This window comes from Astyanax mexicanus, chromosome 5 (assembly GCF_023375975.1).
Source record: "Astyanax mexicanus isolate ESR-SI-001 chromosome 5, AstMex3_surface, whole genome shotgun sequence".
NCBI lineage: Eukaryota > Metazoa > Chordata > Actinopteri > Characiformes > Acestrorhamphidae > Astyanax > Astyanax mexicanus.
In genome coordinates this window covers 51483223-51610853 of record NC_064412.1, presented here as the reverse complement: position 1 = coordinate 51610853, position 127631 = coordinate 51483223, and the positions used below count along the sequence as shown (strand labels likewise).

At 38.4% G+C, this 127631-nt stretch overlaps 4 protein-coding genes across 6 annotated transcripts; all 4 read right to left on the bottom strand.

Annotated features, from left to right (window-relative positions):
• Window positions 1–10042: 10042 nt before the first annotated feature.
• Window positions 10043–89538, bottom strand: gng12b (guanine nucleotide binding protein (G protein), gamma 12b). 3 transcript variants are annotated; one of them, XM_022675416.2, is made up of 5 exons: window positions 89476–89538; window positions 89292–89400; window positions 78430–78505; window positions 21255–21370; window positions 10043–16157 (listed from the first exon to the last, which is right to left on the bottom strand). In XM_022675416.2, the coding sequence occupies exons 4-5, from the start codon at window positions 21345–21347 to the stop codon at window positions 16032–16034; spliced, it is 219 nt and encodes a 72-aa protein (XP_022531137.1). In that variant the 5' UTR covers window positions 21348–21370; window positions 78430–78505; window positions 89292–89400; window positions 89476–89538; the 3' UTR covers window positions 10043–16031. The 3 variants fall into 3 exon arrangements, with proteins under 3 accessions (XP_022531137.1, XP_015462415.1, XP_022531136.2); XM_015606929.3 differs by adding an exon at window positions 38759–38855 and having other exon boundaries at window positions 89292–89519; XM_022675415.2 differs by lacking the exons at window positions 78430–78505; window positions 89292–89400; window positions 89476–89538 and adding an exon at window positions 56469–56563.
• Window positions 89539–91075: 1537 nt separating this feature from the next.
• On the bottom strand, window positions 91076–98849 carry dr1 (down-regulator of transcription 1). The gene is made up of 4 exons (XM_007253448.4): window positions 98201–98849; window positions 97241–97467; window positions 93132–93295; window positions 91076–92356 (listed from the first exon to the last, which is right to left on the bottom strand). The coding sequence occupies exons 2-4, from the start codon at window positions 97461–97463 to the stop codon at window positions 92201–92203; spliced, it is 543 nt and encodes a 180-aa protein (XP_007253510.1). The 5' UTR covers window positions 97464–97467; window positions 98201–98849; the 3' UTR covers window positions 91076–92200.
• A 1996-nt stretch (window positions 98850–100845) lies between these two features.
• On the bottom strand, window positions 100846–107689 carry zgc:109982 (uncharacterized protein LOC553564 homolog). The gene is made up of 6 exons (XM_007253449.4): window positions 107483–107689; window positions 106057–106218; window positions 105290–105469; window positions 104538–104631; window positions 102381–102564; window positions 100846–101254 (listed from the first exon to the last, which is right to left on the bottom strand). The coding sequence occupies exons 1-6, from the start codon at window positions 107577–107579 to the stop codon at window positions 101018–101020; spliced, it is 954 nt and encodes a 317-aa protein (XP_007253511.2). The 5' UTR covers window positions 107580–107689; the 3' UTR covers window positions 100846–101017.
• Window positions 107690–109589: 1900 nt separating this feature from the next.
• Window positions 109590–124962, bottom strand: scinla (scinderin like a). The gene is made up of 17 exons (XM_022675417.2): window positions 124786–124962; window positions 122362–122546; window positions 121266–121420; window positions 118706–118867; window positions 117935–118084; window positions 116892–116978; window positions 116267–116399; window positions 115748–115836; window positions 115050–115265; window positions 113870–114003; window positions 113669–113759; window positions 113404–113574; window positions 112571–112745; window positions 111962–112077; window positions 110927–111004; window positions 110690–110750; window positions 109590–110077 (listed from the first exon to the last, which is right to left on the bottom strand). The coding sequence occupies exons 2-17, from the start codon at window positions 122540–122542 to the stop codon at window positions 109917–109919; spliced, it is 2160 nt and encodes a 719-aa protein (XP_022531138.1). The 5' UTR covers window positions 122543–122546; window positions 124786–124962; the 3' UTR covers window positions 109590–109916.
• Window positions 124963–127631: the final 2669 nt, after the last annotated feature.

Below are 127631 nucleotides of genomic sequence, written 5' to 3'. Positions count from 1 at the left end.
CTGTGGATGTTTGCTTGTCTGTTTGTCAGATTTCTCAGTTGTTTTCAGTGTTAATTTAATGATTTGTATTTATGATGAAATGTGAAACATGTTTTGTAATAATTTTGAGAATTTGAATAAAAAAACTTGCAATGCAACCAAAGTTGCAGACTTGAGTACTTTGAGCAGCATTTAAATGTAGTATGTGGGATTGGGACAGGAACTCTGATGTAATGTTAAAAGGAAATGGTGGTGCACAGCGTGGCCGTACTTGCTGCTCAGATTGACGTATTGCAGCGTAATTACTGGCTTTGTTTCCTCAGTTACAGTAACTGCGATTTGGCGAAATTAGCTAACAAAGACACACAGTGCCATCAAACTCCGCCTACTTTGGCTTTAGTACAAGCTGGAAATAGAAAAGATACTAGAAATAAAATTGCAATATCCCACAGCATTACACAAAAACAGGTTATAGTTATAGTAAAAACAGTTATTTCTCATGCATATTGTAGCTTCTGCAAATATAAAAAATCACTAATAACAAGCACAAAGAGACCTATATTTACTATACACATGTCCACATGTTTGTGGACACTCACTCCTTCTAATGAATGCATTCATTCACTTTGACTGCCTTTACTGACACCCACTGCTAACATTTAACATAGGATGTGTTGGCATCATGCCTAACCCAGTTGTGAGGTGAATATATATATGTATATCTTGACTTTGCTGACACAGATATGCAAATGTACACACATTCACAGCCTGTCCATTCCTGTAGAGACTAGTTATTACTCCAATAGAATAGCACTATGATGCAGATACACAAACATGAACCTATTGGCACCATGCCTAATGCCAGCCATGGGTTAGATAGAAGGCTGTAAAGCCCCTCAGCTTTGAGCTGTTGAGCAGTGGTTGAGCAACTGTGTTCTCTGGGATGATGGAGCTCCATCCAATACCTCACTTGATGCTGAACTCTCTTGATGCTGAATGCAATCAAACCAAATCCGCACAGCCATGCTCTAAAATCTATTAAAAAGCCTCATCTAGACATTAAAGAGAGTTACTCCAACAAAAGCAGGTTAAACTATTTTTAATACCCTTGATTTTAGAAGAAAATGCATAAGCAAGTGTCTTAATACTTTTGTCCATTTTGGGTACCACTTTAAAATAAGAGTACCTTTATAAAGGGTTTATAAATGGTTTACAATCAGTTTATTAATAGTTACTAATTAGAGTGTAAATGCCTTAAAAATCATTAATAATCAGTTATAACACATACGTAGAAAGGGCAACAATATAGATGGCTGCGGGTTCACTATTTAGCAAACAACAGGGCATTGTTGCCCTTTCTACGTATGTGTTACAACTGATTATTAATGATTTTTAAGGCTTTACAACCTAATTAGTAACCATTAATAAACTAATTGTAAACCATTTATAAACTCTTTATAAAGGTAGTCTTATTTTAAAGTGGTACCCCATTTTGTATTGTCTTCAAGCATGAAAAGCATATTACAGTCCTTTAAAAGCTCAAAGACTCATCATTATGGTAGTGTTAAAGCTTGACGTGACGCTGGCTGATCATGTGTAGTCTAGTCCCTGTGGATTTCCAATAGAATAGGATGTGAAACTGGTCCTGTCTTATGACATGGTGCATGTCATTTTATGCTACAGTATATAACAACATATAAAACATCAATATTAAACCACCATTGAATTGCAGACTATTTGTCTATTTCCTATAGAGAGGCATTATTGCCTAAAACAGGGGTGTCCAAACTTTTTTTGTTGGGGGCCAGAAGGAGAAATATATTTGTCACGGGCCACAGACTCTGTAATAAAACAAATAATGAAATATACCACTTTAAATAATACATTTTCCTGATTAACTTACTTTCATTTACACACCATTTTACTTGACTTACTATCTTTGACAGTGTTGTGTAAACTAAGATTTTTTCTAAACTAAGATTAGAAATGCGCATCCTCTCCGCTTTTACACTCTTTGGCCCGTTTTTCTGAGCTAGAAATGCGCACTCTCTCCGCTTTTAGACTCTTTGGCTCGTTTTTCTGCGCTAGAAATTCGCACCCTCTACGCTTTTACACTCTTTGGCCCGTTTTTCTGAGCTAGAAATGCGCACTCTCTCCGCTTTTAGACTCTTTGGCCTGTTTTCTGCGCTAGAAATGCACACTCTCTCCGCTTTTAGACTCTTTGCCCCTTTTTTTGCGCTAGAAATGCGCACTCTCTCCGCTTTTAGACTCTTTGGCCCAATTTTCTGTGCTAAAACTTCACTCTCGCCGCTTTTAGACTCTTTGGCCTGTTTCTGACACCTAGCGTTCAAATTTTGAATCTCACATTATAAAAACCTGCTTAACAGCGGGCCAACTTTCATTCTATTTCTAAAATACCTCGCAGGCCGCTCCAAAAAAGGAAACGGGCCGCAAATGGCCCGCGGGCCGTAGTTTGGGCACCCCTGGCCTAAAGAATAGGACTCTCTGAAGCACATTAACAAACATGAATCTATTGACACCATGCCTAATGTCAGCTGGAGGAGTGTAAAACCCCACAGAGCATTGAGCTGTGGAGCAGCGGAGCTGTGCTCACTGGAACAATGATCAATGATCCATCTAATATTTTTGGATAGGATCAGTCGAGGAGTCAGGATAAGGGGATGGATGTTCTTGTCACTCAATGCAATCAAATCCTCACAGCACGAACAACCAATGATTTATAAAGGAAAATAATAAAAATGATCAGGGGTGCCCAAATCTTTTCATACCACTATAAATAAAAAAAATGTGAACCAGTTGGCACTATGCCTAATGCAGGATTTGCAGTGTGTTCTCTGAAATCCTGATATCCCTAAATGCAATCAAATCCTCACAGCAATGCTAAATGCTATAATACAAAATGTAATACGTAGTAGAAGTCCTTCTGCCTGGACAGTAGAAGAGACAGTAGAGAGAGTTACTCTAACAAAAGCAGAATTAAATAGGTTAAAATTATAAATATGTCCATGTACATCCTATGCATTGCATTTTTTTTGCAACTAAAGCAAGTCTCAGCATGATATATTATCAGGGTATCACCATTAAAGCTGACCGACTTTTTTTTTTTTACAGTAACAGTACATCAACAACATACTGTAAGGAACAAACTGTATTGGGAACAAAGCGTACCAATTCCACTGTGTGTGCCAGCGAGTTTTGTCATGTTGCAATTCCACTGTTTGATAAAAAAACATGCGCCGTAAGCAAAATGTTCTGTACTATAAGCAAATGGGGGTGAGATGGGAGATGATAGGGTTTTCCAACCTCGTCTGCTTTGTTTTGCCAACACAGTAAGACACTGGGCTCAGTGAAAACAGCCCACACCCCGGGTTTCCAACCCTGACCAAAAATAGACGACGTGCAGTCATGTGCTCTGACAACAGGAGAATTCTGTTCCGGTCCCTACGGCAGCTGCGCTCCGCCTGGCGATCTGGCCTCCGGGGGCTTGTGTCTTTACACAAAACAGGAGATAACAAGGGCCCTCCTCACTGAGCCAGAAATAGCAGCAGCTCTGAGAGCGAGAGTGAGCCACGGGCTAGCTACAGCGTCAACGACGCACGCGGCTAACTGCTGGCTGTGCGTAAAAACCAGGAGACAAAGCAATGAAAGAAACGCTGATAGCATGAGTCAAGGCCATTCAGCCCTGCAGCAAGAGGCTAAATATAGCTCCAAGCCCCGGCCCTGTAGGCCCGTCGGAGAATAAAACAAGAAAAGGTTGGCACCAGCCAGCCCTCAAAGACCCCCACTGTAAATCAGAGTAAGTGGCGCATAAAGAGCACTAAAGAGGCAAAGGTCATCGCCACTTGACCCAACAAACAAAAGTGAGCAAATATTTCTTTCCAAACGGACACTTACTTTTACACCCCCTCCTTTATTACATTAACTCCACCGACCCCGAGGCAGAAAACGAGCTTCAGATCAGCTCAGGGTCAACAAAGAACCAGGTCAACCAGCTCCCTTAGTGAACAATCTGTGTTTAGTAGAACGTTTCCTGAACGTTACAAGTACGTTTTTACAATTCAGATTGTTAAATCTGTAAATTTTTCTAGATATTTCTGGATGTTGTTATTTAACTTTTGTAAACGCCACTTATGTCAAAGTTTTAATTATTAGTTTTGGGAATGTTTCTTTTAACATTTCTATAAAAAGCTGGGAACGTTATTTTAGAATAGTTCCAATAAAGTTGGGATGTTTAAACCTTCCTGGAACATTATTTCTGTAATGTTACAAGCTAACATTTCTGGAATCTTTTTTAAATGTTGCTAAACATTCTTATAATGTTCTCTGTTAGCTGGGTCAGTTCGATTATGGTGGCCCAGAAAGGCACATTACAACATTTACAAAGCAAACAAAAAGATGACAATGCAACCACAAGCTTCTGGCACGGGTTTCTGGTAACAATGTCAACAGCGAAACAGCGCCCTCTAGAGTCCGGGAGCATTTCCTGTTTGGCAAATGTTTTTGCCTTCCCTTAAATGCTGCGGTTCCAAAATGCTACATTTTCTTAATGTAGCGGTGTTGTCATCTTTTTGTTTGCTGCGTTTTTTTAATGTAGTTGTGTTGTCATCTTTTTGTTTGCTGCGTTCTCTTAATGTAGTTATGTTATCATCTTTTTGTTTGCTGCATTTTCTTAACTCAGTTGAGTTGTTATCTTTTTGTTTGCTGCGTTTTCTTAACGTAGTTGCGTTGTCATCTTTTTTGTTTGCTGCGCTTTCTTAATTTAGTTGCGTTATCATCTTTTTGTTTGTTGCATTTTCTTAATGAAGTTATGTTGTCATCTTTTTTGTTTGCTGCCTTTTCTCAACGTAGCAGTGTTCTCATCTTTTTGTTTGCTGCGTTTTCTTAATGTATTTGCATTGTCATCTTTTCTGTTTGCTGCGTTTTCTTAGTTTGGTTGTGTTGTCATCTTTTTGTTTGCTGTGTTTTCTTAATGTAGTTGCGTTGTCATCTTTTTGTTTGTTGCATTTTCTTAATGAAGTTATGTTGTCATCTTTTTTGTTTGCTGCCTTTTCTCAACGTAGCAGTGTTCTCATCTTTTTGTTTGCTGCGTTTTCTTAATTTGGTTGCGTTGTCAACTTTTTGTTTGCTGCGTTTTCCTAATGTAGTTGCGTTGTCATCTTTTTGTTTGCTTTGTAAGTTTTGTTGTGATGTGTCTTTTTGAGCCACTGTAAGAATGTATGGAGGACTCAGAAAAAATTAAAATGCAACAACAATGACCTGAATTATTGCTTAGCTTAAAATGTGTTTTCAGGAAAATATGGATAAAATTAATACCTGAAACACTTTATCACTTGTCAACTTTAAGTTGAGCTGGGACAGAATTATTCAGGCTGCAGTGGAGTCAGTATTAAGCACTGCAGCTCAACACTGTGCACATTATCTGCCCCTACACTGTGCACTGTGAATTTTTCCGGGCCGGGCCTGCCGTTAGTGTCGCCCTGCAGACGTCAGGAATGCGGTGCGGAGAAAGGGGGTGGGGGCAGTGAGATTCTTGGACAGAGCGAGGCTTTATTTCCACTGCTCTGCCCCAGAGTGTGAGCATTAACATTTACGTATTTAGCAGCGTGCAGCTGGGAACTGACTCGGGCGGTTTGTGGACCGCGACTCAGTGGAAGCGCCAAACTGGCTGTTCCCATGGCCTGGGGTATGCAAATGTTTTAGGGAGGAACGACCACAACACTGGAGGTCAAACCATGAAACTGCAGGGCATGTAAAGGCCAGAAATATACAAAATGCAGTTTGTATTGTAAATGCTGTAACTTATTTATCTGATTTAGGAACTATTGCAATCTTTTCTCATTGGTTTCCAGTTGGGAGCTATTTTGTAATGCAAAGAAGAAACACTGTTTTGTTGGGATTACTTAACACTTTAAATACTGCACAAGCTTTGCTTGACCATGCTGCAGTGGCATGGTTAGGTCTCAATTAGGCCTTAATGTTTGGGCTATATTTACTTCAATAATCTTTAGTAAATGCCAAGTAATGCAAATTTTAAAGCTTTATAAATGCGCCTCAAACCTCTTCCCAACAATCAGCAGCCATAAGCTAAAAATAACTGACATTTGGATGCTCCCTTATTGGGATGTTACAATTAGAAAACCTGCATAGAAACACCCTGGCACCACCCTTCACCCCTTAACCCCCACCAGAACCCCACATCCATTAGATCAGTTACAGATTTGCCAATTCATTCTGCTGGTTGAGAACCTCAGACAGTACACAGCAGAAGTAGTCAACAGACTTCTTCTGAGGGTGGGATCTGTATCTGCTGTCCGTGTCAAGTCAGAAGATGAAGAAGATGTAAGTGCTTTCAAATAATAATTATATGGTTCTTACTTTAATATATGCAATATTTTAAACACAGGTAGCACTTTAAAGTAATTATATTTAATGTTATTTTATTTTGCACTACTTTGTCTTATTGTGCAGTTATTTTTTATACAAACAAGTTTAATAAATACACATTTTGCAAGAATGATGTTCTTTATTGCATTAATTATATCTAAAACAAAGACAAATGTATAGCAGTGAAATTAGAATTCTTTGCTAAACAAGGTTGTAGCAAAAAAAAGGGCGGGGGGAGAAGCCTTTAAGGCAAAATTGAACAGAAAATCTCTGATAAATCGTAGTATTGATATACACATTTTACATATTTGTAACCTTGTATGTAAACTTCACCAGAAGCATGATGGGAAATAATCTTGGAAAGAATCTAGTTGCAGTCGTGCAAATAGTGATCCCCAGTCTTTGCAAAATCTTAGTCTGTGACTAAAAATCTGTGACTTTTCTTTAGATGTGAGAGGGTGTCAGACTTTATAAGTCTTTTCATAGTGGTGTAGTGTATAGACAGCATTATTTGCATAAAAGTGACAGAGCCCTTAAATGGCTCATTCTGAAAGGGACGAAAACTGGCACAAAGCTAGTGAGATCTTTTTATGTAAGAGTGATTTTGTTCACATAAACTTCATGAACATGTTTTGTCCCACAGCACATAGGCCTATTCTATCTAGTGTAAACAGTAGTATAATATGTCCCCATTTAACAGTTAAAAGTTAATCAAAGTTGAGTATTGTTTTAATTTTGGATATGTAATACAGTAACAAAGAGAAAATACCAGCCTGCCAAAACTGTTGTTGGGCAGAGTGTAGCTATCAATTCAGAGCTGCTGGAGAGGAAGTCTGGTTTTATTTGTCCCAGGAGGATGGAAACACAAGACAAAAAGCTTAGCTGCAATACCAGGGCACACATTAGGACGCCCTGCCCATCATTAGCGGGCACTTACTCTGCAGCCGGACAAAAGGTCTTCCTGCAACACTCCTTTACTGCAGTGCACATCAAGCAGAGTTTAAAAAAACACACACAATGAAAAATAGGTGAGATATCAAATACATCCTGCATACTGGATTACGGGGGGTGGTGGTGGATGGGGGGCTTGGCCTGAAGTTTAGCGGATGAGTAACTCGATCATTACAGGCAGCGAGACCACAAAGCCGTGCCCATCACTCACTGGCAGAATTCAGTGCTGATTACATCAATGTGGGCCAACAAATATGGCCTGACCTGATTACTGTAGTAAGAGAGTGGCTGAGGGAAGTGTGGGGGGGTGGGGGTGGGGGGTGGACTGAGGAGTCGGTTTCAGTATTGCATAAGATCTGCCCCCGGGGGTTTAAACAAAGTGATTCTCTGGGAAAGTGGTCCTGGTGGAAATATTTACATGACCTACTAAGACTAAAGTGGCATGAACACCTGGGAGCTGCTGTTTTGTTGAGTCTGCAGCAGAGCTTTCTGTGTAATATGAACACCTGTAGAGTACATACTGAAGATTATTAAGATCTAAAACAGTGGTCTCAAACTCATCTTACCTGGGGGCCGCTGGAGGTAGAGTCTGGGTGAGGCTGGGCCGCATCAGGACAAGGACTCACGGTACCGGTACCGTGTTGTGCCGAATTCAGCGTCCCCGCCAGAAAAAGCACCTCCTCTCAGGAGTGCGCACGTTCAGCTTATTGGCTTTAACTTTTTTTAGAAAATGAAAAAACGATAATGTTCTAAGCTACGCTGACTCCTAAGAAATAATGAAAAATAGTCACGTCACCTGCAGCCTCTCCTGTCAGGGGGTGCTTTTCCCGCGGGGGAGCTGAATTCGGCAACATAGTAGTGCCAAAATCTGCACCGCCACCATGAAAAGCACCCTCTTTCCGCATTGCATACGCACCGTCATCTTCCTGACAAAAGTGCTTTAACTTTACTTAGAATTACGCTTTGAGAGGGGGTGCTTTTCCTGGCGGAGGTGCCGAAATCTGCACCCCCACCATGTAAAGCACCCCCTCTCGGCATCGCGTACACACCATCTTCTTGACAAAAGTGCTTTAATATTAACTTAGAAATATGCGTTGAGAGGGGGTGCTTTTCCTGGCGGAGGTGCTTAATTCTGCACCATAGTTGTGCCGAAATCTGCACCCCCGCCATGAAAAGCACCCCCTCTCGGCATCGTGTAAGCACCATCATCTTCTTGACGAAAGTGCTTTAAATTTACTTATAAATATGCTTAGAGAGGGGGTGCTTTTTCTGGAGGGGGTGCCAAATTCGACACAACACCGGACCTCTCGGCTCGCCATGTGGGCGTATCCGTATCAATTTTTAATTCAAATAAGGCAACAGATGTAGCCATTGTGAGTTTATGTTCATGTGTCTTTAATTTTTCATCAACCTCACTGTGATCTATAGATCGATAAATCCATATTTTGCTGTTTTCATTTTTTCTTCCGTGGTTGAAAGGCAGCTGTTCTGTGTGTGTGAGGCTCATAGGTGTATGTAAATTCACAGCCAGCTGTTCCCTGATTGGCTGGATGCAGCATGGTGGTCGGATTCAGTTAAATAAATCTGAGCTCTGCTGAACTTTTTTGCCAGAGAGAGGGCTGCGTTCAACACAACGCAAGCCAGCATGCACCACAGCATGCAGCCGCTCTCCCCGTTGAAATGAATAGTATGTGTAATATTAATGATATGTAATATTAGACTGTGATATTAGTAAATGGAACTGTAATGTGAAGGTAATCCCTTGCACATGTGGTTCCATTAGTTATTATACTGTCTACAATATTATTTTTTACTTTTCTATTTTTTTTACTACAATAACAACTATAAATTGTAATTGTGTTTCAGAAATATGTAAATAAATAAAAAAATAAATAAATATCACTTTATATCAAAATATAAAGTAAACATAAAAATATAAAGAATGCTTTTTACATTCACCTATTTTTTAAACAAGTTTTATCTACTCTACAAAATATCTAGGTAAATATTCCACTTTAAGCAAGACTTTTTTGAAGTAATTGTGCAGAGCACTATTTTTCTTAGAAAGTATTGACAATACTTGCAGTAAAAACTGATGCAGCTGGTCAGGTCTGGGTTCAGCAACAGTATGTGCTGAAAGGATGAGGTCACCTGACTACCTGAATATACTGAATATAGACCAGGTTATTCCATCAAAGGATTTTTTTCTTCTCTGATGGCACGGCCATATTCCAAGATGGTAATGCCAGGATTCATGAGTCTGGAATTGTGAAAGAGTTCAGGGTTCAGGGAGCATGAGATCATCATTTTCACACATGGATTGAGAGAGTTCACCGCAGAGTTTAGACCTTAACCTCATTGAGAATCTTTGGGATGTGCTGGAGAAGATTTAATGCAACATTGGATTGAAATAAATCTTGTGACATTGCAGAAGCTTATAGAAACAGTGCCACAGTTCAATCAAATATTATTGACCTTTTTTTTTGTGGCAGTGTATATGGTACTATTACATTTTAAAAAGTAATGGTGCAAAACCAATACTATTTTCAAGATTGTATTAACAATTGTAAGTAATTGCAAAGTAAATATTCCATTTAAGCAAAGAATTGTGAATACTATATCCTCCAAAGGATGGGAGGGGAAAGGGGAAGTGTGCCTGTATAATGAAGAAACGAATCAAGAAATAAATCCAGAGGAGGCAGGAGAGTTGAGAATAAAATTATATTTCACTTTAGCTGGAAAATAAAGACATTTGCAACACCAGAATATGGGTTGGTTGTTTGTTTGTTTTTCACAGGTAAAAGTTTCTTTCTAAAAGAACAATCCACACGAAACGGTGAGAATGAGAATGAGTGCACTTCATATTAAAATAAAAGTTTTCTTTTAATGAAAAGGCAACAAAAGATTAAAGGCAAAGACGATAAACAGAGAGAGGGAAAGACTGAAGAGCTCCAGCAAGTTCATCACACAGTTGATACAGAATCATCTTCAGGAACGAGTGACCACGGTACAGAGAAAACGCAATTAACAACACGCAACGATAGCGAAACATCGGCCTGCCAACATAATTATGTCATTTATTTATCGTATTGACAATATATGGGCATGACACTATGCTCATATGCCCTGTATTTTCCTGCAATTTTTGCAGGAAAAATACAGAATATCATCCTGACAGGCCATGCAGGCAGAAAAAAAACCTGTAACAAATTACTCAGCAGACAACAGGTAAAGTTGCTTAGTGATTAAAATACTCAGATCTGATTATAATTCTATATCTGCTTCATACTGTACTGTGCAGTATGGCACTAAATATGTGTTCTAAATATGTGCATCACTGCATCCAGAAAAATTATTAAAATTAAAACCTTTCGTTAACCTTTTATTATTAATCAGAGAAATTTAAAACGCACAATAAGAGAGATGATGGTTCATGAAAAAAATAATAATAAAAAAACATAATAGCTAAAGTAGTGACGGCTAGATTTATTAGCATTAGCGTCAAGCCGGAGGCTTCACTACGTCCATCCTGAGGCTTGGTCAGTATAAGGCCACAGCACTGGCAGAGACGCAGGCGGCCAGAACACAGTGAGCTGGACTGCAGGCTGCTAGTTCACAGTAGACGAACCCGAGAGTGTGTGTGTGTGTGTGTGTGAGAGAGTGTGTGTGTGTGTGTGTGTGATCAGGTGCTTAAAGACTGAGAAGCAGAAACACTGGATTAAGGCCTTCGCTGGTTCAGATGGTCACTGGCTTGGTTCTGCCAGCTGTGTGTGTGTTGTGTGTGATGAGCAAATACGGTAAAAGTGAGGGTGCACAGTCAGAATAAATTTGTAATGCATATAATTAATTAATGACATATGTGCTTTTATTTTGGCGGCGTAAGTTTTTAATGATGTATGTAAAAATAATTGATGTATATTTTACAATGGTGCTCTTCCAATATTTCTCATTTTCAGATTGCTGTACTATTATTAGGTAACACTGTACTAAAGGGCACAATTCCTAAGGCTTAATAACACTGACAGGAGACTTTAATAACTGTCAATTATAGATTATAGACTTACTATAATTTCCATCCACTGCACTGTCCACTGTGAGTGGTAATGTCTTCTATAATGTATTCCTGGCACACGTGACATTGTGCCACGAGCAATCTTACTCACATAAGAACACCTCACAACTTATATAGATAGGTGTATCCAAGCCAAGCCGCCCTCTGAGGTACCAACTAGACCAATAAAATTGCATTAAATTACTCTGAATAAAATTATTTATATTGACTTCCACTGAATGTTAAAAAAAGGTTGTAGCATCAAAGCAACTACAAGAGAAGGACAAGACTTTCAATAACTTTCAATCTCTAAGCTTTTAATGGAAGTCAATGTAAAACTATTTTTATTGGTCTATTGGTTCTATTACTTTATTTATTATTTTGTGTGTGTGAATTTTGAGCAAAATGCAAATAACCTCTATAATTTGCTTTCAGAACTGGAAAAACGCACAGGCCTAAAAAATTATGATCAGTGCACCCTCACCATAAAGAGCTAATAAAATCATAATAACAAAATAACCAGAAAAAGAAAAAAATACACTCACGAACACATACACACATGCACATCAACAACATTATGCATGGCATTACGAAGCACACAGAGGGTTAATAACAGCAGCTGTTGTAAACATGGAATGTCAAAATTCACAATAACAGTCACCACAGTAATTCGGAGGAACGCTGTCGTGTGGTTTAGTCACTCGTCTGCTGGAGTTCAGAGAGGAGCTGCACAGGAGCGCTGGCAGTGACCCTACAGGATTAACTATTGCTGGTCAGATCAGACGCGACGGGATGGCACGAAGAAGAGAGTTACAGATCAGTTCTTATCATTCAGAAGAAAATACTATTTCATTAGAAATCAACTGATAAAACAATCAAAAAAAGCATTGTCTTTAACATGAAAATAAGGCATAGAATCATTAAAGGGTTACAATATATTACTGTACCATGTTCTGCAATGGATTACCTATTGCTACTGTATCTACTATAAACAAGGCAACAACAACGACGACGACAACAACACGTCCGGGGGTTGGTTATTCTCTAAGGCAGAGGCGATGACTCGGCAGGCGGGGGAAACTGGGTCAAACTTTCTGTCTATTAAAAAAAAAAATTTTTTGGCACGGTGTATGAAATATAATCCAGGTAGGCCCTGGCAGTGCTGTTGATGGTAAGTGGACACTGCAAAACAGCAGATGAGAACAAGTTTTCTCTCATTTTCACATTAAAAGTCTCGAGTTCACTCTGATCATAAACCAGGGGTGCAGAAATATGTACCAGTCTGAAGGTAATGATTCAACCGCATCAATTTTGAATTGTAATAATGATATAATGAGCAGTATTTAACAAAGCTTGTGCTCAATTTGTTGGCCAAAAAAAAGGAATAAGCAAATAACACTTTTTATAAAAAAATTCTTTATAATTTTATTTTATTTTTTTGGAGTCACAAAAATATCATAAAACATTTATTTCTTAAAAAAAATCAACATTAAGAAGCTTGAGTATTGTCTGTATTTCGTATTCTAAATGCCACTACACTTTAACAAATTAAGGTGCTTTAAATGGGTTATTTAAGCACTGCAATATAATATAAACACTTTTGGTTTTTATTAAGCTTATGTAAGAACTTTTAAAATGATTTAAATATTTATTCATTTTTAGCCCTTTTTTCAATTCAGCAGAGCTAAATTAAGCCTCTAGTTAAGCCTCTCTCACAACTCCCCCTATCACTAGCAATATTCCCGACAGTAGGAGGTTCAGGACAAGCACACGCCCCCTCCGAAAAATTTGATGCAGCATTACTAGGCAGCCAATGCGCTCAGAGGAAAGCACCAGATCCCCAGCTCTGATGCATCAGCCAACAGATGCCTGTGCCAGCCAGCATCACAATGGGAGTGATGAGGGGAGAAATGCTTTAGACATAGACAATTGTGCTTTCTCTGACTCTGGCTGCTGATGCAACATGACCCGAGATTTCAACTTGTGATAATTAGACCCTAACGTCAGTGAAGCCTTGATGAGTAGTTATAGTAAGCAATGGGAATTAAAGTAGGCAGACATTCCTTAAATATCCCTTTTAAGACCCTTTATTTTTAGGACTGCACCTTACAAATAGTTCCTAAAGTCACAGTGCTCATGTTCAAAATTATTCTGAATTAAAAATTAATCAAACTATGATAATTCTTGAGATTTCACGATGCACTGAATCACTTCCTTCAAGACTAATTAAAGAGTGTAAGTGAGGCCAGAGCTGTACACCCCTAATAAAACCCAGAGTGACCCAGAGACAGAGCGAGAGTGTTCTGCAGGACCTCACACTGCTGCTGAAAGGCTGGTGTGTGGTGTATGGCATGCTCTCTGATTCACGACAAGCGTAAAGTCGTTCACTAAACAGGAGGAGAGAGAGAGAGAGAGAAAGGGAAAGAAAGGGCACGGCTGGTTTAGTGCTCTGTAAGAGGAGGTGACCTCTCGCTGACCCGAGCAAAGCCCTCCATTGTTCAGACATGGCGAATTAAAGAGGGAGTGATGGTGCTGATGAAGACGGTATACGTCACAGTGACGCAACTGTCCGACACCTGCTTCCTCTTCACTGAGCAACAGAGCCATTCACAGTGTCTGGCTGCATTCCAAATGGCTCTCTATTGGACATATAGTGCCTTACTTGGATGTCAAGGACTATTGTTTCATACCTAAGTAAAGGGCTGCACATTTTAATGGCTAATCGGCAGGGGCGATACATTGTGACAATACATCACAATGCAATAGTGGCACTGATGTTGTTAATAGGTTTTGCAAATACATAAATTCAAATTTAGTGAGAATACTGATTCATAATCCTGGTATAGACAATTAAAAGCTGTATTAAGAATACTGTGAATTAAATTGAAAACTCTGAGAAGTGAGAATTGAGTTTAATGAAAGGGAAAGATCTATACACAATATTGTGAACTGAATTAAGAGCTAATAACATATAAAATATTATTATTATTTAAACAGGATCTTGAATCAAATTGGGAACTCTACTAACAGATTGTGAATTTAACTGAAAGCTCAATAAAAGCATAAATTGAACTGAGAGTTCTAGTTACAGAATTATGAATTGAACCAAGAGCTTTATTAACAAGTTTGTCCATTCAACTCAGAGCTCTATTAACAATAACATAAGTCGAATTCAGACCTTTGAAAATACTTAAAATTAAAGTAAGAGTCCTAAACAACACCATGAATGGAACTGAGTGCAGTACTAACATTAACTGAAAATTAACATTAACTGAATTGAGCGCTCTATCAAAAATATTATGAATTGAATTGAGACCTCTATTAACTGTGCATCAAATTTAAGGCTGTATTAACAGTATTATGAATCAAAATGAGAGCTCAGATAATCAGTATCCTAATAGCTGGCCTTAGCAATGATAATGTAGTAGAAGGCTTCTTAATATTATTATTATTTATTTATTTATTTTTTACTGTAGTCCAACCAGTACATTACTATATATGGCTAATTAGTACAGTTGTGTGCTATTGGGCTGATATCAGCATAAAATCCAACTTGAAACTGCACACAATCACACTGTTTGTGCAGTTTGAGCACTTTAAAGAAGACAACATTTACTTTACTATAGGAAATACTGCTGGAAATACTTCAGGGAATACATACATAAAATACTAGCATGGCCAGTTGGAAAATGAATGAACCAACAAAATACATAGAGGTAAACAAGATTAGAACCTCCCAGTTTATCCCAAAAATGAAGAAATATAGCAAAATATATATTTATAAAGCTAATATTTGGTAGATACAAATCTATTAACAGGGCATGATTTGCAGAGAGCACAATTACAAATTTTGGCTCTCTAGAGATTTTAAGGAAAATATTGTATTTGCATTAGTGGATACTTAAGGTTTTAACATAGGCATAATAAAAAGTGTAATTAAGCCATTAATGATTGCAGTAGTAAGTATAGTAACAGTGTGCAATGTTACTTTTCTGCTATGCAGCCCATGGCCAAGCTAGTGCACTACATAGGGAATAGGGAGCCATGTGAAATTTACACTCTTCAGTCCCTCCCCTCCACACGACTCACTGAATCCTAAGATCCAGTTAACAGAGTCATCACAGCCTCAAAGAGCTATCTTTTATCTACAGCCACCAATCAGAGCGGAGTTTAAAAGACATTAAGAGAGTGTGATGATCAAAGGCAGTTATTTGAGCTTGATGAGACGAGCACCTGTCTGGGATCTTCTCAACTGAGGCCTCAGCCTTTATTTGCAGATGAGGCGGGTCTAGACCACATCAGTTAACCCACTCACTGCAAAGAGCTCTCTCTCCAGTGTTGAGAATAAAAGAGGGGTGGGGGTAGGGGGGGGGGGGGGGTCTTCCTTTATCTTCACATCGCAAATCTTGATTACTCAGTGGTTTTTGGTCTCCTTTGGATCTGGACATGAATGAAATAAGAGAGGAACGTGTATAAAGTGTAGAGTTCTGCATCAGGAGAATTTAAAGGGACAGTGAAGATGAGCGGTTAGCTGATGTTTTTTTTTTTTTAAGGCGACTAGTGAATGAATGCTTTAAGGTAAAATTCTTTCTATAAAAAAGGATGCATTAAAGAGCACAGATTGAAGCATGGGGGGGGCGTCCCACTACAATATAGTGCAGGGCTTCTTGTCCTTAAATGGGTTTTCTGAGGCTGGAATCCCCATCAGGAGTGGATCGTACCTGGCATGCTCGCCACAGTAATGCATGAGGTCCGCAGAGGCTTTAGACACCTAGAGATAGATAGATTAAAAGAGAGAAAGAGAGAGAGAGAGAAGTCATTGACGTGCAAAAATATATTGAACAATCCACACCAGTGATTAAACAACAGTGCTGTACTGTGTATCAAAGTTCAAGTTAAAGTTCATTTTTTATGGTCTATTTACATAAATTAAATTAAATAATGCATTTTCCATTTTAAATATACGAGCTGTACAGGACTAGGCTAGTAACATTACCCGAGCTAACTTACAGTATTCTTAGCATTTTGGTATCTACCACCACATCTTCACATTCTCGTATTAGTCATTCCAAATTATATAAAAAAAATAATAATTTTTTGTAATTGCACCTGCTTTCATTTTTTTTTATTGTGAAGCAGTGGCAGGAATAATGTTATTGAAAAATCGAAATAAAGTAAACTGTCTAGAAAGAGAGAGACAAGCAAGTCAAGACATGCAATAATATGTAGAACACCAGTGTACCAATCTACACCAGTGATTAAACAACAGCCTACTGTAGTATTGCACATCAAAGATAAATAATGATAAATAGCAGGTTCAAGTTCATTTTTAATCTACTTGCACAAATTAAATTAAATAAAGCAAATGAAAAGCCCTCTGCAGAGTTTTGTAATTGTGATTTGATGACATTTCAGAACATTTTAAAGTAGCGCAGCAGCTTAATTATATTTAAAAATATATGTAAGCGAAAACATTGAACACTTGTAAAACTCTTTAAAAAACTACACTTAGTTTTATAAAGAAGCTCCTTGTTTGCAATAGAGATGTATGAGATGTAAGACTGTATACGTATAAGTATAAGTTCAGGTCTGCAAACCCTCCCAGTATCTTGCGGACTAAATGCACAGGAGCAGGTGGTTAACCAATGCAGTAAGTACTGGAGTAGGACAATGTATATGCGGAATACAACATATATGTTGGATTTTTCTTATATATAAATATACAAATAAATCCCAAAAAGTAATAAATAGTCTATAGACAAAATACCAAAAGGGAAAACAACTACATAATCCATAAAAAACTATTTCTAAATATTTACAAAACAGCTAATCACGTGAAATGTGTGTGTCATGGTGCTACACAAATGGTGGAGTATACAGTAATCTTTTTATATGTAGGTTATGTGTTTATAGAGGCTATTTATTTTTATTACTATGCTGTCTGCAGCAATATCATTTAATTCTCACTTAGTGTTTAATTTTATTGTTCATCATGCTATGTATTTTTATGTGCACTACCAACTTTATTTAAGAAGAAAATGATTTATTTGTGTGTGTAAATTAAAGTTAGAACAGTGTGGTTTCCAGACCTTTAAAATGTTTATTACGAACAAATAAAAATGTGTTCTTCTATGTAAGAGGTTATTAAAATCTGGACCTTGAATCCAGTTTCCAGGAACAGCGGATGTAATTATTCAGCCACGTAATGTCACAACTAGCAAGAATCCCAAAGTCCAGGACTGGATACTGGATTCAAGGTGCAGATTTGAAGATGTCTGTTCTAGGGTTGGGCAGGATTCACTTTTTTAAACAGTCATATATCACCACAATATAGGGTATTACTGGGGGCAAGGATTTACATAAACAGTGCAATTCCTAAGTGTATGTGGCTACAATAACATCAAACTCTATTCTATTTTCTTAACTGAAAATTACATTTACATTTCAGTTTACAGAAATTTAAGTGAACACTGCACATTTTAAAATCAGAACTAACATAAATGTTAAACCATCAGTCTGACAAATAAACAATCTTTAGCACAGCTAATCAGAGGACTACCTAAAGCTAGCATAGATAGCAAAGATAGCTAGCATTTTGTATACCACAGAACACACTTAAATCTGTCTGACTAAAACTCCACTTACAAACTTTTAGACTAGAGTTATAGATTAACTAGACGGACATATAACACAGAAATTGCAGTTTTTTCCCATGGTGTTTGGTTCTGAAGCTCCCATGCTAAGCTAGCCTCTGGTACAGATGCACAGAGTATTACACAGCTCAGTACAGCTATTTTAGACTAACTAACCTGAGTACTGATGATAAAGACTTGTGTCTTGCGAGAGTGCAGTCTTAGCTAGTTAGCTAGATAATGTTTGCTAACATACTAACACTAACATCACAGCACAGACAATGTTAGCAAACAGGCTAACTGCTAACACCACTAAATAAGGCTAAAAATACTGATTTCTAGAAGATAAAGCTACACATCTGTGCACACACTTAAGTGAATAATCTTAAGAGTGTTTTAAAGCACACTGTGCAGACTCCATTGCTTAAAACAACAACAACTACAGTAGGCCTGTGTTTTTTTTTTTCCCTAATCGTTTTCAGAGAGCAACTCAAATTTAGTACATTTAGAGTCTTGTGGCACATGATGAAATTAGCTATTTTGGTCTATATTAGTTAGAAATTTGGTACGTCAGACACTTCCCTTTATGTAAAATATCCTTCTCGTTTGAAGATAACATTTTAAAATTCTGTTCTATGGCTTCACTTTTATTACACAGAATTATTAGAAGAATCTTTAACACTTTCTACAAATGTCATGTCCATCAGAGTCTATAAACATACTTAGAACATATAAAAACAATGCATCCATAAGACACTTAAAACATGGCTATACTTATATTTTCAAAATGTATAACACATTATAGCTAGGTTTATTCTGCATTATGAATTGTGCTCATATTGTATTATCAGTGGTGTTCATAAGATGTTATATGTCTATACCAAGAATCTTAACGCTTACAGTTGTTTTAACACAACATGCTATAATTACTTTTAATCACTAATCAATTATATTTATGTTAACTATTATAACAGTTTATATTAATTTTAATGTATTACATTGTGTCGTTTAGCACTCCAAGTAAAGTGACACATGCCTATCATGGAAATATATTAATAGTGACAAATATATGTTATTTTAATCCAGATGTGATAAATGTTACAAGCACAGCTTATGATGCATTAAGAATTCATCAGAAATCATAATGCATAGAAAACAAACATGAATGTTATATATTTTTATAAATATGTATAATCACATATATAATGCTTTATGAATGCATTATAATGTGTTTTAATTATATTATCGACTTATCGTACAATAAATGGATATGAGCTTAAAAATATTTGATAATCGTGATATCCTCTATTGTGTATATTTGTATGTTTGTTCACATATATAACCTTAAATATTTTAATAACTGTACCTCCATTCAAACATAGTGGACTGCAGTAGGTGAAGAAAAAACTAAATATTTCCCAAACTATGTTTTATTAAAGTTGTATTGTCTTTAAAAGTGTATAATTGCTATGTTATGCTGTTGTATCATTATGTCAAAAATGACAGTCTTAAAATGACAATAATACCATTTATCACAATTATTTCTGGGATATATCATTCACAAACTATTGTTATTGTGACAGGACTAGTTATGAGCATGTTTATAGAGTCTAACAGACATGACATTCATAAAAAAGTGTTACTAAAGAATTTTAAATTACAAGAGTGTTCTCTTTAATGCTACAGATTGTTCTGATTACGTTTAACGTAAGGATCACTGCTTACACACACTGTATGTCTACACAATGCAAGGTCTGTCTGTTGCCATCACAATACCAGCCTCTTCAGCAGTACAGTCCTCGGGGCTTGCGACATGTCAATAAGCCCATGAACAGCCCACTATCTGTTTTATTATGGGCTGTGCGCATCCTGACCAATTCTCAAACGTCCCGAATGAGTGATTCTCTGGCTGATTGGAGAAAATCCAGGCATTCACATCAACCAACACACGTACCTAAATTAGGTCAAAATAATTCAGGCCAGTCTTTAACTGTGTCACAAGAACGACTCAGCAAGAATGTGTTTAGCAATTTAAAGGTGCACCTATTGCTGACACAGATGCACAAATGCAGACAATTAGCACAGCTTGTGAAGTCTCCAATAGAAAAGTACTACCTGTAGAATAGGATAAATGATAAAGATAAATCTTTTGGCACCATGCCTAATGCAAGATGCAAGGCTATAGAGACTAAGAACTTTGGACAAAGAACCACAAAGAAATACCCCTGGTCAACATTAAAATTGTAATAATGCAATATTTTCTAGACATTAGATATACATGTTTAAAACAAATTTTATAAAATGTTATGTATGATCTGTTTTTGTTGATTATGATGTAAATGTATAATTTACATTTGTAATGTACTCTGAAAGCATTAATAAAGTTTATTTTAAAAAGGCTGTAGAGGGGCAAAAAGGGGTTTACACACTACCTGGCCATAAAAAGTCTCCATCTGGATTTAACTAAGCAAATGATGTGGGGTTGATGCTGCAGTTGGTCTGCAGGTCTAGGTTCAGCAACAGTATGTGCTGAAAGAATGAGGTCAGCTGACTACTTGAATATACTGAATATAAACCAGGTTACTCCATCAATGGATTTTTTCTTCCCTGATGATAAACACGGCCATATTCCAAGATGACAATGTCAGGATTCATGGGGCTGGAATTGTGAAAGAGTTCAGGGTTCAGGGAGCATGAGATCATCTTTTTCACACATGGATTGAGAGAGAGTTCACCACAGAGTCCAGATCTTAACCTCATTGAGAATCTTTGGGATGTGCTGGAGAAGGCTTTGTGAAGCGGTCAGACTCTACCATGATCAATGCTGCTGCAAGATCTTGGTGAAAAATGAATCCAGCAACACTGGATAAAGTTATCAAGAAGATAACTGGATAAAGTTATCAAATTCTGGACAGTAGAGCCAGTTTCTCCAATAAAAGCAGAATTCATCTTAATAGCCTATTTTAATAGCCTTGATTTTGCAATAAACAATGAATGAATGAATACGGAGGTGTCCCAATACTTATGTCCACATAGGTAAATAAAACCGCAGCAGCCACAAAATAAAATACCAAAAAACAACAATAATAATATAATATAAAATAATATTTGATTTGTTTTATGCATCTTTAACACACACACACTATTTTTTAATAAAGCCAAGTGGCATTTCTAGCAATGCTGTATGCAATATATGTGGCCAATTAATTTAGTAGTATGTGTGTGTAAGTCTTTACCTTTATCCTCTCTATGTTGGCCTCTATCCGTAGCTGCTGTACGATTCTCCGTGCCTGCGCTATGTTATTTGAACTCTGCATCTTTGACGACATTGTTGGTGGAAATATCTGCACACCTGCAGGAAACACAGAGACAAAAAACAGTTAAAACTTGATGCATGTGATTCAGAAGAACAGTTTGTCACTTTACATTTTCACATTACATTTCACATGTCACAGGGAGATATCAATTAGCAGAATTATGCATGTTCATCAATCTTCCTGAATAATTAAACTCTCATGACGTAAAATAAAAAGTCGTAAGATAGTAGCAATGTGTAGATTGATCAGTTACTGTAAAGTTAGCAAAGGGTATGGCTTGTGTAAGTTGTGAGGGGCTATCTTGTGAGTGTGGTTAAACACTGGTCAGTGTGCTTGTGGCAAAGCGATATGAATTATGGGAGATGGAGTGAGATCTGATAGTGGGTGCAGATGGATGGGCATTGGATTTTTCAAAAGTTGTGTGGGTATTTAATACGTGTGTACCAGAAATATGCCAAAGAAGGGTGGTCATGATCGTGACCGGCAGCATCTGGCTGGAACTGTCTTTGTAAACGTAACTCCAGCAGAAATCACAAGACTAAAATGTATTAGACCAGATCTGGGTTTAGTAATAAACAGTGTGTATGTGAAAAAATTCAACAGAATATGGCTTTAGGATATGTTCACAATAGAACTCTAATTGTTTGATTTTGGTGATGATTCATGTTTATATGGAGAAGAGACGTAGCTATCTTTAATGCAAACATCTCTCAAAAAACAAGGAATTCCAGAAACACTAATAATACAGACATCCTATGTATTACAACACATCTGGAAACACATTTGCCTTAAATCAGAGCCAGTGTAAAGCTTAATCACTACTGCATGGGTGTGCACAAAACAGAAGCCACACTGTAACGATGTCTACACACGTACACCACCAGCTTACTCACACGCCTACAGTCAGCCCCATACACTCACACACACACACACACACACACACACACACACACACATACACACACACACACAAACACAAACACACACACACACACAAACAATAGGTAGCATGCTTTTTGCAGAGACTGGGGGGGCCCTGTGTTTCCGCAGTGGTGGGTGGGGATGGATTGTGCATCAGAATGGGCTCAGTATGGGGCTTTAGACTGGTGTAGAAACTTCTTTTAGCTTAAAAACAATCAAATCTACACACTATCCCACAATTTAGCCCACAGTTATGTCAAGTATGCAAAGTTAGTATTGCACTGGAGCTGTAAGGTACATGATTTAGCAGTGTGTAAACTTGGGGTTTTGTCTGTGTGTGTGTGTGTGTGTGTGTCAAAGAGAATTAGAAACAAACTGAGTGGCCAAAACCAGACTAGGTTTGTACAAACTGAAGCCAACCTACTCCTTCCTGCAGCTACTATTACTACTACTACTACATCTAGTATCGTGTCCCATGACTTTTGACCTGTCCCATGAAAGCTAAAGAATAATGCACTGATCTGTTGGATATGTGGGTGTGGTCTCCTGCACTGAAGGTCGATGTGGTTTCAGCCAGTGTAGCTTGTGTGTTAACATGGGCAATTCTAGCCAGACAGACTTCAGACTTCAAAAACTCTGCATTAAACAAAAAAATTTATGCCGAAGTGAAAAGCATAGCCAGTCTGTGCACATAAGCATGCCATTTGGATCTGTATGATACAAACTATATACATATATATAAATATTAATAATGCACTTTACTGCAATTATGATATGACCTGCTATATATGAAAAACCACACTGATGAATCAATAATGTGATGTGATTAAAGACTAGGACACATTACGCATTTTGACCAAAATTAGAATGGTTAAGTGTACGACCACTACTAAGAGTACAACACCACATTAAAGAAGCCACAGAAACACTCTAGAAGTGTGACTGGCCAGGATACCCACAACACACACGATAAAACATTTAGGCTGTGTCCCAATTGTATACTACACACTAACATTAACAATATGGTTTGGATATGGCTAAAATTAATATTAACATATGTTTGTTCAATTTAGTCGACGCAACTTAATTCCGACATTAATATAAATAGTCCATCTCTACTCTCAGGCACTGCCAGCCTATGGTGTTCTGGGAAGATGTAAACTGTTGAGAAACTTAAATAAGGTGCGTCTTCCCTTCTATTTCACATTGCATTGTGGGATAATAGTGTCCATTGTAACCATTCTCATAAATGACTGCATTGATATGGAAATTTGTTAAAACTCAACTCACTGTTATGATAAGTTTATCTATACTACATACTTTATACTTAATAACTAGTAAGCAAATTCATATGGAAATTTTACATCAAGCAGAAAGGTAACACAACTTATAAGTGCGGTCTCTGTTGAAAAAAAAATGTTACATGTTACAACTGTTTAAGTCTTAAGAAAACAAAGATAAAACCCAATTAGTGAGGGAGATCTAAAAAGGTGCCCTTTTATAGTGGCCTGGAATGCATTCTCAATTATAAGCCCAGCTGTCAATCACTGTATCAGCTTCATAGCTCCTGTGATGCTGGAGAAGTTGAAACTGAAACTTCACATGAAGTTTTGCTCTTTAGTGCATTAGCGCCAGTTTAGGAGTGTGAACTGTGCGAGTCAGCTTTACCGGCAGATGTTTAGACACGCCTCTAAAGCACTAAACATGCTGTTCTCCCACTTCCTGAGAAACACAGCACTGTTATCAGGGATTCAGAGGAAATGCACTAGAAGACCCTGACCGCCCTCCTATTCTCTCTCTCTCTCTCTCTCTCTCTCTCTCTCTCTCACTCTGGGAGCATTCTCCTATCTCTGCAGAAAGCCACGCCCCAAACGAGCAGGCAGCTGAAAGAGCAGAGAGCAGTGGGGGGGGGGGGAGATAAAGCTGATTGGATGGCCTCATAAATCCTCCTGTCGGAATAATCTGGATCTGTAACGCCGGATACACACACTCTCAGAGGGGTTAAGAGGGGCCTCATCACACTCACACACACACACACACACACACACACACACACACACACACACACGGCAGCAGAATATAATGTGGTTTGAGCATGCCCTGTGCGTACTAGGAAAGCATGGGCTGCACGTGGGATAGGGTTGCATGATGCACTGTTCATAAATCAGTACTGCACTAACCACAATAATGATACTGATCTTGCAGACATTAAGGCTGACTATGATATAAATCATGCTACATTATTTATTCACCAGTGTATTTGTGTATTGTCTCATAATACCTGTGACCTCTTACTCTTACTATTACTGCAACACCTTCTCATTTATTGTTTCTTTCAAAATCAAGAATATTATTAAGAGTTGATTATAAAGACTCTGCTTTTGTATTTGCATTCAGAAACAAAAGCAAAAAATTAGGTCTCAAATTCAACCCAATAGTATATAACAAAGCACCATCATTCTAGAGAACACAGATCTGCTACTACACAGCTCAATGCTGGGGTGTTTTATACACCTCCAGCACACACTTGGCAACTCGCATAGTGTTTATGTTCATCTGTACCTGCTCTAATGGGAATAGTTCTTTGCAACAATTAAGGCGTTTTCACACTAGCACTCTTTGGTCCCGTTAAAATGGCTTGTTTGTACCTCTAGTGCGGCTCGATTGAGCAGGTGTAAAAACAGCAATTGCACTCTGGTCCAGATTAAAACAACCAAACCAAAACCAGTCAGTGGATGTGGTCTGAGTCCGGTCCCAAACAAACTCTGGTGAGAGCGTAATCCGGTCACAGCTAAATATACTCTTTAATTTGAGCTAAACTGCTGATAAAGTGCCGTTTAATCTGATATATTAGCCACATAATGCTAATTACCACAGCTATGAACAAATGCTATCTCTGCTTCATGCTGTTTACACATACGGTATGTGCAGTGTTCACTGCTTGCAGCCATGCGACTGCGTTTACTACATAAACATCTGCGCTGCATGTCTCATTGAAAACACTGTTTAAAAGCAGCAAATTTGCCAGCTTTACACTGCACAGATACGTGGGCTGAAACACAGAATCTTCTCACTACATTTAATTAAACTCATCAACTGATTTGGGCCATAAAAAAATTACTACATGTGTAAAAACGCCATTAGATTTGCATTCTGAGTGGAGTGTATTTTCCCCAGAAATTTCTAAATTGCAAGTACCTGCAAGTGTAATTAGAGCAATATCGGCAGGAAATTTGGCTGAAAGTCAAAGTCAAGTCAAAGTCAAAGTGTTTTTTATTGTCATTTCAGCTATATACAGAGTACACACTGAAACGAAACAACGTTCCTCCAGGGACCATGGTGCACATAAACACAGTGTAGACAGAACAATAAGTGCAACAGTACAAAAGTGCAGACAGACAATACAACACAATACAGACAAAGAATAATAAATAACAAGACAGTGTGCAAATTATGCAGTGTGCAAAAAAGACCAGTGAGGTAGTAATTACCTCTATTTCACAGTGTGCAATAGAGTCCAGTGAGGTAGTAGGGTTTTTAGTGCTTTTTAGTTTTTAGTGTTTTTAGTGTTTTCCAGTTATCTAATACCTAAACACTGCTACCGGATCATCACATCTCCAATTGTGAGCTTCACAGAGCAGTTTAAAAAAGTTTAAACTTAATTGATTCCAAAATGTAAAGTACATCTCATCTTCAGAAACACTGCAGAACAATACAGAAGCCTTGCACGATAATGCACGACCACGTTTGTGTGGAAAGGTTAAGGTGGTATTCTGCACCACCCTCAAATTTTATTGTTAGCAAGACTAATCATGCATTAAGACAATAGACGACTGGTATCAACCTTACAAATCCATGGTTAGTGCATGCTTATGTCATCCAGTGTCCTCTTTTGTTTTTCAGTAAAAAAAAAAAAAAAAAAAAACAGTATGGACAATAGTGGGAGTACTAGTGTGGGAATATTTTCCCCCACAGTATTTTCTGTAGCTGTAATGCAGGTCTCCAGTACAGCACTAAGAAGAGAACAAGGAAAAATAGCACACATAGCATTCTATTCAGCTGATCAGGAACAAAAAAAAAATTACATAACATTTCTCACGAAAGCTAAAGAGAAGCTGAGTTACGCCGAAAGCAGCTTGAGCTCCTCTGCAGGAAATTAAACAGAAGAACTCAACACAGACTACTGTATTTCCTGCACACGCATGCAATGGGATTTCGGCAGAAATCAGTCAGAAGGGACAAAATGACCGAGAACCAGCAATAAAAACAAAATCACACGACTAATTCACTGATTTACTGAAGCGCTGGCAAGGCAAACTTCACACTGCATCCTCGAGAGATAACAGATGACATCAAGGTTGTTACAGTGAATGAAGGATTATTTTTAGCAAACATGAACAGTGCGTGTTTAGCAGATTGTGTAAGCACTCGGGGAACAGGGAGAGAGGCCTACTGCTTTATCATCACCACCTCGCTGTGACGAACACTGGGAAAATGAAGGAGATAGTGCCCTGGCATAGGTGGGGCATGTGCTGAGACCAAGGCAAACAAAAGTGCAAGTAGTCTTTTAAATGCTATTTAGAACAGGGGATTTCTTCTAGTCTTAGTCCTGGACCAACATTTTCTCATGGTCATTAAGTGGCAACCCACTTTTATAGAATACAAACCAAACAAATTTATGAAAAAAAAAATAGCTTTCAAAAACCCATTTAAACGTATGTATACACAGCTCTGGATAAAAATATGTGTATATGAGTTTCATTGATTTTTACAAAATTGAAAACCTATGGAATATTATCAAGAGGAGAATGGATGATCCCAAAATGTATTTATTTATTTATTTATGTATTATTATTTTGTTTTACATTTTATTTATTTTTTTACAAGCTGTCTGCAACCCACTTCTGTGGTGTGATCCACCAGTTTAAAAAAAATCTGACCAATCTTTTTATAATCGACATTGTTGATTATGATGATTAATCATTTGAGCCCTATTCAGCAACAGGTAGCTGAATGCATGCATTTCACTTTTTAGATAAATACATAAATTTTTTTAAATGTGTATTTAAAAGCAATACATATTTATCATACCAAATAATTTAACAGCACTGAAGTTTTATTTTTTGTCATGCAATTTATGGCTGGAAATCTGAACCTTGTAAGCACAGAAGCGTAAAAAAACCTCACTCTCTCCCGCACACACTCACTCAGAGGCCCCTCCGACCTCCTTCGCAAGGTCAAGCCGTCTCCACTTCCCCTCCTCACGACCGGCTGGACGCTCACATATATCGAGACGGAAGCGGTGTGACAGCATGAGTAACTGCCAGAGCCGGCGAGCTCAGAGAACCTGCCAGATACCCACATCCGTTTCATTAACCCACTCACTCACTCACTCACTCGCTCACTCCTCTCCCTCGCTCGCTCGCTCTCCCTGCAGGAAGCCATATCCCTTTCTTCTCCAGCCTGGACAGTATTAAATGATTAAAAGATGTGTTTGAGTGTAAAAATAGAGGGGGAACAGGATGAGGGGGGAGTCAGTAAGAGCAGGAAACTCAACCACACACCACCACCACCGCTGCCGCCAAAATCTGAGCTCAGCACTGACACTACAAAGCACTACTGACTCGACAAGCTGATGAATTCAACTACATTCGCATTAACTGAATAGAACAGATGTTTATACAATATACACTTATCAAGCACAACATTATGACCACTTCCTTGTCTTGTTTCTACATCCATTATCCATTGACATGGTGGAGCAGCTAGGTAGGAGTGTCTAATAGAGTGGAGATCTATTGTGTTTAAAAACTCCAGCAGCACTGCTGTGTCTGATCCACTTGTACCAGCACAACACACACCAACACCTCATACACCACCACCATGCCACCATTGTGCCACTGCAATGCTGATAAATGATCCACCATCCTAATAATACACACCTGCTCTGTGGTGGTTTTCTCTCCTGTGGGGTCCTGAGCATTAAAGAACAGGGTCAATAGAAGATAATGAAGTATGCAGAGAAACAGATACAGGACTACAGGTTCCTGTTTGTTTTTCTGCTTCAGGGAGTCCTATTCTATTGGCAGTACTTCTCTACAGGGGGCACTGGGTTTATTCGCACGGTTCAGTGCATCCACTTGTGCACCACTAGTCTCCAGTGGCACAGAGCGACTGCTTATTATGCAGCACTGTAGTACTGAAAGTATTGCTGCACACTACACTACTATATGTGCAAACGTTTGTGAGCAGATAAATGAATATGAACCTATGGGCATTATGAGTGGTAATGCCAGGAGTGGGCTATAAAGCCCCCTAGCATTAAAGTATGGAGCAGAGAATCTACTGTGTTCTCTGGTATAAAGTATGGTGTAGGGGTGGGCGATATGGCTCTAAAATAATATTACAATATTTCTTGGTATTTTTGCGATAATGATACTCTTGGCGATATGATAAAATATTGAATTAGAAAATTATGTCATGAATAAACTACAAACAAAATAATTTTTTTAATTTTATTATTGCATACATATGATATATGATATTGCACACCACTAATTGAGATATAAAAAAAAAAAAAATAGCAGATATGTAACAGAAGTTAATGATCCATGTCATGAAAAAATAGTACAATAAATGATACTGGACAGATGTAATCTGTCTCTAGGAGATATATAATAGGAAAATTTTAACAGTGTTAATTTTCTTTTGACTTTTGCAAAAAAAAAAAAAAAAGTAGTACCCTGATTTTCTAATTGGGGTGGGTGATATGGCACGATATTTGGCACAGGATATAATATCAGTCACAATATTCAAAAATGTTGGCTATATTATTCCATACGATACGATATGGCACACCCCTATTGCTGAATGTAATCAAATTCTCAAAGGATCTAGAATCTGGACAATGTCTTTCCTGGACAGTAGAGACAGTTACTTCAAGTAGTGCAGCAGACTGGCGGCTGACCGTTGGATTTCCTAGAGCTATACAGAAAAGCAGGAAACCCGCAGCAGACAGGCAGCTACACGGACTGGGATTAGGGCGGCTGTCCAACGTCCTCAGACGACAGCGTGACGGTAGTCCACACTCAAGTCTCTCTCTGCTGTAATTACAGCTTCAGAGATGCCCTGGAGCTTCAGCCACTCGAGTCCACTGAGGCGGCGCCACCTACTTACATGCCTCTTATCCTTGACTTCAACCTTCAACATGAATCGAGTCTTATAAGCCCTTTCCAGGGGGTCAGATGAGCTCAGCAGACAATGCAGAAGATCTCTGATAAACAAGAATGAAAGCGAGAGGCAGAACAGGCCATCTTTTCATCTCTTTATGGAGATATCAGCAGCTCTTTGAAGATACACAGAAAGCGAGAGAAACACAGAGGCTTTATAGCATATGACTCACTAGCATATGGCTCAAACAACAAAAAGGGAAAATGAAAACGACCACCTGAGGGTTAATGTAAGAACTCACTAGATATGAGCAAGAGTTAGGTGGTGCACGATAAATGTACAAATGCGTGTGGACACTGGACACTCCTTCTAACGAAGGCTACAGTCAGATACTTTAGGTTGCACCCGTTGCAGATACAGACGTGCAAACTGGCACCAAGCCTCAGGCCAGGTGTGTGGGCTTGAGGAGCAGTGGAACAAGTTTTTTTGAAATGGCGAGGTGATGGAGATCCAGCCAACATTTTGCCCTCACTAACTCTGCATCCCTTTTCAATGCAATGCAATAAAGAAAGCAATGTACCAAAATCTGGTAGAAAGTCTTCCCTGGACAGTAAAGACAGTTACTCCAACAAAAGCAGGACATACTTCTTTTAATACCCTTGATTTCAAAAGAAACAATGAATTGAGTAGGTGCCTCAATACTCTTGTCTGTTATGTATATTTAACTAAACATATAATAAGTTAGCTTTCGAAATTGCAAAAACAAAAAGTTAGCATTATTGGTTGACCGATTTATTTATTCTATATTGTCCAACATGTTATTAAATTCGCCTTTTTCCAAGACAAGCCGGTCTCAAACTGCCTTTGTTGAGTTTAAAGCACAGCTTAAAAGACCAGAAGCAAAGTAATTTTTTTTCACTGGATTCTCAGTTTGTCCAGGAAATGTAATGTTTCAACAGTAAAAGTGTAGGTCATGTAGTTCCACAACTTTATGTGTCGAACTAAAAGGGTGTGTTGCAGTTCTGCACATGACCACTGGTGTTCACTAATGGGGAGATTGCAGGTTTAAATCCCGTTCATGCAGCTTGCCATTAGCTGCAGGAGCCCTGAGAGAGCACAACTGGCCTTGCTCTCTCTGGCAGGGTAGGTAGCACTCTTTCACCTCATCATTCCTCAGATGATGTCGATCAGCACAAGGCGTCTGTGAGCTGATGTATCGGAACCGAGTCACTGCGCTTTCCTCCAAGTGCGCTGTGATGCTACTCAGCAATGCTGCATTAGCAACAGTTCGAAAAGGGGTGGTGGCTGACTTTACATGTTTTAGAGGAGGCATGTGTTAGTCTTTATCGCTAAGTGTAGCCCGCCTTCTTACAATATTGTCTGTAAGTAATTATCTGCCATAATTCTGTAATATAAATATACTCAATAATTATAGATACATCCTGTATCTGTATAGTTGGCCCTAAAAGTACCCACTAAAGCTTCACCGTAGACAGATTAGTTGATTACAACATGTAATCAATAGTGAGTGCTCTAGTAATGATCGCAAAAAATATAGGCCACCCATGTCAGCGTCTGCAAGGATTAAGGGCCCTGATCCTGCACCCTTTCTTTCTTCATTTCTGTAGGCCTGGCTCTGATCCAGGAACAGCCCAATCCACCGGTCCCTCATGCCTGTCAAGTTTCGTTCCAGGAATCACAGCATTCCTGTGCAGGAAAAGCCACACGGACCACCATGCCTGCAGTCGCACCTGACAAAGACAGTCATCTTCTGCGTTCTGCAAACATGCATGCTATTAAAAAAAAAAAAAAAACAATCCATGCACAAAATGCTGCAGTAAAGCCCAGCAAGCAACATAGTAGTGATGACTGTCCACTTACAATTTAACTCTATTATCTAACACTGACCTTTGTGCAGACTTAACGTCTACAGTCCACACTGTGCCATTCATAGCGCCTCTTAAGCACACTCACTGGCCGTGCCAGGAAGCGCCAGGCTAAACGGGACACACACAGCAGTATGTACACAGCTGAGTTTCCAGCATTAGCGCCAGCAGAGTCCGGGCATAAACAGGTCAGACTGTCCTGTCTCACCTGAGAGCTCGGGACCATAATGACTGCCCAGTCCACTGAAAAAGACCAACTAGCCTTGATATCTTTATTTTAAGACTAATCGGCACTTTTTGGTTACAAAGACTTTCGAAGGGTTCATAACCTCATTAGTAATTTTTTTTTCCATTTTTTTTTCCCAATTCAGCTAAGCCAACTGTCCCACACATTCAGCAGCTGTATAAGCCCTATCGCTGGTGATATTACAACACAAGGAGGGTGAAGACTAGGACATGCCCCCTCCGATACATGAAGTCAGCAATCACTTCTTTTTGAACTACTGCTGATGCAGCATTACCGAGTAGCATCACAGCGCACTTGGAGGAAAGCACGGCTACTCGGTTCAGATACATCAGCTCACAGATGCCTTGTGCAGTTCGACATCACCTTAGGAGTGATGAGGGGAAAGAGCGCCATCTACTGCTCTTTTAGGGCTCTGGCAGCTGATGGTAAGCTGCATCACTCGGATTTGAACCAGAGATCTCCCATTCATACTGGCAGGGCTTTAGATAATTGGACCACTCCGCACCCCTTTTTTAAGTCTTTAATTACAGAACTTAATTGTACTATGTACTATGTGTGTACTATGTGATATATTGCATATATTTTTAATATGTTGCCTTACATGATTTTAAGTGAGAAGTTGGGGAATTTCACGACCTCTCTGATGAGAATGTCTAATTGCACAGAGCATGTGAAATAGTACTTTTAATGCAAATTCATGTAAATGCTGTTGTGACATTTACTGACAATTTTCATTGAACCTCATTTGTACTGGGAGGAGATTCAGTTGTCTAGTGCCTCTTGGAGGAAAAAAAAAAAGCATATGTACACTGTTATAACAAGTGTACTCAACACGTGAAGTGTATACACCAGGTGTAAACAGGGTCAATGAGTGGGGAAGACCTAACAAACATTCAGAATTTGACCTATATCTGAAGAAAAGAACATTCTGTACCATTAGTGTGTCTGTTTATAGTAAATAAAAGTGAAGCCTTTAGGGCAGTTCTGTACCTGTAAGTGCACAGTGACACTGTACCATAGGGGACTAAACATCTGCACATGCAGTGGCATTGCAAGATTCTCATCCCAAGGTGGGTGTTTGGGGTAAAGGGTAATATGTGCCAAAAGGCTTAAAGTGTCTCAGGAAAAGTCAGTAAACTGGCAAATCTGTGAAACTACTGTAAAAAGAGGAAAGATCAGACTATTGTCTACCAGCAAGCAGGAGGAGGGGAGTGAAATATTTCTGCAAACACATCTTAAAATGTGCAATTAAAAGGGGTCATCACTATACTTGTAACCACTTCTTCTGCAGCCATGCTTTTCCTAATGTGTGCAGTAAGTGGTCCTGCATTGTCTTGTTGAAAAATGCATAAATGGGCTCGGAGTGGTCCAGCAGGCTAAGCACTGCCAGTACGATCAGGAGATCTCTGGTTCGAATCCCGTTCATGTAGCTTGCCATCAGCTGTCAGAGCCCTGAGAGAGCACAATTGGCCTTGATCTTTCTGGGGGACTAGATGGTGCGCTCTCCCCTCATCACTCCAAAGGAGATGTTGATCAGAACAAGGCGTCTGTGAGCTGATGTATCGGAACCGAGTTGCTGCGCTTTCCTCCGAGTGCACTGTGATGCTACTCAACAATGCTGCATCAGCAGCAGTTTGAAAAGAGGTATTAACTGACTTTACATGTGCTAGTCTTCTCTTCTTGTTGGGGCATTACTAGTAATAGGGGGAGTCCTAATGAGTGGGTTGGATAGTTGGCCTTGTAGAAAATTGGATAAAAATGTATGTATGGATAGAAATAAATGTATAAAAAAAAAGGAAACATGCATAAAAAATGTCCCTGCAAAAAATGTTGTTTTAAAGGCAGCATACTGTATGTTGGTCAAATATCTTAATATACTTTTCTGAATCAATGTTGCTTTACAGAATTCTACAGACATACTGTTAAAGACTCTGGCTTTTGGACTTCTTGATGAAAACAGTCTGGATGGTCTTTTTTCTTTGGTTATTAACTGACTGATCAATAAGTCTTTCTTCAGTTCCTATCTCTTTGTTGCCACCATCATCAATCAATGCTGCATATGGATGATGATCAATTACATATATTATGATACAACACTTCAGTGAAAGACATATAACCCCTTACCCTTGGTGTAATCACCTGTTTTTTTTTTTTCTTTAATGCTGTGTGTGCGTTATGTGCATGCACACTAAAGTGCCATCAATACAAACATAGACATAAAACTTCCAATCTGTTTTATATGAACATCACAGGACAGGATGTGCTGACTTTAAATAATACAGATAATATAATTCCCAAAACTATTTCCCATGTAAATAGTACAGAAGTCCTGGTACAGAAACCTCACACAACCTTATTGCACTGCGGGAACCCGAACTTCAAGAACTGTCTTTTTTTTTTTTTTTTTTGACTAGAACATTTTTATCTTTTTTTCTTATCTGCTCCCCCTGTCCCCAAGTCCTCTCTCGCCTCGCCGCTGCAGAAGAACGAGCAGTTTTAGTATCTCATTCACACCAGAATACTGCTTAGCAACAAGCCTGACAGGACCCAAAACTGCATAGTGTGGTGTGAAAACACAATGGGGCTGTTCAGGACATGCAATGCGTTGGGAGGACAATGAGGCCATGCTATCAGCGGGGTGACACACTGCAGTTGCTGCTGGAGAGATAGGGCTGGCCGAAAACGGCAAATTCAGCGAGCGGCAGACGAACGGGGTGAGAGTAAGTGCACCCTCATGAGAGTTAATCTCACACAGCCTGATGTTATCAGACAGACGGAGTGTACAGAGCCGTGGGGAGGAGACGCGGTGGCCTCTCTCACACAGGAACAGGACTGGGACGAGCTGGAGTGGGAGTGGAAGGAAGGAAGGAGGGGTTGGAGAAGGATAGAGAAACCAGTCAGAGAGAGATTATCACAGCAGCTACAAAGCTTGCATTGTCTTCATTGTTGTTTGTGATCTTAATTCCTCTGTTAGACACTAATACTAGCATTTCAATTAGCCTACATGTACTTGCCTGACCTTCTCTACATCCACAGCTGGAAACACCTAAACTCTTAAGCTACTTGATTGCACAGCGTAAAGAATTTTAGTTGACAATATACATACATTTCTGCATTCCAGACATGCAACACATTCCAAACAAAGGTTGGGATGGTAAAGCATTTACTACTTAATACTTAGTAATGTTCCTGTTTCTTGTCACAATAATTTAGCCCCAACCGTTCTGCAAACATGTCATAAGAAGTGCAATGGTGGGTCATTGTGTCATATTTTTCAATAAAAAAAAAAAAAACTCACAATTGCATCAGTATTAAAGGCAGGCCACTCCAGTATCAGTACCCTTTCCTTTTATGGCCATGCCTTTGTAATACATGCAGCATGTGGTTTTGCATTGTCCTGTTGAAAAATACATGAACATCCTAGTGAAAGATGTCTCAATGTACGTTTCAGATTAATGCTCCATCACACAAGCTCCATTCTACAGACTGTAGAAGTCACTGGCATTTGAATTTGCTGACTTTTGGGTTGCGGATTACTGTCTGGATAGTCCTATTTGTATGTGGACCAGAAAACACAGTGTCCATTTCTTCAAAACATATTGGAATACTGAACAGTCTGACCGCAATACACATTCTTTCCAGTGGACAGCACTTCTGGACATGGTGAACATAAGGCTTGTGTTGTGTACAGTAAAGTTGTAAGCGGTATTAGTGAATATAGTAACTCTGTATTGTAGAGAAGTGGGTGGAGCTTCTGGGCATGGTGAACATAAGGCTTGTGTTGTGTACAGTAAAGTTGTAAGTGGTATTAGTGAATATAGTAACTCTGTATTGTAGAGAAGTGGGTGGAGCTTCTGGGCATGGTGAACATAAGGCTTGTGTTGTGTACAGTAAAGTTGTAAGTGGTATTAATGAATATAGTAACTCTGTATTGTAGAGCTTATTGGTGATAAAGGTTAGTACAGTAATCTGTTGTTCATGTGGTTCTATCAGCTGTTGTTGAATGATGGTTCTTGATGTAGTGAGTCTGAGGGATCGGAGATGACAGGTGTTCAGCTTAGGCTTGTGCTCTTACCCTTCACACACTGAACTTCTTCCTGATTCCTTAAATGGTTTAATGGTCTGTATAGGGAGAAATATGCAAGATGTAAATCCCTTTACAATCTTTCTTTGTCATCACTGGTTAGAAATGAGGTCTTTTATCTAATTACAATCTGTCCCAACTTTGTTTGGAATGTATCACGTGTAGGAGGACAAGACATGAAATATCTTGGGTTCACACTGTCTGCAAACAAAATAAAAGTCAACCTCTCAATACAGTCATACCCGTAGTCTGGAATAGATCAGACATTCCAAGAGATAAATAACTTAAGGCAAGTGGAGCCACACAGATGGACAAGGAGTTATATCTATTGTCATGCACAGTAATAAATAATAATAAAAAAATGTCTACCCTCCAAAGAAGCTAGATGAGTAATTGTGTAGATATGAAAAGAAAGTTGAGAGATTGGTGCACAAACAGCCCAGAGGCGTCAGGTAGAGGGGCTGGGCAGGATCTGCTCTATTACCGTCTGCTGTTAGCATGATTAGGTGCTGACTCACAGCCTGCTAGACTCTCATGTCACCGGCCGGAGCCCGAGAGCAAGACACCGTGGGAGAGAGGCAGGAGACATAAACGCATGGCTGCATCCCTCCTTCCCTCACTTATTCCCTCACTCATCCAGGGGATAAAGGCTGTATGAGAAGAAAACAGACTTATGCATGAGGCGATTTTATCATCTTTTCATCTGTACTGTAGACACTTTTTATTATTTTGATGTGTGTAGGTATGTGTGTACAGAGATAAACACACATGCACATACATGATTTTTACATGCATTCTTTAATTGAATCCATATGTATAAAATTGAGTGGAGTCTCCCTGTACTTGACACTGATCAGTTGTCAATCTGGCGAATAAGGGTTAATCTACAGCTTCAGTAGACACAGGAATCACCAGCACAATCTGTTGTAACTATATTGCTGCACCACACGCATGCAAGGGAAGAGGAGTCAGATTTCGCCACACAGCATCAGTTCTTTTTCTTCTTTTATTGTTTAATGGGTGTTGATAGCCTGCCTCAACTTACTTACATATTTGGCCAGAAAATGTGCACACAGATGATGATATGCATGGTTCTTAGACCACTTATTTTATTTAGACCAAATTTTGGTCCTTTGGTCTGTGGTTTGTGTATACTGTTTTGGACCACAGTGAAAAGTTTGAAGGTCTGGAACAAACAAGGAAGGGGTGAGAATCACAGGGAATGATACATTGCCCACAATAAAAATATTACGGTAATGTAATTCTGCAATAGTTGACAGTCCTCTATGATACGTCATGAGATCTGTGTTACTGAAGAGGATAAAATACTCTTAAATAAGCAAACACCAGGAATTGTGCCTTAATTAGTGTCATTTTCACAGAATTTGGCAACCAAAATTCTTTACTGCAGCTTTATTTAATTTGATTAGTGCCACCACATGAAGTAACGAGGCAGTAACTTCTGGAAGTCAAAAGTTACTGCTTCAATATTGATATTTGATATCATGTATCAATAATTTATCGCAAATGTAAACCTTATGATATATCGCAATATCAATATTTTGTCCCATTCCTAGTAATCATACCTATGACCAAAGGACTAGAAGCTCTGTGTGAAGGAAGTGTGAGATGCTCTCAGTTTCTGCAATCTGTCATGCGGTGTACGCCTGGCTTAAGTCAAATTCCTGTACAAAGAGAACCGAATTCCATACAGTATTTAGCAACATTCCAAAGTGCTAGTGTCTTCAAAGTCTTCCCAGAAAAGCACAGCAGCAAAATAAGAATTTTGGGGAAAATGTAGACCGAGCAGGTGTCTGGATACCTTTGGACATCTAAAAAGAATCTCTCTATTTCTGTCCTCCTGCTGTGCTTTTGATTGCTTCATGAGTTGCCAGTTACAGTCAGTAATCGCATGAGTAAGTGGAGCACCGTGGGCCGAGAGCGTTTGATCTCTGGGGAGTCAGCAGCTGAACTGCTAGACATCAGAGCTCACGCCCGGCACATTCCTGCAAGTGGCCCGTACACACATTCTGCCACTTCTCTTTCTCTAGCCCAGGTGAGGCAGATCAGAGGCTTTGCTGTGGCGTTTGATGTGCCGGTGCTTCTCTGGCTGCCGCTGCACATCTGCAGATTGGCCCGGAGAAAAGAGAGAGAGGGGGGAAAAGACATGGGGGTGGAGGAAGAGAAGGAAAAAGCGGCTGGGCAGCTGAGCGAGGGGGCGGGATATTTGCTTTCCGGAAGGGTGGCTGAGGCCAGGCGAGGCATGGCGGGACAGGAAGCCGGGCGGCACGAGAGCCGAGCGGCCGGACCGTCTGGAGCACGCTCACCAACAGCCAGATGTAACATCAATGAGACAACAAGACATGTGTTTCTATTAATAGCCACAGCCCGGCTTACACAAAGAGAGAGAGAGAGAGCACAGGGCGGAGGCAAGGCATGCAAAACCTGCCGCATGAAGTCCATTTGCTTTGAAGCTGCTGGGCAACCAAAAGACAGTCTTGCACGCAAAGCTGTTGAAGGCCTTTAGGATGGGCTGGATTGAGGTGGGGGAACTGGTGGTGCACTGAATCTGACAGTGGCCTTAAACCAAGTGTATATAGTGTATAAAGTTAGAACCCAGTGTCTGGAGGCCAGACCGTGCACAGTTTGTGACCATGCATAAAAGTATATCAATAAAACTATGGGATGGTTTCCAAGACAGAGAGTCTAAAACTAGGGAGTCTGGAGTCTGAAGTGTTTCATTCATCGGGAAATTTTCAATCAAAATGCTGTGTAATCCTAGATTAGGCTTAATACTGCCTAGTGTAAAACTGACCCTATATTCCCAAATGTTTGTGAGGAAGAACGCATGTATTTAGCAACTATAAGTCAACACCCATTGCTGACACAGATTGCTGTGCATAAGTACAATGAAGCACAGCTTGTCTAGTCCTTGCAGTAGAGAAGTATTGCAAGAGAGTAAGCTAATGAACATGAACCTACTGGCACTATTTCTAATGCCATAAGTGGACTACAGATGAATATAAAGCCCTGTAGCAATGAGTTGTAAAGCAGTGGAATGGTGTTCCAGAATGGGCTCTAGAATGATGGGAGTGATCAATAGATAAATCCTGACCTGTCTAACTCTTCAACTCTTCTCTTCTTTGATGCTGAATGCAATCAAATCCTCCCAAGCAATGCAAAATCCAAGACAATGTAGTAGAAAGTCTTCCCTGAAAACAAGAGAGAGTAGAGAGTCAAGTGTGTTCCATGAATAGGTCATAAAGCATCATTACAACTGGCAATGACCGTGCGTGACAATGCAGGAGACCCCACACTCATATCCCACAGGTTACTGCAGCTTTATTTTTAGCTTCAGTGGGATATATCAAAAGTCTAAGGACACAATACTAGTCCCAATTTATCATATCATGCAGTTATCAAGTACACTTTTAACACTAAAACACCAAAACTGTTCAGTTGTTCATGTGGTCAGCATGTGCTGAAGAAGCTTTCATGTGAGATTAAAGTGTGTCCATTAAGATTCTTGCCAAACTATTCTTCTTCTTCTACTTCTTATTTTATCTATTTGTCTTTGACATCCTCTGATCTACTTTTTTTTTTTTAGGTAAAAGTGGACAAAAAATGGGGAAAGGCAGGGGCAGGAAGGTTATATGACCTTTAGCTGGATACATGACAGCAGCGTGAGTGATGTCTCGCTCCAAACCACCAAAGGAGATCACCTCGTCATCCGCTGCCTTCCACTAGTAAAATAAACTCCAGTGCAACCTCTCGCCTCTGCTTAGATCGGCTCAGCGACACCCCCTTTTATCCCTGCTGTCAGCCCCTCCGCTGACAGACCAAAGCGAGACGATCCCGTTAAATCGCCCGCTCGTCCTCAGAGCAGCCACTGGCCCATGCACGCCTTTGTTCCCTTTCCTGTCTTGTTATTCCAAACCGTGTCTTTGAAAAGATGAAAGTGCGTGAGTCAGATGGAGGTGGTTAGGACTGTACCACTTTATCACGAGACCTCGTAAAAAGCAAAGCGTCTTTACCGTTGATGAGCACGATGAGCTGCAGTGGGAAGTGTACGATGAAATGTGCACAAAGGTGGGCTGTGTTTTCCTTTTTGTAGAGATGTGTTCTCACGAAGTGCTGGAGCTTCAGAGATAGGGGCTGTGTGTGTGGCGAGAAGGTGATGAGGCTGCATTCAGCTGAATGTGGTACAATCAGTGCCCTCCATATATCACCTGCGGCTGCGTTCCAAGACGCATACTTGACCCATGCAGCAGACAACAGAGGGGTGTTTCACAGCACACACTCTTCCATTCACACAATCACACTTGCGTGCATTCCAAAACTCATGCGAGAAGAGAACATGTGAAAGAAACCTTGTAGTGAAAACCAGCCTAAATAAACTAGGGTTATAAAGGTATGTTACGTAGCATTTTAACCTTGCATTGATGCTCCACTGACTTATAATAAAACTTGGAATGCTGCTAACTGCTCTATGTAACTTTGGTGAAGCAGATAGGACAACTCTTGCAAGAACTGTGAAACCTTGTGTTCATGTTAGCAGGACATGATAAGATTACATGAGTTGTAGCCACATGCAGCAAGCAACAAGGTGATAGAGTGACAAATCCATTTGAGATTTCCTGAAATTTGTGCGAATTAGGACCAATAGCAGACATGCATCCATTTCCAACTGTGCTGTTCTGACTATGAGAGATAGGCTCAAAGTCACTCTTTATTCCATGTTACCTTACTCATCTTTGCACATAAACAGGGACAGTCTGCAGAAAAATGAAGCTTAGAATTAAGTAAAAAATAGAGCTTGACGGGTAGCCAGCGTGCTAACTGGCCAAGCTTATACATGTCCCCCACACACACACACACAACAGCACAAGTGGCCTCAATAATACCCACAAGGGTCAAACATGTGGCAAAGTGAGCGACTTGCTACCTGCCAGTATGAATGCAGGGTAACACTGTGTAACCACATGTCTTGTTAGTGTAAAATCATATAAATCCTATTACTCTTCCGCATTAGTCCACATGCTTCTATATTTCTCAGCTTGTCCAAAAATGCAAGTGTAAGGTATGTTCCTTTGGGGTTAATCACAGCATAAATTACAGTTCTTAACTGTAGGAGAAGCCAAGGAGCAAGAAATGCCAATTCTCGAATAATGTAAAAAAAAAAGGGTGAAAACGAGAGCAGCTGTCTGCATTCTTATGCAATATAATGTATATATGAATAAATATTTTAACAAATGTGTGTTGTGCTGTTTTTTTCCTCTTCAGAACTGTGGGTACACAGGGGACTGTATAAATATAGTTACATCCACTTATGTCCTTATAATTTGTGTAGGCTGCCTTTATAAGCTGTATACCTATCCTTCTTTGATAAAGCAGCCGAGAATTGCATAACTTGATCTTTCACAAAAACTAAAATATATATCAAGAACAAAATCTTAAAATCAAGTTTGTCTACATTGCTACCTGCCTTAAACCCTGTCAATTTTAACCTGAACAAAACTTATCCAGTTTCTCACTCTGCATAATGCTCTGTTGATATTTCTAAATCAATATTTTACAATACTAGGATGTATTTTTATAGCATTTGTAACAGGGTTGCTGCTATTGATCACATCTTTGATTTTTATGCACCCTGCAAACAACCACTTAATGGACATAAGCTGAACCACACCAGTAATAACTGGGCATCTACACAGCAATCTGTTGGATTAGTGCCAGACTACATTCACTGAAGAACACAAAGTGAAAGCAAGAGCTTTCCCGTAACTGTCACATTTAGCACATTCAGAGTCCAGAGTGCGAAACAAAACAGCCTTATTCTAAATCACATGACTTACAGGCACCTTTAACACAACAGGCCTGCAGCAAATGTAGCTGCACTGAGAAGAATTTATACTGAAGGTTTAACTGGATGCCCATTCAGCACTGCGATCATGTGTCACTGCAGAATGCACATCAATCAAAATTTAATTGCTGTGAAACCAAGCCATTCTGGGCTTGGAATGCTGCTCACTGCACTATATATCTCTGGTGAAGTGGACAGCACAATACTCATGAGAACTGCATGATATGCATACATTAACATAAAAATTAATTGGTGTAATTCTCATCATTTGACATGCAATATTCTAAACTGCCTATACTACCCAATGCCTTCTTCACTACTCTATGCACTGCTCCCCCAGAACTGTCTGTTGCATTTGTACTCCCAGGTGTGTCGTGCATATGAAAGGTGGCACAGATTTTTTAGCCATCATTAGTTGGACTGCAAACAGTCAAGCCATAAAATGCATGGAAATGCAGTCTGTTTTTAGAAGAAACAAATTGAATGTCTTTATTCTACTTGTTTTGAAGTTTGAAGCTTCTTATCACAGCCTTGAACATTATCTAAAATTGTGAAACCTTTAATTAGAAATTCAGCTACAGTGACGTATTTTTTATCTCGCAGCTTGTCCAGAAATGCATGTTTATAGCATGAATCTGCTTTCTGACTGTAGAGGAAGCCTGGGAGAAAGAAAGCCAATTCTGACATAATGCTCCTTTTGTCAGAAGTTTTTTTTTTACCCATTCATGACATACAGCACATAGAACACATTGCACAAAAGAAAACTGACACAATATATTCAGGTCACTTTACATTAGCTTTGATTGCAACCCAAACCAACTGCAGAATAGTGGAGGAAGTGGGGTTTAATGATGGCATTATCTCGTCAAAGGTTAAATGCTGTTAGGCTGGGAGATGCACATGATTATTACTGGCAGCTGTGTGGAACAATATGTAGTCTAAAAAGCTTTTCTTCAGCAGACACAATAACACCTTCATGCACAACTGGTGAGAGGAACAAGTTACAGGAAAAGCTGCACAGTGGCTGAGGGGAAGGGCCAGACTGTAACTGGGCTGTCTGTGAAGCTGCCAGGACTAAACTAAAGGCCTCCAGCCCAAAGCCTCGACAGCACATGCCCCACTTGGACTTCTCTGAAGCTCATTATCCTGCAGAGTCTGAAACGCCTGGGCACAGCACAGCTGTTTCTCAGCAATGGGGTGCAGGGGGAGAAGCACAGTCAGGATGCTGGGACTAAAGAGCGCCACCACCTGGGACGGCACTGACAGGAATAACGTGCAGTTTCTCTCTCGCAATGATGACGTGTCTTAAATAAAGCTTAAATTCTGGGACATATCTCAAAAACAGGATTCGTTTCTAGAGTGATCTAACTTAGAGTATGAGATCTTAAAGTTTTTAAATACATTAAAATTACATTTTTAAGTAGTTGGTGTGCACTTACACATCTGCAACAGCAATGGATGTAGCTTAATGTAACTGAATGTAGTCATTACAATGGGTGTCCACAAACATTTAAACATTGGCCATTTGTATACAGTTTGTATATAGCAGATGGCTTGCTTATAAAACCAAAAATAAAGTTAAAAACTTTGTGCATATCTGAAGTCTCTAGTCCAAGTCAAGTCATGAGTCATTTAAGTGTGAGTAATGAATCACTCAACATGTGACTTGAGTGGGACTCAAACTGTGGGTCCCAACTGTTCAACATAACTGTTCAACATTCAACACTTTCAACAGTATTGATTTTTAATCTTACATAACTCAAGAGTTGATGTTGATGTCTGAACTACAAGATAACAAATTCAATGAGTGCAGAAAATATGTACACTGATACATATCTTCTAGCTGCACCTCATCACTTTATCTAGCTGTACCACACTCTATATAGCTGTACCACACTCTATCTAGTTCTACCTTACTGTACTTTACTCTAACTAGCTGTACCTCACTTTACCTAGCTCTACCTCAAAGTACCTCATTCTATCTTCCTGTACCTCTCTCTGTCTAGCTTTACTTCACTTTGCCTTGATCTATCCAGCTCTACCTCACTCGATCTAGCTGTACCTCGTTCTATCCAGCTGTATCTTGCTTAACCTTGCTTTATCTAGCTGTACCTCGCTAAACCTCATTGTTCCTCACTCTATCTAGCTGTACCTCACTCTATCTAGCTGTACTATCTGTACCTCGCTCTATCTAGCTGTACCTTGCTTTACCCTGCTCTATCTAGCTGCACCTCACTCTATCTAGCTGTACCTTACTCCAGCTAGCTCTATCTAGCTGTACCTCAATCTATCTATCCGTACCTCATGCTATCTAGCCGTACCTTGCTCTATCTAGCTGTACCTCACTCTATCTAGCCGTACCTCGCTCTATCCAGCTGTACCTCGCGCTATCTAGCTGTACCTTGCTTTACCCTGCTCTATCTAGCAGTACCTCACTCTATCTAGCTGTACCTCACCCTATCTAGCTGTACCTCACCCTATCTAGCTGTACCTCACCCTATCTAGCTGTACCTCTCGGTACCTTGCTCTATCTAGCTATACCTCACTGTACATCGCTCTATTTAGCTGTGCCTTGCTCTATCTAGCTATACCTCACTGTACATCGCTCTATTTAGCTGTGCCTTGCTCTATCTAGCTGTACCTCACTATACATCACTCTATTTAGCTGTACCTTGCTCTATCTAGCTCTATCTAGCTATACCTCACTGTATCTTGCTCTATCTAGCTGTACCTTGCTTGACCTTGCTCTATCTAGCTATACCTCACTGTACCTCGCTCTATTTAGTTTTATACGTACCTCTCTGTACCTTGCGCTATCTAGACGTACCGCGGTGTACCTCAGTTTGCCTCCCTTAGTCTCACTGTACCTCACCCTTACTGTACCTCAAGCCTCATTGTGTGACATTAGCCTGGTTTGCAACAAAAAGAGAGCTGTTATTGTACAGTCCTAGCAGTTGGGTATGGCGCATAATGGGTGCTCATGGTAAAATAGCAGATGACGAAATGTCATTATCCTGCAGACTGCAGTAAAAGATGTATAACATACATAAAAAAGAATAACTATGCCAGCCAAGAAGTTAGCATAAAAGCTACATTCACTGAGATTTAGCTGACCCTGACAGGTTTTAGCATGGGTTAGCTTTTTTACAGTGCAGTGCTTGCAGACATTGGACACAGGACTAGACATAATGTCCGCTACAGACTGGACTCACACTCCTGCAGACACTCGAGACTGGCATAGAGCGACTGTGTGAGTGATGTCTGTGGGTACAGCGAGGTCAGGAAACATATTTCAGGCTCTGGATGGAGGAAGAGAAGGAAGAGGAGGGGAGTCAGGAGATCTATTCCTCTCTTCCTTCTAACACACACCCACACACATCCACACACACGCTTCCTGCAGTCGTGATGTGTGGGGCTGGGGTATTTTTGTAGTGCACGAGTGATTGCATTTAGGCCCCGCCAGTGTGTCCGCGTCTAGACAGTGGGGCTAGACTGAGCTCATTTCAGAGGAATCCGGCAAACCCACAGCCCCTCAAAGCTGCACTAAACCGTACACCCCCCCACCCCAACACACACTCAACACACACCCTACAGCTAAAACTCGAGCCCTGTACTTAATATTGCTGCTGAAAACAACACTGTGTGTTTTATATATCTATAAATATACTCATCGTCAAATAAATGGTTGCAAAAATAGTTGCAGCCAGAAGGAAGTGTCTGATTGCAATGCTATTCAAAAGAAAGATAAAAAAAAATACCTGGAACAATGAACGATCTAAACAAGACAAGCAACTCTTATTTATTGTATGGTATTGTATTGTATATATATATATATGCAGCTCCAATATTCTCATACAGTTCCTGCAGATCTTGTGGAGGGGTGGTTGGGAGTGTTGATAGCATGTCCAATAGCATCCCACACATTTTATTCAGGGATAGGGAAATTATTGGTCCTGATCCCGGTCATGCAGCTTGCCATCAGCTGCCAGAGCCCTGAGAGAGCACAACTGGCCTTGCTTTCTCTGGGTGGGTACAGTAGATGGCGCTCTCCCTTTATCACTCCTAGGGTGATGTCGCTCAGCACAAGGCATCTGAGAGCTGATGTATAGGAACCGAGTTGCTGCACTTTTCTCCGAGCGTTAGTGCTGTGATGCTACTCAGCAATGCTGCATCAGCAGCAGTTTAAAAAGAGGTGGTGGCTGACTTTACATGTATCGGAGGAGGCATGTGCTGGTCCTAAATATTCCTCAATATTTAATTGCACCCCACACGAAGATACCAGGCCTTCTGGTTGTGTGATGCGTGAGCGTGATAACAGCAAAATTCTTCACTGAAGATGACCCACTGCCATTCTGAGTTACTCTATGAAAGTACAGCACTTCTGGGTGCAACTATTTTTTTAGTGATGAGAGTATATTAGGGATGCACCACATATTTATCAACCAAAAATTGTAGTTGAAAATGCAAAAACAATAACAAAAAAAAATTATCTGAATAAGCAAAAGACTCAACATGTTATTCTGGACAATGATGCTTTTATTTAATACTCTATTTAGAATGAATGCAATTTCATCCTGTATTTTGACATTTATTTAATTGTGCTTTGCTGGTATGCACGGAATGTTAAAAATGTTCAGTGTTCAATAAGTAATCAAAATAGTTTAAACAGTTTAATAAATAATTGCTTTTTTTTTAATAAGGAAGGCAAAAATACTTTTAATAAAAACTTTTAGGTGATCCAAGGGTGTATAAAATGCATGCAAAGTCTTGCCCACCCATGCATGGGAACCTTTCTTTGGATTAGTAATGAAAGCAAACATTAAAATCTCTCAGTAAACACTCATAACACTAGACTGGAGGAGAAATTTTCCGTGCGTGTGTCCCGGACGCGTGCGTGCGCTGCTATGAATGTATAACTCAGTGCTACGTAAGAACAGGTTAGTATAGTGCGTAATAGAGCTTTGGGTGTGCACAGAGAATAGGCTCAACCGCCTAAAATTGCACTCCCAAGGACATGAGAGTGGGTCGGTCCTCTTTCTTCTGCATTTTTCCGTTCAGCATTCCTCCCTGCGCAAGACGAGAATAGCAGGAATTAGCCGAGCTGTGACATAAAAGGCCACTTCTGATTACCCTGAATCTCTCTTACTGTAAAAACAATGGCTATATATAATCAGCCGGTACTTACAGCAGGAGGCCTCCAGTTCCTGGCTGCTGCTGGCCTGGTGGCTGCTCTAATATTGCACTGCATTTAACCACTTAAAAGGTTTTATATGATGGACAGTGCTGGAAGTGCACATAAAATTAGCCTATTTTGCAGACCAAATCTGGGACTGCACATGCTTGGAAGAACTGGCCTATTAAGACTATTAAGCCTATTATTAGCCTGTTGATCTAAAAAGCGGAAAATGTTTGGTCAAATCACTAAAATCACTATATATAAAACACTCACACTTCATCCTAAAGGGTCAGTTACTCAGTTTAGCCTATATATAGACTATATTTTCCTTTTACATTTTTGACCTAAATTATCTCCCGTGATGGGAAAAAAAAAAAATAAAAATAGTTTTTTTTTTGTCTGTAATGCACGGAAAAGAAGAATATATTCTACTATAAAATCTATATAGCAAATCAATTCAATTAACTTAAATATATATATTTTTTATTTTATTTTATTTCCATTGCATTGGAAGCCTGTGTGTGATATTTTATATTGTATACTAATCGTATTTCATAAACCATCCCTAAACAGTAAAAAAACGTTTAAAAAGTGTTCTAAATAATATTAAATTAGTAAAAAATGGAAAAAAAAAAGAAACTGTTACTTTGCCTCAATTCCTCAAGGGTTTTTGCAGTGGGCAGGGCCAAGCTACTGTTTCATTGGCTCATTCTGGTTCATTGGCTCATAAACTGGTTTGTGGTCTATTCTGATGGACAGCAGCTCTCAAATAGTGTTATTAATGTGCAACAAAAAAAAAAAACACAATGTCCATTGTAATGGATGCAGTGTCTGAAAGGGTTAAAGGAACATCTGAATTCAAAATGCTGTGTAGTCCAAACATGCAACACTTTTTACTGTAGACGGTCCTGTGATGCAGATGGTCAAGATACAGTATCTGTGTCTTTAAGGCAAGCTCTTAAAACAGCAGCAGTATGTGGATGAGCATTGTCTTGTTGGAATAGAACACCAGAGTGTGTGTTCAGAAAAGTTATGGCCACTGCTTGAAGGACTTCATTAATGCAATGCTGGGCTGCCAAAATGTCTGTACCTACTGTAGACCAAAAGTGATCTGGCATCATACAAAATGTAACCTCACACCATGACACCAGGTCTTCTGGATATGTAATGTGTGAAATCAACCCTCGATCTTTGCACTGACCATGGTGCCTCCAGGTCTTCTGGATATGTAATGTGTGAAATCAACCCTCTGATCTTTGCACTGACCATGGTGCCTCCACAGACTGATTCATTAGTCATCTTCCCCAAGACAAAAGTGGGACCACTTCCATTCTGAGTCATTCCATGACAGTCTGGCATGACTACCCACCAAGTCATATACAGATACTTAATAATATACTTTTATATAGCGTTAGAATGAGGATGTTTCAGGAACTTTGGGTTGCACCCGGTGCTGAAACAGAGGTGCAAATGCACACAGCTTGTCTAGTTCCTGTAGCATATAGTGGAAAATTTAAGCCAATAAAATAAGACTCTCTGAAGCAGATAAAAACAAAATTCTGTGGACTGCTACTTGATCCCTATTCATTTCAACGGAGAGAGCTGCCACATGCCAGGATTCATGCTGGGTTGCATTGTGCTAAACGCAGCCTAACGGCCAAGTTCAGCAGAGCTCAACCATATTCAAATGAATCCAGCTGTCATGCTGCATCCAGCCAATCGGGAAAAGCAGGCTAGTGGACATACACAGTCAGTTGTGACTCTCATGGAAAATGAGTTTGAGACCCCTGCTATAAAGGTATATACATAAAAGCAGCTGACCTCACTAACTCTTTATCTTATTTCTGAATGCAATCAAATCTTCACATCAATGCTGTGATGCTGTAAAAATCTAGCAGAAAGCCTTCCATGGACAGTTACTCCAACAAAAGCGTGACAACTCTTTTTAAATACCCTTAACTCCAGAAGACAATGACAGAAGACCAGGTGGCCCAAAACTTTTGTCCATATAGTGTATAAATAACCCATTCTTGTCATTATAAAAGAAAGCACATTTATTTGAAAGTACTGCATGCTACCCACCTCAGGTTAAACAGCTTTTGGCATAACAAAACCATCAATTTCATATTTCATTTCACGGTTCACCTCAAACAGTGAACACATCTCCAGACTGTTACTCCAGCGCTGAATGAACAGTCAAGCTGTTAAAAGGTCACAGACAGCCTTTCATACAGCAGCCTGTATGAGCCTGTTTGGCAGCTAACTGCTACATCCAGACCTCACACTAACATGCTAATCTCCACTTCAGCACCTGTTAACAGCATGATTAGCATCCAGTTCAGCCAAAAGAGCCAGGAATCCGAGCAGGAGGCCAAACGCAGGTGAAATTACTGCTGATTAGCCTAATAACACAGTACGGCTTCATATGGGTCTGTACAAGTACAAGCTAGCGCTCCACTTCAGGCACTTTCTGGAACATGAACGACTGAACATTTAGAGGAATCAACTGCATTTTTCTCACTATAAAGTGGACATAAAATACTTTATTTGTGCCAAAAATCGTCAGTGCGCTTTAAGTATGAATTTTATCCAGTCAGGTATTAAGGAGCAGTAAAGCCACTCTGCTAAAGTGCAGCGTTATACAGGAGTTAGAAGGGAAACATGGCGACACCCCTGTTCCTAACAAGTGCTGCTTAAAATGTGCCCTATAATCCGGTGCGCCTTATAGTGCGAAAAAAAGGTGTGTGCGAGTCTGAAAGAAAAGGAATCAGAGAGGAACCTTCTACATTAACTCTGCTGCAGGATGCACATGCTCTCAAAAGGGAGGGAGACAGAATTTGGCAAAACACCTGTTGGAAAAGGAAACTCTGCACCATCCAATGCATGTCCTTCTATTACATAATCAATCAACAGCAAGTTTGATAAGCCGCCGTACATGTATTCTGTTGCATAATGGGCATGGACTTAAAGGGAAACAGATTCTGGTAAGGAGGCAGAATTCGGCATAACACCTGGAAAGACAACTGGCTGAATTGAAAACATGCTGCTGGCTGATGCAAGCCCCTCTACAAACTAAGCAATGTCAAGTATAGGGAGACAGAGCCCATGTAGGTGATGTTGACAAGACCTAAAAATGAACTCAATCATTAAACTGCAGTTCGAACTTTTTGAACATGTTGAATATTTTGAATATTTTTGTTCATTCCCAACACAGGAATACTTTTGCTTTCACTGTAGAAGAAAGAATCTAACGTTTGTTTCAGTTAGCTTCTTCGTGTTTGGTGGAGGATGAGATCATAGTGTAATCTCAAACATCTCAGCGGACAATGCTTCCACTTACCAAATGCTGCATAAATATGGAGATGGAAACGCAAAATTACTCAACACGCACACATTCCACACACACCATTGCACACACTCCAAGAACCTGACTGAGACTGAGCAGCGTTTGAGATGTAAATGAGCGAAAAAGATGAAAGACATTTGAGGAATGGAGGCGGGGTCCAACCATAAAAAGTTCGCTCAAAGAGAGCTGAACAAGGAAAGATGAGTGGGCTAAATGAGAGAGAAAGAAAGAGAGGTGTAAAAAAGGCTGGAGAATGGATGACACAGCCAGCACAATACAGCAGTAAAGGACAAAAGTGATGACGCATCCAGCAGGAACGAGTGCAGGAATGCGGAGGGCAGATTACGCTGCCGCCACTGTTGCTGCTGCGGGTGACACTGCTCAACCCAAAACACACACACACACACACACACACACACTCTTATCTGTAATAAACAATAAAACGTATTACCTGCAGCTCCAGCGCTGTGTTCCCTGCCTTATCTGTTCAATGCCAAAGGCCACCCAGGCAGTCCTTTTATAGCCATAATGGAAATATCACAACTCCTAATAGGGTGATTACATTCTGCAAGGCTAGTCCTGCTGACCTTTTGATAGCTGGAGCCAATACACACTTTTTAAGGCTTGTAACGATTAGTCAACATAATCCACAATGTAGATAAAAAAAAATTGTCAGCAAATTTCAGTATGGATTAATTATTAATTTGTAACTGCAATAACCTACACAAAGTGCTGGAGACCAAAACGGAAAAATCGGAAAAAAAAATAAATCACTGCCTAAACAAGACACAATTAATTATTAGTTGCAGTCTTACCTGCAACCAGTCAGTGTACCAGTGCTTGTTTGCTGGGATGGGTAGAGTCACTACATTAAGCATTATTGGGATATTATAATAATAATAATAATAATAATAATAATAATATTAATAATAATAATAATAATAATAATCACATTTTACTAAATGCTTTTCTCCTGAGAAGATAAAACATTTACAACACTGGCTAACCACACATACCAGTATGAAGTGGCAATAATGATTGTAATATTAATCCTGTTTAACTTGTTGGACAAACACCACTCAACTCCAAAACATGTGTATAGTTTATTAGAGTGCCAATGGTTTGGGAACAAAATATTCCAGTTCCATATTGCAGTTTACAGTTACCTGTAAAAATTTAAGTTGATTTACCAATTAAACATACAGAGGCTTTGTTTTTTTGTTTTTGGTGGTATAAATACTATAAATACTGACAATTTAACATTATGCCTTGTTGAGTTTTTTTTTTTATCATATCATGTAAGAAAATACTGTTACATTGTATCAACAATACTGTATTGATTTTGTAAAACAAAACAGTATCTATTATTAGTTTACATGCAGAGATTGGTATGAGACAGTGGTTCATTAATGCTGTGTTCAAACTCTGCCCACTAGAACGTAGGGGTGGGAATCAAAGGGCATTGCCCGCAATAATGATGATATCATGATACAGTGATTCTGTGATATTCGATATATTGCAAGGCAATTCTCTACAATACTTCATGGCATTTGTGCAACTTAAGATGATAAAACATTCCTAAATGTCTAAATAAGAAAATACTAGGAATTATGGATTTATTGGTGTCAGTTTCAGAGAATTTGACAACCAATATTCTCCCTATTCGTTTAATTACAGTAACTTTCTTAAGTCAAATTGAGAGGGGAGAGTCTTACGGAGTTTAGAGTGCTTATGTTTTAAGATGAGTAAACTTTTTGTAACTCATATTTTATAAACATATGTTTTAAATATATAATATATATTGTGATACATTGAGTCGTAACATGTATACATGTCTGGTGTTAAGCTTTTGTGTTCATACATTTTAACAAACAGTATACACACAAATAAGTTGTGGTCATTTAAGCTTTCAAGACAGTCTAGAAAAGAGAGTTCTAACAAACAAGAGTGGAAACAAAAATAGGAATAGTGTTCAGAGATTAAAAAGGTGATGGGGTGAAATGATCACTCTAAATTACTCCAAACATGTGAGACCTGCGCTTCGAAACAAACATCTTACCCAACAACAATCAATGCACTGACGAGTGTCGGGAGTAAACTGCGCACAACACATGAGTCAGTGCAGTTAACATGCCGAAAATATTCATTCCAAACGCGGGGAAATCCCCTGAGGCAGGTACTGAAAAATGCTGCCTTCTGTTAGTTAAAAGAGAAAGAGAGAGAGAGAGAGAGAGAGAGAGAGAGAGAGAGAGAGAGAGAGAGAGAGAATGATCTAATCGCTGCATCATCAGGAGCAGTGTGGTCAGTTCAACACTATAGCGGGAAGGAAAGAGTGTGAAATCCCCACAGCACCCATTCATACCCATAAAAGGCTTGCTGCGTAACTCATGATTGAGAGAGTTGGTGAGAGAGGGATCAATAGGGGGATAGATGTCTATTGAAAGATAAATAAATGAGTGTAAGTGTTGTAAAGCACTTGGGAGCACCGCTTAAAAAGTGCACTCAAGATTACAGCTAGAGACGAAAAAAGAGAATAAATTAAAATAAGAGAGAGTGAGTATGAGGATGTGTGGTGTGTGTGTATGAGGATGTGTGGTGTGTGTGTATGAGGATGTGTGGCGTGTGTGTGTATGTGTGTGGTTGCAGGAACTACTACCTGACCTAAAAGGAAGTCAAATCTGAATTCTCTGAAATCCTCAACAACCACCTGACCAAGCACAGCACATTCTCGCGTGCCCATTCATCACTGACCTTGCTCACAGTGTAACCACACACACAAACACACACTTTATGAAATACTGACATCACTGTATGTCAAAATGTTTGTGAACACCTCCTCTAAATGCACAATACATAAACAAACATAGCGTGTCTAGACCCTGTAGTGGTGGAGAAGTATTGTGAATAGAATAGGAACCCTCTGAAGCAGATAAACATGAAACAAGAAAAATGAGGAACCACTAAATTGTCATTTTTGCACACAATTCAGAATTGAATAGAGATTGACCCATAATTTCCAATTAAATTCTTGACTTTAAATTTTAGCTAAGACTGCAAACAGGAAATGCAATTGCAGTTAAAATTTGAATTGCAGAAAGTAGAATTGAAATTCCACAAAATTCAAAGAAGTTTATAATACATAATTAATGTGTATTTAACAGTGAAGGTTTACAGCATATATATTACATATATACAAAACAAACAAAATACATTTCATACAAATATTACTGCACGGACCACAAATTTAAAAAATCTAAATCTACTCTATAAAACGCATTATTAAAATTTCATTGGTAAAAAAACTTTTCATTTGTGAAAAATGATCAAACAGCATTCCCAGAATACCTTGCTTTATGCAAGTCCGGACCAATCAAGAGCTGAGTCAGCGCCGAGCACTCAAAACCCCAAAAAACCAGCAAAACTACAGTAATCGGTCCTTTAATCAGGCATTTAAATTGTTTTTTGAAAGATAAACAAGAGCGTTTTTGTGGAATTAAAAGCGTGAATTCAGCTGTAACTGAAAATATCTACGCAAAACTGTGCTGGACTGAGGTGCACAGCTTTCGACCCGTGCATTTACCAGCACATACCAAACCATGTGGATGGAGGCCATGCGGTTACCTCGTGTTTACTAATGCCCTCCCCCCCTCGTGCAGGCAGCAGAAGCCTGTCAATTACACAGAAACAGCAATAACACTGTATATCTCCTTTTTGTGTCAAGAATCAAAACATTGCAACATGACGTGTTTGATTTAATTGCCTTAAGTAACATTGCATATCCTGTGATGTGACTATTGCACATTATATCATGTATATAACGTTATATCATGCAGCCCTACTGAACATTCAAACACACCTTAAACTATATTAACCACCTGGTACACCAGACCAATCAGCCTGTAATAGCATAGAAACAATGTGGTATACTATGGCAACCACACAGAACTGGTCTAGTTCTGTTCAATCTCTATTAAAAATGTGTTACTTGTTTTATTATTACCGTATTTTTCGGACTATAAGGCGCACCGTATTATAAGGCGCACGATGAGTGAATGGTCTATTTTTAGTGTTAGTCCATACACAAGGCGCACTGGATTATAAGGCGCACTAAATGAAACTTTATTTATATCAGTAACAATAACTCTGAGCAATAAATCCTTCACAATATCTGTGAAAAATAACAACATCTCTGAGCAATAAATCAACAAGCACAGCAAGTACGTATTACTCCGCGACGCTCCTGACAACGGTAGCCGCAACGCTCCGACAGACCATAATATTATGTTGAAGCACAGCAAGTACGTATTACTCCGCGACGCTCCTGACAACGGTAGCCGCAACGCTCCGACAGACCATAATATTATGTTGAAGCACAGCAAGTACGTATTACTCCGCGAGGCTCCTGACAACGGTAGCCGCAACGCTCCGACAGACCATAATATTATGTTGAAGCACAGCAAGTACCGCATTACTCCGCGAGGCTTCTGACTATAATAGCGTGTTGTGCCGAATTCGGTGAATAAAACGGTTTTAAAACAGAGATAAAGATTGGATAAGTTTCATTTCTGGATGAAGTGATTTCCAGCGCTGTTTGGATATAACTGTGGATTACAGGAGACTGGATTGATGGATTCTCTTTAGTCTGGACGCGTTTTGAAGGTAGGACCTGTGGCTGAGCGCGGGTGTGTGTTCGGGGGGTGGCGGCAGTGACCGGAGGTTACCCCAGGACAAAAGGAGAGCCTTTTATTACTGGAAACATGCGCTCTGACGCAGCTCTAATTCATGAAACATACATCCTACAGTAAAAGCACAGTTCTGGAATCCGGAGAGCCAGACGGTTCGAATGGTGTATGACATGACCGCATTCGATGAAATATGGACGAACGATAAACGCAAATATGAGAGTTATGAATTATTAAAATCATAACCAAGACATATTTCGCCCTAAATGTTTATTTTCTGAAAGGATATTCCGCTAAATAGGCTAAATAGCTCAAAAGCAGAGATTCTAAGCTTTAAAATGGTATATTGGATGTCTATATTGAACCTGTAACTGTTCATAACTATTCAGAAACACAGCCAGTTATGAAATATTAAATATTTCTGGCCCGCCGGTGGGCCAGCGCGTGTTAAGAGGTTAACTTTACTTAGAAGTGGGCGCTAAAAAGAAACAGTTTGTGCTATTACCCCAGAACGGGTGGAAAGGAAAGTTTACCGGCACCTTGTTCTGGCCACGGAGCTACAGTGGAAACTAGCTACCCTGAGCCACAGCCGAGAGGCAGTACGGCAGTCAAAGGTAACCGCGCGCTAGCCCAAGAGGGGGATCTTTTTCTGGCGTGGGTGAGGAATTCTGCACAACAGAGCGCCGTGTATCACATAAAAATCGAGGTCAGTAAACACAAGCAAAATCCATACACAAGGCGCACTGCATTATAAGGCGCAATGACGATTTTTGGGAAAAAATAAGTATTTTAAGTGCGCCTTATAGCCCGAAAAATACGGTAAATATATTTTATATCCCTTAAGTACTGCATATCCTTTTGAGTATTTGTCAGCAGTCTGTGTTTGTCTGGTCTTTTTACTACAGTATGTGTCAGCATGTTATACGTGCATGTACTCATCAAGACAAATGAATCACACTGAGTGAAGAGACTCAGATTCAGATTCTGATTCATTCACCTGAAATCAAATGCACAGAACCTGTTGTACAAGCCATTGTCTTAATAGGCATTAATAAACAGTGCAGTGGCAGGTGGAGTAGCTCAACTGTGATACAAACATTAAGGAATGTCTTCCAATTGTCTAAGTAAATAATACAATTTTATATTCATATCTTATTATTTATAAATATGTAACCTCACATTAAACAATTCTATTGCCATGCAATGAACAAAAATGTGTTATGGCTGGTAAGCAGTGTAACGCCTGTAAAGATTTGAACCAGAGCTTCTGTTTTCATAAACAAAAGCCGTGCAAATGTGTGTGCGTTTGTATAGTATATGTGTGAGTGTGTGTGTGGAGTGTGTGCGTGACAGAGAGAGAGAGAGAAAGAGAAAGAGTGAGAGAGTTAATCTTTAATAGGAAGTTGGAGTAGAGTGGCCAGGCCTGTTCAGTTCCTTCTCAGCTTCTTGGAAGTCCTGACCTTGTTTCCATGAACAGGTGGATACCGCTCTGTTCGACCTACCTGCAGCAGCCTCGCTAACCCCTCCTAAACCACCCCCCACCCCCCGTCAACCTCGCCCAACCTCACAACCTCGCAGTCGGCTGGGGGCCCACGAGGGGCCGGCTGTTGTGAAATGTGCCGCCAGCTAAAAGAAATCCAGGAAGCAGAAAAAGAGTTCTGGGAGGAGTTGTTCTGCGAAGGCCTGTGCTGTTTCCTCTTTAGACAGAAAGACAGATAGCAGTTTATTTTAGCTGCGTATGCACACATGCACACTCACAGTCCAGACACCCTGCAGCTTGGACGCCCTGAAGAAAACGGTTTACTATATCCTGCAGAGTCAAAGACAGCAGGATGCCGTCCAGGATCCAACTGAGGCAATTATAGAACAAAAACAGAACAAGACAGAACAGAACATGTAACACTCTACTCGTGACAAAAAGTTTTGAGGCACCTGCTGATTCAGTGGGTATTAAAAGAGAAAGAGTTAATCCTGCTTTTGTTGGAGTAACTGTCTCTTTTGTGCAGGGTAGACTTTCTGCTATATTTTCAAGCATTGCTTTGAGGACATACAGTTCCACTGCTATACTACAGCTCAATACTGAGGGGCTTTATACTCCTCTATAGTTCTTACCTGGCACTTGGCTTGGTGCAAATAGGTTCATGTTCATTTATTTGCTACAGACAGTCCTATTCTATTGGTAGTACTTCTCCACTGAAGGGACTTTATAAACTTTATGAACTTTATGCAGAAGGGGAACTTAAAGAGATCATCAGTAAAGGTTTCACTACTGGTTAACATCTGAACCGTTTTTGTCCAAAACATTGTACTCAATGTGAAAAACCTTAATGGTATAAACTGTGAACATACAAATGTGACTTTTTGCAGAATTATCACTGCAAAAGACATTTGCAGCACTAATTTCACACATGCTGATTAAACTGGCAGTACTTCTTCACTAAAGGGTCTTTATGAACTTTATGCAGAAGAGGAATTTAAAAAGAGCAGAACTGGACAGGGATCAGAGAAACAGAAAGAGCGGACAGTTATGAGAAATATGGAGTTTGAGCCCATTCACATCAGTATATGTTTTGATAAAGGTTAATATCTTAAACATTTATGTCCAAAAACTACTCAATGTGAAAGACTCTTAATGTTATGAACTGTGAACATATAAAAATAACTTTTGCAGAACTATCACTTTAAAGTATGCATTTGCAGCACTAATGCTGATTAAGGATTAAGTGCAGGCGTATGCTGCAAGCAAAGGCCAAGCTCCATAATGAAGGTTCTGGCCAAAGTACTCCAAGCAGAGAGGTCAGTGAGAGAACATTGTAGTACAAATAAAGGTCATAATAGTAGTTGTTATCTCAAGTTTTGGCAGAACAACGGTTCTGACATGTGGAGGCTATGTTCTTGAACTGCTTCTGGAATGTGTGGAACAGGTCAGCTTATTGGAGGGCAGTTAAGTGGGTGGGGGCAATTAGCAGCTCTAAATGGGACCTGCCTCAGCACTGATAAACCTTCAGATTGACAGCAGAGAGATGGAGCAGGCGTGGGAAGGTTCCTCCTTTCTCTCACTTTATCTGATGCTATTGAGGATAAATAGGAAGCCTTGAGCAAGATAGAGAAAAAAAAACATTTCCTCTTGTTTTCTCAGCACTAATAATGCTAGTAGTAATTAATCCAAGAACCGTAATCAATCACTACCATCGCTGCTTTAGGGAGTGAGAGAAAAAAAAAAAAAACACAAACACACACACACACACTCTTAATAGTTACTGTTTCATCACTCCACAGTTACTTAAAAATAGTTACTTAAAAGTTACTGTTTCATCACTCCACATGGTGGCGCTAATCAAATGAATAGGTTTAACCTGTGATAAAGAAAATTGGTTGATAAATTCTGTGAAACTGACCAATGAATCCAATATTGCTGTTATTAACATATTTAGGTGTATTTTATCCTCTTCAGTAACACAGATGCCACTAAGTATCATAGAGATTATGTGTCTTGTAATATAACAAGTATCACAGAGTCTCAAATCATCATTATTGAAGGCAACGTGTCATGATGTCATATCATCAGATGCTCTAAAATTCCTATACAATACATAGAACATTTTTATTATTAATTTTAAGAATACACTGCTGCAACAAAAAAAATGTTATCAAAAAAAAGTTTTGTTTAGTTTAATCTAACTTTAACACTATCTAAGATACGCAATTTAGTATAAAATAATAATAGTGTACCAAAAAAAAAATTGCAGAATTTAACATCAAAAATCTACCACAAAACTAGAGCACAGCATGTTTGGGGCATGTATATAAACTGTAAATACAGTAAACAGCAAAACATATACTAAATAGACTGCTTTCAGGAATATCACTACTGTCACGATATGGAGTTTTCTTTTTATTGTGTCAAAAGATATTGCGATATTATTGTACACAATCGAATATTGCACACCCTTACACACAAACGCTTGCATCTGCACTCACACGCACTTACACATACAAACACACACCTCTGGTTATTAAATTGGCCCAAAATGACCTGAAGCTGTATTTCCTCCTAACTGGCGCAGTGACCGTACAGCCTGAGGACATGCAGGAACAGTTCAGTGCCCTGAAGATGACCACACACACACACACAAAAATGCCAAATCCGCCCACGTGTTTCACCAGAAGAAAAAACACACATCAGACAAGAAAACGTGCATGTGTGTGTGTGTGTGTGTGTGTGTGTGTACAAACAAAACAAGACTAACCTAGACCTGCCACTGAACCTTCCAACCCCCAGAACCCTCATGTAATAGCGATTCACGGATTAAATGATGAATGTTTTTAGTATAATAAAGATGTTGTTAATATAATATATTACACAGGGCAGGCGTACTATTTTGTATTCAGTAATACCAAAATATGTATTTTAATTGGTTACTTAGTATATCATGGATATTTATTTGATTTGATTTGAACTGATGGATTGAATCACTGTGACTTAGAATATATATAATTTATAAATTGTGATTTATAATGTAATTTTATCATTTGTAAATCTATATATACTGTTATGTCTGTTTTGCCCCAAAGATCTGGCAAAAAATACTATTAAAATAAATAATAATAAAAATACTAATAAAATGAAATGAAATGAAATAAAATAAAATTACTGTTCATACCAGTGTATGGAGAGATAAAGAGAGTGTCCTGTGGCTGAAATGTCTCACATACCTATACATGCAGTTATCTCACGTTTTACTGTAGCAACCAGTTTATTTTAAATTAGACAAATGCAAAAACAGCTCATAGGAAAGTGAGCATGTATGGGTCTACTGTTGCTAACAGCACCAAGCTAAGCATCTGTGTTGTTTACGAATTTACACAGTGCTAAATACTAGCCTGGTGCACACTACACATGTTTTAGCCTAATAGATGTGATACTTGCAAAAAATTAATAATAATACTATGACCCTGTAAAAGAGTCAAAATGAAACAAAGACATGTTTAATCTTTTTCTAATGCCCTTTGAATATCAGGTTATGAACATAATTATGTTGTTTTAGGAATATTGTGATTTAAGATTTTAAAAAGTATGATTACTGGGCATTATATTGTGAAGTTAGTGATACACTTGATAGACACAGCAGTATTCTACAAACAGATTCAGGCTCTATAAATTATAAAATATTGTATTATTATTCAATATTAATACAGTCTTATAAACCTTTTTTTAATGTATATACTACTTAATACTACAGATAATAGGCACTCTGAATTTTGCTAAGATTTTATATTTATTATCAGAAGATCAATGAGCAGTTTTTACTTTCTCCTCTGGAGCAGATGGGTTTAAGGTCCTTTCCCTTGCTGAGGGCACAGAGGCAGTGGTCAGAAAAAGGTCATCTCAGCTTAATGCCTTACTACACAGGTCAGCATTTCTGCCAGCTAGTCAACCAGGGACAACCCTTGTACTACTCTGACTCCACTCAAATTTTTGGGTAATAATAATAAAATATAAAAATGTAAAAGGTATGTGGAATTTTGAGAAAAAAAAAAGTGAGGCACAAAATTTGCATGGTATTATGGGAAATGTAGTGGATTTATATCACCTCATTACAGAGATACCAATCAGTGTTTTCGAATATCATGGATATCAACCGAAGGTGGGCCTAAACAACATTAACCTTTCAATGGTAATGCATCATTGTGCACGGCTTCTGTAATGTTGTGCATCATCTATCAAGGTGAAATTTAGTTCAAATCAAATTTGATTTGTTTTATAAAATAAATAATCAAAACTTCCTAAGAATCTTTATATACAATTCTGCAGAAACCTGCAAAATATGGATCTTGTGATCTGTCTTTTTGTTAGCATCTGCTAAACTATTGGCCGATTGGTTGTCCATCACATAAACATGAACTTAAAATCAGCTGATTCTGATACAAATTCAATTGATCTTGCCATATCCAGCTATTGAAACTATAATGCCTATCTAGTTACTAGTACCCTGAAATCTAAAACTGCAGTGGGCCATAGACCTTATTCAGTTGATATCATCTGATATCTAGCCAGTAGACAGTGCTCTACAATAAACAATAAACGCCTAATTTCATTCCTAATAGAATACAGTTTATATGGGCTAAAGCATACTTAACCTGTCACTCACTTACCCAGACTACATTAAAATATTTGATTTACTGTTTGAACACACACACACTCACACACAGCAACCTGGCTGTCTGCAGTGGGTTACCAGGCAGTCTGGGCTCTTTGTCTCAACAGGATTTGCATGGCTGGGTGCAGAGGTTCATTTTGCAGGAAGCCCAGAGCTTTAAACGGCCAATTTCCCCCCTGAGACACGCGCACACACACACTCTCTTTGCTTAGGATACCTTCATTCCACTTTCACACCATTACAAATTAGTCATTTGCTGCAATAACAAATGTTTAAAATAACATATTTAGCACCTATAATTAAAATGTCAATTATGTTTAGCAATATTCTAGTACCATTTTGCACAAAAGCAGAGTGCAATAAGAGCAAAAGGAAAAGAGATAGGGAGCACACTCTTCAAGTTAAAGTGGTTCATTTCTGAGGGCACTGGAAGCCAACAGTGTTAAAGGTAATGCCATACAAATGAAGATACAGTAGAGAGAGCTCAGAGGGAAAGTATGTGTGGACGAGGGGTGCGGTGGTGGTCTAGGGTGGAGAAGAGGGGCAACCCATCCATCACAACTTCTCATCAAAGGACAAACGGCTGCTGGCCCCGCAATTAAAGCCCGCTTATTTCGGGCCGGCCAAATATTTCCATTTCCTCTGTCTGCAGCTCGGCTCGGCTTCAAACGCACTTCAGGACTTTGCGCGGAGCTGCCGTAGGAATTCCAGGAATGCCATGGAAGTGGATGGGGAATATTTTTCCAGTGAAGCCACACTGGGGTTGGCCCCGTGTCACTTTGTCCCACACCCTTCACTATTCAAACGGTTAGCCCACCACGCTGAGCCTCACCGGGCAGCTGTACTAATGCTCACGTCGCACAGCGGCCTGAGGAAGGAACACCAGATTCCTATCCACTTACATAGGCATTATGGGAAGGGGTGGCACGGAGCAGGACATAGAGATGTGTGTTTGGATGATGAGTTTGTTTACTTGGAGCATTTCTCCTTCTTTTTGGTTTGGTTTCACACAGGCATAAACCTAAATGCATCTAACTATGCACCAATAAACCACGCAAGAGAGCAGTGAACGCAGCACACACGGCATATGTAAACAGCATGGAGCAGCAGAGACAGCAGTTTTTCATAGATGTGGTAATTAGAGTTTAATGGCTAATATATAAGATTAAACTACGCCTTATCAGCAGTTTAGCTCAAATAAAAGAATTATGTTTGATAGCTGGGTCAGATCAACACCGGATCACGTTCTTAACACAAGCGAACCGCTCTCAAGTTCGTTGGGAACCGGACCAAGACCATCTCCTCTAGCTGGTCTTGGTCCACCTGAGAGAAATTACTGATTTCACACCAATCGAACCACACTAAGGGTACAAACGAACCAGAGTCTGTTTTAACCGGCCCAAATAGTGCTGGTGTGAAAATGCCCTCAGTTATTCAGCTGACGACTGCAGAGACAATAGCATTTAGCACGGTAGTATTAATTGCACTATTTGCTAATGCTAACTGTGCAAACTGCTAATGCTCATTGTGTTAATCGTAATTCTAACTCCTGGAATAGCTACTATTACATACTTGATGGCAATAGTCAAAGCCAGATTGGTACAAAGAACTCTTTGGGCTTTCAACACAGCTCTTCTCAAGCTAGATGAAATAAACCAAATTAACACTTTTCTCCTAGGTGTCTAAACAGCATTAAAGCTTGATGTATCTTTCTGATTCTAGTCTCTACAAGCTATCTGTGGATATTTTTGAATTAAACAGCGAAGCAAATGTAATTTACTGTGCAAACTGATGCTAATGCTAATTGTGCCCATGCTAGTTCTCTATGCTAACTGCTTAAGCTAATAACATTAATACAGGACATATTATTAGACACTGAACTTGTGAATACTCAGTGCAAGTGCACACACTCATACACACTCAAGACACACAGTCCCATGTAATAGTATCTTCATTCAGTGGCAGTTGCAGGTCTTTTTAAAAGGGGTGGGAGGTCAGAGGGGTAGTGGTGTGGGGGGCCAGGCGAGGGTCGGACATTCCACGAGAGGGGCAAATAAGAGGGGTCACCAACTCTCTGCACAAGTGAACCTGTTCCTGCAAAGTTGTACTGTCAAAAGATTAGGACTCTCTGGAGTAAATAAACAAACAGGAACCTAAAAAATAATTTTGAATGTGATGAGTACCTAACTCTAATAACATGCAGCTAACATGCCTGCAGTGACCGACATCACAACGGAAGTAATGTGGGGAGAGAGCGTCATCTACCCATCCAGAGAAAGCATGGCCAATTGTGCTGTCTCAGACTCTGCCTGCTGATGGCAAGCAGCATGGCCCTGGATTCAAACTGGCATTCCTCGGATCATAGTGGAAGCATGTTAGTCCGCCTGACCAAACATTCTGGGAAAGTTAAATACATTTATTCATTACTCACGTGGTCTGATATTTTTCCTACGGTCCCTAAAGTGCCGTTTGGTGCTGAAAATAAGTAAACAAAACTGTAATTTAACTGTAATAATTAAAAAAAACATTTTCTTTTAAATGGGAGCTGGATGTTAATCTATATAGATTTCTCTCATTTATTTGGGTGAGTATAGTGCTTCCGTTTATTCCATTTATGGTAAGCTTACATTTTCAGATTTCCACTAAGGCTGGGTGCAGCAGCATTAGCATTAATGGCTAACTGCTTGCCACAGTTAAAGCTAGTAAAAGCTACCCGGCATTGCTACACTGAGAAACCTTGAGTGTTCTGGTAACCCAGGGTGATATTAGCTAGCGGTTTGTCACACGTAGCTTGTTTTAACACGGTAAACGCGCAGGCTACAGTTAGAGAATACTCACCTCTGACTGGCAAAAAAGCTAGCGCTTAGGGCATTTGGCAGCTAATGCTAATACTGCCCCATCAGTGCTGGCAAGGGATAGCAGCAGGCTACAGGCCGATATACTTGCCTCTGAATTGCAAAAGAGATAGCGCTTAGCGGCTAATGCTAATAATGCTAGAGAACGATGCTAGAGAACTAGACTGAAACTCCTTTGTAATGCCCCTATATACTTCAGATGTGTGTCTTTACTGCTCCTTACAACCTGAATGGTAAAATCCATGCATATGATGACTGGATTATAAGGACAATTAAAGGTTTAATTTTTAGTGTGCCTTATAGTGCGAACAATACGGTATATAGTTTTGGGTGGAAGGTGGTCTAAACCATTATCACTGAATTTCAATTATGACTCTTTATTGTGAACAGCCTGTTGTCTGAAGTAATCACAGTGCAGCACTGTTTAAATAAGTGCGTTTGCTTGAAGACGTCCACTCCTGCAATAAAGGAATGATTCAGCTGTTACAGTTAGCAGTGAGCAAGGAGTTTAGAGGGGAAGTGTGCTGGAGGTTCATTGTTATCAAGCTTGTCGGTAAGTTTCGTGCAGTTAGCCACTAGCCGCTTTGTGGTTGGACGTGGACAGAGAACGCAGTTTTTTTTTTTTTTTTTTACTGGTATCTGGCTGGGTGCAGCGTTTCCTCGTGGGTTCCTCTCAGCTTGGCCTGATTTACCTCCCGCCAAAACTGGGTCAGCAGCAGGAATCTCACTGAGCGCAGCAGGGTTTATACAGTAGCGCAGATATATTACAGCCTGGGCAGGGTGCATGAGCTCATGCAGGATAAATGATCCAGGAAACAGTGTTATGTATCCATACAAGTCTGTCTATGTCAGTGTTTCAGGTTAAATAGGACATTTGCATCTATAAAAAAAGTTGCACCAATTGCTGACACAGATGCGCAAAAACAACACACAGTTTGTCTAGTTCATGTAGAGAACTACTGCTCTCAATTAGGGCTGTGCCATATCGCATAAGAGAGAGAGAGAGAGAGAGAGAGAGAGAGAGAGAGAGTCGTTGTTGTATACAAAAAGGACAAAGGTTTAAAGATTGTATTATTTCCACTGAAAGTTTGAAACAGTTTGAAACTTTAACATTTATTTGATGCAATTTTTTACATCCAAGAATGCAGTTATCAAAAAGCACCCTGAAATATTGTGATATTATTTTAGGGCCATATTTTCCACCCCTACTGCCAATAGAATAGGACACTCTGGAGCAGACAAATAAACATAAACCTATACAATAATTTCAAATAGGATGCGTAGAGGAGTTGTGAACAAGGTGGGTTGGTGATCAACCAATATCCTAACCTTACTAACTCATTAGCTCTTATCTCATCACTTAACGCAATCAAATCCTTAAAGCAGTGATGCTCCAAAATGTGTATGTTTGTACAAATAGAATATTCTTAATGCTAAAAATAGAACTAAAAATTAAATGTATGCAACACCAATAAATGATCAAAAGGTGACCACTATCCCTAAGACTAAGCTTTAAGATCCTGCCCGTCTGCAGTACATTATGTGCAGTACCTCCCTGCTGCCCTGCTCATCCTCATTTAATCCTGCAAATGTTTGCCACTCCAACACCACCTAGAAACACACACACACACACATACACACGTACACAGGAACCAGGAAGCACCTAATGAGCCACAAAGCAGTCTGTGGCCACTAGCTGACAAAACAAAGCACAGAGACAGAGAAATATAATAACAATCCCAAATGAAGCACTTCCTCTTCCTGTACAGGGCAGCGACTTTAACTGGCCCAAATAACGCTGGATCAAAAAGAGGAATACTACAAAGGGACGTGACATCACTTCCTGCAAGGGCACGCCTGTCTGAAGTTTTGGCTGACGTCTGTGTGCGTGTGTGTGCGTGTGTTTTAGTATATTTTTAGGGTAAAAAGTCCTGACTTTGCATTAAATCCAGACAGGCTTTAAAAAAAAAAAGGAAGAATTAAATGAAGCTTTATGTCTGTGAAGGTAATGATGACATACGTAAGTGACTCTGGTCCCTTTTTCCAAATTAAGTGCAATGAAAATGCAATGAAATGCAAAATGTACTGATGGTCAGTGATTGTACTGATGGTCAGTTATGCTTCCCTCTGCTGACAACCTTTATGCAGATGCAGATTTCATTTTCCAGCAGGACTTTGCACACTGCCCACACTGATTTGCTGATAATGTTTTTGTTGGCTGTATAATCATCCATAATCATCAACAATAAAATTAAAGTTTAAATGAGATCACTTTGTGTGTAATACATCTACATAATATATGAGTTGCACTATATATATATATATATATATATATATCATATGTGTTTGTATGTGTGTGTGTGTATACACAATACATATGGGAAACATCCTGAGAAGTAATGAAAACAAGGCGCTCCAAGGGCAAGTGAGCGTGTGAGAGAGAGAGGGGGAGAAAGAGAGAGAAAAAGAGAGAGAGAGAGAGAGAGAGAGAGAAAGAGGATGTATGAGAGTGTGGGTGAGGGAAAAAATGTAGGTCGGATCCTGATGGGAGGAAAATGCCCAAATATGTTCAGAAGATAATTAACAGGAAGGTGTAAATGCCTACAGTGGGTTGGGCAACAGCAGCAGAACAATAAGCAGAGAGTACAGCACTTACAGCATATCATACATTCATAAAGCTGACAGACAGAGGCCTTTAGAGTTGTCTATTACAACACACACAAATATTACAAGCCAAAAGCCTGGAAAAATACATGAAATACACAAAACTTTAGTAATTTTGCAGTTGTGTTTGCAGTAAACAACTTTTAAAGAGACCCTATCCTACATCTCTCTCTCAGGTCCACTTAGTATGTTTGTGCAGCTCCAAAATTGGTCACAACATAGTTTTACTGGTACATGACTCCTCTCTGCACTTAAAATAAAACAGTTTAAGGCTGTTCCTAAAGGGTGCATTTAAAAAACTGCATAGATTCTGGAGTGAAAGTGTGCGTACGGAGAGAAAAAAAAAACAGAAAATGGCATGTACTATTATTTTAAATGAATGCTCGTTTTTCCGTCAAGTATTTCCTTTTAAATTACAGTTCTTGCTTGAAATGTTGCACATGCACATTTCAGGCTTGTTTTTATGTGTATACATTCTTTATAAATGAGGCTGTGTAATGGCAAGAGACTATTATTATTGCACAGGATAGGTTACCAGCCTCAGACACTCGTAAGAAGCGCAATACACAATGCGGGCACAGCTAAACTGTGGAAGAGTGAATAGGCGGAGATATGTAAATGACTTTTTGACACATGCTTTTATATTGATATACTATTTTGATTTACTTGAAAGTAATCTATATATGTAATAATCAGCATTATCACCACAGACTGCACTGACCACTATGTCCCATCCCTCTGGCACCCATTATCTGGCCTTGCACTAACTCTGATAATTCAAGTCGCCTTGCCATGAGCAGGTTGGCCGGAGCTCAAGCAGCCTCACAAGTAACACTTCACAACTTGGGTGGTCCCAAGACGTCAATGAAGCCAACACGTCTTGATGAATATATATCTTGCTTTTGGAATAAATGTTTCTGATTACTCTAAATATCAATATGATAAAACATGATGATGCATTTGTTGGCAAATTGACTTAACGGCAGAATATTTTGGGCCCTGCACCCACACACACACAATCAGCCTGCACAGCTCAGTGCACTCGAGCAGGTTAAGCAAGTCCCCCCACTCAGCCCCCTCACTCAACTCACCCCCCCAGGTTAAAGGCTTTCCCAATGACGGATATTCACATCCGCCACGGCTGCTAATATTACGCAACAGTAGCGAGAGGCCGAGCCGAGCTACACAGAAACGCTGCACTGAAACTAAATGCTGCTGCTTTTGTCACCGAGCTGAGTTGTGCGGGGGGGGGGTGGGCTTTTTCCCACACTTCCTGCAGCAGAGGCGAAAACACTGCTCCTCTCAGCCAAGAGCTTTCCTCTAAACACCAGCAGCAGGGGCTGACCCACCTCAGAGTGGATCACCTTACCCGCTACACACACGAACTTAGCCTGTTTAGCCTCGACTCCCTGAGGAGAACAGCCTTATCCTCAGCTCAGCTCAGATCTTCTCTCGGGGGGATAAGGCATTCCTCTGTGTAGAGAAGAAGGGAATGAGAAGGTGGGTGTAAAGGGAGTAAAGACTGGGGTGGGGGGGGGGGGGGGGGTCTCTACTTTGTGAGGAATCACCTTTTATTACAAAGACCAGCAAATCTGACAAAACCTTTCAGGAAATTATCAAGATTTAGTCTCTAATTCACTTTTAGTCTCTCAAACTTAAAGTCTAGACTAAAACCAACTTGTTTATTAGGGGTGGGCAATACGGCCCTAAATACTACCTTGATATTTCATTGTATTCTCACGATAACGATACTTTTAAAAAATATTTTAAGAATATACTACTGCAACAAAATGAAAAGTAAATGTTATTATTGCATGCAATATGTTATAATAAATTAGATATATAAAAAATTGCAAAAAAATATATATATATTTATTTGAATTTATTTGTAACAAAAGTCAACGATCCAGAATTTCATGATACTAATAATGCACTCCATATATCTCCACATATTCAAGTAACATAAATGAAAATGGACAGATATAACCTGTCTCTAGTAGACGTATAATGGGAAATCAGAACAGTGTGGTTATTATTATTATTATTATTATTTTTATTATTATTATCATTATATTTTTTGCTTAAATCAGCAAAAAAGTAGTACCCTGATGTGATAATTAGGCGTGGGTGGTATGGCATGATATTACAGGGTATAATATTGTTCACCATATTCAAAATATGTTGGCGATATCATTGCATTCGATAAGAGATAAGATAACATGAGAGCACCATCATTAATATTATTATAAATATGCTTAATTAATATTGTTATAAATAAGCAGACCTCATGTTCCTTGTTCCTGTATTAAACTTTTCATTTCCAAACTTTTGACTATCAGTGCTTTCCCACATTCCCACTCCCTCTTTCCCTCTTCCAGACACAGACACTGACTTGCTCACTCGCTCACTCACTCCCTGCCTCACTCGTCTGCAGAAAGAAAGAGCCTTTGTTTCATCACCTGTACAGAGAGAGACAGACACAATGAAACCCACCCACAGCACAGGGCTGGTGCTGAGTACACATGCAGAGACAAAGACCCAATATCTGCTAAAGCATACAGTGAAATTGGTGCATTAATTTACCAGATTAATTATGTATTTCTGCACACAGACACAATCAGGCTGAATCTACTGCACAAAACGATCCGTTACAGTCCGAGTTCATTTCAGGAGATTCCCTGCACTCACAGACCTAACCCGAACCACACGAGCACAAACACAGACTACAGACTGATTTAATACACAGAGAACACTGAGAACAGACAGCACAGAAAAACACTACCCTTTACTTATTCCTTGCAACAAAAAAAAAAAAGAGTGGTGAACTACGCATGAAGCTGAACCACAGGGAGATGGCACCCTCTGGTGGATACACAGTATAGGACAGATAAGAACAAGATTTTTCACCTATAGGTTCTATTAAATTATTTAAGCTTATATTTACAATGTATGTTTATTGCTCATAATTTTCACAGTCGAGCATCCCTAGTTAATAAGCTGGTAATGTATAGAAAGGAAAAAAACATACATAGTGTATTACTTACAAAATGTAACAGCTTTATAGTATGTAATAATTTAAAAAATGTAAATTCAGTATTGCCTAGTTGAATATTTTTAAAGGGGCACTAAACTCATTGATTTTAATTGACTCCACCCTCAGCTCAAAAATGAACACAATAAAAGCATTTTTATTGGTTAGGAAGGTTAGGAAATGTTTAAAAAGTTTAAGCAGGACTGGTATGTTTAATTACATTTAAAAGAACACATTTCAGCTATAAACAAAAATAATATGGTTTAGGGTTTAGTGGCTCTTTATTACATATAAAATATACAAAGATGCTATATTCAAGATGACATAACACGCAATAGACCTTTTTTTGTTTTTCCCACACTTCCGTGTTCATTAATGTTTGTTTAATATTTGTGTTAGGCAATTCCCAGTCATGTTGTGTTCAATGGATGAGGCTACTGCCCTTTCTTAAGTACATTAATAATTTAGTTTAACACATTTACTAGAGTTTATACTCCATCACGATTAAACTGTTCAACTCCAGCTAAAAAGCTTTGATTATTACATTATTTTAACCAGGAAACCATCAAACCAAAGTGAAACTAACCTGGAGTGACCCACCAATCAGCACAGCATTAACTCCAGTTCAGTTCAAATTATGTTAAAGTAAAACACTGATTAACAACATTAAACTCAACATCAATAATAATTCATTTTTTATTGAGATTATTATCAGTGAAGACTGTTAGCAGTGTGTGTTGGTAAGTAGTTTAGTGTAGAAACAAGACAATGTGTGACTGAGTGAGAATCTGATGCGTTTTTCTCCTCCAGAATGAAGCTCAGTAAGCGTTATTATTTTTTTATTGTGTAGTTCAGATATGTGATAATCATAAAGAAACAAAGCTCTCCATCTGATTGCATCTTCTGTAGCTGAGCTCCAGTAATCAGCAGTGCTGTGGAAGGATCACACATGGAGCTCTGTGTAACAGTAAACAGAGGCACTGTGGAAGGATCACATATGAAGCTTTATGTAGCAGTAAACAGTGGTGAACAGCAGATTGTGCATTACCGATGTAGTGTTACTAGTGTACTGGAATACACAGTGGAGAGTGCAATGGGTGGTAAAGATTGTGACGGGTGGCATCTGGCTAGAACTGTCCGTGTGTCTAGTCACATCCACATTTAATGCAAGAGACCCCGCCCACATATTCCACAGGTCGGTGCAGCAATCTTTAGCTTATATGAGACATGGCAAAAGTCATGGGACATGACAATAATTCAGTGGAAAACGAGACAAGAAAAAACAGTAACGTGTTGAATGGGATGTTAAACATGTTCAAGTCCAGTCCGGTCCAGTCCAGTTCAGTCCTCAGAGGCTTTTCTTTCACTGCTTAACAAAAGTACCGAAACTCCAGCCTTGCATAAGTCAAAAATGTTTGCTTTTCATCCAGACAGAAAGCTGAGAAATAGTGTCTGAACACTGAATCTGGGACAAAGGTCAGACGTGACCTTGCGTGCATCACACTTTCCACTTTCCGCTAATTCTGCAGCAGATATTCAGAAACTACTCCAGTGTAGATTTATTTTAAGTACTGTAAGATTAGTGTGGATCAGGAAAGAGAAATAAAACAATGCGTTTCCTCAACCCCAAAAAAAAAAAAAGCAATGCTTTATTTTGTTTATGCAGTGCTGCCATCCTACCACTAGAGGGCAATGCTATCTAATGAAAGACTGCACAAGTGGCCAGCTGGGAAAAAATACTTAGTAATACAACTGATACACTGATGATAAACATGTTTAATCATCATTCAATCTGTTCATAAATTCACCACCAAAAATCTGTCATTTACAGTTCAGATTTTGTCGTATTTCAGGTCTGAAACTGTAATACAATACTTATTTATATGCAGCATGAGAAGTATTGCCAATATAATACCAGTAGAAGTATTGCCAACCAAATACTAACAGAATACCAATAGAAATATTGGCAATAGAATATTAATACAAGTATTGCCAACAGAATAATGGTAAAATATTGCTAATAGAAGTAATGCTAAAAGAATAGTAATATAGGTATTGCCAATAGAATAGAACAGATAAACATGAAAATATTGGCACCAAGTCTAATGATTTGTTAATCCAAAGTATCTTTATTAATAGACTAAGTTTGCTATTTGAGGCAAGGAAAAACTGCGAAAACATTAAGCCTCCTCCTTCCCCTAGCTCCTACAGTCTCGTACAGCATGTGTTCAGTCTGAAACACACTCTCTGAAGACTCTCCCCCTCCTGTCCCGCTTAGTTTCCCTCCAGATCTTCATTAATCTGGTTTTAACTCAGCACTGTTTAGTTTGGAGATGCAGAGCCACTTATCAGTACGAGATGTAAAAATTCATTTGAGCAGCTCGGAAGCGGAGCGAGGGGCCGGGGGTCCAGGTTTAGAGGTTGCTAGGCAACAGGCAGGAAGCTTCCCAGAGCTTTGCTTATGTAAGAGTGGAGCGGCTGTACAGTAGAGCAGCAGCGCCGGATACAATGCAGACATTATCCAACACGGCCTGCCAGAGCCTAGACGCATTATAGTTAAATGTGTGACATTGAACACAGCCTCATTCAGCACAAGCGTAGGCAGCATCTACAGTCAATGAGCAGAGAGCCTAACACTAACATTTTCAGATCTACCACAACTAATAACAATAACAATTAATACAATGTAAATTGAGAAAAAACATACTTTATTTTTAATTATTTATTATGTTTTTGTAATAATAAACAGCAGAGACTCTCATTATATTCTGGTTTAATAATGTTAATTTCAAAAGAAACAATGAATACGCAAATGTCCCTATAGTTTTGTTCACACAGCTCTGGAAAAAAAAAATAAGAGACCATTTAAAAATTGTGATTTTCTTTTGATTTTACCAAACTGAAAACCTCTGGAATATAATCAAGAGGAAGAAAGAGGAAGAAATGTTGTCCGTAGTTTATAGAATAAAACAACAATGTTCATTTTACTCAAACATAAACCTATAAATAGCAAAATCAGAGAAACTGAATCAGGAACTAAAGTGGTCTCAATTTTTTTTTACAGAGCTGCATATTGAATATGTACACACCTTCCCATGGTAAAAGAAACCAGCACATTTTGACAACCAACACTGTTTTTTTTCTGCACAGCTTAATTCTCCACACATTAAAGCTATTTATTTAATTGTCAATAAAATCAAGGGAGAGCCATCTTTGTTTATTCTGTGTTTAAAAAAAAATGCTTTTATAATTTTAATAATTTTAATTAAGTTTGCTAAAAATGTACAAAAAATGGTTATAAATTTGAATTATTTAATCACTGAGAAAATATGTAGTCAATAAGATAATCACTGGCAAATGTATAATGTACATACTTTACCTACATACTATGTTTTTACTCACTAAATTTAGAGTTCAGAGTGTGGAGTGCAATTTGGGACACCACCCCCAGTTTCAGTATAAGGAAACATGTTTCCAGTGTATCGAGACATTTTACACAAATCACCTTATTTCCATAATTGATGACATCAATTATACTGACGAATCTCATAGAGTAAATGCAGCATTCAGGAAAGGCCAAAAACTTTCTTTGCAATTTGAGGTGACATCTTTCTGGAAAGAACACAAAAATCCTGACAGAACTAAAGTTATTGTATAAGAGTGCTGGGATTAGTGATGAAGAGACACAATTCAGCTTGTAATTTTTCTATACATCCTAAATGTTCATATGCCTGCTCTTAATATTTTGTGGAGGGAAACCAACATCAAAACATCTTAACCCAGTGAAATGGCTCAGGTCTGAAGCTGCAGAGAAGCGGTAAAAGGTAGAAAACATTAAACAGCCTGTTAAAATGTTAGGTCACAATTAGCAAGGAAAATCACAGGCAATTTTTGATATGATATGATATAACTGCGATATGTAGCACACATTAACAATGATATCACAATACTGTGATTCTGTGTACTCAATATATTGCAAGACAATTTTCTACGATACTTCACAGTATCTGTGTTACTGAAGGGGATAACATACTCCTAAATAAGCAAACACCAGGAACTATGGATTTATTGGTGTCAGTTTCACAGAGTTTATCAATCAATATTATTTACCGCATGTTTACCCAATTCACTCGATTGTCACCACCACATGAAGAAACGAAGCAAGTAACTGTAGTAAATCAAATCAGGGCACGAGCTTAGAGATCCTATGGATAAACAACAATATCCATATTTGACACCACATATCAATAATGCATTAAAAACAAAAACATTATGATACACTGTGTAAACGATATAATGTTAAAACATCCCACCCCTAGTTAACATTACATTACATTACATTACATTTCATTTGGCAGACGCTTTTGTCCAAAGCGACTTACAATAATGAAGTACAAAAGTAATAGGAATTTAGATAACCCATTTTTAGATAGGGCTTAAAGGAGGTCGAAGGGAAATAAAGGGATAGAGAAGTGAAGGAGGGGAAGAAGGAAATGGGGTTAGAAGTAGTTAGTGTGTTAGAGGTGTTAGGAGAGTAAGTGCTCTTTGAAGAGCTCTGTCTTCAGGAGCCTCTTAAAGATAGTGAGAGATTCTCCTGATCTGGTAGTGGAAGGTAGTTTGTTCCACCATTGGGGAACTCTGTATGAGAACAGTCTGGATTGCTTTGTGTGAGTGTTTGGCAAAGCGAGGCGCCGTTCATTGGAGGAGCGCAGCGGCCGGGAGGTAGCGTAGGCCTTCAGGAGTGAGTGCAGGTAGGAAGGAGCCTGTTCTGTCATCACCTTGTAGGCGATTGTAAGAGTTTTGAATTTGATGCGAGCATCAACTGGTAGCCAGTGGAGCTCAATGAGCAGCGGGGTGGCATGTGCCCGTTTTGGTTGGTTGAAGACCAGACGTGCTGCTGCATTCTGAATCATCTGGAGTGGTTTTACTACACAGCTAGCAACTTTTTTCCCACAATTAAACTGAGTGAATTAATAACCCAAACTCTAGGAGGATGAGAAGAAGTGCATTCCTACTCTGATACAAATAAAATTAGACTCCGCCCCTTTTCTAACTGACACCAGTGAAGCTTTACCAGACAACCAAAGCAATTAGAGGAAAGCACCAGATTTCCAGCCCTGACACATCAGCCAACAGACACTTACGCTCACCAGCATCCCAGTGAGAGCATAATCTACCCACCCAGAGAGAGCATGACTAATTGTGCTCTCTCTGAGTCTGGCTGCTGATGGCGTAGAGGCATGATCCTGGATATGAACTTACAAGATATACTTTCTGATCAGGGTCCACAGCAGTAGCTACTTTAGACAGAATTTACTTTCAATATGATATGACCTCAAACCATGTAAAACAAATAAAAAAAATATTCTAACACAAAGACAAAAAGAAAAGAATGAAACAACATACACAGTGTACTAACGTAACGTGCAAGACTCAGGAACGTTAGAACATGAGAAAAAGCTGCGTGTGCTGACTCTGTCCTTTGTACCGTGATGAGTTGCTTGAACTCAGACTCAAATGTACAGAGCTCACGTCCAGCATGTGCAGGTAATAACATGCTCAGTGGAGTGGAGCAGTCCCAGCTAAAGAGCTTTGTTTTGGGTGACAGCAGGAAACAGGGTGGATATACTCGTGGGTCTGTGTGTGTTTGTCTGTGCGTGTGTGTGTGTAACTGACCAAACCAAGCAGCCCCAGACAGGAACTGGAGCCAAATCTGGGTTTATAGATCGCTAGGCAACGAAGCAGGAAACCAGTCATGGGGAGGGAGAGTGAAGGGGGGGGGGGGGGTGTTAGTCCAGATGTAATGCTTTCATAAAACAACAAGTCATAAAACACAGCCAAAGTCCAAATACTACACTTCAGTACCGCCTTATTATTCAGCTGCTTTAGTGCCGACATGCCAGCCCTCTGCGTGCCCTTACAATGCCAGGCTTTAAAAATCACTGGCCATAAAAGGTAAAAAAAAAAAAAAGAGATCATAAACTAACTTGTAATGTTGTAAATGTTGTATATTAAATTATATTTAAAGTTCACTCATGAGTGGGGTTCAGAATAACACCAAATACTCCTAATTATTACTTTCATAACTTTTACTTACTTACAATTACAGTTAAGTTTAAAGACGCTTACAATTACATTCCACACACACTCAACACACACAGCCAATGACGCACAGCATACTCTCAACCGGAACAACCGTCCACCTAAAGTTGACCCAGCACAACAGAGTGCCAATCCATATTTGGGCATACAGTAATACAATTTTCCTGGGCAATTTAGAATATCCAATTTACCTGATCTTCCTGTTTTTGGTCTGTGGGAGGAAACCAGAGTCCCCGGAAGAAATCCACGCAGACATTGAACATGAAATCTCCACCCAGATAGGGGTTGAATCAAGGACCCCAGCACCGAGAAGTGAATGCTCCCTAAAATCTGCTATTTATTTGGCTTTTCCACTAGTATATAGATAAAAACGAAGGCATTTTTGCAGTTAAGCAATATGGCATATATAAAGTGTCTATATTGCATGTTATGCTCAGAACATCTGTGATATTATGCGTTGTCAATAATCACAACAATTTTAAATATTGGCATTCTAGCTTGCAAATTATTACAGCCAAATTTTGACTTGACTACATAGTAGACGGAATATTTAAGGAACTAACTAGAAAGCTAATTCATTCATTAATTAAATGACTACTTAAATGTCCAACTGACCAGCAGACTAATTAACTATTTACCTATCTAGCTGATTAATGATCTAGCTGACAGACTAACTAATCAACTGTATTTTAGCAATAAGCTGTATAATTACTGACGAATTAACTAACTACTGACTGATTAACTGACTGACTACTTTACTTGCTAACAGAATAACAAACTAGCTAAATAATAACTTACCATTTGGCTAACCAGCAGCTAGTTAACTAACTAGCTGACTAACAAATTGATTAACAAACTAGCTGACTTGTTAACTAAATGAATAACTGAATAAGTAAATATTTAATGAACGAGATAATTAATTACATGACTATCTGAATGTGCAACTAAGGAGCTTCTATATAATTGAATAGCTGACATACTAGTTACTGACTAAGTAACTAACTAACTAAATGATTCGTTGACTAAATAACAATCTAAATAGCTGAATGACTAACCAACAGACTTAGACAAACACTGAGTAATGACCTATCTGACTAGCAGGCTAAATAACAAACTAGCTGATTAATTAACTAAAGTAGTGTCAAACTGTAAAAGTAAATACTCAGTGAATTAAATGACTAATTAACTATAACCTCAAACACTAAGGCTGTGAATGACCGGCTAAGGGTATCTGTGGTTGGCTCACTCTTGAGTTTTCACAACACGGAGCTGACAGGAGATAAGGGTGATTGGCTGATGGCGAGAAACATCCGCGTCCGTCATATTTACACTAAACACAGAGCGGATTATCAGCGCAGAATCAAAGACAATGGCAGATCGGAACGGAGAGGGCATATAAAGTGTGTATTCTATACACACACCTCGCATCCTACGGCCCCTGATCCTGATTATACTGGGCACATTTACATCCGCAATGACCAGAATCCGTCCTCCACCCAAACATCATCATGTCTCTCTTAATGCTTTAGGTGTTGATCTTTTATTATCTATTGTGTGCTGCAGTTGCTAAGCAACATGTTACTCCCCTCGCTGGCATGTGTTTCCCCGGGCTTGGGCACTGTGCGCCACTATAGGCAGTATGACCAGGCTCTTGTGTGGTGACACCTAATTAACCAGCTGTCTTATAAGAGACCATGCTAACAATTGGCTGATTGTGGACACTCTGCTATACCTCGCTTATGAGGATTTTAGGTGAACTGTCTAAATCCAAAGTCAACTAATCAGCTAGGAACTGGTGCTTTGATTTAAGCTATGATGATAATCTACCCTTTACGCTGCACTTTACTGCTAACAAAAAAGTACAAAAAAAAGATTTGCAATAGAATAGGACTCTGAAAAACATGAACCCAGTCCTGAAATGAACCTATGCCTGGAATCAGCTACAGATGAGTGAAAAGGAGATGCATTTTAAGATGTATAACAATGGAACTGTGTTCTCTGGAATGATGGTGCTCCATTCAATACTTTTTTGGGATGCATGGGGGATGAGGTGGGAATAGTGATCATCCTACATCCTCACAACATCACCACTAATGCTCTTAAGGCTAAATGCAATTAATAAGGATTAATCAACAGTTACAGTAGTACAGTAATCACCATCGTAATCTGTTGAAGAGAATTTAGATTTCACCTCAATGCCAGTTCTTTTTCTTCTTCTATTGTTTAATAAGTGATGATAGTCTGCTTTCCACAATGACTATCTTGGTCTGGACAAAACTGAAAAGTCTAAATGTTGAGACAAAACAGGGTAAATGCGATAGCACCTTAACATACATGCTAACTTGCTAATTACCAAGTTTAGGTGACGTGTTTAGTGTACTAGATAGCAGAACAAATCTCCAGTACTAGTACTATGACAAAAACACTCAAATTCAAGACATCCAGAAAGTTACTACTGCAGCGACATGCTTTTGTTCATTGTTTTCGATAACGTCACATTAATTTTTCAATACAGTTTGCATGATGCTAATTGGAGGACCATACATTAAATAATCTAACATAAGCCTCATAGTTCCATATCAAAGCCTAAAATATGCACCAAAAAATCTGTACAAAGTCTTTTTACAACTGCAGAAAGAGTAAAGCATCCATTTCCCAATGTTTTACATGACCAGCACATGGGAGTTAACTGTCATAATCCAGTACATATAAAGGTGTAGGAGAAGAGGCTCGTGGCAAAAGTGAAAGTCCAAGTGGTGCAATAAAGCCTCACGCTAAGCTGGCCAGCTCAAACAGATGTGAATTCCATTTAAAGGAAACTCTGCAGTAATTCAGGCACACTGCACTGAAGGCCCTGTGGGAGGTGGGGGATATTAATGAAGAAATAATTAAGCGAGTTAACTCACCGGTGGTTTAGCTAATGAGGTCTTAAATCCCCGGGTAATATGTTCCACCGTCGGCAACCTCGGCTGGTGCAGTGAGCTACACAGGAGAGATCAGACACAACACAGAGCAATCAGTCAGCAGGATAATCAGAGTACTCAGCATGGTACTGTAGAGCTGCAACAAAATACCACAACACGAATAAACCATTATATTTTATATTCATTCCATAATGCTAAACATTAAAATAATGTATGTAGCATTGATTGACAGGGGTTGTCCTGCTGTCTTGACCTTGTACTGGATCCTAGGTTTTTTTGAATGTCATTTCTCTGCTAATATATCACACACTGAGGTATTTACTCTGATTTTATCAATATATTTTAATGCTTTTTTTTTAATTAACATGAAAAATCGCACAATATTGCTTTGCTTTTAACAATATATTACAATAATTTGAACTGTAACTTCTTTATTGTGAGGCATATTATATCAATGTGTTATTGCCAATATACAGCCCTAATAATAATAATAATAATAATAATAATAATAATAATAATTATAAAAACAAATTGAGTAAAATCTATTTTAGATTTTCTTAACCTTTTGCCATAATATTAATCTGTTTTTTTTTTACCATAACTGCTCCAGATTTAGATATTTTTGCACTCACCACCGTTTTTGTTTGTAAGCTGCGAGTTTTAAAATATGAGGTTTTGACCTACTTCAATAATTTTTCACTGAACGGGACATCAGCAGAGAGCTGTGTGGTATGTGAATATTTGGCTAAATTATTGCTAAACACCTATTATTATAAACAACCAAACAAGTCAATCAGATGCAGACCACCTTTTATGTTAAAAAAAAATCAGGAGCATTATGTAATAGGGTCGTTGTTAGTGTAAAGTAGTTCAATGCAACAGTTAATTTGGTAATTTTACTTAAAGTGACTGAAAGCACCACTACAGTATGGGCTACTCCAGTATGAACTAAATCTGAATGGGACTGAGTGAGTTATATTAGGACAGGGTCTGGGAGGGAAAGCATCACTGTGTGGCAGGCAGAGACATGACTGGAGTCACCACCGAGACCTACTTCCAAAAATAACATCCACCCTTACACCCCCACCTACTGCAGCCCACTCCACACACCACAGCTCCCCACGGAATAACACTTTCAGATACTATTCAGAGGAACAGGAAGCAATTTTCAGCTGAATTTACTCACTGAGGCCGAGTGTGACACACAGGGACCAACTCTGATCTTCTGTAAATATCACAATTACCAGGAGAGATGCGGCTGAATCTTACTTAAGATTACAATATCAGAGATGACTGTCTGATAGGTAGGGATGCATAAATATTGATACAAATACCGCTATCAATATCAAAATTTATGCATTCCTACCTTTCATAGATTAAAACAATGTATCGTTACAGACATGTGTACCAAGCAAAACCAGCAAAACACCAGCAAAATTAAGAAAACAATAAATCTGCTATGCATTGGATGACAATTTTGACGATTTTGAAAGGGGGATACAATACACAATCCATATTTTGTAGTAGCTCTGCACAAATATATAGGTCCGAATAGGCAGTATTTCTTACGTTTCAGAAAAAGCCTACATGTTGCAGAAATCACTGCTAATTCATCAGTAAGGTTACTCACTGCACAGAATGCTCTATGCTAGTGGTGTGCCATATCATATCGTACACGATAATATCGCCAACATTTTTGAATATCGTGAACGATATTAAACCCTGAAATATCGTGATATATCATGCACCCCTAATTATTACATCAGGGTACAGCGTTTTTTGCTGGTTTTAGCAAAAGAAAAATTCAAAATGTTCTCATTTCCCATTATATATTTGTACAGTATCATTAATTTTACTGCAGAACTGGATATATGGAGATATATGAAGTGCATTCATAGTATTGTGCAGTAGTGTATTCTTAAAAAAAAAAAATCAGTGTTTTGTCAAAACGCCAATAGTATCGATATCGCAAATATACCATAAAATATCGTGATGTTATTTTAGGGCCATATCGCCCACCCCTACTCTAAGCACAAATTTTTTAATCTTTTGTATTATGACAGCAAAGCTCAATACTACAGAAATAATTGCACTGCCTAATATTTTAATCATTGTATTGATAATAACTATTTCTTTATTACATTTGGCAATAATAAACTCTTAAAACAGAAAGATGCAGTCATCTCCTAGCCTATCTGTTATCAGCAGGTCTGTAATATCTGTGAATGAATGGCTGGTTATGAGATGTGAAACACTGATCTACACAAAAGGCCTGATGATGCTCTCAGTCTCGTAAACGCAGAGAAAGCAGGCGGGTGCTACTGTTTCCCACTGAGCCAGTCACAACAGGAGCCACAACCACCAGGAACCTGCTGAAATAAATGAAACAAAAAGTGGCTTTATTACAGTAACTCTGCCTCCACTGCTTCCTTTAATCTGAACAGGGAATTTCCCACAGCTTTCTGAACAGCAGCAGCATGAAAAATGATCCCAATCAGGTCCTGTAGCCAAAAGAGATGTTATCTGCACTACACTTTCTTTCAGTTACGCTACTATTACTATTATGAGTAGTACTATTATTACAACAGTACTTCTGGCGGTCACACTTTTGACACAGTTTGATGCCAGCCCATAAATTACATTTACAGATATATTGATACTGATTATTAATTTAATTATAGTATATTATATAATTTCTAACTTCTGAAACTCATTTTTTAAATGGTTACAGTCAGGAGCACATTTAGCCTAGAGTTTTATAGCAGTGGCATGAAATTACAAAATTCTGCACAGGACATTTAATTTTAAAGTGGTTATAAACAACAAGAGAACTTATTAGTGATCAGATCAACCACTGGTTTAAATGTGAATGAGAATTCTCATAGCGCTCATCATGGCATTGGTTTATTGATAAAAAAACAACCTTTAAACAAAAGAGCCAATCAGCTTGCTGCTACACTGCGAGTGGAAGATGGTCAGTGTACTAGAAGAAAAAGTAAAGTAAGATGTAAAGTTGCCATACCAAGCTAAATAAAAATTAGAATCAAATGCTAAAACTAGGCATGAGGTATTTGTCATATTTTATCAGTGATTCAAAATATGCTTTAGAAACAAAAATATGATCTTAAGTTTCCAGTATTTTGGTCTCTCCCCATTTTAAGTCTGTGTCTTCTAGCATCACGGCTCCAACTCTTCTAAGCTAAGCTTTTAGCATTGTGGCTAACATGTTTCAAAACAACTTAAGCCCTATCTGGACGGGATTAGGGTGTGTGGCAGTGGACAAACAGATATTTTATTAAACACAAGGTGATAAAACTCATAGATGTGTGTCTGGATTGAACTAAAATTACCGGACTATCACAGAGTTCAGTGAAAAACAGTAGGTAATTCAGCCTGTCATTTTATCTGACGACGTCTGAGAAAAACAAATTCATGGTCATTCCAGATGGGAATAAAATAAAATCACAGAGGACCCCCCCTCCATAAAAACTGCGGCTATATGATGGAAATTAGACACAGGGTTGCGATAGATTCTTTACAAGTCAAGCCACCTAGTCATTATCTGGAACAGAGAAGTACACTCTGTGATCATCCAGAATGCTGCAATTAGAGGAAGCATCTAAAAATCCTCATGATGTTGCCAAGCATTTATACATTGGGTTTAAGCACAGTTAAATTTATTAATTTTATTAAATTATTTTAATTCCTTTACACCCGCTAGAACCCTTCTGACCCAGGCTGCTCTCCTACATAGTATCGTTGTCGTAACCCTTCTGAGGTCAGCTGCTAGTGTCATGGCTAACCTAATTTATGAAGAGGCAGGAAACTAATCAAACAGATATCGAGTGAGATAGGTAAAGCTTAAGTGTGATGAGTCAGATGGTGCTTTGCTCGACCACAGTGGTAAAAACAAAGGATCAGAACTGGTATAATTTACCCTAGGTGATATGCTGTTGAGTTTCATCCCTCTGTAAAATTAACACTTTCCACACAAATTCAACATCCGTTTATGTTCTTTTTTTGGAATTATATCACACAATGATGGTAAACTGTGCAGCAATTAATTTTTCATTGTCATTTTTTATGTCTTGTAGTAAAATAATACAGGTAAATTATAAATCATGTGCATAACTTCTGGATTTAGACAAATCATCATTCCCTTGCCCTATACTTTACTATCCCTAAGTTGCTGCGGCTGTTTATGATCCAATCAGCAACATTTAGCCCAAACATGAAGACCAGACACCTAACAACTAGTTTAATGTGGCCATTTAACACCAAATCAGCAACTTTTAACCCCAATGTAAAGATTGGACACTTAACAAATAGGCAGCTTTGGCCTTTTATCATCCAATCAGCAACATTTAACCCAAACATGAAGACCAACACCTTACAACTAGGTTGTTGAGGAAGTTTATTATCCAATCAGCAACATATTTTATCCAAACATGAAGACCCAACAAATAACAATTAGGTTCTTGTGGCCATTTATTATCCAATCATCCACATTTGACACAACCACGAAAAACCTAACCTTTCTCATCACAAATCAGCAGTGAATTCTGACACAAGCTCACTTCCCTCCAAGCTCATTATATATAGGACCTTACAAGATTTTGCCCAGTATTACCACTATTCCTACATCACACGCACCAAAAAGTCTGTGTCAACACTCTCAAACACAATGTGGTCTTTACCAACTAACCTCATCCACAACGACTGATCTACATGAGTAGATCTTGTATAATATAATCTTGAATAAATCAATAAATACAATATATATAGCACAGCTATTTGTGTGTTATAAAGTAGTTCAAGCGCCTTTTGGTCCTGTACTGTATGTAAGGCAGTGATTTCATCCATCCAAATGTGTGGCAATCCAAACTCAGCCAAATCCCTCTCACTGGGCCGCCGTTCAAGTGATTCAGGGTTTATACTGCGTCTTCTGCGTAATCATACACGAGTCAGTTGTGTGGCGCAGGTTTAAATATGTTTAATAACACAGTGAGCTGCTCTGTCTCACATCTTGGCTTCACCAACAAAACACACACACACACACACACACACACCCACGAAGCTGTACATCCAGCCTTACACTCGGCTTGGTGGAAAAACAGCCTGCTTTAAAGAGCTCACAAACAAAGTAATTATGCTGAAGAGTCTGACACAGTTATTAAGACAAACTACTACTAAATAGCAGTCTTTACCCACAATCCCTCACTTACACTAGCCTACAAAACCAGGGCCCACCCAAAGCCGCCTTCAAATCACAAAATCACAGAGCAGGCCTATACTTTTACACGTCATAATGTTTCAGAAAGAGCAGGAGAGATGTGAGAAAATATGGGTGTGTTTAAACTCTTCAGCTTTGGTTCAATTAAACGCACCCTGGTTCGGCTGCTCTGTTAGTGCAACTCGTAGTGTAACGGCTAAAAAAAACAAGGTTCATGTGCTTGTTACATTCTATAGTATACATGTAGTCTGGTTTGTTTGAGTTTAGTGACTGATTACGCTAAAGGACTTTACTATGCCCTGATCTCATCATCTATGTGCTGTGACTTCCTATACTTGACAATTTATATCACAATCTAATAATTCATTTTAGGCAATGCTATACAATTCCGATATTTGATATGAACAGTATAAAACTGCTGCTTGTGGTGTACATCACAAAGAGAGCTTTTCAACCAAAATAACTTCTTTCCACCAAAAAGCTTATTGAACCAGGTCCGTTCAGGCTTATAAGAACCATGGTGCTTTTCAGTGAACCAGGCCACACGTTTCCACCTATTTTAGTTTTTAATTTTAGCACATCATACACCATTAACAGAGGTCGTGGTACAGCAGCGGTGCTCCTTTACAAACAGAAATGGCCACAGATGTCTTGATGATTCGCGCTAAGGAATCTGGTATTCTTTGGTTTCTGCTGCGAATGAACATTCCTGGTTTAGGAAGTTACTTTTGTTGGTGGAAAATTAGGTTTGCGAACCAGAATGGTGCTGGTTCCATGTTGGTGAAAAAGTGCCAACACAGACGTTGCCAGGCTATGGAACTTTTGGTGATCTGCCCTTTCTGCTCAGCTTGAATGCACTGAACTGGCAACAGCACCGGGCAACGAACATCCGGCAGTGACAGATACATTAAAAAAAAAAAAAAAAAACTTTTCCTTTATTATTTGTTTTTTTTATTTCTCTATTCATTAACACCATGTGACCTAAGGACTCTAATCTTGGAATATTTCCTGGACTAAAATATTTGAATTAGCTTAGCTGAGAAAAAGAATGAATAAACAGTTCAATGTCACTGTATTAGGAACAGAAACGTTAACATACAATAAATGACACCTTTATTTTCAAAGTTTGTCTGTGGTATATGAATTCAGTGTGGTCATCTCCCGCTGTGTAGGTTTGACACTGTGTAAACTGGTAAAGCAGCATTCATTAGCTAACTCATTCATTCCTCAGATAACTCTGAGCTAATAGCGCCTGCCAATCAGATTCCATTTCGGCAGATAACAAATATATACACAACATATCACAAACATATCACAAACAAATCTACATATTTAAAATAAAAGTGTTTTAAAATAAACTCATTTAAGCTCATTTTTAGCTATTTTTTAATTTCAGTTTTAAAGTCATAAAGTAACACTAGTCTCTGTGTAAGTTGTAAATGTGTATATTAGCAGCGCCATTGGCTGATATACATGTAAACTATTGGATATCAGCATTAGCCCAGAATTTCCACATTTTGCATTCATAGTAATTTGACATTGCACAGAACATTACACATCCTGCAACATGACTATTATTCGCATGTGTACACAGTGATATGGATGCTAAAACAATATACTGTGCAGCCTTAACACAAACCATCCTAAAGCCCTGCACAGCAGAAAAAAAACTGTTCACACTGTTAGCGCACTGAAAAAAGCTATCTGGCACCATTAAGTCCAATCTTTACAAGCTATTAGGTCCAATCAGTGAGAGCAACAAATGGATCAAACAAGCAGCCATTAAAGATTTTAAAAGCCAGTGTCCACATAAACACGTCATTAAGGTGACGGGTCTAAAAACGCTCATTCAAATGCCGGAATGCACGAACAAAGAGAGACCTATTCAGGCCACAAATCACACATTTCACACTTTCTAGGACGTTTAGTGGTGAACAGTTTCACCCTCTGGAGCCAAAACATCCTGCCCTGTGCTGCCAGATGCTAGTGATGCTGTAGTGAAAGCAAGACATGCTGTATTTTACCATCCTGCCAGGGCTGCCAGAAATGACTCACTTTTAAAAGGTGGAGGGTGATCTCTGCTATGTATACAGTGTAATGTTCACAGTGCACAGTACTTGCAAAAGTATTTGACTTATTTATCAGTCACCAGATTAGACATACACTGCTATTTTATTTTCCGGTGTATCGGTTTGATTCACTTGGGTGTGAGTAGTTGGGGCGTGATTTGTGTGAATCATTTTGAAAGGTCTGAATAAAAGGTGTGCAATATATAAAATATCATACGCATAAAGGTGTGCCATATCGTATCGTACATGATAATATCGCCATCATTTTTGAATATTGTGAACGATATTATACCCTGAAATTCATTATTATTATTATCATTAACATTACATTCTGAATCATTGACTTCTGTTACAAATATGCTAAAATTCTGGATTTTTTTTAAATATCTCAGTTAAAGGTGTGCAATATCATATCTTAAACAATAATAGAATGTAAGTTTTGTTTTGTTGCAGTAGTGTATTTTTTTTTTTTTTTGTCATATCGCCAAGAGTATTGTTATCGCAATAAAACCATGAAATATCGTGATATTATTTTAGGGCCATATTGCCCACCCCTACATACGCAATGATTTCCTCATAATTTTTGATGCAATTAAAAAAAGTCCATAGTCCATAGTGATAACAGACTAATTCTGCCTTGTAAACAATCCATGTTGAATTTGTTTGCTTTTTACTGTAAAGTTTTAAGGTTTTTTTTTTTTTAGCTGAACTAATAAAATTGTTACCTCTTATCAATGAAGCTTAGTGGAATGACCCAGTCCTTGCAACAAAGTTAGTCAGTCAGTCAATCAGTCAGTCTTTAAGAAGAGATAGTATATTCTAGCCCAGTCTAGTAGACAGACCAGCAAAAATGCTCCATTCTCCTTTATGATGCTGCAGTGAAATATCACAGTACAGCTCAGTAAGATCCCAGGTCAGTATGTACACAGAAAGTAAAAAGGAAAAGAACCCAGTGTTGAGTGTCTTTTTACATAAGAAAGTAAAATAAGATTTTATCTGGTTACATTAGGGACGCATTTCAATGATATGTGTAAACAACATCAAGTCAACGTAGATCCAGACATTATTTGGATGCATAATATCATTTGTAAACAGGCTCTATAAGGTACAGTAAATCAGCATCACATCATCGGTAAAATTAACTACTTTTCCTTTTCCTGTAAAGTTGCTGTTTCTGAGATAGAACAATGCTGCTGACTAGATATTTCTGGTTTGTGGGTTACTCTCAGTCTAGCAATGACAATGAGGTGTTTAAAACTCCAGCAGCACTGCTGTGTCTGATCCACAGGGCCACTGCAGTGCTGAGAATTTTTTTGATCCACCACCCAAATAATAGCTGCTAGTTACTGTGAAAATCCCTGAAATATCATGATAATAAGATATTTATATTTTAGGGTGATATATAGGGCCACTCCTAATTGAGACATTACTTAACCACATAATAATGTTTATTACTGAGGTAAGTACTGTTATTTGTAAACCTTAGTGTTACCTAGAGTGTTTAGAGTTTGGTGTATTCTAATAGAAGATTACAGAGACTTTTAACATTCACTTACTTATAAACGGTAAGAAAATGTAGAAAATATTGTATGTATTTAGACTGTCAGAATGTTTATCAATTACATTTCATGTTTTTATTACTTCTTTTTTTATTATTTAAAACTCTGTGTGGCTGAAAAGGGCTTGGCGATATGGCAACATTTATAATTTACAGCTCTGGAACAAATGTGAGACCATTTAAAAATGATGGGTTTCTTTGATATTACCAAATTGAAAACCTCTGGAAAATAATCAAGAGGAAGATGGATGATCACAAGCCATCAAACCAAGTTGAAATGCTTAATTTTTTGCACCAGGAGTAAAGGCATAAAGTTATCCAAAAGCAGTGTGTAAGACTGTTGGAGGAGAACCACTGTGCCACTGTGTTTAAAGACCAGGGTTATTCCACCAAATATTGATTTTTGAACTCTTATAACTTTAACAAATATGAACTGGCTTTCTTTTTTTATTTTTTGAGATCTGAAAGCTCTGCATCTTTTTCGTGAATTTGACCATTTCTCATTTTCTGCAAATAAACACAGAAAAAAAAAAAAAAATATATATATATATATATATATATATATATATATATATATATATATATATATAGACTGAGAATGAAAATAACCCACCAACCAGAAATATGTAGTCAGCAGCATTGTTTTATCGTTTTATCTCAGAAGCAGCAACTTAAAAGGAAATGGTGGTTTATTTTAACGATGATGTGATGTGATTTACCTTATAGAGCCTGTTTGCACCTGATATTATGCATCTAAATAATGTCTGAATTTACGTTGACTTGATGTTGTTTACACATATCACTGAAATGCGTCCCTAATGTAACCAGATATAATCTTATTTTACTTTCTTATGTCAACACTGGTTTCTGTGTACATACTGACCTGGGAATTACTGAGCTGTACTGTGATATTTCATATATATATATATATATATATATATATATATATATATATATACATTTTAGTTGTTCCTACCACTGGTGTACATAATCAAGCATTGATAAAGCTGGATGATATAGTACAGATTATTATTATCACAATACGTAAAGACAATTTCATAGTGTACCAGACAAAATACAGTAGAAGCTGATTGTGCTATTCAAATACTCTCTTTTGAATAGTACAGTGATTCTTATCAAATTTTTGCTGCACATCATCAATTAAAAATTATTTGTACAATCTCTGTAATGAAATGTATAGTTTGGTCAGTGTTCTTTAAGTACTGATATTATCCTTGATATGCTTATTGATTATATGATACAATATTGCTATATTGTCCAGATCCAGGTTTAAAAGACTAATGCCAACCATATACAATGGGTTGCTTTGCTAAACAGGCATTAAACCTAGACTAGGACTAAATTCTCCCTTTAACTTCAGTAGTTTGCTAGTTAGCTAAGCTATGTTCAATGTTTACAAACATAATTCATATCACCCATATTTTTAAATAGCAGTAAAAAGCTGATTCTGGTTATTATCTTGGTTATTTCAATAGGAGGTTAGGATGTGGGTATTACGGAGTTTCTAAACTCCAAATGTGAGTCAGTGTAATTCAGTAACTGCCTCGTTAAACTCCAACATTCAGAAAAACAACACGCCCCAGTGTTACACAGCCTGACCACCACACTGACCATGGTCAGGATTTGGGCAGAAAAACAGGAACAATTATAAGAATATGATGTTTTAACAAAAACATACAACATGTCCCTACTGCTTTAGTTAAACTCACTATGTTGACATTTTAAAAGAAACACAAATAAATACCCCAGAGTTTCACAACAGCCTCGAAAACATTCATATAACACCAGTAGGTTAACTAACCTAATCTAACTACCACCATAACAGAAAGCAGAACCCGTTACACCACCTAACCCCCACCCCCATAACCCCAAACCGGCAACAGGACCCTCTTGTTCCCGCTCTTAGGTTCCAGAAGTCCGTGTTTAATCTCTGAATCTGCCCCCGAGATCCACACAGCCTCACCTGGATCAGATCAGCAGTCCGGACCGCCACTCTCCGCCTCTTTAAACCCGACACAGCTCCAGTCTGCACAGGTAAAATCCTCAGAACACCGCGGGGAGGCTTGATATATCTGTAATAATATAATATAAACTTTAATTTTGTTTTTTTATCCGAGTTAGAGGAGAAAATAAACAGCAGCCGCGACCTTTCTCTGCTCTCAGCCCGAGTGAGTACACGGAATGCCGGGATCGCTGGAGGACTGGGATCCGCGGTCACTGCAGCACAGCCGCCCCCCAGCGGCGGGGCACAGCACTGCGGGAAAACGCACGCGCATGCACGCGCACACAAACATTTATAGGAGACCACTTCAGAATGATCCGTTTCTCTATTTTTAGTATAATTTTAATTAAGAAGACATTTTTTAATTAATTTGTTTTATTGAGGATATGACAATACAGCTATTGAATAACACAAAACCCCAGCAAAAATGACAATGAATAGAAAATTAAATATCCTAAAAAGTACCAGACCCCACAAATTTGTTTTAAACCCACATCAAAAATCAACCCAGCATTATCTCACACACACACAGAGGAGAGAAAACTAAATTTACTTTCAATTAATAAGTTAATTATTTGCAAATATAAAGGACCAAACAAAAGGGAAGCCATTCAAGAATTAAAACAAGTAAATATATTTGTTATTTTATTCTACTACTGACCCATTCTCCCAAATTCCAAAAAAAGAATCATAATTTAGAGCATTTATTTGCAGACAATGAGAAATGGTCAAAATAATGAAAAAAAAATGCAGTGCTTTCAAATGTCAAATAAAGTTCATATTCATTTGGAAACAACAATACAGATGTTTTAAGAGTTTAGGATCAATATTTGGTGGAATAACCTTGAATTTCAATCATGCAAATTGGCATGCTCTTCACTAGTCTTTCACACTGCTTTTGGGTGACCTTATAGCCATGCCTTGCAAAAAAATATCACAGTTCAGCTTTGTTTGATGGCTTCTGACCAAACATTTTTTTCTTGATTTCATCCCAAAGGTTTTCAGTTGGGTTGTCATTAGTTTATAGAATAAACAACAACAATGTTCATTTTATTCAAGCATATTCCTTTACGTAGTAATTCTAATAATTCTATTGGGTTCATTTCTGTTTGTGTTGAAAGTCTCCGTAAGTTTTTTTTGGTATAGGAGTAGTATATTACAGATCCTTTGCATTCTTGAATTCATTTTGATTGACACCCTAAAAGCAATAAAAATAAAATTAATTCTAATACATTTATATACATCTTAAGCATTTGTATTTTTTATTTAGGTTCGTATTTGAATTAGTTTGTAATGTAAATAATTCATATTAAATATTTACATTTCTTATAAGTGTGCTTTCAACTTACAAGGGCTTAGATTTTGTAAATATATTAAATATTTACATGCTTTGTATGTATTTTGTTTTTATATTTACATTTGTAATGTAAATAGTACTTTTTCATACTAACATTTTCTGCATTTTCAGCTTTTCAACTAGAGTTTTGTGTATTTCAGTAATAGATTACAGGGACTTAACATCATTAACATATTTAAAAATAGTAACCTGTAGAAAATAAAATGTATGTAAAATACATGTAAAAAAGTTTCACACTTCTAAATACCTGGTTAAATGAACCAGCACCTTTTTGGTTCTGAGGACATTTGACCTATTAATTATTCATGTCCAACTTCTGGTAATAATAAAAGGCGTTGATTTTACTGAAATGAAGAATGAAGAAAAAGGAAAAATCACACTGCAAGCATTGACTATAAAACATGTTTACTTTTATTGCTCAGAGAATACAGCTTACAGCTCCTGCAAAGGCATGTGAACACGCACCTCAACGAAAACTTACCAGTCACCACCAGATAAGAATTAAACACGCATTCACAATGCAACTTCTATACATCGCACCAGAAAACAAATCTGCTCATACATCAAAAACGCTTCAGAACGTGAGAGTTGCCGTTAATACGCTGACACGGTCTGCACCGGAGCAGAGCAGGGCTTCTGCAGAGAGTAAAACTGTCAGGAGATTCTGCATGACCATCTGCCTTCAACTCTACACAGGTGACAGGTGACCATCTGCCTTCAACTCTATCTTTGGTACTAAAGAGACAGATATTATATTCTGTAATCAATCTGTAATCGTTTTCATCTCAATACTGTTCGGAACACAGGCCAGACAAAAGCTGCATCCTACGTACACTGTATTCTGCACCTCATTTAAACTAAAACGAAACAATAAGAAACATCCTACATTACAGTTTTTTCTTCCAAAATCAGCACTCTGCCTAATAAACACAGAGCAAGGACAGGAGAGGAACCATTACTGTAAAAATCACTTTGCCAAAAAGGGGGAAAAAAGAAAACATGAATTTATTTTTTAACTATTTTACAAAAACTGAGAAAAATGAGAGCAAGAAATTGAAAAATCCAAAAGTCAAATAAAACAGGACTCCCACGAGCTTCAATACTCTCAATACTCTCTCCTGCACAGAACCAAGAATAATTAAACATAACGAATCTCATGCCACTAACACATCATAATGACTCGGTGTCCCAAAAAGTACAATTTACATACAATAGTAATATGGCGCCTTAAAAAAGGGGGTTATTTTCAGCTTTCTGAACAAGGGGTGAAAAAAGGAAATTTCGTGGAGGGGTAAACCCCCCTGAGATGCCTTTTTGAAAACTAGAAAAAGAGGAAAATAAATGAAGTCAAACCCTAGTTATGACATATTAAGGGGTGGGGCAAATATGACAGACTTCCCAGGGTAGTTCTTTAAAATGTCAATAACAGAACTGGTACCAAGCTGAAAGAGAGAAAGAACAAAAGAGGAAAAAAAAGAAAGGAGGAACACAGAGAAAACATCTGTCAGTGGGATCACATGTCGTCCTCTTCATCTTCATCCTGCGAGGACCCGGCCTGTTGACCTGCGCTGGCTGAAGCTGCTGCCGCTGCAGCTAACTGCGCCTGTTGTGCTGCTTGCTGCATCTGCAGCCACTCCTGCTGCGCTAGCTCTGCCTGCTGCTGCCGAGCCTGCAAGAAATTACATTACATTTTTTAAATTATTAGTTTACATGCTTACAGTTTGATGACATAGTGGTTTAATTAGTATAAACGTGTGTAATGTGACGTTTTTTTTTCTTTTTTCAAACATCTGTGTGAATTATAGTGAATTGGACCCCTGTATAATGGTGCATATAGTGAATCACCAAGTTCTTGCCAATACAAACCAACCTGAATGCAAAACAGACCTTCTGTACCAATGTCAAAACAGCCACTTATTATAATATAAAAGGGATTTCTAAATGGGTTCCCCCTCTCTGTGGAGATCTGAACATGCACAGTAGCCATAACAAACCAAAAAAATCAAGTTTTTTGTTCTTAATAGAATAAAATGCTACAAACTGTTCATGAGGTTTTTATCAGATTTTATCAGTGATGTAAAGGATGTTTGTGAAATAGTAACCCGACCATTAGTTTTCAGTATTTTGGTCTCTACCAATCCTCTACAGATGGTCTAGTATAACTGGAAAGAACTGACACTTTATGTCGCAAAGATGGTGGCCTACAAGAACTTGCCTATAAAGGTGCAATCTAATTAGTAGCCAGACAAATGTTATACGTGCAGGACTAGTATTTGCTTTTTGTCTCAGCAAAAAATGAAATTCATTTTCTAATCCAAACATCATTTTAAAACATTCTGGCTTAATTTCTATTGGATACAAGGAAATGGAACCATGTTGTGCCATGTTTAAACAGTTCTTCACCTCTCTAAGCCTACAGACAAAGTCATTCACCAAGTCTTCACCTTGGCGAAAAGCTCTTGCTGCTGACGGAGCAGCTCCTCCTCAGGGATGCCGAGGTTTTCCAGACGTGAGCTTGCCTTCCTCCGCTTCAGAGCCACTGTTTTACATTCCTGCAACACGTCCTTCACTTCTGCTATGTAGGACCCGAAGCCGAGGCTTTCAAGTGCTGAAAGACAGAAACAGAACAGATCAGTAAAAATACTGTTCTCTTGGCATGACCAATGAACACTAAAATAGTGCGGTCTGGTTCCCACCACAATTTTCACCTCACAGTTGGGTAGAGAGAAGGCACAATGGAAAACAGCTTAATTTACGAGGGGTACAACCAAGACTGCATTTATTCTAGCAATACTCCTAAACAGAGAGATAGATCTGACAGGTGCAGCCAAAAAGTGGTGTTTGTTCATGGAAATGAGCATAACTCAAGAACCACGTCTGCACTTACCCTCTCCTTGAATTTAATAATATCTAACACATACCATTCGGGTGAGAAGTGACTGAAAATAATGAAATATAAAGCACAATGTATGAGTTTGTAATGCCTGCAATCCAGCCCTGGGTTATATGAAACTTGAAAATACTGCAAGCAGTCTGGACTTCTTTATAACAGCTTCAATATGGGCAGAATCAGTGATGATTTTGGCTGCAGAAAGACGAGCTGGATCAATGATCCCAAATAGAGCTGGATTTCTATTCATTTTCAATATTTTTCACACATGAAACCCAAGTGGCCAACACAAATTCAGTGGATTAAAGATAAATCCCAATATCTTCAGCTAAAGCTACCCTGGGGAAATAGAGGAGACTAGGAACGCACTGCATGCAAAAAGTAAGTCATGTCTAATCTCAGCCCTGCGGTAACATGTGTGCACTGCTTAATTAGCAGCAGGGGCTGTAAAAGACCTGGTTGACGACTAGAGACTAAAGGCGTTTTTCACACCTACAGTTGGTTTGCTCTAGTCAGAAAAAAGCTAACAAGTACTGAAGTGATTAACATCATTCCAGAGAACACAGTTCTACTGCTCCACAGATCTGCATAGTGGGGGCAGCGGGGGGGGACTACACAAGCTGTCCTTGTGCATTTGCACATCTGTAACAGCAATGGGTGCAACTTACACCTACATTATTCTGAGCATTGTCCCATGCAAATATACAGATTTATAAATACACCTTCCAGCAATGTCAGGCTGATAAGAATAATAATGGCACATTACATGAAAGTGTTATCACTGTGCTGGAGGGCTTATTTACTTTCTGCAATATCAGAATTGCATGACTTACTGCAGCCTAAGAAGTCACTTCGAGGCAGTTTAACACAGGAAAAGAAAAGACCACAAAACACCTGTGAGCAGCTTTAAGGGGAGGCACATTTCTCCTATTACAGCAAATAAGAGCAAATGACTGCAAAGGTAGACTCATAATACTGGATCCAATGTGATTATTGTTTGTTATCTTGGTAATATAATTTTATATACATACATTTGTGGGAAGATCTCGACTAGGGACTAACAAAACAGATTTTTAAAGGCAATTCTAAAACCAAACAATGCAAACCTTTTGCAAAAAGGTCAAATATATTTTCCTAGGTTTCAGTTTATTTTGCCACTTTTCCCCCCCAAGACAAAATGCATGAATTATATAGGCTAAAAACATTGTATTGAACAATGAATATTTTTACATCCCAGCAGACAATAAAAATAAAAAATAAATTAAGAAGTCCACATACAAAGAGTGCCTCACTCTAAGCTGGTTGCAATTTGATCACATCTTTTAATTACTTTAAATTAAAGATCAGAATAGATGATTTGGTCTTTTCACTTTTTGATCATTTTTAACCGAACAATTTTGAATATATTTCTTGTTGAATCCCTAGTCTTGACTCCAATAAAACAGCCAGAGAGACTATTGCAATAACTATACACATTAAAAATTACACTGTGCAAATATACTGTAAAGACCACAACACTCATGTGATAGACAATTCCAGGGAAAATAATACTTATGGGCTTCCATTGCATCATACATTTTTAGACTGAAATAAAATAGTAAGGGTGAGAGATTTTGCTGACCAAGGTACAAGCCAAGAAAAAAATTGATATATCTGGATCAACTGAACTACATCTTGGTTTGTTTGCAGTGTGAGAGTGTTTTCATGCATGACCAGAGTCTTAACCACAGTGGATGGTTTTGTTACAGTGTGTGCTGGATGTATTGGTTAGTTTTGGTTTCACACTGCAGTTCAGTGAGCATACTAAAGAGGTTCCGCCCTGTCGTCATCACATACAGTGTAGGAGCTGCATCTCTCTATACTTGACACTGATTGTTTTTGTAGAAGCATATGTGCCAGACAGTAATATGCTTTTAATTCGGCAAGTTGCCTTCACAGGTGTTGTGCTGAATTCGGCCCTCACACCAGAATCTGACTCCTATTAGTGAAAGGATGTTTTAAAGCAGAATCAGTGTAACAGTTTTTTGTTTAATTTTTGTTCACAATAAGGGTTGAGACAAAGTTACAGCAGACACAGGAACCACCAGTGCAATCCTTTTTACCTATACTGCTTTATTACGCACCTTCATATGAAGAAAAGACAGATTTTGGCACATCTTGAGGAGGGTTGGATTCTGACAGAGAGGCAGAACTCAACACAACACCGGTAAAGACAATTAAGAACATGCAGACATCCAGCGCATGCCCTTTCACAGACTAATCAATGTCAAGTAGAGGAAAACAACCCATGTAGATGAAAACAACAGGAAGTTGCAAAGTGCACCAAAGTGTTACTAAACTGCAGAGTGAAATCAAAACTAGATTAACAAAATATAAGTACCTCAATGTAACACACACACACATACATACATACTTTGAGCTGGACTTTCAGGTGTGGAAAAACCTTAAAAACCATGAACTGTCCAACAGAAATGCTCATAAAAACTATTTATATTGACTTCTAAGTGAAGATGAAGGGGGGAAAAAAGAATCCTTACATTATTTGTGCACTAGCACTTTTCTTCAACACATTCTGCTGTGCCTGATCTCTTGGCTAGCTATGTGGGCATGTTCGTGATGTTTTTAATTCAAAGGAAGCAACAGAAGCAGGCAATCATAAGTTTTTAAGTTTTAGCTTTTACATTTTTTAATCAACCTCATTGTAATCTATAGTTCTGTCAATACTTATTCAGCATCTCTTCTGTAGTAAAAAGGCGCCTGTTCTGTGTGTACTCCTTGTATGCCCTGCTGAACTTTTTCACCGTACGACGAGGCTGCGTTCAGCACAACGCAACCCACCACAGCATGCCGCGACTCTATCCATTGAAATTGGATAGGATGAGTCAAGTCCTAGTGGACACGTACAGTTGCCATCTGAGATAGCAAGCTTTCACATGGCAGCAGTAGCAGTTCAGTGGTGTCCTAAAGATGATGAGGGTTACAAAATTACACCCTCCATTGTTGAGCTACACCACCTTCAGAGCCTCCAGGCACATCTTCTGTAGACCAGGCTCATCAACTACACACCATCTGTCACCATCTCTACTGGACCAATACCAAGCTATTGTTGACCTAAACCAGCTAGAGTGGGTTTCATCCAACAGGGGAACAAAGGGCAGTGATTGGGATGGGCCTTAAGTTAAAAAAAATAAATATATCTTTTTAATATTTTATTACAGTATGCTGTATTTTGATACAAAGACACTTTTAAAAGAGAATTCACAAATAAAAACATGAATGCAATAAGTTCTGATGAAAATCGGTTTTGCTGATTCCACTCAGGGGCGCGCACCTGTACTCAAAGGGAGTCAGATTCTGGCAGGAAGGCAGAATTCAGCACAACACCTGGAAAGGCAACTTGCAGAACTGACAATATTCTTCAAACCAATGAATATGTGCGTCAAGTAAAGGGAAATACAGCCAACGTAGGCAACGATTACAGGATGCAGTAAAGTTCTTTAATAAATTATTAAATTTACTAAACCAACTAAATGCAGTTAGAATCCAAAACTAACCAAATTAAACGTACCGTATACAGCGTGACAAAAACATGAACCTTGGCTCTGACTGGTCCAGACTTGGTCCAACAGCAGCAATAAACATTAGACATGCAGAAGCTCTCACCATTGATGACGTGTTCTGGAGAGATGGTCTTCTTCTCAGACTTGTTGCAGATCTCGTTGGCCTCAGAGGAGATGAGGTGGATAAACTCTGTGCAGCAGTTGACCACCAGCTCTCTGGCGTCGTTGGCCACTCGCACATTGGGCAGTGTCTCTTTGATCATCTTGTTGATCGCTGCCCTCGGGATGGTCAGGTCATCATCATTTCCCGACGAGGAGGCCATCATATGGCTATAATGCACAACATAAATTATTAGACATAGATATTTATTTGGCCATATCTTTTACTTGTTTGATATATTTAGGATATACAAATATTTCAATATTCCAATTGCAGTGTGTGAATACTAGGGGTAGGAATCACAGGGCATCTCACAATTCGAGAATATCACGACACGATGCCCACGTTAACAACTATATCCCAATACTTGATATATCACATGGCAATTTTCTGTAGCTAACCCTAGTTATATCAGTGGCATAAAACAGTTTCAAAGGACAACGATAATACAGTTTTCTGCAATTACTACTGGGACAATACAGAATCATTTAAAAGTTTGGACAAACCTCTCTCATTCAATGTTTTCCTTAATTTTTTTTTTTTTACATTGCAAATTTAATGCTGAAAGAGTTTTCTCAGCATCTTGAAGGAGTTCCTGGAGGTGCTGAACAATATTTGCTGCTTTTCCTTCATGCTGTGAAGCTCCAGCTCATCCCAGATCACCTCAGTTAATCAGGTTTAGATCACGGGATGTTGTGAAGGACAAACACTTTTTTTAACTGTTTACTACGTAATGTGTCCCTTAATTGTTTTTGTGCCTTTTGTGTATTAATTTATAACGCACAAAATTATATATTATTGAAAAAATAACAAAAAAACATTGAATGAGAAGGTGTGTCCAAATTGTGACTGGTACTGCAAAGCTACATCAGCCAGAAAAGTAGGCTATCGTGACAGACTTACTTGGAGCTGAAGCCAAGGATGCAGAGTGAGGGAGGAAAGGAGGAGACCTGCTGTGCTCTTGTGCACTCCTGTGTGCACTCCCGAGGGCACAACGGGGCTCTGGGCTTTACCTGGAGCTGCTGGAGCAGACAGTACAGGTACCGGAGGCTAAATGAAGGTGTGAGTAGTGAATGAAGTGAGCCAGCCGGCTCGACCAGAAGCTCCACTAGCTTTAGCAAAGCCTGAGTCCGTGTGGAGACAGCAGCTAATGCTAAGTTAGGTAGTAAACAAGGTGTAAAAACTATGTATCTACTTACTACTACTACAAACACACAGTGTAAGAGCCCAGTCGTGTGTTTTAGAGTTTAATAATGAGGGTTTTCGGTTCACTGGGGGAGGGCTGAGACTGCTGTGAGTCCTGCTCCCCCGCTTTTGTCTCGGGCTGTGTGTCTGAGCCCGGTTGGAAGTGAGCTCGGCTGGAGGCTCAGTGAGCCGCAGCAGCGCCGCAGCACCCGCTCAGCCCAACCGCCGCCATCCCTCAGCTCAGCCCAGCTCCAAAACACAGTGCCTCCCGAGCCTTTAACTCAAAACAGCCATGGTTTTAATCCCCCCCGCGGTCAGCCAGCTCCCGGACTCAGTCCCACAATGAAGGCTAAAGGATATCCGACCACCGGGCTTTCTCACTTCTTCCCCGCTCACCTCCACGCGCTCGCCCCCTAGCGCCCCGGCGTACCACCGGCGCGGAGAGAAGAAGAGGGGTCGAGTGGGCGTGTTCCAATCCGAGCGATATGTCAGGGCTAGTGCACTACGTAGTGTGTCAGCTGCTTTGAAGTCGTGTTCGGAGCATAGATATACATTGTGTATTTTTTTTGGCTCTTTTTGATTTGATCCTTTTTATACTTGAAGACGAGGTTGGGTAAGGAACTTCCCCTCAAAGTCCAAGATATATTGTATATTTCTGAGGAGAAATTTATTTGTGTACATTCAAATGTACACACATTTAAAAATGAAAAATGTCATAGATCCACAGATATTTTGAAGCTTTTCAATTTTATATTTTATATGAATCCTTTTCCCTTTTCTGTATGTTGTGCACAAAAAACAATATACAGTCTATGGTTCAAAGTGACATTAAGTTATTTTGATCACATCCGGGTGTGACTTATGTTCCAGCTATATGCATGCATGTATAAATATGTGTTCATGTTTACAGTTATTAAATAATTTCTAATGTCTATGTATTTCATAATTAATTATTAGTAGGTATTATGTGGGTGATTAGTAAGTGATATGACCCTAAAATTACATCACAAAAAAAATTGCGATAATACTTGGCATCTTATGTTAAAACATAAAACTTTCAAAATAAACTTCAGGAAGAATTCCTTTTAGTAGGAACAAAAATAATTTCGTTTTTTATTAAAACAGTACTTAAATGAACACAGGAGTTTGTATTACTGTGGATACAACTTTTGAAAAATAAAGAAACAGTAAATAGGTGTGTGTGTGTGTGTGTGTGTGTGTGTGTGTGTGTGTGTGTGTGTGGAGATCCGTTCCCCGGTTTATCAGTAAACGACTAGTGAACGCTAGAGGGAGCTTGAATAGAGCTAAATGGCTAAGAAATCAAAAGATGAACAATTTATAAACACCTTACCACATATTACTTTAATTGTAAAAGGTAAAATAAGGAATTTCCCCTAAAAAAGTAAAGAAAACTTGCCTGTATGTTTCCATTTTTCCTCACCAGGCGCCAGCATAACTGCTGCTGTGAGCTGACTGGTTGGTGAGCTAATGTTGAAATAACAGCCAGGGCACTGATTTTAAAGAAATTAGTAAGTAAAAGTCTTTTTTTTTGTGCTAATTATTTAAATTGTTTTGAAAATTAACTTCGATATAAAACTGTGATGAAAGAAATAGTAAAACACTAATGTTACAATATAAGGTAAATAGCGATACTAATAATAAAATTCCTATATACAAAATAAGTCGAACACTCAGTTGTTTTGCCACTTGTTTCAAATGTATGACAGTCATATTTTGGACTAGTTTAAGCTTCTAAAGGGCAGGTTTTAGATTGACTTTGGACTGGATATTTTGTTGGACCTGGCAACCCTGTTAGCAGTTTATGTTAGCATGTTGTAGCATAACCCAGCTGTGGAAATTACTTTAAATGCCTGACATTACTATGCTAGTGGTTTTGATAAAGTACCTAGCTATGATAAGCAAATCATGTGCTAACATGTTTTTTTTTTTTTTTTTTTACTTTCTTAGAAAAAAAAAATGAAGATACATCCTGATCAATTTACAACAGAAAACATAATCTTTATTAGTCCTTTAAAGGTAGCACATTTCTCATATTTTTCTACCGAAAATATAATCCTTATTGGTCCTTTAAAGGTAGCATATTGTTAACTGTCCTCCACACACACAGCAAAGCACCTAGGGATGGATTCCTGGATTAGGATTAGGATCCAGATCCAGATTCTGGAGGAAATCGTTTTGTCGTTTAGGTAATGTCCGTGAATACTTTAAAAGGCTTACAATTTGTGAGGTGGTCTATTGGAGCATATGTCTGCAGCTGTACACTGTAGATCAGATACTGATCCAGTATTAAGCCTTCCGGTTATATCTTCCATATAAGAGAATGACAGTTCCAGACGCTCAGGTGTTATATAAGCCTTTATCGAGGTAGCACACAGACCAGGTAAAAATACATTCAGCATAATAATGGTCATAATCAGATTATCAGATTCAAAATAATCTGCGTGCTATAGCTAAAAGAGGAAAGGGGTTTATAAGGGACGGGCAGGTGGTCTCTGTGGGGTTCTGGCACAGCCGTTAAGACTTGTCCTTTTCCAGACTGCTGAAGCTCTTGCGACTCCTCCAGCGCAGCAGCTTGAGGAAGTTCAGGCTGGCGCTGAAGACCTTGTCATGCTCGAACACCACCTTATAGAAGGTATCGATGGGCAGGTCACCGTTGGGGTCAGCGTATTTAAGGGTGGTCACTGGAGTGTACAGGGTGTTGGTCTGATGACGGAATGGTGGGTTGTCCATTGTGATGATTTTGAGTGTATGCTGTTGAAGGAAGCATATGATTTTTTGATTAGACAGTTGGATATCCACTAGTTTAGCAGACACTTTAGCTGACATATCCATTCTCCACTTACTTATGTGTTTTTTTCCAGGCAATATCGCAACAAATCTTTGTCAAATTTCCCAATAAAACAAATGACTGTAGATAATATTAATTTGCTTCTTTTCCATCTGATTTATTAAACCCCTCTTCCACCTCCACTGTATTTGTGTTTGGATAAATGTTTTAAATGTAGTTCCTTTAAACACAGAGGCAGCTCCTCTCCTGTGGAACCTGGTGGAAATAAGTTTGATGGAGCTCCTCAACACTGCATACTTTTTAAGTTGTGTTTAAAACGCTGTTGTTCAAGCAATAAGTTAAGCTTTTCTTTTAATAAGTGTGACGTCCTGTAGCTAAGCATATGATACTACCGTACTAATCCTGTACACTTATTATCACTGTGGTTGTAATGCTTATCAGTGGTCCAATGGTCTCAATCTGGAGCAGCTGAACAAACATAGATCTATTGCCACCATGCCTAATGACCAGGCACAATCTATATAGGAGCATGCTTTATAGCATTAAATTGGCAAGCAGTGGAACTGTGTTCTCTAGAATGATGGTGCTCTATCAGTCAAATTCCTTTATTCCAAGGATTTGCAATCTGATCCTCACAGCAATGCTCCAACATCTAGAAGAAATCCTTTCCTTGACAGTAGAGACAGTTACTCCAACAAAAGCACAAAAAACTATTTTTAATACCATCTTGCAGAGTAAATAATGAATGAACAGGTGTCCAAATACTTTTGTCCAAATAGTGTTACTTGAATCTGGTCACTGTTATTTGCATTGTATAGAAATTTTAGGATGAATAGACCAATAGAAATGCTCCAGAATGACATAAGAGTAAATATTTTTTCCACTGAAAGTTAAGAATGCCATTTCTTCTCTAGTTCTACAAACATTGCATGACAGTGACTGTATGTTGAATATGTTCTATGCCCTAATAAACCCAAAATGGAAACATTAACAACTCCAATTTTCAGCTACTAATCATGATACATTCGCCTTTTTAACCATGAACCTGAATATTGTCCATTATTACAGCCCTGTACTATATCTGTGTACCTCTGCAATAACCTCCGGCGTCTGGCCCAGGCTTTCGAATATCTGGGTCCAGTGCCTCATGTAGATATTGAGAAACATGTCTGCAGTCACTGAGTCCACTTTAGACATGTCGCTCTTCATGCCCTCCTCGTACACTTTATGCTCAAAATCTGTGATGACTGGTCCTGGTTCAATTAGGCTTATGCTGGAAAAGAAAACAGAGACCATTAGTACTATACTAACGCCTGTATTAACATGCCCCTGGAATTTCGCAAAACTCGGCATACAGTTGATTCTCAGGCAGATATGTAAATGATTACAGGCATGGTCTGAATATACATTGGTTCTTGCCATAAGAGTGCTACCCCCACCGCCCTATGCTACTTTTGAATAGTGTACCTTCTGGTGAGAGATTGTTGACTGCAAGTCATGCGTCTATGATGCACTCAAGACATTATTCCCAGTTGACACAGTAAGACACAATCGCCCTCAACAAAACCCCCTCAAGCAATCCATTGGGATCCAATCCATTTGGGATTCAGCAACAGTGGGGTTAGAGTATGGAGGCCTCTTGCCAGGATGCCAAACAGAACCTGTATGCCACCATGCCCAACCGTTTCTCATCTTGTGTTCATAAAAGGCTGCTCAAAAGGGTACTTTCTACCAGGGCTATTAAAATGCACAAGTGAAGCACTTCTCCCTTATGAGGAAATGTGTCATAAATCTGTAAGTTAACTCAAATCCACAAGCCAAGTCTGAAGATAAACCCAGAGAATCCTCTGTAAATGAAAGTAAGTCGTAGCTGCTCCAGCCAGCAGTCAGCTGTGCTTATGTAATATGCAGCATTGCTAGGATATTGCGATTCGAGTGTGCAGATGTTCCACACACAAGGGTGTGTGACCCAGGTGTGTATCTGCACGCACATGCAGTCTCATGACTGAACTCTCTTATCTGGCCAGAAACCATTAGGGGACTTTTCCAATCACAAATATTACAAGAAAATGGAAAAGGTCCACTTCCACAAACATCCTGTTTAGTGTTTTGGTACAGCTCTTTTTGAGTCAAATATTATAAAAAAAAAAAAGTTTGAAAAAACTTAAGTCAACCTCATTGTGCCATCTCTACTAACTGGCAGAAGTGTGGCATCCTCTAGAAATCCACTAGAGATCAGTGTGGTTGCGTCTCATTTGCACACTAAGTTGAGTATACTCAACTATATATTCACAATGCATACTTAGAAGATAGTATTTAAGTATGGTTGCAATGGACACTATTGTCCAGGGTTTTAATCAATCAGTGGTGCACATGTATTACCTGCTGCCAAGATGGAAACACACCAGATATTTACCCCAACACACCTCACTTCCAGACCACCAAGCCCATCAGTGTAGATATATTTCTCATTTTTCCAATGTAGCTTTAGCCTCTTTTTCAACCTTACTAAATTTATACAGGGATGATAAAAGGGATGTAGGGCATTTTGTCCAGACTATGCTCTAAACTCTTCCCCACCTTGAGTGCTCACACCCCTTTACCCACCCTTTTTAACTTATAACTTATAAAATTACACATCCAGAAGGGGCTTAGAGCGAGAGCTAGAACAGAGCATTGAAGTGCTACATGATGAAATAGCAACACTTCATCAAATCCTGTTGGTACTTAAATGGGTTAATACATTCATACTTTTATATATCAACCTATCAAACCAGCACAATAAGTATAGTTTATACCTATACCTCATAGTGTTAGTATGTAGTATGTAAATGGGACACAGTCTGTGTCTTTTAATTATATTTTAATTATAATTTTCAGTTCTCATCTGAAGAGGAATTTCTTATACATTTTTTGGGAATTTTGGAATTTTCATTGGTAAACATGATTATTTTAGCATATTTTAGTTAAAATCACAAATGTTAAAAACTAGCATGTTCCTGCACAATTTTGTGGTATTTGTAGTTTGTGTTCTGATTTTCCAGAAGTATAGGTGCAAATTTAAAAAAAGATATTTGCCCAAAACAAACAATTCCAAAAAAAAATCTGTTTTTATTGGTAGAACATTGAAAGTCTAAAATGTAAGGGCACACTATCTGTATATCAAAAGTTGCTTAATTAAACATCAGGCCTCTGTAATTACAACAGAAAAATCAATTATAGATTAGATGACATTAGCCTACTTACTGCAGTTTGAACCTCATAGCCTGCACTGCCATACTTTCACAGAATCCCTCAACAGCAAACTTGGATGCAGCATAGATGTCGTTGAACAAAATCCCTGAAATAAAATAGAAGATATCACTGCTTTTCAATATATGGACAAAAGTACTGGGACACATCTCTTAATTATTAAATTTAGGTGGTTCATTCAGTCCCATTAACACAGGTGTATAGTGTATTTACATTATTAATTACATTCGTGAAAGAATAGGCGGAGCTAAAAAGCTCACTGAACTCCAGTGTGGTACTATAGAAGGATGTAAACAGTCAGTTCGTGAAATTTCTTTCCTCCTTAATATTTCATCATGGTGGTTATTAATAAAAAGTATATTGGTATATGGGAACCACAGCAACTCAGCTACAAAGTTTCTGATTATGTAAAATTAATAAAGACCACGTAAAGTTACAGAGTGTGGTTTGATTATCAGTAACTGCAGAGCTCTAGTCCTGCTGTTAGAACTGCAAAGGGGAACGACTACAAACTAATGACCATGAGACTAACTAATGAGGTTTAGAATGGAATGTCATAAAAAAAACACTGTAATGTATCCCAATACTAGTGTCTATGTAATGTTACTGAATATTTAATAAACCATGGTATATTTATAATAGTAAATTAATAAAAGGTATTTATTTAATTAATACTACAAAACACCTAAGGTTTAAAATGTCGTGCACTGCAGATACATACTGGAATAACATGATTCTGCTCTGACCTTGAATTCCCATGACACTGCTGATCACCACAATATGGCCGCTCTTCCGCATCTTCATGTCGGGCAGGACCTCCTTCAGAAGACGCACGAAACCGAAGAAGTTTGTGTTCATTACTGACTGCATCTCCTCAATGGACTGGCACTCGATTGGACCCACCAAGCCCAAACCGGCATTACTGACTGAGAGAGAGGACAGGCAAGAGACTCTGTAACACACATGCTTTCAGAAGAGAGAGACTTCACACCAATGACAGCGATTATTATTAATCATTTTATTCAGGCATTGCATACTGTGACTTTGAAGACATAAAGTGATATTTTGCTAAACAAAATATCATTTTACAGTTTAATTTCATTATCACAATTTTTTCCACGACAAAAGCTAAGAAATTTTTGTTGATGTATCCTTCCTGATGAATCCTTTCAGGTGCCTTGATTGCCTACAATACATTCTTTGTGCATGTGCAGTGTGTAAAGGGGAATAGCTTCTTCTTTATCGTCTCACATTGCATTGTATACTGAAATTATACTGACTCTTTCATGTCTATTACATACTACAATATTAAAATTATCCTTACTATTGACTATTGGAAAACAATTGGGAGACATCCTACATGACGTATATATGAAAAAAACTACATATTATATAAGATTCAATTGTTCAAAAGTGATACTAAAATGTAATCCTATAAATAGAAAAGTCACACATGTATATATAAAAAGCTATAAATTAAAGAACAGAATAAACAGAAGGAGGAAGCTCTTACTGAGGATGTCCACTCTGCGGTCAGGCAGGCTGTCCACACACTCTTTGATTGATTTCTCATCACACACGTCCATCTGTCTGATTTCCAGCGTCTGGCCCAGCGTGCGTCCTGCTGCCTCCACTAGAGCCTCCTGTTTAGCCAGGTTCCTCATTGTGGCATAAACTGGTGTTCACAACACCTGGGTTACACTGACTCTCTGTCTGTGACACTATTCACTATGTTACTGTGTCACAATAACCAGTTCATTGTAACAGTTTCCATATCTGTTTTACTGCCCTACTGTTAGAATAACAGTAATCAGTTACTTTGTAACATTTAACACATATTAATATTTGCTGCATCACCGTGTAACAGTAATTACGTACTGTGTAACCGTAATTAATTACCACCAATAACTGTGTATTACTGCATTTAACTGTGTTACTGTGCAATTGTAACAAATTACTGTGTTCCACTGGGTTACTGTATCACATCAACTAGTTACACATTTTACATTATTAATACATATTATTGCATTATAATCAGATACTGAATTTTACTGAACTTTATAACAGTAACTAGTTACTGCCTTTTTGTTTCCCATTTTCTCCCAAATTTACAAGGCGAATTACTCTCTGCACAAAATCCACCAAAGTGTTTTGTAATATTACTGTAATAATATGATTACAATATACATCGCTGGAAAAAAAAAATAGGAGACCACTTCAGTTTCTAAATCATTTTCTCTGATTTTGCTATTTATAGATATATGTTTGAATAAAATTAACATTGTTGTTTTATTCTATAAACTACGGACAACATTTATCCCAAATTCCAAATAAAAATATTGTCATTTAGAGCATTTATTTGCAGAAAATGAGAAATGGCTGAAACAACTAAAAAGTTGCAGATCTTTCAGACCTCAAATAATGCAAAGAAAACAAGTTCATATTCATAAAGTTTTAAGAGTATAGAAATCAATATTTGGTGGAATAACCCTGGTTTTTAATCACAGTTTTCATACATCTTGGCATCATGTTCTCCTCCACCAGTCTTACACACTGCTTTTGGACAACTTTATGCCACCCCTGGTGCAAAAAAACAAGCAGTTCCACTTGGTTTGATGGCTTGTGATCATATATGTTCCTCTTGTTTTTTTCAGAGCTATATATACTATATATTTTGTGATATACTTTACTGGGTCTGTTAGAGCAGGAGGGGTAATTCAGGACTGGAGTAGAAAACTGTTCTACACAAAAGCAGTGGTTCACATGTAACTGATTCAGAGGTTTTTCTAAATAACAAATGACAGTTACATCAACTAGTCTCAAATTCTTACTTACATTTCGCAGCAATTATTTTAATGTGTTTTTTTTTATGTGGAATTGATGTACATTTTTGAAGCAAGCAAATTGAGGGTGCTCCCATGTAGCAGCCCCAGTCTTACCCATAAACCTCTTCTTCTCATCTTTGGCCAGGAGAACGGCGATGGCCAGTCCGATGCCGGACGAGCAGCCGGAGATGAGGACGGCCTTCTGGCTCATGGTGGTGGTCCCGGAGATGCTGTTCCTGCAGGAGAAAGGGGGAAATGAGGCGGAGAGACAGAAGGCTGGAGGGGTTTGCTCAGACTCATTCAGTAATCCACAGTGCAGAGACTCAGCAGAATGCACCACGTGTGAGTTACTACACGATTAGTCTTCACTCGGTACACGTGGAGCAGACATGGGCTGTGGGCTTAGCTACTCTTATAGAATAAGGATCATCAGATAAGCTTTAATATTTTTTGAGCTCCTAAGAATATATATATATATATATATATGGGAAGCCAATGAAGCAAATGAGTGGAGACATTGCTGTGAAAGCCTTGCTATGTGTGGGCGAGTATTATCCTGCTGAAAAATGCCAGTCAATTGTCACTACTAGGAGTGACTAGGGTTGCCACCTTTCAGAAAAATAAGGCACGGGGCACCTGTAGCAGTGGTGTGTTCTATTTTTTGCTGGTGTTTTTAGTAAAGGGGTGATCAAGAAAGCAATTAGTCATACTTAAATTAAATCTTAATTTAAATATAAACCAAATAATTTGTGAACTTAGTGTAACTTTTTATGTGCATGACTATAGGGACACACTTTAAACCATGTGGTCATTTTTAGCTAAAAAAGGGAAGAAACTGGAAAAGAAAAAAAAACGGATCTGCTTATTCAATAATAAAAAAAGAAAGTAAAAAAACAGTTATTCCTTCCCTCAACAGTCTTGGGTTCATAAAAAAATAATAATTTCTTAGATAATGTTTTTGTACAGATTTCTGTGTATTTTTTGTCAAGGAATACAGTGTTCAGTGTTGATCTCCTGGAGACATTGTGTATATATAACTAATGGATTAACAGTTAATAAATACATTTGTTAAGAGAAAAAAAGTTAACAACACTTATATATATATATGTCTGTAGGTAAGCGTGACAGCAGCACACAGAGGAGAGGAGCAGAGGGAGGAGGGCTTCAGTGTTAATGTGTGTGTGAGGTGTATTGGACATTTATGGAAATACAAAACAAATCACTCCCTGTATTGGATATGATTTATACACAACCAGATATCAGATCACAAGCAGAACCTTGATTCATCATTAAAGATACGATTTCACTCCATATCAATCCAGCCAAACAAAAATGGCAGTTGTTGGCAGATGGATGGTTTATACGGCAGGCAAAAAACGGAAATGTGCCCTCTTTAAAAATTTGTCTAGGGGGCAAAATGTCTTTGAGTCCATCATAGAGTCATGTCACACAGTCAGCAATCTCTCACCAAGAGGTACACTGCCAAAGAGTAGCCCCTGAGAGGCTTTTAGAGTGAAGCACTTGTATGCCCTCTTGTGGCAAGACCCGGTTTCTAATCAATTTATGTTTGTGCTCACTGTCCTGTTGAAACACTCAGGTGTATTTTAGGTTTCAGCTGTCTAGCTGATGATTTGAGGCAATGCTGAAGACCTATGAACTGGCTCTCCTTCATCATTATTGCATCAACATTGAGCATGTCACTACCATCACCATGCTTAACAGTTGCTACAGTGTTCTTGAGCTTAAATGCTTTACCTTAACAGAGGTGCTGGACCTGTGGTGACTTTCTGACAGTTTTGAGAGATGTTGTGCTCTCCATGTTTTTCTTAGTTCCAAACCGTTGAAACGGGAATGATGAAAAAATGATAGTGAGACAGTTTTTCGAAAAAGCATGTTTTTTTTTTATTATTATGAACCAGCACACTTCTAATACTTCATTATCTGAAACATCATTTTGTATACATGTCAGGCAAGGCATGGTCAGTGGGCCTGTATAATTTTTTTGGGGGAAATGACTTCAGGACACTGACACTGGCTGTGTCTGCACTGAAAGACGTTTAAAAATTTTGAATCATTCAGAAAATGTTAAGATTTTATTTTTTTTAATGCTATTAAATGCCATGTAATGCCACATTATAAAGCTATCACTCATCAGATAGCTGAAGGAAAACATAATTTTCCTGCATACATAAAAGTTCCTGCTTTTGTTATTGGCGTAAATCCAGTTTAAAAATGTAGGTACATGTACTGATGTACTGTGTATAAAAGCTAGTGTATATAAAAAGTAAGGCAAAGCAAATATACTTCTTCCAAAAAATGTTACTGGTATCAAAACATACAGTGCATACAGTGGTTAACGCCCAGTATTGTTATATACTGTGCATCTATATGCCCTCTCAGGCAGTACCAGGCTCTTGGCAGCCTTTGGAAGAAAGGAGCACTTGGGTGTATTCTGGAAGCCATGCAAGAGGAAGGTGTGTGTGTGGGGTGGGGGGGGTTGTGTGTGTGTAGGGGTAGGGGTAGGGGGGGCAGGTTTGTTCTTGTGTGTTTAGAATCCAGCACGGATGCGTTCCAGAGGATCTGTGTCCCACATTTTGGAGTCCCAGGCCTGGAACCAGCCGGTGAAGGTGGGTGGCTCGAAGCCCTGCTTGATGGTGGTGATGGGGGTGCCACGCCGGCCGGCCGGGTCAGAGTCCACATAGTCTTTGGCTAAAAGGAGGAGCACATGAAAGAGTGAGAGATGTTTGCATATTGCTACAATGAGATACATTAAATGATTATTTATTTAAAATCAAAAGTATTATTTTTTTCATGCTTTTGTAAAGAGTAATTGTCTCTATTATATAAGACCAACTGGTACTTTTGGCAGTGTGGGCAGTGTGCCAAGTCCTGCTGGAAAATGAAATCCGTATCTCCTTGTCATCTGCTGGTGTTGGTCCACTGTGTTATATGAAGTTTAAAGTCAGTGCAGTTTTGTTTTCCCGGAAAATCTTACAGCACTTCATGCTTCCTACTGCTGACAACTTTTATAGAGATGTGGATTTCATTTTCCAGCAGGACTTGGCACATTGCCCACACTACCAAAAGTACCAATTGGTCTTATATAATATTAACATTTTCTGAGACACTGATTTTTGGGTTTTCATTGGCTGTAAGCCATACCATAATCATCCACAATAAAAGAAATAAACGTTTAAAATAGATAATTCTGCGTGTAATACAATTAAAGGAACTTGATGATTATATTCTATTTTTTGAGATGCACTAGAACTCTATGTAACATATATCTAATTAGCAAACAAAGCAGAATTAATACACTACCTATTTTAGCAGATCCACTCTTCTCCACCTCATTGGCCTCATTTCCAATCCAGAGGAAAATCTGAGGATAGAAGAGAAAAAAATACACATTGCAATACTGTGAATATGATGCACAGGAAGGGTTGCAGAGATAACAGGATGTGTATGTGGGGAGGAGAAGATCTTGTGAAACTTCCTCTGTACAGAAGTGTAGCAGAGAATGAGGGGGGTGAGATCTGATGGTATGTGCTGATGTACCTGGCTCCAGGTATCCAGAAGCATGACATCATCAGTGGCCAAATCAGCCTGAGAGAAGTCTCCTGGAACCTCCTCCACCTTGCGGAGAGAGAGAGAGAGAGAGAGAGAAAGAGAGAGAGAGGTAGGGAGTGTTTAGAGAATTTAACGGCAGTTATTACACAAGCAACCTCAGTAGATCTGTAAAAGTTTGGACAGTATGTTAAAGAAATGAATAGCTGTAGTAAGAGTGTCATATTGTGTCATACACTATGTGGGTGTATATGTAATGTATTGAACTACCTGATCAATAAAGACTGTATTATAGAAAATGAAATAATTCATAAACATATTTCACACATTTTAATATACATTACGGTCCATTATTACATATTTCAGAGGTTTGTAGTTATAGACAACCACTGTTGGCTTTTATATCGTTTAAATTGCTATCTGATTTATTTAAATAGATATATGTCATGTTCTCATCTTGTATTGTGTCTCTCCTGTCTGTATTTGTAGTTTTCCTGCCCTACTGTTTGTTTATTTACCTTTCTATTCAGCACATGGCCCCTCTCTTTATTCTCCCTGTCTTCAGGGTTTCTCCGTGTGTTTATCACTAGCTCCGCCCCCTCATTACCTTTCCCAGGTGTTCCCTGTTTCCTTCCCACCTTGTGTGTGTATTTATAGCCCTGAGTTTTCTGTTTCCTTGGTCAGTTCTTGTACGTGTTTCTGTCAGTCAGGTTATGTATTCCGTTTGTATTCCCAGTTCCTATGTTCTCAGTGTTTCTTTGTTTATTTAGTTCTTTGTTTGTTCATATTGTACTGTATTTTTCAATAAATGTACTCGCCTTCCTGCTGACGCCCAACCCTCTGGATCTCACCGCTATCAGTGGCTGTTGTTGCAGCTCAGCCAATCAGTTCTCCCTCCTGCCCCGCCTCTAAACCCCTACATCACCCAGTGCCCCACCCAACTACCCATGCCATTTTTTAACATTAGAGTTATTAAAGAGTGTCCAGAAATGTTTGGCTGATGTTTGGTCTGTTCTGTGCACTTACTATGAGGCGCCCGGTCTTGTTGGAGCAGCCGAACAGGCGAGGAGGTTTCACGGTCTTCTGCAGGCTACTGGATGTCTGATACTCCTTCTTTCCACCAAGAGCGGACCAGAATGCAGCTGGAAAAGAGAAGATAAACATTATATCAACTTCAGTGATCTTTAATAATATTTACATGGTTAAAGGTACACAGACCATCAACCAAATATATTTACCCCTAAAGCAAAGGTGTTTAAGGTAGCCAGCTCCAGCCCTGAAGATGTTCTTTTTAGAGTAGAGTTCCAATCCTAATATACTGCCATGCCAAAAGTCATGGGACAGCAGTTTGTTAAAGAAAATTGGGACTTTCTGTATCAACTCATGGTAGGGCAGCCTGACTCGCAATAGTTGAAGCGAGGCCTGACAGTGGGTGAGGATAGATGGAATGTTTCATTTGTAAAATTGTGTGAGCATGAGTTACGTGTATACAAGGAATACGGCATAGAATGCTTTACCACCCACAGTGGACAATGCAGAAGCGAGTGGACATGATTGCAACTTGTGGACCACATATACCACAGGTCAGAGCAGCATTCTTTAGCTGCTGTTGGAACCCACGCTACTGTTACCCACCTGGCTCCTTGCCCTCGATCACCTCACTGGCACTGCCTCCCAGGAAGGTGCAGACGAATTTGGCAGCAGCCAGCTCCTCCTCAGTCGCACCATGTCCTCTCCACAGGAACATGGAGTCAGGGCTCTTCAGCACAAACACGTCGTTGGTGTTCAGATTGGCAGCAGTGGGATCCACCTGAGGGGACAGAAGAAAGTGGAAAGGAAGGCAGGTGACTTTTATGCTCTGTTGCAGTCTTTATAATGATTTGACAAAGTTGGAGTCTTATAGAAATAGTACAGCTTTGCCAACACACCAATTAATTTTGTATGATTTTACATGTTTTAACTGTATATAAATATAGAGGAATTATTTACACACTGCCTATAGAAAGGCTAGTTAATCATAAAGTCCTTTTGCATAAAGGCTATATATTAAATGTAGAACATACAGTAAATAGACAGAAGTATTAGGGCGCCTGCAGAGGCCCTTAACCCTTACTGTTCCTAGTGTACAACAAAGTATGTAAATTTGCATATCTGTGTCAGCAATGGGTGTAAATTAACAAAATACTGAATAAATAATAATCTCTGAATAAAATATTTCTGCCAATGCCTCAAATGTAAATACTGACTTATGACACATTTTGATGAATATCATATCATAAAGTATTAATAAATAAAAAAACTGATTCAAATACACAAATAAAAACAAATGAAAGTAAATTACTTAAAGAAACAAAAAAGAAGACAATACCGATAAAAGAAATTGAGAAAATGAAGCATACATTTTTTTGAATATAAATTATTAGCACAGTGATATGATTGAGTAAAAGGTGGGTATGGGCGTGGCTAACCTCCACAGCACGTGTAGCACGGGTGGAGCTCTGGCGAATGTGGAACAGACGTGTGCTGCCCGTCCTGCTCTGGCCACCTTTCCTTGAAGTTCCGCCCAAGAAGATCATCATTGGCTTGCCCTTAAAGAGGCTCATCAAATGAGGCGGCTCCTGACCTTGACTGACCCGCACCTGTGAATCATGTGACATATTAACTATAGTAACTACATTAAAAATAAGCAACGGATTTTTTTCATTAGTCGTATACAGTATAAAGAGGTCTAACCTGGACAGGAGATCCTCCCATGGAGTCGTCCAGTTTAACTGTTAGAAAGGCTGAGGCAGCCAGCTCGTCCTGGGTGCACTTCCGGCCCTGCCTACAGTCGACAATCAATCATATAATCAGTCAATTTATTGATTAATCAGTAAGTTAGTAAATTAGGAAGAATATAAACTAGTCACATGGTGTATGATTGGAGTTTCTCACCAGGTGTAGATGATGTGCTGCTCTCTGCCTCCCTGGTGGTAGCTATAGAGGATCAGGTAACAGTCTCCTCCATAGAACTGCCCAAGGGTGGAGGAGTCCACAAGGACCTTATCCCCACCCTCAACACGCCACACCTGTCATCAGTATCAGATAAATCAATACTAAACACCATAGCTACTTTGTAGATGCTCATCTCACAGACGCCTTGTGCTGATCAACATCACCCTAGGAGTGATGAGTGGAAAGAGCGCCATCTACCCACCTAGAGAAAGAGTAAGACCAATTGTGCTCTCTCAGGGCTCTGGCAGCTGATCGCAAGCTACATGACCGGGATTCAAATCAGGAATCTTCCAATCATAGTGGCATAATGGCAGCCGCTGGGCCTCTCTGCATCTTTTCTGAAATCATGCTCTACTCTTCAGCAAAGGCTAGATGTTGGAACATTGCTGTAACAATTTGATCGCGTTTAGACATATGTTTATAGGAGAAGTATGTTTTTTTGCTGCTGGGCTCCCCCAAAATCTGGGAAGTGTAGAACAATTACTTTACAAACCATTACTTTTCTGTAAAGGCCTTGAATCAGATGATAAAACATTGCTGTGAGGATTTTATTGCACTCAGCGATGTGTATATAGGAGAATTAAGTCCCCCCTACATTTAGGAAGTGTGATTCAGTTTTATAGCACTACTGTTCTGCACAAGCCTAGATTGATTGCATTTATTGATGTAAGAAAAGGAGAAATTTCTACAGCTGTTTAAGTCACTTTCACATCATTGTATGTAAATACTAATTGCACTTTAACTGGCATACAAACAAGACTATATCTACTATAATGATAATCCTAAATCTCCTAAACCTAGTGTATTTAACCTAATAACACAAATGCGACCTGTGATAACATCCCTACAGATAACAGTATTCTTATTTTATCATTTTCGCTGTTTTGACTATGTGACAAAGGCAGGTCTATCTAAGATGACTTATCAATTTGGTTAACTAATGTTAAATAGTGGCAATAAGCTTTTAATAGACTGGATAAGCTTTATTAGTCCTATATTTATAAATTAAAGTGAAACCAAATCAATATTTACGGTAAGGGAAATTATATCTCTTACCCTAAATTATATCTCTTTTCTCAGTTAATTATCTCTTTAATTTGCACTTAATCTCCAACCTTACCTGAACTTTACCGGATCCGTCATCCACCATGCCGTGCTGTGCAGCCATGGCTTTGTTGGAGTGGAGGCTGGCGGCATTAAAGGGGATTTGCGGCACCTGAGCGATCCGGCCGATGCTGTAAGCTTTTCCTGGGCCGGTGGTCTGCTCCTTATCCTTCCAGTTACTGAAGAACTGCTTAAACAGAGTGGTCTCTCCTCCAGCCGGCATTACCTGGATCTAATCACAAACAGGAAAAGAAGATCAGCTTGGCTAATTTGCTTTACAATGAGCAAATTTGATGGCTTGTGCTGCAAGTGATAATAAAATGTAAAATGCTATTGTTTTTTACTACTTTTGATGTGCAGTGCCACCATATTGGGTTCTGAACTCTGATTGGTTTGGTTATTCTCTGACTTTTTTAAACTTGGAATTTTCCGTTCGGAACACGGATGTCAAAATTTTACACTAGTTTCATTATCCACAACATTTCTACCCCCACCTCTTTTCAAACTGCTGCTGATGCACCATCAATCTCCTGATCATAGTGGCAGCGCTTTAGACAGCTGACACGGAGGGCATTATTAATATCATTACCTTCTAGTGATTTATGGTGAAATTTCCAATGTCCTATATGTTTTACTTTCTCAAATATATATGTATCTCCTAAAAATATGATTTAACCTACAGCAGAGGGTAGTAATGAGTGATTAAAATTGTACCTGGGTGTTTTTGGGATAGTTCTTCTCTCTGATAAACTGCTCTGCTGCTTTCATGGCTGCCTTGCGTTCTGCTGCGTTGGCAGTTGGGCCTAAAGGGATAAATCATGACAGATGGGTCAGAACACACAGTTTTCTGGCCCTAATAATCCAGATCTTAACTCAGGTCAGAGAAGTTTCAGTACCAGACAAATAGGAATCTTAATTAGACAGCTTAAAGCAGTGGTTTGGGAAAAAATATGGCTGGGAAATGTATAATAAAAAATATTCTTAATAAATGCTCTTTTCTCTGTTTAGTAAAAATAAAAAAACAGAATACTGTTGGGGCTCAAAATGATTGCATTTAATAACTTAATGATTTTTTTATAATAATCTCAGAATATATAATAGAATAATAGACACTGCACATTTAAAGAATACATTAAAATATGCATGAATTATGAATTTGCAGTGTGCAGCAAGCCTGGAATACAGCTAGAAAGTAATAACAAAAAATAAAAGCAGAAGAAGAGTAATGCATACCTTTCCACACAAAGATTTTGCTGTCGATGCCGTTGTCGAGGATGTAGCACTCACTGGGGGAGAGCATCTCCTGCTTGAAGGGGCTGCTCTGAGCCACCAGGGATGCCCTCATGGAGCCTGCAGCATCAGAAACCTACCACACACACAGACACAGTTATTAACACCTGGCCCTGTTTTATCCATTAATTTGGGAAGATGTGACCTTTTAATTAGCTGTTTGAGTAAAACAAATTTTGGATTAATCACTACAGAATATTTTAATAATGCTTTTGATAATGGACATTTAAGTGTAAATTAAATAACCAGAGTTTGGCAGATTGGCAACACTAAATTATATGTATATATTAGTTGTGTTCATTGATTAAAATCATTTTAATTAATAGTTTAATGTGCTGAGTTACTAAGCTTAACTGAATTTTTTTAATGGAGGAAATCATTTATAGTGTAGCTCCATATTCCACCTTTAACCACTTACATAAGTAATATAATGCAATATAAGTCAGTGACAAAATCCCAAATAATAAATTAAATAAAAAACAATTAGAAATCCATCATCCTTACAAAATATAAACATCACCTTCCCTCTCTCAGCCTTAAACACACATGAAAACAGAAAAATGCGTACCATGTACAGACTACCCTTTCGATTAGCCTTGTCCACAGCCTCGTCATCGGGACGTCCGGCAGGAATGTTAGGTCTCGGCCCAAGAACCTAAAAATAAACATGGCAAGAACGAAAACATTTCCTGTCAGAAATCTCGCACAGGGCATAACCATGCATTTCCTCCAGATAAACTCCACCCAGAGCATGACCTACAACTGTATGAGGGAAGCCTGGTCAACTAAGGCCACACAGCGCATTTACCAGTGTTAAATTATTGCTGTTACTGTATAATTACCACTGTGTTTCACTGTAACACTATTAATGTTAATTTAATACTGGGACATTTACTGTGTACATGATATTTTAACCTGTTGTTCAAATCGCTGATATTTAAATTCATTGTACAGTTCAGCATTATACTGTTTAAATTCATTATACACTGTAAACCCACATTTGTTTAAATTAAATTAAATCAAAATTAATAAAATAAATAAATGATGAACATTACAGATTTTTTTTTTACTATTCCGCTTCTTTTCTATTTATTTATATTTGCATATTCTGTGTATATATTGTAGATATATATTATTAATATTTGCCTGGTCTCTATGTTGTAGGCTGTAAGAGCAAGCATCATTTTCTGAGCTGCTAATTCTGCACTGGCTTTAAGCTATACTGTTCACGCTACAGCCTTTTCTTTTTCCATCAAAATTTTCAAATCTATATTTTACCTAAATTAAATTCAAAAGAAAACTAAATACAAATGATTAAAGTAGAATTATAGTGCAAAGCAAATAATATAACACAAAAGCACAAATTAAATTTACTTAAATAAAAATGTAGGTGTAATAACTAAAAGTCATAATAATTTAAAGTTAAGTCTAGTTAATTGAAGTTTTTTTGCTAAACATAACTTTATTTATTTTTTTAATTATGTAAGTAAATTTAACTTATCAAGTTTTACAGTGTGCAACATTAATTTGATTTTGTAGCTTATTATTTTACAATCAAATAATACATAGTTGCACTTTTATATTTATAGTTTAAATTTAATAAACTCTCACATCAGTGATGGCCTGTGGCTCAGAGCCATCTTCCACCATCTGTAGCCTGGCCCGTCCATTACGCTCATTATCACGGATGTCGATGGCCACCTGGGACGCCTTCAGACGCTCAAACCGGTTACACTCACTGCCACACCACTGATAGATATCCTGCAAAATAAGATATTAGTAGAAAAAAACATATTTATTATACTGTATAGTAGGTAGCTTACTTTGGATATTTAATGTGACATACTTTAATTATATTTAAAATAGCTTATTTCTCAAAACTACATAAATTAACTATAAAGGCCCCATATATCACCCATATTTGAATAAATAAAAAATTCTGTCAGTGTTCTTTAAGAACAGACAATAAGCTTAAAAGAAAAGTTAATCTAATTTATCTTGTGACTCACCATTTATTCCAGGATTGGTCTATCAGCCAAGAAGTGCTTGATATTTGAAATGTGCTTCTTTATTTGATAAGAACTTTATATATAAAAAAAACTATTCTTGCAACTTTAGATACCAAATAAGTTTAGTGCTACGAACTAAACCAAGGTTTAGTAACTCACTTACATATTTTACATATAAGTCAGTTAGTAACTATTTTGAGTTATTCAGTAACTACTAGGCTATAATGCTGTATGTTATGTTGTTCACTGGATTTTGAATTAAAAGCATATTTCACATTACCATGACAATATCTATAGTTATGTTATTTTATCCCACATTTATTCCCCTAATGAAAATCTAAACGATGCTACAAGCTCCCTCAGTGTTTCTGACCTTGCCCAGGTCGATAATGAAGCAGTCTCCGCGGTTAAAGCTGGCCCATGTCAGTGGCACTTCTGTAGCCCGGATTGCCCTGCGGCCCTTAACATGGAGTAAACGCTTCACGTTCATATCGTTGGTGACCACGTGCTGGAAGCCAGACGCTACTCCACCTTGCTGTGTGATAGAAGAAGAAGAAGAAGAAGAAGAAGAAGAAAAAGAGGAAGAAGAAGAGAGAGGTTAAATGGCAATACTGTGTGCAATGTGTGAAAATATGAAGTAAATTTTGACATGTCTACACAGCTGTAATAGACACTAATTCACCAGACTCTTTATTAGGCCACATTATTAGAAACACTTACTATTTTGTTATGTAGGCTGCTAGATGTTGCCAATCTGTTGCTGCACAACTGAGAAGAACCTGTCTCATTTAGGAAAAAAAAGTTCCTTTAGGATGTCTAGACTTCTTTCCTTAGTACCTTCCTCTGACATGTCCTGTCACAGATACTTAGCTGTCAGCCGGGGATTTTTCTCCATCTTTGTTTTACGTACCACAGCATTTCCACTGTACCTTTAGCTTTAAACTTGTGAATTATGCTTCCAATTGTGTCTCTTGAAATGTTTAAATATCTTTACTATCTTTTTATATCCATATTTATGCTTATGAAGAGTAATTACAGTACCTCCTCTCTAATCATCTGGACTTCACCATGTTGTACAGACACTATTAACTGTCTAATAGGAGTCCTTTTAAATCTGCTTAATTGCTGCTGGTTTGAAGCTTCAACTGATTGAAGCTTCCGTTCTTGAGACTGGTGGTCTAAGAGTGAAAATTTTTAAAAGCTTGAGTAATTTTGTCAATGAGGAAATCACAAAAAGTACATTTGTTGTATATTAGACAGTTGCATTTGTCTATTATACAAATCCTTATTCGACCTGATTGTGAACAAGATAAAAAAAAGGAATGTTAAACTTGTTAAAACACTTGCTAAAACTTCTGCAAATAATTTTAAACACAACTGCGTTTTCTCTTTTTAAAGAGTTGGGACTGAGTACCGTGTGCACACACACATACACACACAGACACACACATTTTCCACATGGCTTTCTGCTTGTATGTGTTTTCCAAACCAGGAGTCCTCCCCTGCCATTTTTGGAGCCCAATTAGCTCCCAGAAACCGAAAGCAGATGTGACCCACATGATGACTCACATTAGAATATCAGCATGGAGAAGGTTGGCATGGAGAAGAGATCATGCCTGGATGACACGTTAGTACGCTTTAACTCTATATGACTAAATGGAGATCCCTCCAAAACAAAAAACATGGTTTCTGCCATTACAGCACCACCGTAAATCAGAGTATAAAAACAGCTTTTTCAGCACAAGACGGAAAATCTTAACAACCAGAAGCAATGTCTGCACTTTTAGAACAGGCATGTCAGAGCTTGGCTTGCAGCTCTGTGTTAACATATAGTATAACTTTGTACTGTATTTTAGTTTAAAAGTATGGAAAATGATCTCTTTCCATTCACAGACATTGAAGTTGTGAGGTGTTAACTTGTGAGTGAGGTTGTGCTCATAGCAAGTCAGCATAAATTATGGGAGTTGGAGTGAGGTCTGATATAAGTGGGTACATGTGAATGGAACATTCCATTTCTGAAGTTTAAAGTGTGGGCATTTAACTTTGCCCAATCCACAGTATCACATGTGTACAAGGAGTATAGAACAGAAAGCATTGCCACCCACAGTGGATAGTGCAGCAGGTGGTAATGATCGTGACCGGCAACATCTGGCTAGAATTGTCCATGCCAAAAGACATGTCTATGTAATAACCTTATAATAACATTATATTGATATTTTGTTTGTTCTTATGTCTTGTTAAATTACATATACTGTAACAGTTAGTAAGTCTATCATATACAGCTCTGGAAAAAAAATAAAAGACCATTTAAAATTGATGAGTTTCTCAGATTTTACCAAATTGAAAACTTCTGGAATATAATCAAGAAGAAGATGGATGATCACAAGCCATCAAACCAAACTGAACTGCTTGATTTTTTGCACCAGGAGTAAAGGCATAAAGTTATCCAAAAGCAGTGTGTAAGACTGGTGGAGGAGAACATGATGCCAAGATGCATGACAACTGTGATTAAAAACCAGGGTTGTTCCACCAAATATTAAAACTTTTAAAACTTTATGAATATAAGCTTTTTTTCTTTTTTATTATTTCAGACATTTCTCATTTTCTGCATATAAATGCTCTAAATGACAATATTTGTTTTGGAATTTGGGAGAAATGTTGTCCGTAGTTTATAGAATAAAACAACAATGTTCATTTACATTTTACTTTTAAACATATACCTATAAATATCAAAATCAGAGAAACTCATTCAGAAACTGAAGTGGTCTCTTGTGTAGAGCTATATCTACACAAGTAAAGAGTTGGTCTATTCATTCTGAATTTGGAAACAATATAAAAAACAACTGCCATTTATGCCCAAAACAGAAAAGGTTTTAGTCTGACAGCTACAATATATATTAAGAATTGTGCGTTCAAGCTGAAAAACGTGGTACCTTATACTTGATGCCAGATTTGAAGTAGCCGAGGAAGGCGAGGGACTCGTTGTTTTGGACCTCGCGGAACTGGACTGGCCCACCGCCCAGGAAGTCATCCAGCTGCGTGGCAAAGATAGCAGCAGCTCCGCTCTCATCCTGAGAACACTCATTCCCTGCAAAACCAACCCCACATCACACAACATATTAAAAGACGGATAAATAGATAGAACAATGACTGTACAAAAACATGGACGCTTTGGTTCCATTCATTTCTGTTCTATAGAAATGAAGCCAAAAATGCCTCAAAATTAAATTCATTGGTAGACCCATACCTTTCTCCCTGACCAAGCATCTCAGACTGATTTTATTGAGTTTACAGCACAAACGTAAAGTAGATTGTACAACTGGTTAGTCAGTATGTCCAGTAAAAGTGTGGTTTGTGTATTTAATTACCAAATCATTTACTTTTACACAAAATTACAATACCGGAGCTCAGCTCTGTTAACTCTGTTTATGTCTAAGACCAAACTATTATGGTCCATGCAGTGTGAGCACGATCTGTGCCTGAGCACGGAACAAGATGATGTCAGTGATGCTACATTCCTACAAAGAAACATGATGGTGTTGTGTCGAGTTCAGCACCGCTGTCAGAAAAAGCATGCCTTCTCGAGAGAGCAAGCTGTGTTGCAATGTATTACAGTGACTGAGATAACCATGATTTTGACACGTATTTTTAAGTAAGTTAAAGCGTGTTATCTTTGCTTTTATCAAAAAGACGAGCTCCCGAGAGAGGGTGCTTTTTATGGCAGGGGTGCTGAATTCAGCACAACACTGGCAAGCCCACTGAGCAGTGAGTGACGTAAGTGTGCTAGGGTATTTCTGGTATTTGTTTTTCAAGAGTTTAGTTTTATCCTCTTCAGTAACACAGATGTTGTGAAGTATTTTATAAAATTGTCTTGCGATATATTGAGTATTACCAAATAACAGTATCACAATATAGTTGTTATTGTGGGCAATGCATTGTGATATCATATCGAGGGATTCCCACCCCTAACAGATAGACAGACAGACAGACAGACAGACAGACAGAGATACGGAGATGTGTTTTACTAACCCAGCCACATGTGGATGGAGTAGGATGGGGCAGCAGTGGTGTAGAGCAGGATGTAGGCATCACCGGTGTAGAAGTTTCCATACAGCTGTTTAGGAACGGGCTTCAGGTCCATCTTCTCCACTCTCCACACCTGCAGACCAGGCTCCTTCCCCGCTGTCTGGAACTCCTTGTGGAACACCATGGTTCTATAAACCCAAAAATACTCACGTTACTTATGCACTGGAAACACTATGTTTACACAGAGATCACACACAACTCCTGTAATGCATTTAAAAAGAAAATGGTGATCAATCAGCAGAAATCAACGCACAACAGACACAGATATTTGCCTGAATTTCCCAGAGGGTCTCTTCATAACCCAGTGGGACGAAAAGCGAGAGACAAACATGTGCGCACCTGCACAGGTAAACACACCTCATTATATTCTCACTGAACAGCAGGTGTAGGCATGTGTTTGTGCTTATTAGCAGGTTCTCCTCATCTGAATGCTGCTTAGGGTTGGAAGGCAAAGCTTATTGAAGAGAGAGGACTGAAACCTTTTTTTTGTACAAGATACTGATAATATCACAATATACAACCAAAGGTATTGGTCCACCTATTGTTTCTTTCAAAATTAAGTGTATTATAAAGTGTTTATTTTGCTTTTGTTGGAGTAACTGTCTCTAAAGTATAGGAAAGACTTTCTACTAGATTATGGAGACTTGCTTTATGCATTGTGGACAATCTCCCCAACCCATCCTCAACTCATCCTTAAAGAATTGTATGTAGCATTATCATTCCAGAGAACACAGTCCCAATGATCCACAGCTCAATTCTGGAGGCTGAATTCATATATTCAGTTCCTTTAAATTTCAAGCAAGCACAATGATAGTGGTGCAGAGTCAATATATCAAAGTAATTTGCCCTTTAATGACTCCCTTTGCATATCATCGCTGTCCAAAACAGTAACTTTACAGGAGAGAGAAAAAACCTTGTAAACTTTCAATGAAAGTCATGTAAAAAGAGTTTATTTCAGGTCATTTTGGAGTATTTCTATTGGTCCCTTCATCAAGAAATTTTGGCAGAGTGTTAGGGACAGTTTGTCTGTTCAAATTATCCAACCAATATTCTTGTCACTGAATGCAATCCAATCCTCATAGCAATGCAAAATCCAGTAGAACGTCTAGTAGAAAGTAAATTTCAATAGAAACACTATAGAATGTGCAGGTGTTCTAATTAGTTCTGGGTATTTATTATTAATAATAATAATAATAATAATAATAATAATAACAATAATAATAAAGAATTATTGGTAAATTATTATATCATGATATTTACAAATATGGCAACTTTTATTCACAACACAGTGCAATTAATCCAATTAAACAGGATTTTTACACTCTCTGTAATAAAATGTAAATTTGGGACATCTTCGATATGCTCAAAAATTAGGGCTTTCAACGTTGAAGTGTTAACACAAGCGATTAATTTGGAATCATTACTACATTTTTTTTTTAACGCAAGTTAATTACACCACCAAGTTTGAGCCCAACTTCTGCTGTGAAATTTCTTGATAAACACCAATAAACATACTTAAAAATGACCAGAAATAAACTCTTTTTATATTGACTTTCATTGAAAGTTTAGAAGTTTTTTTCTCTCTCCTGTAAAGTTGCTGTTTTGGAGATACATGTTTTTCATTGGACAGTGTTTTAAAAAGAACAAGTGCGATTAATCGCAGTCAATCACAGCAGAATATTTTTGTGATTAATCAGATAAATTGTTTCATTGATTGACATCACTATACTAAAAACATATACTGTCAATACGACCAGAAAATGTATCACGATACGGTACGATATCATCACATTGCCCACCTCTAGTCACTTCTAATACTTATGCTTTTTATTTAGTTTAGTGATGCATCTGAACTAGTGATGCACAAACACACTGAGTCATACAGAGAAAGAGATATACAGACCACGCCCACCGCCAGCGCGCCCTCAGACACGCTAAAATAGAGGCTGTGTAAAGAACTGGTTTATACTGACAGAACGAGCTGCAAAGTACACTTTAAAACCAGTTCTACAGTTCTACCTAATTCACACCCATTTATAGGCTAATCCTTAAATAAAGGGCTTCCTCTATTCAGTCACTGCAGGGCTGTACGTTTGATGAAGTGAAACTTCTCTAAAATAATGCAAAAAACCCTTCCTACACATGCATCACTGCACGATACACTTCTCTATAAATGCATGCTATATTATTTACATCAGCTTCAATCTTAACTTACTGATCTACTATTAACAGTAAGCTAGCAGTAAAGATCTCAGCCTTACTTATACCCTATACATCCTACTAAAGTCAAACAACACTTCTACTGCTCACAAAACGAGAGAAAAAATCAATAAAAACACTCCAGAAAGGCTGTGAGTAAAGACTTGCCTGTGTGTCTGGGCTGAAAGAAGCTTCTCAGGGTGGATCTCCACTCAGCGGTGAGGCTCTGGCTGCTGCTAGGCTGGGTTAAGCTGAGCTGGGCTTGGCTGGGCTGGGCTGGGCTGAATGGGTAGTCCAGGTTCTGCAGAGATCTCAGTCCGCCCAGGTCTGTTTTATAGGATGTGAGGTTTTCAGGAGGTGGGGCATCAAAAGTGCCAGGACTTATGTAACTCTGGGCCACAGAAAGAAAGAGAGAGAGGAGGAGGAGACTAAACAGCCCCTAAAACTCACCCACAGCATTCTTACTTTAATCAAATACTGAGCCTTAACACAGTAGAAAGAGCTGTACTGAGCTGGAATGGTATTAAAAAAAAACACTACCTATACAATTACTACTACTACTACTATATTACTACTACTATTAATAATATTTTTTATATACATATAGCACTTTGTCAAACATTGAATGCAACACAACGTGATTCACAACATAAAATGATTTAAAATAAATAAAAACAAGACAAAGAAAAAAGTGCATAAACAATTAAGCTTTTTCAACAAATAAACAAATAGCCATATAGTAACCCTTCTCCAACTATGTATCAATTAAGTGCTTTCATGAAGTCTAAGTAAATGCATAAATGGTTATATAGTATTAAATACTACTACTACTACTACTAATAATAATAATAATAATAATAATATTGTATAGCACGTTGTCATACATTGAATGCAACACAAAGTGCTTCACAACACAAACTGATTACAAGAAATAACAAGACAAAGAAGAAAAAAAAATATGGATCCTTTCCAACAAATATAGTATATTTATATATGAACCCTTGTCCAAACATATATCAATTAAGTGCTTTAATGAATAGGAAAGTCTTAAGTAATTCATTAGAGTTAACGGTTATTCATTAGAAGGGTGAATAACCTTGACTGGAAAGAGCTGTGCTGAGCTGGAATAATATTGAACAATAACACTAATAATAATATTACTACTACTACTACTACTACTACTAAAAAAAAAAAAAAAATAAAAAAAAAAATAATAATAATAATAATAATAATAATAATAATAATAATATATTTAGTTTTTTTTATATATATAGCACTTGTCATAAATTAAATGCAACTTAAAGTGCTTCACAACATAAACTGATTGAAAAAAACAACAACAAGCAAAGAAAAAAATACATAAACAATTGAGCTCTTCCAACAAATAGCCATATAGTAACCCTTGTCCAACCATGTATCAATTAAGTGCTTTAATAAATTAGAAAGTTTTAAGCCTAAGTAAATGAACAAACAATGTAAAAAAAATAAGTACAAATAATAATAATAATGATAACACAAATGAAATGAAATATATCTAAAATAGATATATATTTTTAAAAATAGTTTAAAAAGCAAAGCTGCATTTGAAATCTGATAATGGTTAGTGCCTGACAAATATCTATCTGCAAATCTTTCCAGACTTTTAGCGCATATCAGCAAAAAACTTTTGGGATGATGACTAATGAATTATGTGCTGCTTAGTTCTGCTAATATAACAATGAGAGATAAGCCAACTAATAATAATACTAATAATAAAAACGAATAATAAAAATAAATCTTTAAAATCTTGAAAAGATGTTTTCGGCAACTTTTGTTGACAAAAGTATTGGGACTGTCATTGGTTCTTTCTGACACTAAAGATATTAAAAACGTTTATCCTGCTTTTGTTGGAGAAAAAAACTTTCTTTTATTTTTTTTTTATTTTGCTGCATTGCTGTGAGGATGGAGCACCATCACTCCAGAGAACACAGTTTCAGTGCCCCATTAGAGCAGTCATGCAGTGAAAATTTAACAGAGGTGAAACTGAGAAATAGGCGTGGACCATGCATGAGAGCAGGCTGTGGGCAGACTGGAAAATGCTGTTCTGAGCTTGAATGGGAATAAAGGAAGCTTATTTTGATAAGATCTGCTGATATCACAATCAATTAGATTAAAATCAACTGTATAAATATCTAAAGATACTTCTTAATATGCATTATATGGAAAAAAGTATGTATTGTTTCTTCTGAAATTAAGAGTAGAATGTTGTGCATTATTGCTGTGAGGATTTTATTGCATTCAGTGACAAGAGCATTAGTGAGGTGAGGATGTTGGATAATCATCAAGTATGTTGAAGGGTGGTTTCTGGTTGGCTGCTATGGTATTTTAAGTGATTGCTTATTTAAGGAAAGTGCACCAGGTTGTTTCGATGGTATTATAAGTGGCTGCTGTTGTTATTTGGATCAGTTGGTCAAAATCAGCCAGTACAACTAAAACCGAAAAGTAATTAATTGAACTTACACATTCACTACATCAACAAAACCCACAATGTTTTCATATATATTACATTTATATCTCCTTTGGGAATGATGCCCATATATGTATAGTGTGGGCAGAGTATCGTACAGCTGGCCCAAAGCTGCCGCAGGTCAGCACAGAGGCAGCCAGCTTTCCTTTCAATATCCCAACACCACATCTGCCCACGGAGAGCGGGCAGGCTTTGATTTTAATATTCAGCCCAGATCCACCCGGATCCTGTACTGCACTAAGCACCCAGCTTAGCCTCCATTCACTCCATACACCACCACCTCTTACGAAACGGCCCCGGCAGCTCTCAGGCTTTCTACAAAGAGTCCAAACCCTGCAGATTTAACCTTTATCACAGTATATTACATCTTATATTACTGCACTTACTGCAAGGTGCCAGATTATTACAAACACCTGCCATGTGCCATATACTGTACATTTTTTTGTGATTAACATTCTTATTGCGGTTTTTGGGAGGGGAATGGGGAAAACAGGAGAAGGGAGGGAGG

What these genes read in the sequence shown, in the direction of transcription:
- gng12b (XM_022675416.2), bottom strand. Translation starts at nt 21,347, where the DNA reads ATGTCGTCAAAGATGCAGAGTTCAAATAACATAGCGCAGGCACGGAGA. An exon ending in CCAACATAGAGAGGATAAAG is followed by an intron (nt 16,158 to 21,254) that starts GTAAAGACTTAC and finishes ATCTATCTCTAG; the next exon opens with GTGTCTAAAGCCTCTGCGGA.
- dr1 (XM_007253448.4), bottom strand. Translation starts at nt 97,463, where the DNA reads ATGATGGCCTCCTCGTCGGGAAATGATGATGACCTGACCATCCCGAGG. An exon ending in TCCAGAACACGTCATCAATG is followed by an intron (nt 93,296 to 97,240) that starts GTGAGAGCTTCT and finishes TCTGTCTTTCAG; the next exon opens with CACTTGAAAGCCTCGGCTTC. An exon ending in AGCAAGAGCTTTTCGCCAAG is followed by an intron (nt 92,357 to 93,131) that starts GTGAAGACTTGG and finishes AATTTCTTGCAG; the next exon opens with GCTCGGCAGCAGCAGGCAGA.
- zgc:109982 (XM_007253449.4), bottom strand. Translation starts at nt 107,579, where the DNA reads ATGAGCCAGAAGGCCGTCCTCATCTCCGGCTGCTCGTCCGGCATCGGA. An exon ending in TGAGAAGAAGAGGTTTATGG is followed by an intron (nt 106,219 to 107,482) that starts GTAAGACTGGGG and finishes TGTGAACACCAG; the next exon opens with TTTATGCCACAATGAGGAAC. An exon ending in CCGCAGAGTGGACATCCTCA is followed by an intron (nt 105,470 to 106,056) that starts GTAAGAGCTTCC and finishes CCTCTCTCTCAG; the next exon opens with TCAGTAATGCCGGTTTGGGC.
- scinla (XM_022675417.2), bottom strand. Translation starts at nt 122,542, where the DNA reads ATGGTGTTCCACAAGGAGTTCCAGACAGCGGGGAAGGAGCCTGGTCTG. An exon ending in GTGCTACACGTGCTGTGGAG is followed by an intron (nt 112,746 to 113,403) that starts GTTAGCCACGCC and finishes CTGTCCCCTCAG; the next exon opens with GTGGATCCCACTGCTGCCAA. An exon ending in GAGTGGATCTGCTAAAATAG is followed by an intron (nt 110,078 to 110,689) that starts GTAGTGTATTAA and finishes TCCTCCTTTTAG; the next exon opens with CCAAAGACTATGTGGACTCT.